This window comes from Drosophila novamexicana, unplaced genomic scaffold (genome assembly GCF_003285875.2).
Source record: "Drosophila novamexicana strain 15010-1031.04,08,12 unplaced genomic scaffold, DnovRS2.1 tig00001089-arrow-arrow-pilon, whole genome shotgun sequence".
NCBI classification, from domain to species: domain Eukaryota; kingdom Metazoa; phylum Arthropoda; class Insecta; order Diptera; family Drosophilidae; genus Drosophila; species Drosophila novamexicana.
In genome coordinates this window covers 75,426-219,604 of record NW_020824841.1, presented here as the reverse complement: position 1 = coordinate 219,604, position 144,179 = coordinate 75,426, and the positions used below count along the sequence as shown (strand labels likewise).

General features: G+C 42.2%; 9 protein-coding genes and 1 long non-coding RNA gene across 11 annotated transcripts; 7 read left to right on the top strand and 3 right to left on the bottom strand.

The window, feature by feature from the left end:
• Positions 1-1,372: 1,372 nt before the first annotated feature.
• On the top strand, positions 1,373-1,917 carry LOC115766306. The gene is made up of 2 exons (XM_030710182.1): positions 1,373-1,439; positions 1,533-1,917. The coding sequence occupies exons 1-2, from the start codon at positions 1,422-1,424 to the stop codon at positions 1,893-1,895; spliced, it is 381 nt and encodes a 126-aa protein (XP_030566042.1). The 5' UTR covers positions 1,373-1,421; the 3' UTR covers positions 1,896-1,917.
• Positions 1,408-3,635, bottom strand: LOC115766304 (gamma-butyrobetaine dioxygenase). Its single transcript, XM_030710181.1, has 2 exons — positions 2,382-3,635; positions 1,408-2,324 (listed from the first exon to the last, which is right to left on the bottom strand). The coding sequence occupies exons 1-2, from the start codon at positions 3,305-3,307 to the stop codon at positions 1,988-1,990; spliced, it is 1,263 nt and encodes a 420-aa protein (XP_030566041.1). The 5' UTR covers positions 3,308-3,635; the 3' UTR covers positions 1,408-1,987.
• A 3,203-nt stretch (positions 3,636-6,838) lies between these two features.
• LOC115766307 lies at positions 6,839-7,590 on the bottom strand. Its single transcript, XR_004018196.1, has 3 exons — positions 7,439-7,590; positions 7,119-7,378; positions 6,839-7,067 (listed from the first exon to the last, which is right to left on the bottom strand). It is a non-coding gene; the product is annotated as an uncharacterized LOC115766307 (long non-coding RNA).
• Positions 7,591-31,643: 24,053 nt separating this feature from the next.
• LOC115766340 (netrin-A) lies at positions 31,644-83,796 on the top strand. 2 transcript variants are annotated; one of them, XM_030710232.1, is made up of 7 exons: positions 31,644-33,063; positions 63,723-63,911; positions 74,842-74,991; positions 78,172-78,315; positions 82,122-82,187; positions 82,259-82,601; positions 82,940-83,796. In XM_030710232.1, the coding sequence occupies exons 1-7, from the start codon at positions 31,914-31,916 to the stop codon at positions 83,079-83,081; spliced, it is 2,184 nt and encodes a 727-aa protein (XP_030566092.1). In that variant the 5' UTR covers positions 31,644-31,913; the 3' UTR covers positions 83,082-83,796. The 2 variants fall into 2 exon arrangements, with proteins under 2 accessions (XP_030566092.1, XP_030566093.1); XM_030710233.1 differs by having other exon boundaries at positions 78,172-78,319; positions 82,940-83,021.
• A 151-nt stretch (positions 83,797-83,947) lies between these two features.
• Positions 83,948-88,716, top strand: LOC115766282 (DNA topoisomerase 2-binding protein 1-A). Its single transcript, XM_030710150.1, has 2 exons — positions 83,948-84,010; positions 84,250-88,716. The coding sequence occupies exons 1-2, from the start codon at positions 83,948-83,950 to the stop codon at positions 88,576-88,578; spliced, it is 4,392 nt and encodes a 1,463-aa protein (XP_030566010.1). The 3' UTR covers positions 88,579-88,716.
• A 552-nt stretch (positions 88,717-89,268) lies between these two features.
• On the bottom strand, positions 89,269-100,434 carry LOC115766272 (receptor-mediated endocytosis protein 6 homolog). Its single transcript, XM_030710137.1, has 7 exons — positions 100,156-100,434; positions 96,912-97,075; positions 96,673-96,819; positions 92,029-95,708; positions 90,563-91,399; positions 90,401-90,497; positions 89,269-90,326 (listed from the first exon to the last, which is right to left on the bottom strand). The coding sequence occupies exons 2-7, from the start codon at positions 97,056-97,058 to the stop codon at positions 90,186-90,188; spliced, it is 5,049 nt and encodes a 1,682-aa protein (XP_030565997.1). The 5' UTR covers positions 97,059-97,075; positions 100,156-100,434; the 3' UTR covers positions 89,269-90,185.
• A 76-nt stretch (positions 100,435-100,510) lies between these two features.
• Positions 100,511-101,839, top strand: LOC115766273 (protein BUD31 homolog). The gene is made up of 2 exons (XM_030710138.1): positions 100,511-100,678; positions 100,746-101,839. Exons 1-2 carry the CDS (start codon positions 100,585-100,587, stop codon positions 101,084-101,086), a joined length of 435 nt encoding a protein of 144 aa, XP_030565998.1. The 5' UTR covers positions 100,511-100,584; the 3' UTR covers positions 101,087-101,839.
• Positions 101,840-107,374: 5,535 nt separating this feature from the next.
• Positions 107,375-108,158, top strand: LOC115766332 (protein sisterless A). The gene has a single exon (XM_030710223.1). It carries the CDS (start codon positions 107,390-107,392, stop codon positions 107,987-107,989), a length of 600 nt encoding a protein of 199 aa, XP_030566083.1. The 5' UTR covers positions 107,375-107,389; the 3' UTR covers positions 107,990-108,158.
• Positions 108,159-112,354: 4,196 nt separating this feature from the next.
• On the top strand, positions 112,355-114,341 carry LOC115766281. The gene is made up of 2 exons (XM_030710148.1): positions 112,355-113,172; positions 113,240-114,341. Exons 1-2 carry the CDS (start codon positions 112,355-112,357, stop codon positions 114,339-114,341), a joined length of 1,920 nt encoding a protein of 639 aa, XP_030566008.1.
• Positions 114,342-126,231: 11,890 nt separating this feature from the next.
• LOC115766280 lies at positions 126,232-140,313 on the top strand. Its single transcript, XM_030710147.1, has 4 exons — positions 126,232-126,400; positions 135,458-135,862; positions 136,163-136,225; positions 140,051-140,313. The coding sequence occupies exons 1-4, from the start codon at positions 126,352-126,354 to the stop codon at positions 140,311-140,313; spliced, it is 780 nt and encodes a 259-aa protein (XP_030566007.1). The 5' UTR covers positions 126,232-126,351.
• Positions 140,314-144,179: the final 3,866 nt, after the last annotated feature.

Here is a 144,179-nt window from a genome sequence, read left to right as displayed (position 1 = left end):
GAATAAGTTCTGTGGCATACTTTTTGAGCAAGGGTTCTACAATAGCAAATGTATCTTTTAAATTCAAATGTATCTAATAAAATCAGCCACGTTTAAATTCATTCCAAATATGTTATTAGTCATATATAAACAAGATTGGGCATAAGATAAAAATACAAATATATAGATCTATCGATCTATCTATGAGATACATACAAATTTGTAAAAACAGTAATCTGACTTTAATGAGATACAAATCTATCCCTTGAGTTAAAATGTTATTATTCCAAAACATATTCCTCAGTTTGTAGCTTACAGCGCGCAGAACAGCCCAATCTTGTGCCACAAATGTATCTTAAATAGAGTGATACACAATAAGATACAAATGTGTCTATGAGTCCCCAACTACAAGATACGAGAAACAAAAGCCTAACTTATTATGTTATGTTATACATGTATCTCAGATACGGCAGTCTTTAGTGGGATTTTAATGTATCTGTGAGTATCTATAAAATGTGAGATAAGTAAAAACATACATATATCCATAAGATACAAATATCTTACTTGATATTATTTCCTAGGGACCAAAGGAATGACATGCAAATGTGTCTGTAAGTGTCATATTTTATAGAAATAAACAAATCTTTAGGATACAAATTTGTAATTCGTTAATATGCTATATTAATATTTCTTAATTTGCAGCCTACACAAATGTACCTGATGTGAGGATGATATATGAGGTATAACAAAGCACGTTTATATCCATGCGATACATATGTATCTGGGCGAGCCCCAAGTATCCATAAAATGTGGGTTATAAAAAAATAAGTATATATCCATATCTTTCTTGTTATTGTTGATATATATTCAGGCATATTCGTCAATTGGAAACTTAGAGCGCGCCGATTAGTCGACCTGGTCGATTCAACCGCAACCTGGAAGCGCCACCGCCCACTCCCCTGGGCCTTCGCTGTGCTGCTTCACTTTTGCTCTCACTCCTTTTAGCTTTGCTGTTGCTGTTGTTAAAATGTTGTACAAAAAAATGTTTTCAGGCCCCAGAGCTGCTGTTGTTGGATGTTGCTGCTCCTTGAACAGTTACAGTAGATTTTTCCTACTTGTATTTTCCTTAACGATTCGTAGAACGGCCCCCAGCTACGTTTCTTTTAAATTTTATTTTATTACTATAACAAGACATAAGTAGGCATAATGGAGCTCTATAAAATATTCAAAAGAAATTGGCATAGAAAGTTTCAGAACGCGACAGAGAGAGGGGGGAGGGAGAGCCGCCACCCGCTGGCATTCATGTGAGGCTTGAAGCGCTTGGGTCTGGGCATTGGGCATGCTTTGGAATTCCGAGTGTTAAACGATTAACGGCATTTTCATTGGGCGCCTGCTAAAGGTTAATGCACTTCAAACCTGAATAGCGTCTACTATGAGCAGGCATGCGAGCAGGCAACCAGGTGAGCATTGTGGGCGGTTGGGCGCCTTTTGAGTGCTATGGCAGGTACACATCCTTGAGTGCCGTCACAAGTTGACAACATTTGACACTTTAGAAGCGACGCGAAATTTGCATATTTACCGAATGCGGTGCGGATGTGGCTGTCGCGGCGGCCAATTTGCAGAAACTGCGCCTAACCCCACCCCGCCACGACTCGCACCGACCCGGCCCAAGCCAAGCTCCCCCGCCCACTGTCAATCATCTTCACAAGCGATTTGTCAGCATCCTGACGCTAATAATCCGCAACAACGCGCCCAGGATCATCATGATTTTTTACAACTTTTCATTTTCGCGCTTGAGCTGCTTTAACTGCCGACAGACGACGGCGGATTTGACTTGGAATTTTTGTGGGCCGAGTCAGCCACAGGATTTGGCCATACAAAATAATGGGCGTGGCAGGCATATGTGCCGCGGCTGAGCCCATAGCCGGGCAACTATTCAAATGAGCTCAACGCAAATGGCTTGGAAAATATGTCGCTGACTTTTTTCTTTACTTTTTTATTAGCACATTTAGGCAGCTGCCGTGCCGGAGGCTTTCCTCAGGCGCTTCTTGAGCACGCGCAGCCGCGAATATATGATATCCCAGTCCAGATAGGCACCCACAATGTAACGCGAATTGTCCGCGGTGTCATCATAGCCTGTGCGGCCATGGAGCAGCCGCAAATTGTTAAAGGTCAGCACATCCCCGGGCTGCGTCTTGAAGGAGTGCGCATCGGCGCGTGCCAGCTGCACAAATCGCGCATAGGACTCGTACCAGGGCAGCACTTGGCCCAGCGGCACATTGAAGTGGCTATCCCGCTGCGGTACGCTGTGGTTAATGCGCGTGTAGTTGCCGGCGGCATCCAGGCTGTTTGGACCAGAGTTTTGCGTTAGAATTTGCTGCACTTGGCCGGTGGCTACCTACCAGATGACGGGCGCACGCCAAATGTTGTGGAACTCGCGTCCGTCCTCGCTGCCGATGTCATTCCAGTCGACGGGCGTGCGACTGAGCCGCTCGAAGTGCTCCGGCTGCTCCTGGCGCAGACGGTCCGCTATGTGATAGGCATCCACAAGCAGATTGCTCCCGCCGTACGACTGCGTCTGCACCACGCAGTGGAGCAGGTTCACGCTGGGCTTGTACTCGTAGTAGGGCAGATCTGTGTGCAGTGGCAGCGGCAGCGAGAGGTATGCGTAGTTCTTGGCGCCTGGCTTGGCCTGCACTATGAACTCCTCGCCGTATGTGGTGCGTCGTATGAAGCCCACGCGCTCCGCCAGTCGACGCACCACGCCCTCGTCCAGCGGCGCGCCGTTGAGCAGCACCACGCCGTAGACGGCGAGCGCCTGCAGCCAATGCTGCAGTGCCTCATCCTCGGACATCACCTGGTCAAAGCTGAAGCGCTGTGCTATCTGCTCAAATTGAGCACCCGCCCAGTGGCTTGTCCGTGGCCGATAGAAGTCGTTTAGGTAGGCGCTTTGGCTCTGCCCATCAAAGCTGCGGCGTCGCAGCCAGTCCAGCTCGAAGCTGCTCTCGTGCGCATCGCTCCAGCGCACATGTAGCTGCTCCTTGGCAGCGTCCACATGCAGCGCCAGCGGATGCACGCCCGGATCGAAGTGGTTCCAGTCCAATTGCCGTGACTGCGAGCTGCTGTGATAGCACGCCGGACATCGGCAATTGTCGCGCAACCAGACCCCGGGAAAGGTCAGCACAGCAGCCCCAGCCCCAATCTGACCTTCGGTTTGCTCCGGCTGCACCTCGATGTTAACCTTGTCCACGATGCGTGCGCTCAGCGGGCGGCACATCGGAGGCGTCAGCTGCGAAATGGTGCGCCTTATGCTCTGCGCCAGCATCATAGTAAATACTCAACGAATGCCCAATGAATACCCAATGAATATGTGAGCTGGTTCAAAGGAACGATCCGCGGCGAGCGAGCGTTCAAATGTATCTGACGGATGCGTTACAAACGTGAAAGTGAAATCAACAAAAAATGCGGTCTTACGCCTTATCAACGCGCGGGTTTCTGCTCAGCTTGGACTTTGCCTGCCAGCTCATGTTAAACACTGCTTCTGACATTCGAATACAGTTCACAACTAGTTTATTTGTTGGCTCAACAAGAGCATAAACCCGACCAAATCGGAACTAGTTCACTAATTTATAATCGCTTGAATACGAAATTAAATTTAATATATTAACGAGCTTAGATGAACTAGAACTCATACCAATCTTTGCTGCAAATAACTCTGTAAAAGTACTAAAATAGTTTTTCTAAACTGAACTATTTTCATTGCCAAATCAGAACAGATATAAATAATATATTTTGCAATTATTTTTTTTTAATTTCAGCTCATGAACTAGTTCTCCAGTCCTGTGCTGTGCAACTTAAACGATTTTAAATTCCAGTTATTTAAGTCTTTCTGCTACTATATATGAACTATGGTAGTTCACTAGGTCTCTTTAACAAACTGAAAGCAATCTACAGTTGATATTCACATTTGTGGCTCTAGTAAAAAGGGCTGCCTTTTGAGTCGGAACTAGTTCGATTGAAGGCACATTTTATGTTCGTAACCCCAAGCTGTTTGCTGCTGATGAACGAGTTGATATGTATGTACGTATGCTGAAATTTACGTCATCAGCTCTATAAAGATCTTCAGGCTATTTTCTGTCTGTTTGCCTGATAAGGCATAGCCTGACCTGGGCCGGGGGAGGCGTGGAAAGTGGTGTGCGACTCGCTTATCGCTGGGTGCGTTGTCATTTTGTGATCGCAATTGCGGAGCGGGGCAGCAGTTGAAAGCGGACAACGGGCATCGGGCATCGGGCAGCGGATAGCGATCAATCAATCAATCAATCAATTGAATCATCTTTGCCTCTGCTGCTCGATTACCAATGCATTCCAGTGAGCAGTGGCAGCAACCAGTGGAACCAGTGCAGCTCCGGGCACAGCCAGTGGCGGCCTTTTAAGGGCCTCGTCGTCGAGCGATTCTCGTGAAAGCAATAAAAATTGCAGCGCCTGCAGCCAGTTTGAGAATTGATGTAAGGTAACCTGTTGCACATTTGAATGGAATGGCAGCAAGAGTTATGAGGAGGGGGAGGTGCCGATGGTGCTACTGGCTGGCTGGCTAGCTGGCTGGTAAAGGTGGCCACTCGCTGATGCCCAAACACTGGCCTGCTCCACTCCATTTACAGCGCGCACAATAAATTCCTGATGCCAGAGGCTTTTGGCGAATGCGGCAGCAACAGCCAGCAGCAACAGCAGCAGCAAATTCCCAAGCCGGTGGCCATAAAAATGCGGCTCACATGTGACAACGATTTGTACTTTAGCTCCTTTTATGGCAACTGCCTGATGCTGCCCCATCCTGGCTGCTGCTGACGCTGCTGCTGCTGCTGTTGTTCTTGTAGCATTTTCAAAAGCGGCTTCTCTCTGTTACAAATCGCAAAATCGCATCAGATTATGCTTGCAACGGCACAGCGTACGCGACTCCGCAGCGACCACCCATTTTGGCACTGGCCCCGTCTCCGGCCTCGGCTCCGGCTCTGACTCTGACTCTGGGCTTTTGTGGATCGCTGCTCCTGGCGTATGCTTGCCTCAGCTACCACGGCCTGCTGCCACATAAATATTGCAATAATAATGCCAGCTTAAGTTTTGCCAGCTTTTCAATCGTACCCCAAGGCTGACGCCCAGGCAGCAATTAGGTCAATTAACGAAACCCAACCACCCACACAAACTGCCTCCGCACCTGGCCCTGTCTTCAACCGGAAGCGCTCACTTTTATGACTGCACGCGCCAGCGTTTAACTCTCTTCCCCCTCTCTCTCTTTCTCTCTCTCTCTATCGGGCAGTGCAACAGCGCCTTGTGAGCACAGCTTGGACAAAGTTTTGCTGGCGTTGACGATGATTATCATGTCACATGCCATCACTCAATGCTTTTATGAGCCTAGCCACGCTATAACAATGGTGCAGGCCACTTAGAGCATCCCGCTAACCCCTGCCCCTTTCCCCTCCCCTTCCCCTACGCGTCCCCTGCCAATGGCCACAAGTACATACCAGGCTGCCAGTGGCTGAAACGAAATGTTAACAGTTTTCGTTTCATGTAATTAAGTGCTGCTGATCCACTAGTTTTTATCTTGAAGACCCGCCGGAAGGACGAACTGAAGCCAGGCGGGCGGCACGAGCTGTGATAGCTTTTTGGCTAAGCCCAGTGCAGGGGTGTGGCAGCGAGGGGCGGGGCTTGGGCTGGGTTGGGTTTAGAGTCTTCAGTCTGCTGTTTGCAAACTGTCTGGGCGAGACAACGCAGTACGTGCCGCTGTCCCGGCCAAGTAGTGTCCGCTGTCCGTCCGTCTGTGCGTCCGTCCGTGCGTCCTTTGTCCGTCTCCTTTTGCTGATTGCACTTGAGTCGAAACGAAAGCGAACCGAAAAATGTGTTAAGAGTCTAAACACGAACGTGCCGCTCAAAGGCCACTCGTTAGCTGTGGCGCCATCAGCCGGGAGCGGGCCAGGAGCAAGCGAGCCAGTGCCAAAGCGAAACTGAGATGGAGAACTAGATATAGATTGAGTGGGATAGTTGACTCAGCAGCAGCAACAGCAGTAGCAGCTCGAGTAACGCCCTTGTCTATTGGTAAACATTTTTACTATTTGCGACAGGCGAAAAAAAGAGGAAGAAGAAGACGCAGTAAACGCAAGCTGGATACGCGCCCACGCCGAGGCATCCTCAGCTGCCTCCTTGGGCAACTAGCTCCATATATCTTTGCGGGCAGGTGCTGCAGTCTCCAAGATGCCGTCGCCGGCTGACAATGTCTGCAGCCATTTCATTTTGTTGCTTATTTTATTGCCTATCCTGTTTGCTGGCCCAGACAGTTGGCAAACAGACAAACAAACAAACATGGACAGGAACCCACACCCACACCCGGACACGGACACGGACCCCCACCCTCATCCGGACTCGGACCAGTACGGACTGGCGCTGCACTGTCTAGGCCGTGTCCTTGTCGCAGCTACTAGTTTTATTTTCATTTTTCTTCTTTTTTTCCGGCAGTTGTCTTCATTACGATTACACCAACCAAAATAAATGCAATTCATTGCACACAACGCGCCCAAGTTCCCCAGACATAGCCGGCTTCCAGCTGCGTTCGCACATGCCCAACGCCCACCATGTCCACATAATTGCCATAATATTTCTATTATTTTAAAATTTATCTCCAGAAAATCACACACAAATCTTTATTGGGCATTATTTATACGTAGTATACTTTCTATGGCATTTCTTTGTCTCACTAAAATCAATAAGGTTTTAAAAAGGACTTCAGATGTACTTTATTGTACATTTAAATATTGGCATAATTGGAGATTATTTTCTTATTACTTCCAATAAATTTCTCACATATATAAATATCTGTTGAGTATGATGTATATTATTATGGTCCACGTGGCTTTTTTTTGGCTTATGGAACACCGAACTTCGAATTAAAACCCAACATACAGACTTTCTAAGCCCTTCATTCTTTTTTAGTGACCTTTATATAAATATGCCCAAGTAGTAATTGAACAGCGAGGAGCTGACTTTAAAGCCCAGCCCATGTCCTTGTCGAAGGCCATAGCTGCCACTGGCAGCTAAAGATACTATATAATCTATCGTTATTCCGACAGGAATATAAATAGGTGAACTTCTACCTGAACTCCTAGCTTATCAAATTTGCTCCACTGTGCATGCATCTGAACTAGCATCTGTTGTGCATAGTTTCCTCTCCTTTTCCGTCTCCGTCTCCGTCTTGTTTCTTCAGCTGAGCGCTCACTAATGCCACGTCTAAATACCCCACCCCTCCGCTCTGACAGCTCATTTTGGGTGACACTTCTCGAGCTGTGTGCGCTTTGTTTACTTTTTGGTTGGGTATTCCACGTAAGAAGCCTTGACTAAGCTTGTCTTCTGTTACCTGTTTATATTTGAACAAACTTAAATGTAAAGCGAATCCAATCAACGTAACATACTATACATTTTTGCATGTGGCAAGTACTTAGATTGAAATCAGGAAGAACTGCCTCGGGTGTATAGAGCACATATTTTGGGTAACATGTCCCACTTCATAAGGTAGATAACGAAACAAAAAAAATATACACAAACAAGACAAAAACTAAAATGAGATTTTATGTTTGCTTAGAGTTCTCAAGCGATTAAAGCGTCACAGCAATTGTTTTGAGGAAAATGTAACCCTCAATTTAAAAATAAACTGAAAATGAAAGTTTATTGCATAGATTCGTGTTTTTACTGACGATATGTGTCAGATACGGCTTATAATATAACAATACCAAAGACAATATAAAGAAATGGTTTTGGTCAAAAAGTTAGATTAACACAAATAACTGTTGAAGGCATTTAGAGGAAACTCCCCAATTACGATCTGACTACTTTATGAAATAGGATCAAACTGCAGAATATTTTCTTATTAATATATATGCATGTGTCTATAATTATTATGTGTACATATATATTGTACATTTGATATAACATTAATTGCATAAGAAATAGGATTGACAAGCCAGCTGTGTATCTGTATACTGTATTCATGGGTATTTAACCCTCGGCAATCCCAGACTAAAAAATTTCCTCTTATTTAAAACTGACTTTCAGTTTAATTTCATTCTTTCTTTTTATAGCTTGAATTAATATAAAGTAAATGAAGTTAACTAAATGTAACCTACAGGTGTTAACATTGAGTAAAAGAGAATTAAATAATAAATATGTATATAAATGAAGCGTAAAACATAATTAGGCTGCTTGCCTAAGCTCAGCTGTTGCTCGCTTGAATTTGAAAGCGAGGAGATTTTTATTACAATTTTTCAGCTGGCATTTTAAAAGGCATTTCGTTGCTTTGCCAAGGAGCTGCAAGCTAAAGCGCTTGCTGCCCGTCTTTTGTCTGTGTGCCACAAGCGGCAGCTTCGCGCGGGGGTTGGGCGTGCCACTTAATGCAGTTGCCGGTGGCAGACAAGTGGCAGGAATACAAATCAAATTAACTGCTTTGTTGCGTTGCTGTTCACACTGCACGTAATTAATGGGCGTGGCCATCGAATGACCAGCTGAATCATGCACTTTCCACAGTGCCACAAAGTAGCACGAACGATATGGAATGACCGGCGGTGGCAAGGCGAGCAGGCGCATCTATGTTATTGTTGTTGTCTTTGCATGCGTGGCAAGTTCGTCTTCTTTTTCTATTTTTTTTTTTTTCTTTCAGCGGAAACTATTTTCAACTGAAGCTGCATAACTCTTGCCCCCTCTGCCGGCAACGGCTTAAAATCAACAAACACACGACTGCGACTGCGACGCGTTTGCTGCCGCTCTCTGTTGCACGCACTGTTGCCGTCTCTCTCACCTGGGAAGTTGAAACGTGTTGCGGCATATATTAATTTTTATTTCCAGAAAATTAACGGCGCAGTTGCTGCTGCTGCACAAGTTACTGTTGCTGCTGTTGTTGTTGTTACTTTTGTTTGTTTAGCAACTGAATGATGGATCACACCCACACGCACACACATGCACACACATACACGCACACTGCGCGAGTTTTTGAGTTTTGAAAATGACTTTTCAGGGACTTCGATGGCGTTTTTCTCACTACTGTGCACACACACGCACACACACACACACACACACACAGAGAGAGACAATTTATTTGTATTTCAGTGGCCCGACCCCCTCACACTACCCCCACCCAACTGAAACCCCTTTTGGAGCAGGGCTATTGTGGTAAGCATGCCCGATCATTATTTTCACACGTTGCTTGGCACGCTCTCGGCTGCCGGCCCTCCTGCTCCCGCCCCACCTGGCTCGACCCACTCCACATCCCTCCACTCCATTTGGCCAGTGCTTGTTTATGTTTTAAGGTAATTTTCTGGGCCGCCGACGCTTAACTCAATGCGGCAACTGTTGCGCCTACGGCTGCGGTAAGCCGTGCCCACACTGCACCTCCCCCCGAAAAGGTCAATGATACTTAAAGTTTGAACAACTATGTGACCCCGGCGGCTACACTGTGAAAAAAAAAGAAAAAGAAGAAGCAAGCTCAGAACTCCCGAAGTGTTCAAGTGCCTTGTGGAAATTGAGAAGCAAGGAGCAAAAAGTTATAGCTCAAGTGTCTGTAGTCTGCAGGAGTCATAAGGAGCGGGAGGGTGTTGGGGGTGGTGCAGGAGCACACTTTGTAAATGTGCTGGTCAAGCTGCATGAAATTGAAATGGCCCAGCCATAAACTTGGCCATTTGTATTTGCCGGTTATGAGCAGAAACAAAAAAAAAAAAGAAGAGGAGGGAAAAGAACCCAACGCCACGACAATTGCCGCAAAATATGAAATACGTAATGTGAAATGTGGCACGTGAAGCAGATGAAACCAGATGCTGGTCAACCCATTCGCCCCCAGAGCCAGAAACCAGGACTCGCAAGGCTTTAAGGTTTCCAGGCAGCACCACCCAAGTGGTCATTTGGACGAGTGCCACTTGAGGCAAGTTATGTTGAAGGCCAAGACAAAACAGGGGGACACGCAGCAACTAGTTGGGCAATCATAATGCATAATGCATGTGAGCGAGCGAGACAAACAGTCATAGAGAAAGAGAAGGGAGTAAAAATGAGTAAGTGCTCCGAAATTTCAATATCAACTCCAACTGCCGTATGTTAAGTGGCAATGAAACATAAAACATGAATTTCAATTTCCCTTTTTTGGGCAAGTTAGAGCATTAGCCAAATGCTGTTCATGTGGCTAATAAAGTATTAAACAAATGAAGGATAAAGCAGGCCAATAAAATACACTTTTTTTCATACCAAATAATGCATCGAAGGCTTGTTACCTTTAATGGAGGTGGAAGAACAATCCCTTGGGTATATTCCAACCTTGCGTTCATACATACGGGCGGGCGGACGGACGGACGGACGGACAGACAGACGGACATGGCTAGATCGACACGGCTATTGATGCTGATCAAGAATATATATACTTTATGGGGTCGGAGATGCTTCCTTCTGCCTGTTACATACATTTGGATTTTGCACAAATACAATATACCCTTACACCCATTTTCAATGGGTTCAGGCCAGGGTAAAGCCTGGTTTCATCAGCAAGTCAGCTTTAAAGACACACATGAAATTAAAGAGCCTTTAAAGTAGTCATGTTGTCCTGGACGGCAGCCCTTTGCAGTGCGGAGATTTGAAAATGTTGTCTGATTGAATGAAGCTATTATAATAATTTCAGCGCAATTAACGATGGCACACAAATTGGCGCTGAGCGTCTGGTTTCAGCTGCAGCAGAAATTAATGGGGGGAAAAAACTACCAATAATTACCTACAATTAAAATTGATTTATGAAAATGCGCGTCTGTGGGTGGCAAGAGGGACGGGAGGGCTGCGTTGGTGAGGGGAAATCACAAACACAACACGCATCGGGAGCGTGGAATTCAATTAAAAAGGAGTCGCCACCGCAGCTGCTGTTGATGCAGCAGTTGCGTCAATGGCCAATGACAATCAATTAATAAGAAATGTTCGGCAGCGGCCATCGGCCAGCGGGCGGCAGTGGGCGTGGCAGTAGGAGTCGCTGGGCAATCGAACAATTGGTCAGGTGGATCACGGGGATCACGAGCGTTGCTTAATGCAATTACGCAGCCGTAGCTAACACGCATTCCAGCACACGCACACATGTACATATATGTGCACATAATTAACGCACACACACGCACTGCCGTTGGCAGCGCCGCAGATGTCGACGTCGACGTCGACGTCGTCGCCGTACAAATGCGTTTATTTAACAAATTAATTGGCGAAAATATGCGAGAGGTGCCCGCAGTAGGGCGAGACATTAACTTAAATTGTCGCCAAGGCATGCCAGCCTCACGCGCTTTCTCTCTATCTCTCTCTCTCTCTCCCTCTCTCTCTCTCTCTCTCTCTGGCTCGCTCTCTCTCAATTATTTACACATTGTTGAACCTTTCGCACAACATTTTTGTGCCTTGGCCAATGTCCAGCGACAATGTCGGCCGGAATGTAATTAATAAACGTATTAAACGCATGCAACTGAGCAGCAGCAGCCGCCGCCGTGGACATAGGACGCAGCTTCAGTTCGGTTGCCGGGGCCCATCATGGAACCCAATTAATCAGCTGTGGGCCGCCCACCCACTGGTCAATGGTCTATGAAATGCCCATTATACAACACAAAGACACAAACAGCAAGGGGCGTGTGTATGTGTGTGTGTGGGAGGGAAAGGGGGTTGACTGGGCAGAATAAGGTAGATAGCTAAACCACCCTGCTAACCCATGCTAACAGATTGCAGAGCAGACACCCCCGTGTGCCAAGTCGTTTCAATATTTGTTCTATTAAGCAGCAGTCCCACCCCACCCACCGCCTAGTCACCCCCACTCCAAGAGCACACAACGACAAAGCCAAAAAACAACAACAACAAAAATGGTTATCAAAAAACAAAGCAAAGCAAAGAAAAAAAAAAAGAGACAGTAGACAATTTTTATATTACAGATTTCACGGGCGCGAAATTTATGAACAGATATATTTCAGCCGGCGGGCCAAAAAGTGTAACCCAATACCCTGCAACTGCGGCTGGGCATGATGACTTATGCAAGCAACGTGCTGGGTGAGTCCATGTTGTTATGGAGCTGGCGCAACAAACATTCATTTTTATTTATTTGTTCAAAGCAAAATACGTTAAGTACAAATTAAAGAGCGGACGCAGCATTTGGCAAGCATCGATAAATATCAACAAAAATTTCATTTTTTTACGATGGTCAGCATTTTTTTTATTGCGTAATCTTAAATAAGTCTCCATGAGGAAGTTAGGCGCATAATATATTGTATGTTATACGAAGTTCTTTTTGCTGTCGAAGTATTTTCAAATAGGCAGCCATCTATCTAAAAGATCTGACCATATCATAAGGGTGTGACCATTTCTTACAGATGTAACCATATCTTAAAGGTCTGACCATATCTTAAAGGTGTGACCATATTTTTAAGGTGCAACCATATTTTAAAGGTGTGACCATGCATAAAAGGTGTGACTATATCTTAAAGATGTGACCATATATAAAAGGTGTGACCATATCTTAAAGATGTGACTCTCTTGCAGCTTTAATAATTTAACTATATTCTGATGCATAAATGAGTATATAACATAGTTAATGAAAATATTGTATAGTAAAAAATGTAAGCTATATCAATTTAGCTCGAAGATCAGCGTGGCCCAGCCGCATGGTACCGTCATGTGTTCCAGTTAATTTAAAATTTTATTATTATATTCAATATTTGCACTACAACAATTGGCTTATCAGTGTGTACACACTTCGGTCAGACGATTGTGGCATCAAATTGTATCAGAGCGGACAGCCAGCAATACGAATGCAGATGAATGTTTGGAGATATATGTAGATGATACTTATACCTTCGGTGGTTACCACAATCTTGAGCTGCAGATGCTTATTTATGGGCGCTAGACAACAACGAGTGGCATCAAAATGACAAATCACTGCCAGCAGTTGGCTGGCTGCCTGGCTGACTGAACTGAACAGAGCTGAACCGAAGTGAAGAGAACAGAACTGGACTGGACGGGCTGTCTTTTGGATTGCTTGAGCCGTGGGTCTTAGGCAGAAGCTGCCACCCTCGGCAGAGCAATGTAATCACATTTATTTGCAACACTCGAAATGGAAAGAAGCGCCCTGCTGCCCTGCTGCCTTGCTGCTCTCAGTCACAATTATTGTCTTGTAACGCACACGCCCCCAACTTAAGCCCACGTGGCACGCCTCCGTGCTGGAGGCGCAGCCAACTTTATACAAATCGCTGGCAGTCATCGTCAGGCTGAGCTCCTCAGCATCGTCCCCAACCTAATGCCAAATTCTAGATTCCATGTCAGCTTGTCATGCCGCAAGTGTCGCTGTCGCTGTCGCCGTCGCTTTCGCTGATTGCCAGGATGCACAGGACGACTTGGAGTCTGGAGACTGGCTTAGCCGCATTCTTGCCTCATCATTTTTATGTTTTTCTGATAATTCACGTTTTATAAATTGTTTATGCGTTTCATTTGCCATTACATTGCAAAAAGTTTAATGTTAAATGATAAAGTTTAAATGTACTCACAGTCAAATGCCAGATATTCTTGCAATATATTATCAGAGGTCAACTTCTGAGCTCTTGCTCCCTTTGGAGCCATATTTTAAAGCACTCCACTCTTGAAGGAAGCTCTATTTCTCTATTTAGCTTTGTGCGTATATCTGAAAAACAAAATACAAATACGTTACGCTATATGAAAAACTCATCCGATCAGATTAACGAACCGAATATTAAAGGCAAGGGCTTGAACTGTGAAGCGAGGCAAAGGATCAAGCCGGAAACCAGCTTGCAGCCAGGGCCAGTTCGCATAATGTTATCTTTAATACTGAGGCATCAATATGCATATCGACTGATCAAGATTTTATATACCCAATACGCTAAGAAGCCCCCCAAGAATGGCCCCATAATTTACGATAGCCCCTGCTAGAGATTTGTGGCAGAGACTGTGAAAAGTTTCGTTTCGATTTGAGTTGAGTTGAATCATTGGAGCGAGCACTCGCATTAGCAGGCCATAAAACGATTTCAGAATTGAATGCTTCAAGATTTACAGCCAATTTGGCGGCTGCTGCGGCAATTGCAGAAGTTCTCTAAACACATAGTTTCAACTGCGCCGGAGTGCAACACACTCTCTTTTTTTCTGTTTTGTTCTGTTCTGTTGCCACACACTACTTGCCTCATGGCGCATTCAGTGCTCAATCAAACTTTGCATTAGCCATCAATCAACGCTGCAGAGCACATCAAAGCCGCATGCGTGTTAAAAAATGACGCTGCCAAAATCCATAGCTACTTCATAGATGTGTCTGGTCCCCGTCGCACCGCGGCAACCGCTTCCCCCCCCCCCCCCCCCTCTCTACACCGCCGCTCACCAAATTGGGCTAAACATCGGATTCGCTTCCAAGTTTCAATGCATTGTATGTTGCCAGCACGGTAAACACACGCTATGCCCAACTGCATGCCACTTCCCGCACGCCGCATGCCACATGCCACACGCCCCCCGCCACCAGCGCCATGCAGAGGATACAGAGTCATAGGCATAAATCATACATAAGTCTAAGTAATTGTGTGGCGCATGGAGCTGAAAGCAGATGCAAATGGAGACGAAGACGGAGCTGGAGCTGGAGCTGGCGTTGAGGCTGGAGCCGGTCTTCTGGTCTCGAGTCTCGGGTCTCCGGTTTCAGGTCCATTGCTGACACAGCTTCTGTCCATGTTCGCAGGCGCACTGACTGCGCATATCCGCAGCAAATTAAAATTTCATTAAGAGCAACAAAAACGGATGCCTGAGTGGCGGTGCCAGCGGGGCGCACAGCACCACATGCACCACCACTTGGCAGAGGCAGAGGCAGCGGCAGAGACCGAAGCAAAGCGACATCTGCATAGCCAACGGATTGGGTGCCACACATATCCAGACAATGGAGGAGCTGCAAAGCCATGGCTAGTTTTACACTTTATGCAACAATAACGAGTGCTGTGGCAGCCCGGCGGATGAGTGGGGAAGGGGAGGGGTGTCAGAGGCGCGTGTGTATGGAAGTGGGTGCCTAAACTTTCGAGTGACTTTTAAGATGCCTCGTGTGGCACTCGAGAGCAGCTTTGTGAAGCTGGCAACTGCCAGAGTCCCAGCTCACAGCTCAATGGGCGCACAAGGCAAATACAGACACACACACACACACGTACAAGCGCAAACACACACACTCATGTGGCACATTAAGCCGCTTAAACAGGTTAAAATGATTAAGTAATAGTTGTGCTCTATGCTTAACACCGTATTATGTGGAGCAAAAGCAGCAACAGAGCCAAGAACTGTGACAACGACAGCAAGAATGTGCTTGTTGTTGTTGTTGTTGTTGCTACAGTTGTGCACAGTGCTAACTGGCAAATAGGATTCATTTAAATGAAATTGAAATTAAAAAAGAATTGTAAGCATCATAATAAGTCGAATCGAACCATATTTCAAAATAAATAATGGTTCAAATTAAAAAATATTTGGCAAATGCCGCGCTCTAAAGCACATATAACTTCTGCTTCAATCAATGCGCTTATTTAACCATATTTTGTAGTTGCCAATATTTTGGATAAAGTTAGAATTTAACTTGAAAATTGTTGAGTAAAACGCGTTCTTGTGAATTGAAAACTGAATTTAGAAAAAAATATAACAAATCAAAAGCTGGGTGCACGAAGGTGGAAAATCAGCTTGAACTCTGAACTGAACCGTCTAAAATGTGTTTTCCTTGGACTAACAGTCCTCTTGTTTTGATCAAAGATCGTTAGAGAGTTCAGTTCTTCCATAAGCAATTATAAATATTTCAAGCAAATAGTGCGCCTCTTAATATGTTCGATTAATATATTAAAAAGTCAAAACAAGAACAGTCGATACATTCAAAATATAAAATTATATCTCATATATGCGCTGGATCCAAACAATAATTGTTAGTCGAAAGACAATTGGGTCTTACTTATTTTTTGTGACATGAAAATGCGCTCATTGCCGGAGTTCACTGTATGCTCCATCTATATTGTGGGTCTACCTAAACGGCGCCACTAGCAAAGTCTTTGTGCTGTTTGTTGGACTTAGCATAATACGTATACGCCATGTCTGCTGGCACACACACACACACACACAAATTCAATGTGTTGTGGAGCGCTTTGTTGTGCAAACATACCTAATTAGTGTCAACTATTAACATAAAGAGTGCACTTCACATAAGAACTCGAGACGACAACAGCAACAGCCTCTGTCGCAGCAGCAACAACAACAGCAACAACAACCACAGCAACTGGCCATAACTAACACTCGACTTGGAGTTGACTAAGCCCCAACAATGGCAACGTGCAAAGCAGCGTGTCCTTAATGCTCTACAACAAAGTTGTTGTCGTGGCAATTGTTGCTGTTGCCGCCGTTGTCGTTGTTGTGCCTGCTGTTGTTGTTGTTGCTGTTGTTGTTGCTGGCGATAGTAAAAAGCAACGTAGAGCGCGTGCATTATCAGCGCTCGTCAAGAAGCAAATGAAGTGCGAGCATGCCAGGCTGCCTCAAGTATCATTGCGGCGCTCACGAGCTGTTGTTGCCGCCGCAGCAGCAACACAATGTTTTACAACGACAGCATACACACATACACACACATACACGCACAAACATAAAGAGGTTTCAACACTTGGCTGCATGTGCGCCCAGTGTCCAGGCGTTGGCTCCGCTCCCCCCACGCCAGCCACAGCGACCATATCCTATAACACATCCTGCAACAGGAAATCAGCAACATGCAACCCAACACACAATCTGTCGCTTGGCCTGGCCACCAGCCTGTCCAACAATGAGGCTTGAAGCAACATTTAAATAGTTGCACAACAGCCACACACACACGTATAGCAGGGGCACGCCCACACGCCCACTGGAGCAGTGGAGTAACGTGTTGCTGCGGGACGACAGCAGCAGCAGCAACAGAAACAGCAACATTGCAACTGAGCAGCGATTAATACGTAATGTGTGTGCTTGTGAGTGTGTGTGTGCTACCTGGAACTGCAGCTGGTCACCAGCTCAGCTGCCCCACTAGGGCGCGGGGAAGTCTACTTTTGAAGCAACTTTGAAGCGTTTACCAAGAAGCTGCACATAACTTGCGCGCCAGTCACGCCCATAGAACAGCCCACTCTTTAGCCGACGCCCGCCCACAGGTTTTGTCACTGAGCATAACGTTTAAATCACATAACTTTGCTGGCGGGTCGCTGCGTGGAAAGGGGCTATTCGGAGGGGGTGGGACGGGGGCAACAGCTCGGGCGCCAAAAACCATGCAAAAATTATGTGCGGCAAAAAGTCGGCAAACTCTTTAATACAGTCATAAATTTGGCGCCTGCCAAGAGCCTGTCAAAAGTGGCCAGCTTTGGGATGAAGAGGAAGCACAAGCCGGCAGCAGGATAAGGCTAAGGGCGGGCATGGGGGTTGGTTGTTATGGGGGGTGAGACACGGCAAGGGCAGTGGGAAAGCGAACGCTTGCAACTATTTAAAAGCCATAAAAGCTGAAAGCTGTTGCCCAACGGATATGCCAGCCGGATGCAGTTGATAGGCACGAGAGTTACACACTCACACACACACACACACTCACGCACACAGCCACTCACACACACACGCTCAGCTCTGGTGTAGAGCAAGGATCATACGGGCCCAACACTTTCCGGCACATTTGGGTAACACAAAAGTAAACCACAAACAATGACCAAGGCGGGCAACATGCCGTATCTCTCAATGGCAGCTGCGGGGTGGGGCATGGCAGCACGAACGTGTACGGGGCCCGAAAAGTGTTGCCAAAGCTACAAGAGCTTTGAGGCAGAGCACACTAATTGCAACTCGTGTAAATCGACAAGGACAACGACGCACTGGCACACACACACAGAGAGAAAGAGTCATAATTCCAACGACAAGGACGAGCTGCGAACGACGCCGACAAACTACAAGTAAAAACAAGTTTAATAATTGCCGCCACCTTTAGCCGACTGCGCAATACCCTGTTCAAATAGCGTAAGAAGAGCTTAAAGAAAAGGAAAAGTGACTTTTTAACTGTCATTCTTCAGAGGAATTCACTAAAAGTCAACATTGTTTCCGCCTCGGTGACACGAAGCCCGATAATAATAAATAATACGACTAATGAATAATATCAATAAAAATAAAAGCCATACATTAAAATCTAGCGAATTAAAAAGAAAAGACGCTGGCTCTAATGCGCCTTTAATTATCTTAAAATCCCCAATTAGTTCAGGTCGCATGTGTACAGGCTAGAAAAATACCATATATGTGGACAACAACCTATTGAAGTGACGAAGATGAGTTAAATTAACAATACATAAGCATTGTCACAGATGCATAGCACCCAAATTGTAGGGTATTAAACAAAGTCAATGCTGCAAAGGCAGCAAGGACAACCCAAGTACAAATACATGCATATATCCTGTGTAAAACTTGAAGTAGTGCTTAATAGTTAGTTAAGTCGAGTTGAATGCGTTTTTCGACAGAGTGCGACAGAGTGAGAGAGTGTGCGAGAGAGAAAGAGACAGCGAGGGAGAGACATTGCATTTTGCCTGCTTTTGAATATTGAGTAAAATATTGTGTGTTGGCGCTGTGTCAGGAGGTAGCTGGGCGCATCAGGGCTAGGCGGGGGTGACAGGCGGGCGGGGGGCGTGGGCTGACTGTTGCCGCCGATGTCGCCTGTAATTTATTTACATTGCAATTAGTTCTCAGCTCCATAAAGGATTATAAACTTTCGCCGCACACAAACGTATTTGCGCTTATCCTCGCTGTGTGTGTGTGTGTGTCTCTCTGTCTGTGTGTGTGCATCAAAATGGCAGAAGAATAAGATGAGCTCATGAAGTAACTGAAACTTGGGCTCTCAACAAATTGACATTAAGTCTTGCTGAAGTTTCGCCTACTCGATGTGTGTGTGTGTGTGTGTTTTTCCTTTTTTTGCACGTTGTTATTTATTTACACAAAGTAGCTTAAAGGTTTAAATAGTATACATATGATAAGCCCAAACAAGTCCGTTGGAGTAGTGTGTAGGGTTGAGCTGGCGCGCGTTGCCTACGAAGCGGATCCGCCACTAATTAATCAATTAATTATTATCCCGCTCGAAGTCTTACCGAGTTCCAGCATTGCAGCTGCTGCAGTTCCTCTGCCCTTGGCTCTCCAGCTCAGCACTAGATTGTCCATCTTGATTGGTCAGCCCATTATATGCTCCAGTCGGTAATGCTCAACGGCTCACTCTGAATGGTCCACAATCTAAGTTGATGTAGTAGGCATCCTCTACTTCTCGCACCAAGTATACACACAGTCGCTTCCAACAGCTCCGGCTGCATCCGAGAATAGCTGGCTGCTGCGTTAAGTTGAAATTATTTTCTACAAACTTGCGAATAATCCTTGGGAATAATCCTATGCATTCATCGCACTTTTGTGGAACGATACCAACGTTCTTGCCATCGAGCTATGCTCCGCATCCCAAACACGTGTGCTGTCCGCTCCGTGTGTGCTGCACCCATTACGGGACTCAAAAATGGACGAGTGTTTCAGTGACAACGACCAAATTGCGATCACAAGTGTCGCTTCGTCCGACACTGTTCGCAAAGCCACAGCTCAGCCTCAGAGCACTTGGGCGATATATCGAATTAACGCCCTGGCTGCAACTAGAGACAGCGATCGTCTGCTCTAGACGGGGAACGAGTGCTGATCGACAGGACTCTACCACATTTTTGTGTACGTACTTCAAGAGGACAAGGGTCCAAGAGCCAATTAAACCATCTCGTTCCATTGCAACCCGCAATTGCCGATAATTTGTGGACAATGGTTGTAGGAAATTTCTTTGTCTATCTCACAGATCAGCCTATTCCGCTGTCAATAATTTTTAAACGTATTTTTATGAGATTTAAATATCCCACGAGCAAAAAAGGATGGAAAAGTGATGTCTAAAATTTGAAGCATGCAACGTGGTCCGCGCAAGGCCGGGTAATACCCGCTAGGCGCAAACATGTTTATTATCGGTCTTATTGTTCAGCCAGAGCCTTGACACCTGTGTTTCCTAAGCGTCCCACTGTCCCCCACAAAAAGAGCAAATGCCTAAAATTCTGTTGGGATTTGCCTAATCCCTTCGCTAGTTGACGGCTTAGCGCGCGCTTAGCTGCCAAATCGCTCACATCTAATGTTTCTCCGTGCTGCACGGCCACGCCCAATCGAACTGTAAGCTGTCAACAGCTTTCAGCCGCGCGTCCCGGCTGCCAAGGAGTGCTCCACTCAGCGCGGGATCTGGGCGAAATGCATTGACAACTGCAACTGTACAATGGGGATATAAATAAATAAATATAAACCACTTTTCGCGCCCAGGCGGAAACAGCCAACAAAATCCCCAAAGGGGCAGAGTGTGACAGGCGCGGGCTGGGCGGGGCGTGACGTCTATTGTGGCTCCTGCATGCACAATGGACGAAAGCGAAATCAAAAGCGGTGCCCAAGCACCAAAAAAAAAAAAGTAAGAGGTTCTAGTCGGGAGCTCCCGACTAGGGGATACACTGAACCCTCTTCTTCCAACATCAAATGCATAGATATTCTATTTTAGATGCTATATGTCAAGTTAACAGGATATCGATATTGATTTTTATCGATTGCTTGGAAACGGAGGAAGTTATCGATTATCGGAAACAAACTCGATCTGCGCAGGCACTAGGAGCACCTACATCTAAATTTTCAGTCTCTAGCTCTTATAGGTTCTGAGATCCTTGCGTTCATACATACGGACGGACGGACGGACGGACAGACAGACGGACATGGCTAGATCGACTCGGCTATTGATGCTGATCAAGAATATATATACTTTATGGGGTCAGAGATGCTTCCTTCTGCCTGTTACATACATTTGGATTTTGCACAAACACAATATACCCTTATACCCATTTTTAATGGGTTCAGGGTATAAAAAAGAACACTTGAAGAAAAAGTGTTGTCAGTTTGGTGCAATGCTCATTTTTCTTGTTCTGCTGCTGCGTCTTCGTCGTGAAGATTGGTGGCAGTAACACTTGAAGCGGAAACGGAAGTGCCACATCTTGAGTGGGCGACAGACAGAGCGGGAGGGGGAGACAAAGAGAGACAAACTAACTGATTGACTGCCTGGCTGCCTGCCTGGGCAGTCAGTAACTGGCAACTGGCAACTGGCAGCTGGCAACATGGCATCTTGCAACGGCAACCGCGCTTTAAAGTTAAACTCGCACCACCCCTCGCCACCTCCACCCCCTCCCCTCCCTTTGTGTTGGGGGCAGCCACCAGCCCTGCTTAATGAAAACGTTAAGCGCTTTTAGCTTGGGCGCTGAGCAGGTTTACTTTTAATAGCTTTTGGCCCAACTTTTTGCACGCGGTTTCGTCTTGGACTCGGATTTGGACACGGCTGAAAGACTTATTACTTAATGACGCCTCATTTGATGATGCGGCCAAAAATTCGACAGGCGCTTCGTTGACGCATCATTAGACACGCATAAAAACAGAGTCTTGGCAGGCCTCCATCCGTGCCCCCCTCTACCGCTGGCTTCTGCATGGACCATTGCCAAAGGACTTTTAATTGCACGACATGAACCAATATTCAAGCTAACTCTCTTTTTTTCTGGGCATGTTTGAATCAGAATTAAAGACAGTTCAGCTGCCAGCCAACTGGGAGTCTTAAGCGATTTCATTCCCACCACGCTGAGGCGTAACTCTGTGAAGAACTTCGGGGTTTTGCACCCTGAATCCTTGGAAAGGAGTTTTGTTTACTATTTTACTGTTCCTTTATAATACTATGCAACAGGCAGAAGGGAGCATCTGTAGTATAGATCCGCTGCGTCTAGTCTAGTCCGTCTCTACATCTGTCTCTCCGTCTCTCTGCATCTCCTTCATAAGCAGCTTGGAGCTGCGTACAGGGTATCTTTTAGTCGAGCACTCTTGTCAAGAGCACTCCTGCAACAATATTTATTATTTGGCAACCTAAAAATGTTTACTTGTTTTTGAAATTTTAAAATCAGGTAGATTTCTTATTAATTAATCGCAATAAAAATGAATACTAACTAAAGAACCATTAATAATTATATATAAGTATATATATATATTGTTAATAATTTAGCATAATATTACGTATTACGTATCAGGACTGAATAGCTTGTTCTTTCACAAATTTGCAACACACATAAAGCAAATTGGAATTTCTGTGCATATTTAAATATATACATATATTAATTTTTGTATGTATTTAATTTGTTTTCGCTTTTCAAATCTCTGTCAATTAGGCAATCGTGTTGCCTGTTGTGGTTGTAGTTTTGACTTAAAGCTGGCGCTATTCATAATGCTGCTTCAAAAAGTGCGGCTCACGGTGAAGTCGCAGTCGCCGTCGACGTCGACGTCAACGTTCTGCATAATCTCCTGTTACGTCAATTACCCAAACTACGTAAAACGGTAGGCAACACGCTGAATAGGTATTTGAAAACGGTACTTATAGTGGGGCGCGGTTGTTGTTGCTGTTGCTGTTGCTGTTGTTGTTGTTGTTGCTGTGGGTAAGCGGCTTAAAATCAGTTTTTGCTAAAAGTCAAAAAGCAGCGAACAGATAAAAATGAAGCGCAGCAACAAAAGGAAGCAACAAATGTGAAAAGAGATGAAAATAAACATAGATGAATGAGGAGAACAAAGATAGAGAGGGAGTCAGAGCAAAAGAGAGTGCATGCGAGTGGCTGTGCCTCTGCCTCTGCCTCTGCTTTGGCCTCTGCCACTAACGAGCTGAGCAATCATCGCTTCTGGTGGGTGACATAGACAGCAGCTGGACATGAGGTCCCATCAGCAACATGATAATCACGATAATCATGATCATCATCATTGTGAACATGATTGCGCGAGTCTCTCGGCGCGCTTTTATGAAATGTGAAACACGTCCTAATCCTTTGAGAGCTGTCACAGTAAATGTGCTTGAAACGCGCTGCCCAACGGTCAGGACATTTATGAAAAATGATTATAAATGCACAAAGCATGCAGCGAAAGCGACCGCTAGATGGGCAGCCAAGTGCGAGTGAGAGGAAGATGGAGATAGACTGCGAAGCAATTTGAATGCCGGGCACACAAAAGTATGCTACGAAAAATTGCAAATAATTAAGCATTTGACGGGGCGGTTTCTAACGAAATGAGGAGGAAACCAGAGGCAAGCCCTGGCAAAAGGCTCACAATAGCTTTTCAGCCAACCAGACAGCAGGTACAGTGAGGACACTCGGGACAATTGGGACAGTTGGGACCGTCAGGACGGGCAGGCGACGAAGCGTGCACCAATTGCCAGTTAGGGGATTGTGGTGGAGCTGAGAACCGGCAATGGAAACGGCAACAAGCACCGCAGACCGCAGCTGCAAGCGCTGCTAATGAGTGGCCAAAGGGGAAGGTGACCGGCATGGGTGAGGGCGAACTCTAGGCGATGTCTGTGCACTAATTGAAACAGCAGCGCCCGGGAAAAACACAATGCTCGACACCTGAGCATATGCAGGACACAGTAGGCAAAAGACAGCGGAAGTGTTGCCAGCTCAGGTGAGCAGTGGCGACGATGGGGCAATCGGAGGCAGAGCCAGAAGCCAACAAATGCTTGCAGCATGCAGCAAAGTGGCCACCGTTTGATGAGCTCCAAATGAAAGGCAACAGCAAGAGCAGCAGCTGACGCCAAGTGTTTGCTGAAGCTGCCGGCCACCAAAGTGGCCAACACAGACAAGACACACACACACACACACACGCTTGCAGAGGCATACACAGATGCAGGCAAATGACTTTGAGTGCAACAGAAGCTGATTATGGCCAAGGATTTTGGTCAATAAGCTGGCACAGCAACTGCAGCAGGCTAAATGCATTTTGTAAGTCTGTGGGCAAAGAGAGCCGCAAAGGCGGTGGGCAGGGGGTACTTGAATCAATTAGCTGATGACTTCCATTTAAGAACAGGTTCACAAGAGACGTGCTAGTAAATGGCAGCCCAGCTGTTGCGGTAAAGTCGCTGCCAGCATCAAATCTCACAGACAACGGACTTTATGATAATATCAAAATATGAAAATGCATCCAAATGTTTTAGTATATGTGATATTAATGAAATGATAATAATGATAATAATATTCGGCAATAATTATAATGAAAATGATTATGATTTTAAAATACATTTCTTACACTCGCCTAATTTGGAAAACATCTATACATTATTTTAGGTTCAAGCCAAACGGAGCCAAATTTAAATTTGTACAAAAGCTTTTCACGCATTTTCCGACGTAACGGGTGGAACTACCAAAATCGCTGAAGCTTGCATTTATAATGGAACAAACAGGTATATAAATATAATATATTTGAATTAACTTTAAAATATTATAACAATGCATTTATATTTTCAATTTGACTGGGCTTAAAAGCTTTCAGGTGCAAAATAATTTGTGTTTCAATAAAATTTGTAATCCTGTGTCCTGTAAGGCAATTAAATAGACTTCAGCTTTTTTCGGTTTATGGAAAAGCAATTTTTTAAAGTTTAATTTAAGGAATGAAATTTGGGCAAACAATGGATAAAGCGTGCATTGTTCGCTTGGAAAACAATATAAGCTCAAGTTGTTCGGCAAATAAATCATAAGCTCAGGCAAAATACACACGATGTGCTCATGTATAAGCTGCCAAATATGCTGGCGCTTAAGCTCTGAACTGGAAGAAAGTGGGTTACTTTGGTTTTCCATTATGTCTAGGATCAGACATTTGTATTTGAGTTTTTTACATTTTTGTTTGCTTTATTTTAATTTTACTGTTATTATAAGGGACAACTTGAATTAAATTTATATGAATATTTACAAACTACTTATTCTACTGGTTAGTTTAATATACAAATTTACAATGGTGACTATATAAATCGATCTGGGATATCGATTGGGTAAATTTGTATTTGAAAGTTTCAAAAATCATCCAAAAACCTCTTGACTTTAAAAGGCAACTTCGTTTGATAAGCAGTTCTAGTAATATAAAATATCTATATATGTAGTAGATAAATCTAATAAAATGGATTCACATCCATCTGCTGGGTAGGTCAGTTCAGGTCAGATTTCTGCTCAGTCTGCGACGACATGAAGGCAAACCAAGCTCTGTTATCTTCTCATTTTAATAGAAAATATATCGAATGTTTCCCTAGCTGAAGTTTAAATCATTTTTGATCCCTATTTAACTTAGATAGAAATTCCTCTCTAGTATTGGCGCTCTCGACTGTATACCTCCTGTCCATGACATTGACATGTAGTGTCCACATGGGAAAAGCCGAGTTTTTGTAGTGAGATTAAGAGTTGCACTGGCATTTGATAACTGTCTTATCGATAGCTGTCCCATTGGCAACTGCCACATGATTCCTATTGTATCGATAACTGCCACATGGATAACGTTTCTGTCGATAACTGCATAAACAATAGCTGTTCTATCGATAACTGTCATATTGATAACTGTTTTATAGCTAACTGTTCTGTCAATAACGGTTATATCGAAAACTGTCCTATCGAAAATGGTTCCATCCATAACTGTTATATCGATAACAAATTTATCGTTAACTGTGATATCGATAAATACCCCATGGATAACTGCTTTATCGATAACTGTCCTAGTTCTGACTGCTCTATTGATCACTGTCCTATCGATAACTTTTACATTGATATTTGCTATACCGACAACTATTATATCAGCAACTGTTATTTCGATAAATGCTCTATCGATAACTGTTCTATCGGTAACTATTCTATCGATAAATGTTCTAGCGATAACTGCTCTTTCGAAAACTGTTATATGGAAACGTTTATCAAAGTTTTAACATATTTTGATTTAGTTTTTTTATACGAATTGAAGCTCATATTGTATCGTGAATTATGCATACAAAACTTTCGCTCGTGTAAGCTATCAGGCAATTACCCCCCACCCCTGTCACTTTAGCCATCAAATACCCTTGCCCCATCGATGCTTACCTTGTGGCAACTTGCGGCCTAAATCCAAATGGGCCGCTCAATTTGCAACATTTTTATGAATGATTCGTGTTGAGTGAAAATTTCAAGGGATTAGGTGACGACTGCAGCTTATGGCCCCTACTCTTACCGCTACCCATCACCCGCTGCCCGCTGCCCGCTACTTGCTCCACAGTCCTTTTGTGCTGCCCCAAACGCTTGGGCCCAGTTTTCGTTGTTTTTGCTTTGGTTGCTGTTGCTGCTGTTGACTTCCATTTTGGCATAAATAATTTATCATGCACAAATTAGTGTGCGGATTTCAGATTTATGCCCAGGCAACGAAGCGACTCACACAAGCACACACACACACACACACACACATGACTGATGGCTGCCTGGCTATTTTTTTCGCATAATCAGACCGCCTACACCACGCGCCCCGCAGTCCCCGCTACCCACCCAAGCAGGACGTTGACAAAGTTTTCCCCCTTTCCTCTGGCTTTTCACGTTGTATTTTTTTGGTGTTTAAAAAAATAATTCTGGTCAACCGCAACAATTTTCGAGCGCTTTTTCTTGCAAGGCGAGAAAAGAGGCAAGACGAAGGGCTGGCTGCCAGAAAAAAAGGATACATTATGAACAAAAAGGTGTGGTACCCAAAGGCGAGAGACAAAAAACAACAGCAAGCTAGAGTCTGCTTCAACTGTGGAAATGTGTTTGAATTTCTGTGGTAGCACTGGTCACACTCTTTGGACAACACCCCCTCCCCACCTCCCTCTCACACCGAACAGTTCAGCCTGGCTGCCTGCACTTCTAATGTAATCAACATCTTCTAGTTTTAATTGCATTTAACGTTGCGAGCGGCGCCTAATTCGATTGTAACGGTCAGCTAACAGAAGCAGCCCTTTGGCAGGCCGCCCAACCACACCCCCCGGCGCACGCCCTCACAGAGCACCCTTTTCAACTGCTTGTGACGGCGGGCTAGAATGGCTGTAGTACTTAATGAGTCTTGAAGGTAATTGGCTGTTTTTATGGCCACGAGTTGACTTTGAATTCTCTGCCAGCTTACTTCCTTCCTTCCTGGCCATCTGCCTGGCTCCTGGCTGCTGGCAGCTGGCTGCTGACATGGCTAATTATAAAATCAATGTAAGTAGCTGCATGTGCATATGTATGTGTGCATCGATGCTTGGAATCGATGCCTGGAATCGATGCCCCATGAGTCTCAGTTGCAGTCTTATTTTAGGTACGCGCCCGCCCAGGGCCCGGGGCAGCCAGCCAGCCAAGACACGACGCATATTGCACAAGACAAGAGACAAAGCGTTGCAGCAACAAACAAAACTGGCAAACAGACAGTCCACAGAGAGGCAGGAGCCAGTGAGAGGGGTGAGCAAGCAGGCATGGGGGACAGGGCAGGAGACACAGCGATAGACACTCGAAAAACTTTTTCAATATGAAAGAAGCTGGTAAAAAACAAAAACAAAAAAAACGACTAAATGTGAGTCCGAAATGGAGTTGCACAGTGGAATGATCGATAAGCTAAGCGGTAACAATATCGTATTTATCGATTATATAGATCGATAAATATAATTAATTGATTAAATGGCTAATATTTGAGTGCTGGCTATCGACAGATTGCAATCGATAATTATCGTCAGTCGATTGATTGATAAACTAAGCAACTACAATATCGGCTTTATTGATGGTATGTGCTGATAAAATGGCATGCGAGTGAATTTCGATAATCGCCAAGTGCCGGTTAACGACTGATTGATATTGAAAAGTATCGAAAATCAATAAGAGGTAATAACATTATATTTGTCAATCTTATGGATTAATAGAAAATTAACGAATTTCATGTGAGTGCTTTTCAATAGACATTAATCGACTGATTTTAATCGATAGCTACAGAAAGCTTTTGACAAAAACCAGTTTTTGATATGTGATTGATACTGATTTCTTTTTATCGATTTTTAATATAATTATCGATTATAAAATGAAATATATTGACATTTGCTGTAAACAATAAGTAGATAATTAATAGCGATAAATTAGTTTTTGGTCAAATGAAGTGCACTTTGGGTTTTTTCACAGTTAAATAAAGATTATCCTTGCATTTTCGCCCACCGTGCGGCGGCATAGACGCGCTGCCAGGGCGTCTGGATGTGCACAGTGACAACAAGGAGACACTCGGAGACATATATTTATTTTCTTGTTCCATTTAAAAACTTTATTTATTGACGCTGATAGGAATCTAGTCATCTATCTGTGCGTTTTAGTTGCACTGCGCCCGCTGGGCCGCCGGCGAGGGTGGCTCGCGTATATATTGCCCCAATCCGGTCTCTCTCTCCCTCTCTCTCTCGTCCCCTCTCTACCTCGCTCGCTCTCTCATCTTTCGGCCGGCAAATGCCTTTCACGTGTTCACAGCTCTAGCAATAAAATCGAGATACAATTGCAGCAACAACAACAACCTTTTGAGAAAAGACAAACAAAATGTTGAGATAAACATTGACCAAAAAACTGACCCGTTCCCAGGAATGGTCGGCGGGAACAGGGTTAAGGGGCAGAGGATTTTATAGTGCTTTTAGCCGTTTTACCTGTGAGCTACATCCGTGTGAATATACAAGTGTGGCGTCCAGGTGGAGGGCTTGCGGGCGGGCAACTTGGTTCAATGTCGCATTTTATTGATGTCGCCAATAAAATGAAAGAGAGTGCGCCGCAAGCGAGAAAGAGAGAGGCAGACAGACAGAGAGACAGAGAGAGAGACAGCGCACAATAAACAAAGTGGAGACGCAGCAAGATGAGCTGAGTCCAACTAAATGTTTGGTCCCGTCGCCGCAGCTGGCAGAGCCTGTTGGCAAAAGCGTCATAATCTAAAAATCTTGCCGCCGGCCAGCCACGAGACAAGCAAACAAAACAAACAAAACAACAAACAAACAAAACAACAACAAAGCAAACAGAAAGCCGCTTGGACTTTACTCCTGGCCCCCAGCACAAGGCGCTCGTCTTTGTGCCGGCCACTCGAAATCAAAATCCGAAAACCACACAGAGACACACAATGCAATTCTCATTAAGCGCCAAAGTTGCGAGCGGGTTCAGCAAGAGTTTGCAGCTTTGACACAAACGCACAGACACACACACACGCACACACACACACACGGACCAAGCCCACTGGCGCCAAGGTAATAAAGCAAAAGTTCCGGATACAAGATGAGCCCACACATATGAGAGCCAAGCCCAGCTGATGAGCCGTTGAGCTCCATTGAGGAAGCTGACCCACAACAAAGGAAGCGGAAATGAGCTCGCCTAACCCCAGTCTGTGTGTGCGTGTTTGTGTGCGTGTGTGCGTGTGTGCCTGTGTGTGTGCGTGGGCTGCCCTGTGCAACTGAAAACAAATGACATGCCTCCTCCGAGCTCAAATAATAAGCCATCTAATGGGCGACATCAATTTTAGTAAATTGGACGAAGAAAAAGCCAGAGGTAATTAAGTGTTATCGATACTCATGCATCGATACTTATGCAAATGCAACAATGCACTCGATAAGTTTCCATACTCTGTTTCTATAAATGTATGCAACAGACAAAGGCAGGCATATCGGAATCCAATCAACAGCCGCATCGATCTAAGTAGCTATGTATGCCCAATGACTCCTCTGTTTGACGGATTTTCAGAAACTTTAGGCGCTGGGGATACTAGGTTCTACAGATTTCAACTAAATTTATTTCAAAGTATCGAAGCCATCGATTTTCTGAAATCGATAAATATAAACGTTGAACTTTTTTTTTTGCTCTTTAGCCAATCTTAGCCTCAAATATGCCACATACTTATATAGACATATATGTTGAAATTTCGCACTCCCCTAGCTCGGTCAAATCTCAATATCGATTTGGCATCTAATTCTGGCAACATTATTCCTGTCTTAAGTTTTTGTTCGATTTGCTTCTTACTTAATTTCAAAGTTCTACATAGGAACTTAATGAATACGTGTTTCGCGATTTGCGAAATTCCACCCAAAACAGTGGTAAATTGGCGGAAAACGGTTGCATGAAAGTTGTTTGTTGACCGTCCGATCGTTTTTAAATCCATTTTCAAAGACCTTTGAGAGAATTTATTTTATAGGTTCCGAAAGCAAGGCCGGTGCATATCCGCTAGTATATACATATATATTTATATTCTTGATCAGTAACTGAGTCGATTTAACCATATCTCCGCGTCTATGTGAACTATGTGTGAACGCGTCGATGTCGGAAACTTTAAGCAGAATTTAAACGTAGGCTCTACTGAGACCCGCGCAGATTTAAAAAATTCGATTAGATTTCATTCTCTTAATAAAATCGATTAAAAAAATCGAAGTCGAAATTCTGTTTTTGAGCACATCTGGGGGCAAATTTTGTGTGAAACTCGTAAGGTATATACATATCTAGAATATTTTACTTATTGAAAATCCCCGCGTTCCCCCCTTAACAGCATCAATCCAGCTTAAAATGAGTGCTTCGATTATTTTATAGGCGTCTCCCATTATTTCGCTATTTAAGTGCAGCATTTATCGAAGCGTTGCTTGATTATTTTCGTGAATGAATTTATGTGTTGCGTAACGTGAGAATTTGAACAATTAGCGCTTGCTTCGATTGTGGCGGTCATTGCCACGCCCACGCGCACGCCTACGCCCAAATGCAGCAGAGCCAGCTAATTACAAAGCAAAAGCAAACAATGGTCGTGGTTGCGCGCAGCGAAGGGAGTAGGGCGAGGGGTGAGGGGAGAGGTGAGAGGAGGGACGGCTGCTGCCATGCGAAAGTGAAACGCTTATCAGTGAGTCGCAGGCAGTGCGGCGGCTGGAGCAGCGGCTGCGGCAGAGGAGACAACGGCGGCATTAATGAAGCCATCGCATACACGCATCACGTAATTATGCACCCCTTCCCCACCCTTCTTGCTTCTCCACAGCCATTCAACGCACTCGAACTGCCTGTCGCCCTCTTGTGTTTTGTTCGAAATTGATGATTTTCATTAACGACAAGTTAATAACTTAGACAGCCGTTGCAGCCGTTTGGCGACTTCATTATCCGATAGCAATCGAGAAGCAAACAGAAGACATAAGCGACGCCTCCTGTGCCGCATGCCCCGCAGCGGGCAGCGTTTGGCGTTGTTTTGATTTGCACTGTGGTCGACGGCTGGACGCGATTTGATGGCCGCAAAATCAACAAACAACCATCAACAGCAACAGCAACAGCAGCAGCCTGCCACAAAATGTGTCGCCAAGTGGGCTATAAAATAGATGCAAAGGCATGCAAAAGCAGTAGCAACAAATGTTGCTTAAACAACAGCAACCACCTGCAAGCAGCAATGTTGCCAAGCGCCAGCAACTGCGCAGCGCAAACCCAGTGAGGCACTGCGAGTGCGAGCGAACGAGAGAGCAAGCGAGCCAAAGAGAGCGCATGCTGTGGTGAGTTAGCACAGCCAAGTAAAAATAGCAGCAGCAACAATGTGGATGCTGAGCTGATGCTGTGCGCTCTTGGCAACATATATATGTTGCCGAACACAGAAAGCAGACGCGATCAAACGCGCACACACACACACACTCGCATACACCCAGAGACGCGCACACACAAACAGTCGCTGACTTCGTGGGCTGGCGCGCGCGCTTCGTGCACGACGATTAACAGTCGACTGTGAACTGGCAGGCCGACTTGACGTTAACCGAAGACCAAGCGAACAAGCGACCAAGCAACCGAGCGTCCGAGCGACCCACCGACGAACTGTGTTCCGTCTACGCGACTCGCGGAGTCCACCTAAAAAGGGCCTAAAAACGCTTGCGCGCGCTGCTCAGGACGCCTTCTCCTGGTAGTGATAAACGCAACCAATCTGTGTACTTGCAATTTGCGATTTGCAACAAAACAACAGTTACGTATTTTTTTTCGGGTGACTTGTGCTAGTGAAAGTGTGTGAACTGCGCCATGCAGCGCTGGCAACTGTTTCTATTGACCCTGGGCGCTTGCTCGGCGCTGGCCAAGCCCAACAATGCATACCTCAAAATGTTCGCCATGCCGCCGGCGGAGGATCCCTGCTACGATGAGGACAAGGCGCGCGTCTGCATACCGGACTTTGTGAATGCCGCCTACGATGCGCCCGTCACGGCCAGCAGCAGCTGCGGCGAGCAGCAGCCGCAGCGCTACTGCGAATACCAGGATCAGAGCCGCGCCGGCGGCAGCGAGCTGCAGTGCCACAGCTGCGAGGCAAATAGCTTTCCGCCGCGCGCCCTTACCGATCTGAACAATCCCAACAATGTGACCTGCTGGCGCTCAGCCCCAATTGCGCCCGGCGCCAGCTATGCCGGCAGCGGATTGGCCAGCTCCTGGGGCGACAATGTCACCTTGACCCTGTCGCTGGGCAAAAAGTACGAGCTGACCTATGTGAGCTTGCAGTTCTGCCCGCGTGCACCGCGCCCCGACTCGCTGGTCATCTTCAAGAGCTCCGACTTTGGCCAGACCTGGCAGCCGTTCCAGTATTACAGCTCGCAGTGCCGCCGGCTGTTTAGGCGGCCCACCCGCACCACCGTCACCAAGCACAACGAGCAGGAGGCGCGCTGCAGTGACGCCCATCGACATGGCCATGATGGCAACGGAGGCGTGGCCTCGCGCATTGCCTTCAGCACGCTGGAGGGCCGGCCCTCGGCCCGGGACCTGGACTCCTCGCCCGTGCTGCAGGACTGGGTGACGGCCACCGACATACGCATTGTCTTTTATCGGCTGCAGCAGCCCGATCCCCAGGCGCTCCTCGCCATTGATGCCCCGTCAGATCTGCGCACCGGCAAATACAGCGTGCAGCTGGCTGGCAACAACATCGAGTCCAATGCCTCCCATTCGCAGACGCTCTCCGTTGCCGCCGCCGGCGCAACCGGACTCCACTATGCCATCTCCGACTTTTCTGTGGGCGGGCGCTGCAAGTGCAATGGCCACGCCTCCAAGTGCTCGCAGGACTCCAACGGGCAGCTGAGCTGCGAGTGCCGCCACAATACAGCCGGGCGCGACTGCGACCGCTGCAAGCCCTTCTACTTCGACCGGCCCTGGGGAAGGGCCACCGCGCGGGATGCCAACGAGTGCAAAAGTGAGTACACTGAGAGAAATCAATTCTCATATCTTGTATTACAAATATCATCAATGATCAGCTTATTTGGGGGATTTTTTTGACTTAAATCTATGGATTAGGCGTTTTTCCTACCTCTTGAATTCTATGATGCATTTACTTTTAAATTAAATTTTCTTTACAATTTTCTTCAGCTTTCAACAATTTGTAAACAATTTCTAATTTACAAATTATTGAATGCACTCTTTTCCTTTCTTCTATGAACTTAAATTTATTATCAGAAATTCCCCTGCTACTTAATATAAACAAATTTGTTTATTATATATATATTCTATGAATCTGGTTTGAATGATTTTAAGAATTTTAGAGGCACGTTAGCTCAAGGATTGTTAGTTTAATATTGCGGGTTCTTCTTTAATATTTAGATGGAGTTTCGAGACCCTACCATACCATATTTTTTCAATGAAAAACATCTCAAGACTAATCGAAATATTGAAGAAATAAATCAAATAAATATTGGATATTAATTTATTTATTACCATGAAAACTAGGTAAAAAAGATTATATTGTTCTTTTTTTTTATAAACATGCAGTCGAAAATTGGCACGAATTTTTTTTCAAGCAATTTATTTCGCTTTCAAACTGGGAAAAAAATATATATTGTTTTTGCTAATTTGGGCAACACTTCCACCTTTGAATTATTTTATTGTCTGGCTCGTTTTTTTTTTATTAATTTAGAAAGAAATTAGAAATTTATTTTTGTTTACATTTTGTGTGAATATTGGATGAAAATTCGAAGGATTTTTTTTATGTAAAATATCAAATGCAATTTATATATATATTTTTTTTAACTGCTAAAAAAGTTTATGTACATCTTCTGAATATTACCAAAAAAATTGAGAGTTTTTTTTTATTATTATTATTTTTATTTGAGATTTAATGCAAAAATATTTCGAAAAATAATTTCTATGAAAATTGTGCCCAAACAATTTTGCAGTAATATTTCAATTTGTGAAGTTCATGTTTTTTGACAATTTTAAAATTGGTTGCCAAACTGTTTTTATTGGGATTTTCAGAGGCACAAAGTGTGTGCGGGCTGGAAGTTGCAATTGATGGAGTTTGGCCGTGGGGTTGCTCGGCTGGCGGGTTGGTTGGGGCAGGGGGCACGGCTTAAACGACTCAATTTCAAACCCGACGACGTCGCCAGTCGCCAGTCGCGTGTGTTTAGTTTTGGTCTTAAAATTGGTGATGGCATTTCGAATGTGGCGGGCGGGCTTGCGACAGGGCAACAACAGGGTGGAACGTGAGGGGGGGCGAGCGCTGCTCTTTTTGGGATTTGTACTTTAGCTTTTCTACTTTTTTTCCATTGTGATGAAAAGTTGCGTAAGCGCAAAACCCCCTCGGGCAGGGCAGTGTTTGTGCTGCGGATTTGGCTTAGACATAATTGAACAGCTCGGGACACGTGTAGAGCGCATAAGCGCGAGCGTTTTCAATCAATTTGCAACTCTTGGGCCAACCCTCGCAGGCCGGCGAGTCCTTACCTTTGGCCCAGCAACAAATAAACAACGAACATGCAATCAATCCTGGAAAGTCAGCATTAGAAAGAGAGCGACTAGCGGCTGCCAGCGCGTGTGTGCGAGCGAGATGGCAGTATTTGTTGTTGGCCGGGCTAAACCCTCGCAATTAACCCTCCGAAACTCGCTGAGCTCGAACAATAAATGCGAATTTAAGCGAAATTAATTTGATAAGCATTTTCAAAAGAAACGACTCGAGTCGCGTTGTGCAGCAGCATGGAGCGGGGGGTGGGTCAGTGGCAAGTACTCGCCCAGAAGAGGGGTCGGGTTTCTATTTCATATTTCATTTGTGTTTTTCAATGCTTGTTTTCCTTTTGCTATTGTTGTTGTTTACTTGTATTTATGTGGCACGATCCATGGCGGGGCAGGCCCCAAATTCGCGTGTTCTTGGCTGCCTCGCTCTCCCTCTCCCTCTCTCTATCTCTCTTTCTCTTTCTCTCCTGCTCGCTGTCTCTTTCTGCGCTGGCCTTGTAAACGATGTGTCAATGTTTTTGTGGCACTTGCTGCAAGTGGCATGTACTGTGCGCGTCTCGCGTGGATGCCACATGCCAAACATGCCACAGCAGCAGCAGCAGCAGCAACAACAATCAGATGAGAATTACAATTTTTGCGTGGCACAAAAGGGGGCGCAACCGGGCAGCGCATAGACGAGCCGTTGTTTAGTGCATAAATCACAGTGCGCCACGGAGTCCAGGCAAACGGTCCTAGCCAGAGGCAGGACACGGGGCACAGTCAAGCAGGCAGTCGGACGGACAGGCAGGCGGGCGAGCGGGCAACGCGTCTGTTATCAGAGCCTGGCCACGTGTGGCAGCAACCGCTGCACTTTATTAGGGTTGCAAATGCAGTGCAGGACACGGCGACCCTTCCGCGCACACACAACACGCCCCTTGCCCTGCTGCAAACAGACACATACAGGCACACATATGTTGCATGTTTATGGGCAAACGAAATTAACGCTGCCAACTTTTGCCTTTGACGTTCAATGTGACCTCAACAACAGCAACAACTGCCGGCAATTACACAAAACAACAACAACAACAACGGGAAAAAAGCAGAAAAAAAACCAGAGAAAATTGGAAAATTTTTGCGATTCCATTTGCCGCGCGCCATGTGAGCCGCATCTGAAAATGTGCCTCGTTTTTGCACATAATGAGTATGCGAGTGTGTGTGTGTGTGTGTGTGTGTGTGTGAGTGTGTAATTGCTATTAACAACAACTAATAACAACTAACGCCTTGCTGCGCCCTCTCAAATATGTTGAGCCCGCATGGATTTCAACTACTCGAACGTAATCCGACAGGCATGGAAGAGTTTTCACTCAGGGGCGGGGGCAGGGGCAGGGGCAGGAATATATACCGCCAAAATTGCGTACCAGTACATTTAGTTAACAATTGCAACATGCCGCAAAAAAAAAAATATATATATATATATAAAAAAAAAAAATCGAATGATCAAAAATCAATAAAAGCCATAGAAATGCGGTTTTTAATTAAATTAAAATAAAATTTAAAATATTTCTTTAGTATGTTTCTCGATTTTGCTCAAAATATGTTTTTGAATTTAATAGTTCATTCGGTTGGTAATAATAAAACAGGGATCATTCCAGCAACTGAACATAAAAGATTCGGGCTAGGCAAGGACATACTTATAATAAATACAATGAGGATAATGATAAAATGAAAAAATAAGAATAATAATATGGTATATAATAATTATTATTATTGTTAAATAATGGAAAATTCTTTCAGATTGATAATGAAATATTCCATAATATTTTTTTGGATATCTACAATAAAAAGGGTCCCATTTAATAGATCAGCCTGACCAAAAACTGTCGCTTAGTAATACATATAATAATTCTTATTATTAAAAAAGGGAAAACTTGCAGATTTAAATGAAATATTCCATTATAATTTACAATATATTTAAAATGGAAAGGCAAAAACTGTCGCTTAGTAATATATAGAGAAAACTAAGAGAAAACTATTTCAGATTTGATTGAAATATTCCATAATATTTTACTGGATATTTAAAATCGAAAGGGTCCCATTTAATAGTTTAACCCGAGCAAAAACTGTCGCCTAGTCTCCCATTCTTGCTGCACAGACGGCTTGTTCCAACCGCACCGATACCCTGTTCAAGCAGTCAGTTTTTGCTTGGCCTGGGCACACTTAGCATACATAAGAACAGATTTTAGTCCAGCCTGCAGTCATAGATTGCATTGGTTCAGCGTCTGCCCCACCTGCCACACACTCGACCATTGCCAGCTGCCCACTAATTAACTGGAAGCCAACAAATGGTGGCAACGGAACGCCCGCCCACCCAGCTGCAGACCCAATCAAAGGCACATTAACAGCACTTCATCATAATTAAAATGCAAGACATGCCACAAGCCACCCCTACCCTCCACCGTACTCCTACAATATGCAGCATGCCCCCAGTGAGGCTATCAGCGGCTGCCAAGGCGCCCACATTTCATGGCAAAGGCAGGCGCCAAAACATTTGCGCAAAAAAAAAAAACGAAAAAAAGGAAGCCATTGGAAAATAGCTGGCAAAGATTTAGAAATAGTTGATGGTACAGCAACAACAAGAAGAAGAAGAAAAACAACAACAAGAATGAAATCTGCTGCATTTAATAAAAGCAAATTCAAGGCATCTAAAATTAAACATAGCCACAGTTGAGTTGAGTTGAGTTTGTTTTGTTTTGTTTGGTTTTGGTTTGGGTTGAGTTGCAGCAATAAATAAAATTAATTCTTAAGCCGTTGGCAAATCAAGACATTACTCATACGCCGTGTGGCCGGGCTCCAAAAATAGCCTACACGCTAACGTCCCTCTATCTCTTTGCCTCTCATTTCACCCCTCCCCCCCCCCCCCCCCCCCCCCCCCCCCTTCTCGCACCTCTTTCGCTCTCTCCCTGATGCACGCTCTAATGCTAAACGCGTCATGATAAATGTGCCGACGGCTTTCAGCCAAATGCCTTGCAAATTAGCCAAACAATTTGTCCAATCAAATGAGCCAAAGCGACCGCTCAACTATTTGACATACACTATACATATATACACTATATATACATATATGCATATATATAAACAGACGATGCGTCAGGTATCATAAAGCAGCAGCATCAAGGCTATGGAACATATTTCACATATATTTTATAGAATTTGTGTGTTTGCTTTCATCTAATCTCATGAATTTCATTCGCATCACTCGCCTATATTTATATTTAATTAATTAAAGCAAAATTCTGATTTATTTACCTGTAAATTAACGGCTACTAATTTTATGATACTCGTTCAGCGACATTTACAAGCATTATTGGCCATCAAGTTGTTATGTTAGCGGCGCTTATGTATACCCTATAGTAATAGGGTGTGTGCGAAAGGGTATGTTAGACTTGTTCAAACAAACTTTGCCTAATTTTCTGTTAAGTTTGATTTTAAAGCATGCTATCGAACAAATTTAAGGAGATTATTTTAGTCGGGTCTACCCGCTAGCATATACCCTGAATTCAGCGCACATTCAAATGTGTCGATTTAGCTCGGGCATGGATTTGAATTTTGGCACATTTTCCCATAAGATACGCAATACGAGCTTAGCTTGTTTTATACAATTCTCACATTTTGATTTTTAGACATATCTCGAGAACTTTAATACTTAGAGCTACAAAATGTGTTTGGCAAGTTCCTTTATGCTATATATATTTTCTTTGTTGGTGCATTCCCTATAATTAAAATTCAAATTTAAAGGCTATAAATGGATGTCATATATATTCCATAACAGTTGTATAAATATCAATTAATAAAAACAAGAATTATTTAAGAATGCTTTTCTTATGGCGGGGAAAGGGAAAAAGAATAAGCCTAACCACAGATGCGTGTTGAAGTGTGCATAGAGGGACGCTTGTGATGGCAGCTCGAGTACAGGGTAGCTTCCAGTCGGGCTTTTTAATATTGGCCTTTCAAAGAATCAAAAATACTTTGTCTCGATCATGAATACATTTGTTTCCATTTCTACACAGTATTTTTGTACCTAAATGCAAACAGGGCATGCGCTAGTTGAGTAGACTCTTGTTGATTTCTACTTTTAGATCTCAGAGGAATTCGCTTCTCGTGCGGAATATCCAACGGGCAGCTTTCAGCTGCCTTTTGCCGCAAGTTTGCTGCAAGTCTTGCTGTGATTCACGCATTGCTGTGATTCGCAAGAGATCCATCAAGTCTCCTGCTCTGGGCTGGCATGACATATCAATATGTGCAGTGCTCAGGGGTTGGGGGGAGGGCATTGCCGATTCGTTGATGGACTTTTCATTGGCTTCGAGCCTTCGCTCCAAATTGCATTGTCATGTCCCCAAGTTATTTGCCTGGAATAGTTAACTTCTTTTGCTTCCCTCTCCCCTAGTTTTTTTTTGCAAGAGAAAGTGTATTTTTTTGTGACCCATGTTTGTTCTTGGCCATTTTTTTTGTTGCCTACATTTTGGACATTGTTTTGCCTCGTTTGCCATATTGTGTGTAGCTGCGGACCAAGCGCAGATTTTGGTGCTTTGGTGCTTTGTGTGTGCATGTCCTGTGGCCATAATTTCGTGCAGGACTCGCATATGCTGCCAGCAGAGCTCAGCTCCGCTCAGCTTGTCGTCCTCCAATCTCGTTCATTGTCAGTTTTCATCAGTTGGATTTTCGGGCTATCCGCTGCAAAGGCAAGAAAACGTAACGTGCAAAAATCCTTTCGCCCATATCTAGCTTCCTCTCCCTTTCTCTCTGGGCCCGGTTGTCATTTTAATTGTTGTTTACTGGGCTTGTCAAATGCGCACTTCACTGCGAAAAAAAAGAGAGAAAGAAACCCGTGCCTCGAGGGGCGCCACAGTCGGAGCTATGCGACTGCCCCACTGGTTTGGACGGGGCCAGGGGCAGGGTACATCGGGCAGCTTTCGAGGCCTGTGCGCTCTGCCATTCGTCATGGCGGCCGCTGTCTATGACGAGGCTGTCATTGCCATACGCTCTGATTTACTGGCTAACACACACACACACACACACACACACACACACACACGCACACACACACACACACACACACACACACACACACACACACACACACACACACACACACACACACACACACACAAACACACACACGAACACACACACACACACACACACACACACACACACACACACACACACACACACACACACACACACACACACACACACACACACTCATACACATACTCGCGCACGCACACACACCTGCCCGACATTCCTCTGCGTTTGATGGAAGGTCCGACGGCTGTTGCCACGATTGTTGACTGTTTGCTTTTTTATTGCATGTTTTTGAATTTTAAACAGTCGCCCGTTGTTGTCCTTGTTCTCTGTTTTTGGTGCCAAATTCACTTAGCCATATTTTTAATAAGCTAGCATACACAGTAAACAATTCGCAGCTACGTGAAAAAGTGAAAATCAGTTGGCCGTCGCTGTATTTTGTTGCATATTTATGTTTTATTTATTATGAAGGCAAAGTGCTCAAAGCGCTTCAGGCCAAGTCACCAGCCCCATACAATCCGAACCCTTTATTTGCCTTTCTAAGGCCCCTACTACTGCTGCTGTTCCTGCTGCTGCTGCTGCTGTGGATTTAGCTTTGGCCGGGCTTTCAAGTGATTATGATTATTTTTTATGCACATAACGTTACATGTGCGGGCCAACCCCAATGTTAAAGCCAAAGTCGAAGTCAAAGCGAAAGCGTCAGGCTCATCAGGGCACGTCAAAAGCAAAAGGCAGTCAGAAATACGAGGTAACCAGACCCCAACACACACAGACCTATATAAACACATGCACACACACAAGTCATCTAGCGACCAGCATATGCAAACCAAAACGAACAAGAACGAAGCTTAAATCCCCTTATACTCCATATACGATTCACAAAACAACTTTATTTTTGGCAAGTCCTGGCATTAAAACTGTTCCGATTGACTTCATCAGCTATAACATTTTAATTCATTAGACAACTCTGTACCAACCCTTTTCTGTACCAAATTGCTCGATATCATCAGGTCTTTTATTTTAAGTCATAAGTCAAACCCCATGCCAGATTGAAAGATTCTAGCTTCATAGAGAGCAGTGTTTTTATATCATCAGATATTTGATATTCAGTCATATGACAAACTTATGCCAAACAAAAGGATCTTAGCATAATGAAGAACTGAGTTCACATAGTTAGCAAAAGTTTCGATATCATTAAATCTTTTATATTTAGCCATAAGCAAAACATATTTAATATGCATAGCGATGGGAATTCACATAGTATGCAAATAGTAATTTAATAACAATCCTAAAGACAAATGCCCCGATATCAAAATATCCTTCATATTTAGTCATAGGACAAACCTACACCAAGTTTTAAGATCCTAGCTTCATATAGAAAATTGGAATTTATAACAAATCAAAAGACAATTGCCTTGATATCATCAGATCTTCAATTTTCTAAGTTATATGGCAAGTTTTTATGAAGTTTCGCATAGTTCGGATTAAGCAGAGCTGCTTGCTGAAGTTCTTTAAGATGGCCCAGATCCTGCAGATAGTTAAGATTACGCCATGGAATAACTCTATACCAGTGTCCCACCACAGAGAGCTGGAAATAGTTACAAAGGTCAAGTTAAAGTTGTGATAGCCCTGGCGAGGGCATGAAAAAGCATGTGTAAAGGTAGCCAAGCGAAGGCGTCTGCGGAGTGCGGAGTGGGGTACTTAGGCTCTGTCAGTGTCTGTCTGTGTGTATGTGCGTGTGCGTGTGTGTGGCTAAAGTGTAGCCACAGGGCAGCCGTAAGGACATCAAAACGTTGCGACAGCAGGACGAATGGTTTGCGTTGATTTTTACTGTTATTACTTGGGCCCGGGCATATGTCTATGTCTATATCTATGTCCATGTCTGACCCGCTCCCAGCTCGCAATGCCTGGCTCCCACCCGCTCTCGCTGTCTATTCGTCTGGCCATTTGTGTTTTGTATAAGCAGTTAATTGGATCAGAGGCTTGGGCCAGTCCACCACCCGCCCCCACTGTCTGCCCGCTGTGCCCGAGCTGTGCATCTTGTGCATGTTGTTGCAGAAACGGCATAAAAGATTGTTGCATAGCTCATGGCACTGCAAGGTAGCTTAAATATTTCATTAGCTGTCAGCCAGCAGCTGCCCAAATGTCAACATCGGCCCCAGGAAACAGTTGAAGACGTCTATGGCAACGGCGCAGCAGCGGGATTGCGGCAGGGGGCGAGATTGCAGTTCAGTTTGTGAGAGACATCAGGTCCCAAGTCGCATCAGTCAGTCAGTCAGTCGGCGCGGAGTCTTGGTCGCGGTCTCGATTCTTTCATGGAATCTATTAAATTGTTTTTATTTTTGTTTTTTTTTTTTTTTTTTTGTTGCCAATAAATTTGTATGTAAAAATAGCAACAACAACATCTGTTTAAGCATACGCTGCCCCCGCATGACGCCTGCCGCCCAATGTTCCTTTTGTTGCACAGCTGCTGCGGCTGCTTTTGCTGCTGCTGCACTTGCGCCGTGGCAAGCAATTCCTCTGAATTCAAAATTCCAAGTTTTTCTCTTGCTCCCCACTGACTCCCCAACCTGCTCTTCTGTCAATATGCGAAATGTTAAATCGTAACTGGCAATGCGCGCAGGGGGGAAGAAAACCAACATTTGGTTTTTTTGGTCTGATGCTGAGTCTAAAGCTGCTCATGCGCAACAACAACAACAGCAACAACAATAACAACAAGAAACAACAATAGACAGCAAGCCACAACAGCTACTACTAGGGCTACCGTCTGCTGAAGATGGTATATCATGACTATACACAACAGCACAGCGGATCTGTGTGTAGAGATTAGCGTGGGTTGGCACAAAGTGTCGCTTGGACATACAAACGTATATATGCCATGGAAGAGGCTAAAGGACATGAGATAGAAGAGTGGAAATAGTGAAGGAATTCAGCTGCAGATCTATTGCCCATCAGACTAGCCTGGTACTCGAGCCCGGATATTCGTTGTTGAGTACAGTAATAAAAATCTATATCTTAAGCTACGAAGCTGGTTTGGGAAAGTTCGAGGGAAAACTGTGGTAAAATTTTCTATGAAATATATCTGTGGGGCTCAGTTCTGCGAGCGTCGAGCACTGACTAGCAAGTGCAGTGGAAGGTCGCTGGTTCACATCGAGTAGCAGTTGTCAGTTCTTATATTTATTTATATAATTTGTTACTGCTCGCAAAGTAAGGTTTCGTATCTGCCTAAAGTTGAACAACGACAATTAAATTTGTTGCATTTAGGGATAGCCCTGAATAAGGCCCAAATAGTCATAAGCTCTAAGAAAAAAACTATTTAAAAATTGCAGAGCTCAGCGCAAAGTTCAAATGCACAACTTTGCAGCCACCTTGCGCTAAATGCTGTTTAATAGGTTTCAGAGTTGGGCTTGGGCGCAGATAAAATAAAGTTGTGCCGTTGCCACTTTATTAAAAGAGTCTATGAAAAGGTTATTTGTCTATGACAAATGTAAGACGCAAACACAGACTATTTGTATTTCTGTAGACAATCTATAAAAGCTCCTTTAAAATATTGAAATATTCAAGCAACTCCCAGGTACATATTCCAGTGTAAGCTAGGACCATCTGATTTGTTTCTGTATATCTATTTGCAATTCTATATATCCAGGGCACCAGAAGGCACAGCTCCACGATCAGTCTTGGAACTGGGAATGACTATAGGACTCGCAGGATAGAAAAGACCCGCCACATATATATTAATATTGATCTAATGGCAACTGTTCGAGCTGCCCATGAGTTGCGCTTCGCTAATGATATGTATGGCAAAAAAAAGACGCCAAAAAGAAAAAAAACAACAACAAACTAGCAGCAGCAGCGCCGACATAAATCAAAATTTGTGCAGCGGCAACGTCTCTTTTTACCTTTGCTGGGAAGTTGCCGCCCCAAACGAGTGTGGGAAGGGGAAGGGGCGTAGGGGGACGGCAACATGCGAAGCTGCCACTTGGAAATGGAGTTGCAGTTGCAGTTGGAGCCGCAGGAGTCGCCCGTCAAGTGCCGCTAAACGTAATGTAAATAAGCATTTAACAACAGCAATAGCAACAGCAGCAAATGCAGCAGCAGCAGCAGCAACAACAACAACAACAGCAACAACAACACCAATAAATGGCATTACAAACAACGGGCAAATAAATCGCATTGAAGCGCAAATGCGCCAAAGATGCAGCTCAGATGAAAACCAACGTCCGTCGTTGCCGTTGCCGTCGCGTTTAACATTTACAACATGCAACAGATTTATGCATGCAACAACAGCAGCCAGCAGCCAGCAGCAGCAAGCAGCAGCAACAACAACAGCAACAACGACAACAGGAACACATGGTGTTGACTTATGCTGGCAGCTTTCAAGGCGTCGGCTGCCGAGCTACCAGCTAGCAGCTTGCAACCGCACACTTGAACATGCAACATGCAGCCCACCCCCTTCCTCTATCTTTCATTGCTGCCGCCGCTGCAAGGCGCAGCTTTACCAAGCGGGCGCTAAATACTATGCTCAAGTTCGGGAATTGATGGAAAAACTTTGCCCAAAGATAAATAATAATTAAATGGAAACTAAAATCTTCTCAATCCTAACAAGATCCCAACTCGATCCTTTCGATGCACTCGCTTATTCTTCTAAAACATTATCTTGAGAAAGTTTTTCAGAACACACAATAAATAGAAGATATATATATATCTTTAATTGATCAAAGATATATTGCTTATGGAAAAGTCTGACTTTTACAAACGCAACTTATGAAAACTGTTTTTATAAATAGACTTTTATCAATCAAGAATATTAATATATCCTCTAAAAACTCATATATATTTTATATATACATCCCATATAAACGTGTATATATTTTTTATATCAAAATAGAAATCCGAAATGCTTTCTATTTGAATATGCCTTATAAATAGAATCCAAATGGTTCCTTCCCATTTGTATATACCCTATAAATAGAAGCCAAATGTTTCCTTTTGCCCTTTACGCACATTATCGAATATTTATTTGGATCAAGCTAATATATATATCACACAATAATATTTCAATTCTTAATAACATAATTTCTTCTTCATAATAACATAATCGAGTTGCATCAACTAGTGAGAATGCACCCATTAGTATGTAGAAAATTCATGTGGCAAGTTGCCTCTAAAGAATAGATCTGTCATCCATTTGATGAGTTAGGAGCTCTTCAACTCAACACTCTAGTGTTTCGCTGGCACTTTCTCTCGCCTGATTATCGCCCCTGAGCAGAACATAATTTGCCAGGCACTAAATCATGAGCGTCTATGGCTGCCCTGGGGCACCGTCTCCCCCTTCAGCCCCCGCTCTGCTCACGCGCCTGTCAGCAGGCAAATTTATACCGAGGTAAAAAAAAGAAAGAAAATGTGGCAAAGAGCGAACAAGTTGCGCAAGTGGCCCACAAGTTGGAGCGCCATATGGAAAGAAGCAGTTGCCGCTGTTGTCGACGTTGACTGCACTGCCGACGTCGGCGTCGGCGTCAGCGTCAGCGTAGGTGTGAAGTGCAATCAAAGTGCAGCGGGCCAAGCAGGTGCCAAAGTTGTTTAATCACAAGACTTTAACACACAATTTGTGTCGAGTTGGGAATGGAAAATCGCTGGGGAATTGGGGTTATGCAGGAGGGGGTGTCAGATAGTAAAGGCATATGCATACACACACACACACGTGTATATGCCTGACCGTTACGCTGTCAAATAAAAAGCTCATTAGCCGATCGTTGGCGACCAAATTGCAACATGTTTTGGGCCACGCCCCTGAGGCTGCATAAACAACAGAAAAACAAATAGAGTCCAAACCGAAAAGAAAGAAAAAAACGTTAATAAAATAAATAAGAAACACATCAAGTCGGTTGCGAAGGCAACAAATACTCGAGCGAAACGTCAAAAGCAATTCAAATTGAAACTTTCGAACGGAGCGAAAAACGATGAGCTCCATCTCGACGATAATGAAGATGACCCTGATGACGATGACGATGACGATAATTACTTATCGGCAAACAAGTTGTGGCAGGTGTCTGCCTCGCCTTGGGCCCAGCCAAAATAATTAAGCCAAAATGCTGGCCAAAAGGGCAAAAGGGCAAAAGGGTCGTGCCCTCACACTATGCGGGGCGGAGGCGCGCGAAGTGAAAGGCCAATGGCATGCACCTATGGCGCTCACATAGAGCTCACCACGCGCTCCACGGAACGCATCGATTTTAGCGGGTCTTTAGATTTAGTCATGAAAAGAAGACGACCCTAAAGAGAATTCACATAGATCCGTCTTTCTGTTGCAGTCCGTCGGAATCGGACCACTATACCAAAAATCTAATATAGAATCGATCGAAATTTGTGATCTTATGTGAACAAATTTTTGGTTTTTCGAAATATCTTAGACAAATTTCGCGTTTACGAAATGCCCTTTACCCCTATATCGTATAGCCCTATAGGAAATATCGATCGACAAATTAATCTTTGTTTTTTTTTTATACGAAGTATCCTGACCAAACTCATGAGTGAAGCGCTTAACTATTTCTCTCACCACATCTGCAAAACTTTATTGAATCCATAATGTAAAGGATATGGCTGCTGTAGGAACATTCGTTCGGAAATGCTGACATATGCCTGCAAGGGTATTTAGTATTCGGCGTGTTTTATCTTTATATGTAAAACTGTTTGTCCTGACTGACTGACTGACGGACTGACTGACTGATTGGTGATCAACGCACAGCCCACACCGTAAGAGCTAGGAGGCTGAAATTTTCACTGTAGTTACCTTATGTGATGAAGGTGCACGTTAAGACGGGGTTTCAGGAAATTCCACTCGCAAGTATGGAAAAATCGCGAAAAACATTTATATGAAACTTTTTTGTTTATCATCCGATCGGCCTCAAACTCAATTTCAAAGTTTTTTGCTCAAATTCATTTGAGGAGTGTTTTTTACTTTTTGGAAAATCCATCCCTTTTTGGTGGAAATGGGTGTCAAAGATTTGGTAGGTGACGTAAGGAAAATCATATTTCATATTTCACAGAATCAAAGCATCCTTGGTAAAAAGGGCAATTCAAAGATTTTATGGGTAATGTTTTAATTTTTATCCGATTTGCTTCAAAAGCTATACATCAAAACTTAATTAAGACGTGCTTTAACGATTTGGGAATAAATTGGCGGAAAACGTTTGTATAAAAGTTGTTTATTTACCGTCGATCAGTTTCAAAATCATTTTCAAAGCTTATTGAGAACATTTATTTTAAACGTGCCAACGGCAAGGCCGGGCTATACCCGCTAGTTTATATATACATTTCACCAATGCTCACAGATTTTGATATTTTTTTAGTGTAGTGTATATATGACAGTGGTTTTTTAAAAATATTGTGCTAATAAAAAAGTAAGTTTTATCTTTGGGTCTTACTATCTTATATTTTCTCTCTCTCCTTCTCACCCTGAAATATAGATATGGATATATTTAAATGCAAGTTCAGCTAAAGTTAAAGTTTTGTTATTAGGGAATTTCAACCACACACAGCTAATATACCCTTAAGACACTAGCTTTGCTGGGTAGAGGATAATTACTGCTCAGGCAGCTTCGACCAAACCTTGTTTAATTCATATTTTTCCTGTTTCAAAAGTTGTGTGCTTCACGTGCATACCCCACGCCCTTCGCTGCCCACCTCCTTCCCAGTCTACATACCATAAATCTAATTTAGTGGTTTTTGTTTTTTGCTGTTTTCCTTAATATTTGTTTGCGCTTTTGCCGCAGCCAAGCAGCAAGCATCGAATGTTATTTTGGGCATTTTCACTTTAATTAAATTTTGCACAAATATTCGAAAAAGTATTTGAAAATTGAGGTTTGCTGTGCTGCTGCTGCTGCTGCGGAGAGCAACCACCATTCAGGGTTGGTTGTCCCAACCCCCACGCACACCTGTTTGAAAGGTAAAGCCAAAAGGATTCATGGGCGAAAAAAAAAACTGGACAGGCCTATGCTAGCTCAGCTTCTGCTAGCCTTGGCTGACAAGTTGAGCGTTCCTTCGATTTTCACATTGGCTTTTGTTTACCTCGGCAAAAGGGGGGAGGGTGGGCACTGACAGGCGCTAAAAGACGACGGGATTAAGTCATCGAAGCGTATAAAAAGGAAAGCACGACAACAACTATAACAACCACAAGAACAACCACTACAACAACATTAAACGTAAGGTGAATTTTATTGTAGTACGTCTGCTGCTCTGGCTAGATACTTATTTCGATGCTCGTCATTCCATTCCAGTCGATGCTCAGAGCATTCAAAATATTTTCATTTGACAAATTTTGTATTATATTTTGTCGCTGCTGCTGCTGATGCTTCTACCGTTTTTGTCTTTTTATACCCTGTGTGCATTTAAAATGCCCAAAAGAGGGTATTGTTGCATAATGCAAATGTATGTGACACAACATACGTGGGAGATATCCCGGTCCTTATTTGGGGTCGATCTAGACATGTCTGCTTGCATATTCGCGTCAGGGTCAGAGACTTTAAGAGTTAGTTTGACTCCAGTCATCGATATCTCACCCTGTTTATTCCCAATCGATAATTACCGATAGCGTAGGTTTATTGAGCATCGCAGCTCTCGCATAGCATACATAATTTGAGAACATTTAACTCTCTGGATACCTCAATTCATTACACCCGAAACACTACAATAAAGATCGAAGCTGAAGTTTCTTTAAGGTGGGTCTGCCTGAAGAAGAAGCATATATACTGCATAACGTGTGAGCATCTGTGACGCCAGCTTGGCGCTGGTTACAGGGTATCTCCAGATCGCGCACTTCCGACTTGCGAGCATTCTGGCTTGTTTTGATTTTACTTTGAAACGTGGCCAACACATTTGGGTGGTGGTTGTTCTGTGTGTTTATGTTGCTGTTTATTTGCCAAGGGCGCTCTACCCCAAACAGCACCAACCCCAGCACCACCCCCTCTCCCCGCCCCCTCTCCACTCCCCCTTTTAACCGCGCTGCCTCCACGTTTGGCTCACTTTAATTTGGCAATTTTTTTTCTCCTCTTTCTTTTTTGTGGCGCATAAAAAATCTTGAGCACGTAATTATCCTTTTTTTTTTGGTCGGCACGATTCCTTTACCGCTCAACCGCTCACCGCTGCACCGCCCGCGCCTGCTGGCTGCTTTGGCTATGCACTCACTAAGTTATTTATTCGGCTTTCGGGCTCGGCTTGTTTTTGGGCGCCTTGGCGGAGTACCAGGGCCAGGTCGCATTGTACTTGTTATTTCTTTGGCTATCCATTTTATGACATCTTGTTATTTTTATTTTTATTGAGTTGGCTTTTTGTCGTTCCCGGTCCCAGTCGCGTTCCCGTTCTCGTTCCCAGTTCTAGATCTCGTGCTTGTCGTTGTTACTGTAACTGCCTTTTCTTTTTTTTTTGTGGGTGCTACATAAATTGTGCCCTCGTTGTCAAGCTCTCTGCTTCTAGCCGGGTCCCATTGTTGGTGTTATTAATATTGGGCTGCAAACGAGCTTATTAGCGGCATGTTATGTATGCCCCCTTCCCAGCCAACTTGCCTCTTGCCACGCAGAGAACGTTGACAACTTCATTGACGGAGCTGGACATGTGCTCCCCAGATCAAATATCATATGAGACCCTTGTCGACGGCAAAGAAAAACAACATGAAGAAAAAAAGCAGCTGTGCTCTGGAGCTCTAATCTGGCTGCTACAAGATCTAACAGCTCTGATTAGAAATCAAAGCCTTTTGCCGGAACAATTTTCGCAGCGACAACAACAACAACAACAGCACAAACAACCATAATCAAATGCAAATTATCAACAACAACAACAACAAAAACAACACACATCTGTGTGTGTGTGTGCGGGGCGAGTCTCGAAAAGAAACAATAGAAAAAAGCGTTTTGGGCTCTTCGATTTTTTCCGGCTCAGCAGCAAAACCTACACCAACAACAACAACAACAAGAGCAGCATCAGCAGCAGCAGCAACAACAACCACAAATATTTATGTTGATTTGCCGTGGGTTGCCGTATCTTTTGATTGAGACATTCCCAAGTGCGACTTCTTGGCCATGGTCAATTAAAATCAAGTGGGGAAAAACACACACAGCACGGACACACACTCACACACACGCACAAGGCACAAGTTACGCATACGAAATACCCTAACAAATCCTTTTAGTTAAATTAAAATTAAGTTAGCTCAAAGAGAGCAATGCAGCAGAACAGTGAAATTGAAGGTTCGAGTGCCCAACTAGAATAAAGATATTGCCAGAGCTCAGCCAGCTTATATATGGGCTATGTAGAAAATTTGCAAGTGCTGTTAACACTCGTTAAAGTGAACGTAATTGTAATTGAAAGTGCACAGGCACCACAAAATATCTGCCCACTTGCCGAACTCTAAGGCTTGGCTAGCCTGCGGTTTGCGCTATTGAATGTGCACTGTAAAGTCTGTTAAGCGTAGGCTTTTAGAGTTGGCATGCCTGTCTTGCTGTCTGCTGCAATCAAAGTAGCCCGTCAGGTTAGGGTAGCTGCAGCTCTAAAGCAACGCCTATCGATATCAATCGGCCAACATCCAAAGACCAAACACGCCAAAGCGCAATCAAAAAGCGTTTTTAATAATGCGCTAAGTGATTGTTAAGCGCGACCCAGAGTCGAGAGTCGAGAAACGAAAGACGAGACTTGATGGCCCAGAGCTGAGAGTTGACGGCTCAAACGGCGCAGAGACCCACTGGGAGCTTGGGAGCTTTCCCAATCGCCAGTTCAGGCAAGTCATTAATGAGTCTTCGTAGCCGATGCTGTTGTTGTTACTGCTGGAGTCACAGCATCTTCTTGTCATGTTCAAGCACCCACGCGACCTTCAACAACAACAGCAACACCCGCATGAACAGAGGCTGCGACGTCGAGTTTGATTCCCTGCTTGGACTTGGACTTGGACTTGTACTTGGTCAGGCCAGGCAGTATCTGTTTGCAAGGGCTCAGTGCGCCCATTAAAACTCAATTACATTTAATTAATCAAGCAGTCTCAGAGGCTGGCATCTCGCCCCGATGACGTTGCACAATTGAGGGCGCCAATGGAAATGCTGGCAGGCAGGCCCCAACAGACTGGACTGGACTACAGCTGACATTGGCTTCATTAGCGCAACTGTGGCACGCGGAGACAAGAGCTCAAATTATCAGTTAAAACAAATTGAAATTGGCATGTAAACAAATAAACACATGTATATTGGGAACTCTCAACTATTTTGGGGGGTTTTGAAGTGCAGGCGACAAATATTTCAATGGGCCAACTCATTAGTTGCACCTCGAGGTGTCAGGTGAAAGGTGTGAAGCATCTCGAATGCGAGGCCAAAGCTTTAATTTAATGAGCTATTGACGCCCAAGCTGGGCAATTGTCGGGCCGGCTTAGAAAGTCACAAGGAGATATTGAAAATCACTGATAATATTTTCAGGTTGGGAATGCTCGACTAGGAACTACCCTATCTACCCTTGTCAAGGCGAGTTAACGAAAGTCTTAAGGAAATATTGAAAATAAGTTATAAATATTTTCGAGTTGGGTATGCTTGACTGGAAACGAATCCCTAAATTATTGATATGCATGCATATTATATTCATTTAAAATATTAGTCGATCTTCAAACATGTTAAAAAAATTAAAAAGCTACCAAAACACAGGTTAAAAATGATTTTGCTGTTAAGTTGAACAGGTTTCGAATCTCGAAAAGCCTGCCACTGGTATACGATTCGTCTTCATAATTATCGTTAAATCCTCCGACTCTGTATATGAAGGAATCTCTCAATGGGCCTCAGATGGGATTCATATTTTCCCGAAGGTCTCTTTTTATGACCGGAATCGGTGCTGTTAATGTTGATCAATAATATATATGCCTTAAGGGTATGGCTATGTCTCTTGTATCTTTGTATCCATTTGATATTCTTTGTCTCCCATTTACCCATTTTGTGGAGGAGAATTAATAGCTGCTTAGTTAACTTCAAGTATCTTTTGGGAACACTCTGAATTTATCTTATTATTTAGTTACCCCCGCGATTTTCCATCAAATCATTATCTTGGCGGGCCCATCTGCTTGGGCCCAGATGCTTTTCTTTTCTTTAACTTAGTCAACCCCGCCGCACAACCGCTCAGCTTGGTGTTGGGCAAATGTTTGGCTATCGCACCCAACTATTTAGGCTCAGCCGCAGCAGCATCAGCAGCAGCAGCAACAAAAACGACTCAACAAACAATGCCGAGTACCCGGGAGAAAAAAAATCTGAGAGAATCCAACACGGGATTATAAATGAGAAACAAAGCGGCGAAAGTCGCAACTCGCGACTTCCCCGCATAAAAGTCACCTGGCATGTAACAATATTTGTATTGGCCAAACAAAGCGCAGCTACTTCAGACCCTCCGCCGCCGCCGTAGAACCAGAGAGAAAAATTACTTCATTAAAAAGTTGGAAGTTGACGAAGAAGTCGCCAGAATCAGAATCGGGCTGGGTCCGAGATATTCGGGGCAGTTGCTGCACCGATAAGAAACTCATAATTGGTGTCATTAAAAAAGCCATTTCGGAAGTTGTTAATCTTGACTGTCCCTGCCAGTGGTCCCTGCCCCCGTGCCCCTGTCCCTGTCCCTGTCTGTGTCTCTGGGGTGACAATTATTTCAACTAGCCAAGTAAATCGCAGTCCGCCAGTCCACGTAAAGATACATAAATATGTAATTTATTAAAAGCAGAAAAAAATGGGCATATAAAAAAATAATAATAAATGAATACAACAATGCGCTGGCTTTTGTTTATTGTTATCATTATTTAGCCAAATGATAGGCGACAGCAGCAGCAGCAGCAGAAGCAGCAGTTGGAGCCAGCCAGGAGGCAACTGCGTCCAGTTGCTTCATATTTTGTAGCTCAGTTGCCGCTTATCTGGCAGCCTTTAGTTTCGCCCTCACTTCGTTTTAATTATAAAAGTGCGATAAATGTGACAAGCTAAAAAACTGAGAGTAGGACCAAGCAGAAGAACAGGCACAGCCAGTGAAAGATAGCCCAAAAGGCAATGAAAAAAAAAACAGAAGAACAAAAATCAAGTAAGAATCTAGCGAACGGGTGTAGCCGACTGCAGAATACCTGTTAACAGCTCGATCAGTGAAGTGATGTTTACAAGAACTCTTCGACAGTCTTTGATACAAATTGATTCACTCGTGATTTTTCAGCTGGGCCTAGTCACATCAGGCATGTTAGTAAGAACATGTACATCCGACTATATCTATCTACATCTCTAGACACCAATGGACCCGCTCACACTTTGCGCAAGAGTATAAAAAAGAGAAACTGGCAAAGTCGTTAAGGCCTCAATGTTGTTTTTTATGCCTGCCCCCCAAGAGGGTTTTCTCGCTTTTGTCAAGAGTTTGGCATTTAATAAACACCAGCTACACGAGCCAGGACCAGGCGGTGTCCTGCCTAGGCCCCGGCAATATGAAATTGCAAAATGTCTGCACATAAAGTAAACGGCAAAAGATACAAAGATACACAGTCGCAACCGCAAAAACCAAAAGATACTCTCGCACTCGCAGTCGCAATCGCATATTTTGTGGCATTTGCTTTTGTTTTGTTTTGTCTTGTCATTTGGCCATAAATATTATCTGTGTACTGGGCCCGGCTGCTCCTTTTTGTGGCTTTCAGCTTCTATGTCCTAGGCCTGCGTTTGGGCCCTGTTGGTTCCTGGTCAAGTGTTAATTTCCCCGAAAACTTGCCTCTCTCAGTGCTGCACAATTAACTTTTCTTTGTTTTTTTTTGTTATTTTGTCTGCGTTTTCTTTCTGCTTGCCTGTTGCCTGTCGCCTTGTCGTGAGCTCTTGCCAAGGCCTAGACCAAAAAAAAAAAACAAATAGCCAAAAGCCAAAATAAACTAAATGCAAAAAAAAATGGAAAAAAAAAATTATTTGTCGCTGCCATTGTCTTAATATGCAAATTGCATTGTCTCAAGTCGCCGTTCTCAGCTCTCAGCGCTCAGTTCTCAAGTCTCTAGTCTCGGGCCTTAGGGTTCAATTGCCCATCAGACCGCAAGTAGCAGAGCAGATCGCAGTTGATTTCCTTTTGACCTCGCGCATTTCTTTTGGCCCCCAAACTAGCTACAACCAGAAATATTAATAAAGATTCGCTGCTGCTGCTGGAATCATGACCAAATCGCGTATCGAGTATCGAGCATTGCCGATCTCTCCGATCTGCGCGAGGTAAATGTTGCACATTTTACTTATTATTATTGAGTCGCATCTGTTGCTTTTGTGATTTGCTGGTCCTTTTCTGTTACTTTCACGATTTGCCATGCCAGAAAAAAAATAAGAAATATACAACGAAATGTTGTTATACCCTGTAAACATTTTCAATGGATAAAAACAAGGTATACTCGCAGGCAGCTGTTCTAACATATAACGCATATAGTACACTCTTCTCGATGTGCCTTTCCATATCCTTCTTCAAAAAGTTAATATTAGGAAAGATATGATTTCGATAGCTTTTTGCCGTACGCACAAAACGGGTAATTGTCGATCATCGATTACTAGCCCACTTCTTTCATGCAGATCTCAGAGTTAGTTTAAGCGGATAACTTTCGCGATTTCCAGGGTAACTTCTAGTCGAGCCTCCTCGACTTAAGCACAACTACTTGCTATTGTTGTTGAATTGACAATATAGTTACTTACTTGCCGTGTCTGGGCCTAGCATAAAGCGAATGCCATTGACAATTGTGGCTATTGGTGCTTTCCGGTCGGGCTAACTGGGAATTGAGTTCTCAGCTATCAGGTAACCGAAATGCAGCTGCAAATAAGTCAACTGTCCGATTGTATCTTGGGCAGATAATAATCGCCGGCCTCTAAAGAAGAACGATTCCCATGAACCTCCAAGATAAACGATCAACTTAGTTTATGACAATGCGAAACTCAAAGATTTGCTAACCCCTTGCACGTTCGGCACATTTTATACGGAATTTAAATCTTACTTAAAGTGTGAATCATTATTTAAAAGAGCATAGATCGACTGAAAGGTGAACGTATTTATATACATATATTCTTATGTACATCTTAAATCGTGCCCGAGATCAACTACTTTGAGGGACATCCTAGTCTCAAATGCTTGGCAAAATTCATATAATAAATCTAATTGTCAGCTGAACTTAAAATTGTATCAAGTGGGTTTATTTACAATTCAAGTCTTGATTTGCTTAACAGGTAGTATTATTTTTTATATTAAGGTGAATTATATTCAAGATTGGGATTAAGCGGAGCTCGAATCTAATCTCCAATGCTAGAGTTAATTGCAGATCGAACGCTGCCTGAGGTTAATAGATTGTTACTCTTATATTGAAGCATCATTCAGCTTAGTATCCGAATTTCATATACTTTGTATCTATATCTTGAGTAGTCGCTTTTTGGGATTTTTAGGCAAACATTAATCACTTTTGTTTTTAGCTATTGATTAACTGCCTGTGTAAATTTGGTTTTTATATAGTTTATGTTGCCTCAGTGTTCGATTTCCAATTTGGTCAATATGTGTGTACACCCGCATACACACACACGCACACCTGTTTGCTCACATTGTGTAGCTCTGGGAACTGCTGAAAAAAAGGCTTTAAAAATGCGCTGGCTGCATGAATGGCAATGGGATTGCAGCCTAGACATGCGGACTCTGCTTTCAACTCCGTCCGTCTCTCTGTCCGTCCGCCTGGCAAATGTAAATGAATGCAAAAGCAACTCACAGAGCCGCCGCATCATGGGACAAGGAAAGGGACGGGCACAAGGGCAGGGACACTGGTAGGGGCAGGGGTAGGGATATTTTGCATGCATTTCGGGCTGCATAGTTTTGCTGAATGGATTCGGTCCAAAATGTGCAACATGGCAACAAAAGGGCGACAGCTGCCGCTTGGAAAACTCATTGAACAATCGACCAAATCGAAGCCCCGACTCGCATACAATAAATGTGGCACTGCCCTCCGCTCCTGTCCCTGCTCCGGCCTCTGCCGCTGCCCCTGACCCTGACCCAGACCTGATGCTCGCAGCGTAACAAAAAGATTAAAATGCATGAAAACGACCAAATGAGCTGAGCCTAGAGAGATACAGCATTTAGCATGCCAGGGCCCGATCTCAGGCTCATCCTTATCCTCATTCTCTTCCACATTCACATCCAAGCACTGAATGCCATTGTCCAGTTGGCCCGCCCAAAAGGCATCTCTTATTAATTTGCTTAAGTGCCATAAATGGCAAAAACTGTGCAACACAAAAGGATTTGAATTTCCTACCATTTTTGCCCATTGTCGCCATTGGCTGCCCAGCTGGAGATTTTACACGTACGTCCAATGAGACCAAGACGAATTATCAAAAAAAAAAAAAATAATAAATAAATAGGAAAAAATGTAAGCCAAAAAACCGATGCTCAAATACACTTACACAACTCATTGATGCCCTCTTGATACCCAGGGGAAAATATTTTGGTTTTGATCTTTGACCCCAAAAAGTAGAAAAAACACACACAGAAATGATCCCTCCAAAAATTATAGGAATTTTTTAAAAAAACCGGACAAAATATGTTTGTCAAAACTTTAGATTTATGAAAAGTTATAAGTTCAATATAAACTCAAAAGAAGAAACTCAACATTTGTTGTTTTATAATGCATTTCCCACAAACACATCTCAATAGTAAAAATCAATATAAACTTTGTTGGATCTGATGCAAATATTTCTGAATTAGGCACGTTTCTCTCACCTTGGATCGAAATTATAAAACGATTTCTCATGTTGGGATCAGCAAATGCCACATTTTATTGGGCTCACAAGCTCGAGCGTGTAACGAGCTCATGTGGCAGCAGAAGCATGAACTTGACGCGTCATGCTGATTAGTAGCCACAGTGTGACAAGTCTCTTGAAAAAGTCATTATGCACACACGTGGGAGAGCATCTGAGTTGTCTGTGCTGCAGTTATATGAGCTGTCTGCTATGTGGGAAAGGGCAACAAGTTGCAACTTGCAACAACTGCAACTGTGACATTGAAATTGCCGCCTGCTCAAGAGGTGTAAAATGATAGTAAGATAAAGAGGGAGAGAGGGGTAGAAAGAAGGAGAGAGAGAGAGAGAGAGAGAGAGGTAGTGGCTGCTGATTTATGTTTTGGGCTGCCCGTTTTGACCTTTTGGGCGCATCGCATTTCAGTTGCCGCTTCGATTCTAGAGAATTTGTTACAGCCAAGCAGCCATAAAATGATAGGGCATCTACAGGACAAAGTCGAATGGCAGCAGAGACAGACAGTCTGACAGACACAAGAAACCGAGAGAGAGAGAGAAAGAGAGAGAGAGAGCGAGAGTGAGAGAGAGAGAGCTAGCAGAGCTTGTTTTTCCTTAATTAAATACAATCGACAACTCTATTCGAAGCTTGGTGCCATGCTGGCAAGTCAAGTCTGTCAACTGGAAATCAGTAGCGCATATTTTGCGCATTTAAAAATCATTAATTTGAATTAGCCCTGGCGCTGTAATTAAGGCGGGGCGCGGCTGCAATAACAGCGGCAAGCAGCGCAGCACAGAGTCCACGATTTCTCAGAGACTGAAAGATAAACAAACAAATGCAAATGCAGCAGCAACAAGAGCCCAAAAGTTAAACAAAACATATTGCCGCACTTGGAGGCCATGTGCACCAAGTGCGCACAGCTGACATTTCAACACCACCAGCTACCAGCTACCAGTTGCAGCTTCCAGTTGCAGCTACAAAGGCAGCAGCAGCAGGCTCCTCCAGCAACTCCTCCTTCTGCTCCGTCTAATGACAAAGCGCGCAGAACACAATCCAAATGCAAAGCGCAGCCGAATGATCTTTTGAACTGGCAACCGAATCCAAATCCAAATCCCAATCCCAATCAAAACAAAGATCAAAACCAACAACAAGCGGCACCAGCCAGACACTTGAGGTCGCCGTCGACGTCGACGTCGACGTTGATGTTGACGTTGACGTAGGCAGCAGCCAGCGAGCAGCGGGCGGCTGCTTGCCAGTAGCAACAACAACTGAGTCCCTCTCTCTCTCTCTTCCTCTCCCTCTCTCTCTCTCTCTTCATGTCATGATCTTGGCAGTACCTGCGAGCTGCAGTTGTTGTTGCTGTTTAGCTGGCAGCTAGTTTGTTTATCTAACCGACCCGAAGATACACACACACACACACCAACAACAACACTCAATAGAACATTGTTGCGCTTTTTCACAAAGTTTTCTGGTTGCCTAACAATTAAATTATTGTTAAGCCTCACGCAATGCGTCATAAGAGAGAGTTCGCTGAGTTTGGTCAAGAACTTCATTTTAAACCAATTATTTGTAAGGCAACTATACGTTATAGCAATATACTGAGATGCCCAAAGATATCTGCTAAACTTATAAATAAACAGACTTGGCTAATTTGACTCATGTCCTTCTGCCACAAGTTTCTAAGGCTGGAAACTGGCCTTAAGCCCAACGAGTCCGTAACTCATATGTAGAGCAAAGCAAAAACTAACCCAAACCACGATCTGGTTCAAAATAAAAAATTCCAAACCATAAAATCATTGAGTCCCAAACACTTAAGTTTTTGAACAATATTTCAATTGAATAGAAATCAATCAATAAAGCGAAATCTGGCTTTATGGACGTGTAAGAGCAGGTGTACAAATCCAACCTATAAGCAGAGAGCTGCTTCGAACCGTGTATCGAACCAGCGATGTTTCTTTTTCTGGTTCTAACAGGTCTCCTTTCGTAACGCAACTACAAGGGCATATTACAAATTATTCACTTCGCATTTATAGATAACTTTTTTAGGAATTCCCTTTCCCTTGTTGATTTCCAAATGTTTTTGGAAAGTGTATGCCCACTTCGTAGTCGTTGTACTTAAAATGTTCTTCTATTCGACTTTTACTTATTTTGTTTTTATTTTTGGGCCACTTTTTGTGTGTGCTCGGGCGACTTAATTAGGAAACTTGGTGCGTTTTATTTATGTGTCTTAACGAGTCGTTTATTTAACTCACCCTCGTTTGCTGTCCCGCTCTCGCCTGTTCGCGTGGAAAACTAACATCAAATTGAAGCTGAGCACACAAACATTTTGAAAATTTGTTTATTGTTTTTCTTTGGGGTCCTCCGCACAGCCTCCGCGCCGCGCCGGGCTGCATTTCACTAATTTGGGAGAAAAAAAGAGCAGAAATCGAAATCGGAATTTGAAATTAAAAGCAAAAGGCAAAATACCGTGTATTTGAGAGTCCAAGTGGAGGCTCATTTCGTTTGAGGCAAATTGAAAATAATTTTGTACCTTGATTTAAATAAGAAAACAAACGGGCAACACACACACACACACACACGCACACACATACACAGGCAGACGAAACGCAATTCAACGAAAAACTAAACATAAATTCTCACAATGCCGATCTGGGCTTCACTCAGCCCCTTATGAAAGTGTGTGTGTGTGCGTGTGTGGGCCATGAACTTTGTTTTTTATTAGCGGCAGGATATCGGCATTGCCTTCTCTATATATATTTATATGTTAATTCGTTTGTGTTAATTGGAAAACAAAACCTCAAAAGCAACAACAACAACAACAACAGCAACTGCAACTGCAACAGGCAGCGCCAACAACTACAACAGAATTCCACAATGTGGCTGAGCTAAAAATTTATTTTTAAGCAGACATTTTTGTGTATTTATTTATTTATTTTGCCGCTGGCAGCAAACAATTTGTAATCGTTGTTTCTGCTGCCTGCCGTTGACAAGGAAAATGTTGCAGCTGCGGCACGCGAAAGCTGCAAGCAGCTCGCCCCGTGCAACGCCTTGCCTTGCCTTACCACGCCGCGCCTCGCTGTTGTCGCCTTAATTGCAGTCGCAAGGAAGCGGCAAAAATATGCTCATAGCTTTTGATGAAGCAAACAACAAAACAAGTGGCAAATGCCAGAGGTCGATTGTGGGGCGATATCAAAACGAAATGCTTCAGAAATTTGTTTTTGTTCTGGAGATGTTCAATGGAGCTCGTGATCCATCGCACTGATTCAAATGAAACATGCTTTTGTCTGTCTGTCTGTCGCTTTATGAGGCGAGTGCTGGGTCTGCTGGGTTCGCGTAGTTAGATCTTGCCTCATTCTCTTCTTTTAACTTATTTCGGCAATTTGTTGTATATTCATATTTGAAAGATTCATACCTGGTTGATTATAGTAAAAAATAGAGCCATCAACTGGAGTGTTAGTTCAGGACGTTCCACAAGCAACTGGGTAATTACAAATCAAAGTTTTTTCAACTAGCCCTAATAGATGCCGAGATCGCGTAGTTAGTCGAATAAGTGGATGGTATATTTTACCTAAAATTCGCATGCCAATACCGCATGCAAAAGCTGGCATAAATATCTATTGCACTAGGCGAATATCAAATAAAATTTCAAAGCGGAATTCGCGAATGTCTTTTAAGTAGAACAGTTCGGTTTTCAACAAAGCTCTTTGGCTTGGCTCTAATTGTCAGCCAATTAGCCGTTTCTTGTTCTAGCACCGATATTATAATTGTAATACTTAATAACGAAGCCTCGCCAAATATATAAAGAGCTCAATTATAAGTGTCTGTGCATATAAGTGGGAATAGATGCAGATGAGAGTGCTGATCCCAAGCAATGGCATCCACAACAATCGGCAATGGATTTCTGAGTATTATGGGCGCTTCCAGGGAAGAAAGTGCGAACAATTTATGTGGGCATAAAACCAAAGTTTAGAATGAACGGGAAATTTTATGACTACTTGGGGGCATTTAAGCCGAAAATGTTTATAAATAAGATGCAAACACACCAGCCCGAATACCACGTACCAACCCGCCAAACCAGGTCACTTGGAATAGGTCAACACATACTTTGAAATCTTCAAAATTTGTGCTGGGTCTGAAGATTGAAATGAATTATGCATATGCGTTTGCTTGATAGGATCCGAGGCGAACTGAAGCGAAAGCTGCTGCCAGATTGTGCACATAAAATGAATTTCACAAAAACGGAAATGTTGAGTAGCTGCTCAGCTAATACTCGAACAATGCCCACCAAACGAGGAAATAATAAAAACCAAATGTGTTGAATATATGCAAGCTTAATGATATGATTCAACTAGCTCTGCCTCGCTCTCTCGCCTTTTCTCTCTCCCCCTTTCTCTCGCTCTTATTTTATTGACTAAAAGACTTTTGGCATTTCGCAATTTAGACTTGACTCCGGGAACAATCAGTTGCCTTTGTACTTCCCAAAAATTATTAATTACCAGCGCTTGCACGTAAACAAAAATGTGTAAATCGACCACTTTTGATAAATCACAGACTAACACACACACGCGCGCACACACACATTTGCATACCACAACTGAACATGGCCACAAACACCAAAACAATTTTGCGATGAAATTGTCAAATTGCAGCGCAAAAACGCAAAGCAGCAACCGCAACCGCAAACGCATACCAACAGAGCGCGAGCAGCAGCAGCAGCAGCTACAAGAAGGGGCGGCAGACAATCATGCCACATGCCACACAGACCCAACTACCACCCTCGGCGAAGCGTTAGTTATCGCTGCCATTGAGCTACATTCGCATGGACACGAAATTCACAATTTTGGTAACTGAAAATCAGAGCGAGGCAAACGCAATCAATCATAAAACGATGAAATGTCGACGAGCGCGAAGGCAAGCAAATTGAAAACGCTGCGAGGACACGGCCAAAGGACAACGAGCAACGGACATGGACACGGACACGGACATAACCATCAGAGATTGGACAGTTGACACCAGACACTGGACAGAGCCCAGCACATTGAGTATTGGGCAAGCGATGGCAATAACCAAAGTCAACGATAAAACGATTTTAGCTTTCTCGGCTTTCTCTTCCTCTTCCTGTTTTACCCTTGCCTTGGGTTAGTCCTTAGTCCTTCTATATGTCGAAAGCTATCCTTACATAAGTAACATCCATGTCGGACGAGTCAGTTTAGCATTGCTCGAGTGAGGCTTAAAGCTTTAATACGAGCTTACAATTTTTAGATAGCTAGATAGCTTCAGATAGCTTCAAGATTTGAACCAGTTGTTGGTTCATATGTTCTAAGGTTTCTTTGAACAGTTGAATTGAATAAAGAAAAGAAATTGAAATTGTGGTCAGTTCAGCCTTGCTCTTATGTGTTATATGTCTGGAAGGGTATTTGAACTTCAACGAACCCGTACCACAGCTACTTCCTTTTATGCCTGCATCGAAAAACTGTCAATCGCTTTAGCCATTTCCCCTCTTAGCCATGGCTCTAATGTGTTTAAGCTGAAAGTAAAGCGCCTCGTATAATATGTTCAACCCTGGGCCAGTTAATTAGAGGGCCTAGCTGATGATGCAGATGCAGCTACAGATACAAACGCACACACACACAGATACAGATGCGGATACGGATTGAGATACGGCTGGCAGCTGACTATTTGATTGTGCTGTGGCTGGCTTTTTGGGTTCACTTATCAAATTTAAACTTAATTACCAATGCGACGCGTTGCGTGGCTCAGATAACGCCCGGGCCACAAATATCGTGGCCTAATGAACAGTTTTATGCATAGTTTTAAGACGCGTTTTGTAATCTTTGTGAGTGAGATTTACACGAAATCGAAAAGGCTAAGCCATAAATCAAGTTGTATTCGCAGTCAGCTGCCAAAAAGTGTGTCATTAAAATTAATTATCTAGCATTTTTTAACACCGGACTATGGGAAGGGATCCGCATCCGCGGCCAAGCCCACTCGGCCCTTCGGCTTGGCAATTAGCCACACGTCGTGGCAGAGCTTTTCCATGTTTTGTTCTAAATATTTGCACACAGAGCTCTTCTGTTGACGCTTCTTCATACAGCACCTGCACACAGAGACACACACGCGCACATTCGCAAAAAGAAATATGTATATGTGTGTGCTTGTGTGCATACATAGCAACCAATGGCCCCGACAAGTCGACTGCTCTCAAATATTTGCGCTGACATAACTTTGTCTGCGGCTGGCGCGCGCCTAGCGCCTGAGAAGCGCAAAGAGGGGCTCTGTGGACAGAGCAGCAGACGACAGGCAGCCGCTTTGTCTGCGCCTCACAATGTGTGAAAGATAATTATAACATGTGTGCACACACACACACGTATACACTTGACTTGCATGGATAGGTGGACAGTTGTAGAGTTGAGGCACGCTTCAAGTTTTTTTCTCTTTTTTTTTTTGTGTAGCCACAAGCTGCAAGCGTCGGCCTTTGCCATTGACAGCTCCAAGTTGGACTTCAACTCGAACAAAGCTGACGATGGGGAGCTAAAGATGCCAACACAGCAGACGTCATCGAATGTCAATAGCAAAATTGTTTGCCAAAAGCAAAACATGAAGCGACAGACAAAACTAAACACGCAACGAATTCCAAATGCCCTAACTTATAGATAATGGAATAAAATGCAAATAAATTATATAAGAATTTTCTAATACGACTGGGCTTCCAGCGGAAGTAAAGGTTAAGCATTGAGTCGAAATGCTGGTTGAGCTAGTTTTAGATGTTAAACAAATTTGAGCTCAGTTTTTTATAATAACTAAACTTAAATGAAGAGCATTAATGCGCCTTTTACACGCTATTATAAGAAATTGACAATATTATTTTAAAGCCAGCTAAAGGAAGCTACCGTGCCGAGTAGGCTATAGGGTATAGAGCACAAAGTCGTGGATGGTTCTATTCCAATGCTGATGATGGCTCTTAAAGCCGTTCAAACAAATCGCCGCATAAATTATGCAATAGAAGCCAATGTCCCGCTAGAAAAATGACATGCCTTGGCCCCATCAATGCCAACAGCCCCCACTCAACCCTCCACACTCCACCCAGTCCAGCTGGAGCCCATCTCGTGCTTCGGTTGCGCATTGTTGGACGATTTGCGTTCCATTTATTTCCATTTAACGCATTTGCCAAGTTTAAAATGGGGCGTAATAAAGCCATTGATGGTAGTTAAGAGATAGTTAGGCAAATGCTATATATTACATGCTCATCCAGCCAGCTCTTTCTAATTGACCAACTCACTCTCTCCCTCTCTCTCTCTCTCTCTTTCTTTCGCAGTGTGCAATTGCAATAATCATGCGCGTCAATGTCGCTTCAATATGGATATCTTTCGCATCTCACTTGGCGTCTCTGGCGGCGTCTGCCAGAACTGTCGACACTCGACCACGGGACGCAATTGTCATCTGTGCAAGGAGGGCTACTATCGGGATCCCAGCAAGCCGTTGAATCATCGCAAGGTGTGCAAAGGTAAGTCAACTGTGATGAATTGCCACATGCGCTATATATTCGAATGCTACCCCCCGGGGGCCGTGTGGGCATTCCGTTATGCCAAAACCGTTCAAGAAATTCCAGAACGAGTCGGTAAGGCGCTACTTAAAATTTAATTAACTGTTGCCACACTTGAAACAAAAGAAAAACAAACAAAATTCCTCCCCAATTCACACTAATTAGCCCAAATTATGTCCATAACTCGTAAAGAGCCAACATTATCAAAAAATGCAATCTCTTTCAAGAACGACCTTTAAAAATATTCCAAATAATTTATGTAACCGATAAATTTGCCGCGCTTGCCAATCGATGGGCAGTCAAGAACTGAGAGCCCGATTTAAGAATCCGAAAAGACAAATACGAATGCTGCACTCGACACTGACAGGCTGTCAAATACCCTGTACACGGATCCGAATTAGCTTAGTTTAGTGTTGAATCACTAACGCTGATAAAAGTTATTAAGCTACAGTAACGGCATATAATAAATAAAATAATTAAGTTCCAAAAAAAAAGTGCTAAATAACTTTTGTTTACCTGCAATATTCGAAAACGCGCTCATATCGATAAACAAAATATAATCGATGTTATATGTATATATGTATCTGATCCACTTTTCATAACACTTTCGTTTGCAGTACAGATAACAGATCCATATAGACATAAATACATATTATTTACACGATTGATATACCCTAAACATGTTATGGCTACAGGGTATAATCAGAACAAGCATTAGCTCAACAGGAACTGGGCAGTGTGGTCAGCTAATTTATGAGCTGGCAATAATTTTCACGCGCCGTCTAATCAACTCGGCCAAATAAATTGGTCGAACAGCAACAGCAACAACAACAAGAGCAGATGGCTGGCTAAAAACAAAACTAGGCAATTACTATATTTAGCCCACATATGCATATAGAAACGAATCTATATCCATCTAACTGTGCGTTTCGTATCAGAGCTGACGTCCGCACAACAAATTTTCCATATTCGTTTTTGGCCAATTGCAAATTGAGATTTGTAAACAAACAAAAAAGGTGCTTAAATAGCACAAGAAAAAAAAGAAGAACAACAAACAAAATATATTATTTCCTACAAATAAATTGTTGTGAATGTAATTGTTGCTGTTATTGTAGTTCCTGTTCGGCTCGGCTGGTTGCCGACCCCCGCAGCTGCGAATTGCGCATACGCCGCGTGTCCCATTTGTCATCATTTCTCAAAAGACGTCGGTGCTGTCGCTGCTGTCACTGCTGTGGCTGCTGCTGCTGACTAAGCATCATAATTCTGAAAAGCCGTTAAATCCATATCAAAATCTTATCGATTTTTAATTAATTATACAACGCAGCGCAAACAAATCCAGCAACAACAACAACCAAATTTACAAGGCCAGCCAAATGCGCAAATCGTAAATAAGTCAAGTAAGCATCAACACACACACACACACACACCTAAAGCCTTGCTGTGTTTAATCGTCGGCGGCTTCTCTTTGCAGAATTTTGTTTTATTTTCAACATTTTTGTTGTTTTTTTTATTTATTTTATTTTGCTGCCTTTCCTTAATTTTTTTTGTTTTATTTGCGCAACGTCGAAAGAAATTTATTCATTTAAATTTTGACACGCGTGCAATTTGTTTAAAACATTTTTGCATTGTGGTTTTTACATTTGTTCTCATTGTTGTTCAGCCCGTTCTCATTGTTGTTGTTGCAGTTGTGGTTGTTGCGTGCTGGCAGAATGTTTTATGTCCTGCTTGGTTTGGCTTGGGTTGACCATTTGGCGAGTTGCCTTTCAATTAGTCAACTGTCTGGAGTTGTCTTGACCTGCCGGCAGCCTTAATGCAACATTTGCGCCGCATTACAAGCGCGGGTACTTCAGATCCAGATCAAGTGCAGCGCATATAGCATGGAAACAGCAGTCGGTTGACGCAATATATCCCAATCTGCCGCAATAGAACAAGTGGCTCGCATTTCAATAAAAATTCTTTGATGCATGCGAAATGATAATTGGGTTTAGCTTTTCGAAAGATAAATACTTCTAGTATATACCTTGAAAAGTCTGCATAAATCAATCGATGAAATCGCATCAATTTAATATCAAAGATTTGGGCAAAGCAATTTGCAAACATTTTCCTGAGAACCAAAAACAAGCACAAGGGCAGCAGCTAAAAGCTTTTTAGCTGGAAAAATGCGAGGAAACAATTTCGCCAAGATGAATTTCTTCAGAATATCTAGAATAAAACAACTAAAACGGACAAACTACGTAGATCCTCAGCAAATACATTATTGAGCAAGCACTTTTCACATATGATGAGCACTCGTACCAAGAAACAAATTTGCCAACATGAATGTCTAAGAAATGTTTTAGCTGACAGAAGGCAAAAGCAGCACAGCTGCTAGATAATCAGTTTTAAAAGATACTTAAGGGAGAAACTTTTCAAAAGTAGAAATATAAATAATTAGTAACTTAATTATGGATATTAAGAAACTTCTAACGGGCTATATTATCTAACTTTTTAAAAGATCTAAAACCCTAAAGATTTGCACAAAAACAGGATTTCGATAAGGATTTGAATCGATTGCTTCTAAGCTTAAAATTCAGTCTCTAGCTCTTATAAGTTCTGAGATCGACGCGTTAATAACTATGGACAGACAGACAGACATGGCTAGATCGATTCGGCTAGTGCCGCTGATCAAGAATAAAAACACTTTATGTATCTGAGATGCTTCCTTCTGGCTGTTAGATACATTGGCACAAAACTAGTATTAACTTTACAGCCATTTTCCATAAGGTCACGGTATAAAAAACAATCCAAGACTAATGAAAGTCCAAATTAACTAAAACCTAACAAGCTTTTAAAAGTGCTAAGACTTTTAATAGTTAAATACCCTTTGATAATACACAGCTTTTAATCGATTTTGCAGAGAACCAACCAACCTTCGACTAGATTCTGGCTTGATTTTGCTGCATACTGATTACACATAGACACATACATACATTCATATTATGTAGGTATATATATATATATATATTACGTCTAGCTGTCAGCTTGTAAGCTGCTCTCTACATCTGCTCGTCAGTCATAAATATTTGATATTTTATTTAATTTTTCAACTCGATTCATATTTGAGATATCATAAGTTTTCCCGTAGATGGCAAAACACGCGCTGCTCGCATGTCTCGCATTATAATTAACGCCTTAAAGCAAACACTTTGTGCAGAGACTTCCGGGACAGGAGTGAAGATGCACAAACAACTTGCAGTTGCCGTCGTTGTTGTTGTTGTTGTTGTTGACATGATTTCGATTTAATTTAAATATTCAAATGATTTACTTGAGCAGAGCAAAATGAAGCAGACGTGGCCAGAGCCATAACTCATCCGTCAGTCAGCAGGGCCGGGCGAGGGCACGGCAAATAGGGACAGACATTGTGGGCTGTCCAAACGGATGACCAGGCAAACCATTACACACACGCACGCACACACACTTGGACAGACATGTTGTCAAAGCCATTTCAGTTTCGGCTCAGCCAATTTCCTTATTTGCGCAAATGTTTCAATGACCGGAAAATTACACATTATTATTTGTCCAATGCGAGATTGCAAGATACACATACACACACACACACACACATACACGCACACACACACACATTTGATCATTATTCATATTAGTTTAGCTTTTGGTTGTTATTATATTTGCTGTTTGTTACAAATCTTTGGATAATTAAAAGCCGTCCCCGCCCCGAAAAGTGTGCTCTGCTTTTTATGTCACCGCTGTGACATCATTAATTTTATGCCCCATGCAACATCAAATGGAGAAAAACAACAACAGTAACACGACTTTGCGATACTCTCACAACTGCTTCTTGGCTACATTAAGCTAGTAATGTTCGAAATAAAATGAATCCAGTTTGACATTATGAGCACAGCTTATGGCCAGGACGCTTTGTAACAGTTTTGAGGCTAGGATTTTGCACATTTCGTTATACCCCTTGCTACCCTATAAATGCAAAAGATACCGCAAATTGGCAGTGCTTGGCTTTTGTGTCAATAACACAATGGGACAAAATTATATGTATATGGCATGTCATAAACGAGGCAATACAAATGGGCGTGTCGTTGTCTGGGCGGGTTGGGGGAGGGCGGACATGAATACAATTAACAATATCCGTAGCTAAATACGTGAAATTAAAAGCCATAAAATCAGAAAGTCACGTGCGAAATGTAACAGCAATAACAGCAGCAGCCTCAGCAATTAAAATAATGTCATGAATTACCTATGCGACAGACACTTGCACACACACACACACAGACACGCTAACACACACTGACACATACACACACACAGACAGACACACACACCGAGCAGAAACTTCTTTAACTGCCCATTTTGCCGCAGCAAGTTCATGAAACGCAGCCGCTGCCAACGTAATCATTAGACAGGGGTGGCGGTGGGTTAGGTTTGGGGTGAGTAGGTGTGAGTGTGTATATTGTGCGGACGGGGGCGGAAACATCATTAGAATTTCATAAAACTCGCTTTGCAACTGTTACAAATTGGTTAAAGGTCGAGCTGCGACCGTTCCGGCCAACTTACTTAATTGAATGCCAGGCCAAAATGAATTTATCATAGAGCTTACAAAAAGTAAGGAAGGGGGATCGGTGGGTGGTGGGTGGCGGGTGGCGGTAAGTCCTGATGGTTTTAAAAACTAAGCTACAAAAATCTATTACAACTATGTAAAGGGGGGCCGGGGGGAGCACGAACTAAGCGGCGTAGCGAATTTTACGCTGGCGCAGCAATAAAAGTTGCTGCTAGCAAAAAGTCGGACGCAATTGGCAACGGCAAATACCCTGTACATATAATTGATATAGATTTCTGATATAGAATTTAATAGAGTTCGAAGAGTACGAACCAAAAATACTCTACAAGCGTTTAGAACCATTTAATTTTGTTAAAAAATAGTGCGCTTAAAATAACAATGCTTTAAGTCGAGTTTAAGCCGAGTCGGCTTAAGCCCAGACTACCAATTGACTTCTTGCGATGAGCTGAACCTTTAGCGAAGCCAGCTGCCTAAATAACAGCTGAACCGGAACCTGAACCGAACCGAATTTTGTTTAAAAATGGTTTGTTCAATACAAAAACTATTGAAAGTGATCCGAATACAAGACATTTATAACGTGGGGTGCCAACCCATGCATTTTTCTAAGCATATTTTTAATGGAAACTAAATTTATATTTTTGAAGCAGGAAGCTCGGTCAAAACGTGAAGCGAACCATTGATTAAAATGTATTCATTAATGTAGGACATAACGTAACATAACATCCATAAATAATTCTACAACTTTTGTTTTTATAAAAGCTTGTGAGAAGCACAGAACAACCAATCCGCTTAGCCATATTACTTGAAATTATTTAAAAAATTAAAAGAAGACGAAAGTCTAGGGGTAGATTCCAAAATACCTATACTACTCAGAAGCATACAGATGAATTTTGTGTATCTCATCCCAGCCAGCTCTGTGCGCTGATCAACCCTCGCAACTCGACTGAGGTCTTAGGGTATAAGCACTGCATATCGCGTTGCCCGCAGCACTACCAGGAGCAACCACCCACACACACATAGAGCAAACCTCAGGCTGGCCGCGCTTTTGGCTCTCCGGCGGCTTTTGTGGGCGTGGGCGTGGGCAGGCTGTAGCCGGAATTTGAATTATGACATTTTGCATGCGAGTTGACATTTAAAGCTGTGCAAATTGTTCGAGCGTCAAATTGGCGCTGCCATTTCGTAGATTCCACAACCCCCACCCCCACCCCAAGGCTAACCACCGAGAGCTCGCCCAGGAGCGGCCCCCGTCAGATCTTTTGGCAATGTGAAATTGCCTACTTTTATGCGCTTCGTTTGATTTTTAATAGTCTTTATGTCAGTGTCTCGATTTGAACGCACAATTTGAAAAGTGCGCCAAAGTTTCCAAATACAATGAGGCTCTTATTTCTTGCCACTGCCGGGGCCTCCACGCTTCGCACCTGATGCCAAAAAGTTTGCAGTCTTGCCGTGTTGTACATGCAACAAAATTGTAACAATCCATTTGAGCAGAGGTCGGCCCAGCCTGCAACTTCTCCAGCTCGAAGTCTGTAAGGGATTCGCCTGCGAGAGTCTTTGCTCATTTGGCATCGTCGCAAAAGTTAAGCGAACTTTGCGCCAGTTGCAACCGCGATAAACTTTTACCCACCAGCAATTGGGCAGAGACAGGAGCAGCGGCAGGAGCAGGACCAGAAGCAGGCCCAGGACCAGGACCAGGGATGTGGACGACCTACCAGAATGGAGCATAACTTTTGTCGCGCCGTGTGAAGCCATTGATTTATTAATAGGCCAGTAAAGAGAATCCGCCAATACCCAACCAGACTAGGCGGAAAGACGGACTATTCAGTTCGATTGGCTTGAATGTATTCACTGATTATTTAATTTCAAGCAGTTTCTTGATGCAGGAGGCAAAGTACCCAAAAGTACTTATTTACTTATTTATTTCAGTGCTTTCATTTCTATTCACAACTTTGATTATTTGGGCATTTTAAAGTGTTACTCAACTTGCGAGTGTATTCATGAATGCTCATATCTTTTAATTAATAGAATTAAGTTCTATTAGATGTCCTTTTACTCACAACAAGGATATTCAAAATTTAAACTCTAAATCGTCGATTAACTTCTACATTCATTTGATTTTGAATGTGATTCATAAAATATACATATAAGAAATACAAATATTTGGACCATACATTTGTACTCACAATTAAAATAAAATGGTTGTCCAAAACTAATCGAAAAATATTTAAGCTTTAAATAATTGAATTTTGTGATGGATATTCATATATCGTTTTGAATATGATTTACAAGACATTCAAAACATATTCATCGACGCGTATTCATTAAATATATACACTCGAATTCGTGTATTCATTTCTACTCACACCAATTGAATGGATGGCCAATAATAATATAATTAAACATTTGTATAAATGATATAAATATTTTGGTTGTATTCATTTGTAATCACAATCCTATCGGTATAAATGTGATTAAGAATACGAATACTATGAGTGTATTCACACTTTAAGTGCGGCAAATTGTGCATGAAATGTACAAATAGTGCAATCTGTTGCATGTTGCAACAAGCATGATTCATGCCGAGCATCCATCAGATGTACAATGTATCTGGCTGGAGCGCGGTCTGTTTAGTGTTCACCTCGACCAGATCGGATGCGGTCAGGTGTAATCCCTCGCACAGCAAATCATTCGATTGCGACTCGACGAGGCGAAATCTTTTCATAATTCTTGTTCTGTGTTTGGTTTCTTTTGAAAATTGCATGAATCTATTTGTCTAATAATAACAAACAGCAGCAGGCACCCCCCTCCCTTCTACGGCCCCCTCCCAGGGGCGGCAGCTGTGCTTTTTATTGCTCACCATTTTTTCTGCTGGACTACGAAATTTCGGCTAATATTTTATGGCAATTGATGGGAAGTGGCCACTGCGACGTCGACGTTACGCACTTTTTGCTGGCGGTCAGCTAAGAGGAGGCTGGGGGCTGGCGGTTGGCGGCCATGGGCGTGGACGTGGACGTGGGCGTGGGTATTGGTGTGGTTGGTTCGCTTGCGCAAAGTTGAAATAAACAATAACAAATTGCGCTTGATTTGCTTTATGATGTTTACATTTCGCCCAGAGCCGCGCTGTGTGAGTGTGAATATGAATATCTGAATGTGAATCGGTGTGTGTGTGTGTGTGTGTGTAAGTAAGTGTAAGTATCTGTGTGAGTGTGAGCACGCAAACGGCGCACACTGTGAAACTTCGGTTAATTAATTTTTGGAAGCCCAAGGAAAATAAATAAAAGCCAAACAAATTTTAAGCATTGTAAATAAGAGCGAAACAGGGCTCTGTCAAAAATTGGAAATCCAGAAAATTTGTGGGTAAATAAATGAACCGCAAGCAAAGTGCCAATAACTGAATATCAAATGAAAAACCAGGCCAAAATCTCTAAAGTCTAATTGATGGCTGTCAAATTTGTATAAATGTCTACATAAATCCATAACGTTCAGTCAGGTGCATAAATAATGTTTGCCCGGAGCTGATATATAGCCGAAAAGCTTGACAATTATTTCGTTCATTCTGATTTACAGCTAAAACAGGATTATATCTGAACTATATTTTGCAATATTTGCGAAATGGATAAGGAAAATAGTTGAGACAAGGAACTGCTTCAAATATACTTGTTATATTGTCTGCAATGAGATTTCTTTAAGCTCCAGCTCTACAGCCGTCCAGCTGTCCAGCTGCACTTTCATCCATGCCCGTCATGATGAATATGTTACTTTGATTCACTTGGCTGCTTGGCTGCTTGGCTGCTGGCTGATTCACGTGCTGCCCTAATTAAGAGCCAATTTTTCACAGAGCCCTTTCAGTGCACAACAGAGCAGACAGAGACATCTGTTGTTGGAGCCGTACAAATTGGAGCAGGAGCATCTCTTGCTGGCCAGAGACTGACACACTCTTTGTGTGGCTTGGGCCTTTTGCATGCACACAGACTTGTATCAAAGCTGGCAACTCGACTGTGATTCAATGCGGCTATTTGGGTCGTCCTTTCGTGCAGTGAGTCAACGCGGTGAAAGGTGCTCCCCGGTAACTTATCGGATATGCGAATGAATGTGAATGAATCAGCCAAGCCTTGCAGCCGGCAAACATTAAATAGAATCCAGCTAAAGCTAAGCAAAAATGCAGCAACTCGATTACATTGTGAATAGAAGTGGGCGTCAAAACTGGAGGCGGGACTGTGTGTTGTTTTCTACGAGTGTGATTATCATTGTCTATATGTGTGTGTGTGTGTGTGTGTGTGTGTGCCTCTGTGGCTTATTATAATGAAAATTCATAATCTCTTGCTTGGTCAATGCGCAAAAAAGCGCAGCACGGACCGTATGGAAAATGCCAGGAATACACAGACGCACACACACACACACACACATATATGCATATATGCATATGCATATGCATATGCGCTGGAAGCGGGCGGCGTGGCTGAAGTTCATATTCATGTCTGTGATATGGGGCAGGATGCGTAATGAACTCGTTGTTGCTGCTATTTTTTTTTTGTTTTTCCTTTTTTTTTTTTGCCTTGACCATTTTAACAGGATGCCAGCAGTCGAGCTGTGGAGAGTTCAGATAACTCACACACACACACACACACACACATACGTATGGTCATATTGTTGTCATATTGTTGCTGCCACGCCCACCCATAACTGAGCGTATGCCCTGTGGCCAACAATGGACACAAGAGCGCCAAAATGGTTAAAGTGCTGTTGTTGTAGCAAGTTATTATTGTCTGTTGTTGTTGTTGTCATTGTCATTGTTGTTGTTATCTTCCGGATGTGTCGCTCTGTGCATATAAATCGCATTTAATTTATTGTAAATCGGATTAAATTACCAAATGTTGCACGCACGCTGCACACTCAGCTCTATGGCAGCTACATGCCCAGTCCCATACCCATTTCCATTCCCAGTTTCATTCGCGACCCTACGGTCCACCCCGCACTGCCCAGGCAATATGTAGAGTCTCAGTTTACCGCTCAGTAGTTGCAAGTAATGCTTTAGACACGCCAAGTCTTAAGGGCCATTGCATTTAAAGTGTGTGGCCGAAAGCGGCTTATTAACCTAAACCGACCACATTCAAGTGCAAAATGCAGGCGTTGGCAAAAACCCCCGCCTCGTCGGCTTTCGGGCAGCAAATGAGGAGCAGCTAGTTCTGAGAGATCTAAGCAGCCATTAAGCACACACATTTGTGTCCTTTGTGGGTGGCAGCTAAACGCCGCGTGCCACAAAGCGCGGCAGCAAAAAAATAAATAGTATTAAAAAAATGAAAGGCCGCTGGCGAAATGGCTTTAAAGCTCGACTAATAAAAACATAAATTACAAGCAATTAATTCGATCGATGCAATGCCTGAGCATAGCATATAGCGAATGCATAGCATATGTTTTGCATAAGTCTGAAACTGGCGCGAATAACACAAATAATTTCGGTACCAGTTCAATTTAAAGTATTTACGCCTTGCAATGTCGGGTAATTTCTTCCAGTGTATGTATAAAACTGTGCTAAGATTATATAGATATATTAGCCAGTACTCTACGAGCGTTTAAAATAACTCTAGCTAAAGGACTTTAACATGCTGTCAAACTAGCTGCCAGATTCGCATTTACTACTTGAACTACTCAATCAAAATCTGGCAGCTTAGAAATCGCAGCGTTGCCACCTAGCAATACACAGCAAAAATGGCAGCACCGACCAAAATTTAACAATTACCGTAAATAGGAGGAGTGTTGCGACTTAAACGCATGGCGTTGCCATTTTTTCACAAAATTGAATTCTTCTAGCCGGAAGAGTACAAATATGCAAAATAACTCAGTAATCGCACGGGATAAATATATATATAACATATTTATGAAAAAAAGAACTCATTATCGCGGCCGCTCTTTTGGTCAATTTGCGGCCGTGTCAGCCGACAGTCTCTGCTAACTGTTAATGCACATTTCCACGGCTCGTAAACGTACAGAGACAATGGAAAAGCGCGATGAAAAAGAAAACTTGAAAGCAACTTCATGTTAAATTCAAGTGGCAATCAGTCGTGTGTGTGTGTGTGTGTGTGTGCGTGTGTATATGTGTGTGTATGTGTCGATTGCAGATTGCATTTGCGATTGGCAAAAGAAAAAGTAAAGTAAAAGACTTTGAAGTGCGGCCAGCACAATTAAGCTCTCAACGCGGCGCAGCTGCAGCTGCGACTGCCACAACAAATATATCTGTATCTGTAAATGTATCTGTATCTGTATCTCAATGCCTTTCAACTGATTCTTGATCGGCTCTCAACTGTTCTATTTCCCTTTTTGCAGCCTGCGAGTGCCATCCGATCGGCTCATCTGGCAAGATCTGCAACAACACGAGCGGTCAATGTCCGTGCAAGGACGGCGTTACGGGCCTCACCTGCAATCGCTGCGCCCGCGGCTACCAACAAAGCCATTCCCCCATCGCACCGTGCATCAGTAAGTAAACGACATACCATACCAGAGAGCACAAATGGGTTCAACAAGGAATGTGTATTAATATGATGGTAGTTCATAAACAATAAGTTCAAAAACAAGCGTACAGTGTTTTCCAAAAGTTATAGCATGGGGCAGTACGTGGAGGGGGTCTACAATAATGTATGATAAGTGCTTTCGAATAGAGAAAACGAATTGATTTGGAAAGAAACCCACTTTAAACAATTGTAGTGAAGCCAATCAAGAGACGAAACCTGGGAAGCGCATCGTTTGTTTCTAGTCAAAATTTACAGACAATAAAATCTCAAAATTTGTAGAAATTAGCCAAGTCCGAGCTGCACGATAACATAATAAGGCAAATTGTCGGAAAAGTTTGTCAAAATCTATCACTCGAACCAAACTAACTTGATCTAGTCAGGCAATAAATGAATTGTGGGATTGTCAGATTTTTTTGGATTTCGGGTGGTCTTTATATTTTTTTTTTTTTTTTTTTTTACGCGAATCCCGATGCAACGTACTGCATCCCACCTCCCGCCCAACCGACCGAGGGGCGCAGTCGTATAACGTACGACACGAAATGAAAAGTAAATATGAAGAAAAAAAAATAATATTAAAAAAAAGTCGATACAAACAACGAGTACGTGTACAAATACAATTACAAATAAAAATAGGACTATCTACTTGCTAAATAGTTTAGAATAGAAGACTTTATACGAGGAAGAGAAGCTTCCGAGCAGAATACTCTGTAATGCTTGTTATAGTCATCACAGAGAACCCTGAACGGTTCATGCAAGGCATAATTAGTTGAGCAAAATTGAAGCGATAAAGGTACAAAATTACGTGTTAGTCTAGTAGGGATAGAGAAATTTAATTGGCTAATCAACACAGAAGAGTCGATTTCACCAGTAATTAATTTATGAATAAATATTACACCCAGCATGGTTCTACGATTAATTAAAGAAGGAAGGTTAATCATCAGAAGTCTACTGGAGTATGACGGTAACCGCACACGAGGATCCCAATTTAAACCACTAAGGGCAAAAAACAAGAATTGTTTCTGAACGGATTCAATTCTGCCCTGATGGGTAGCATATTGTGGTGACCAGATACATGAGCCATACTCAAGAATAGGTCGTACCAAAGATATATAAAGTGTTTTTGTCGTGTACGGATCGTCAAACTCCTTTGACCATCGCTTGATGAAACCCATAACTATTCTAGCCTTATTGACCACGGTATTAACATGAGAGTCGAATTTAAGTTTATGATCAAGGATGACACCTAGATCATTAACTTCATTAGAAGTACTATTAACACGCTCAAGCGGTATGCTATCAAGGATGTAAGAAACAAATTGAGGAGGGCTTCTATAGAAGGTCATAACCTTACATTTAGAGCAGTTTAAGTTTAACAGGTTGGCTAGACACCAAGCCTGAAACGCATCAATGTCCGCTTGTAAGAGATAACATGATGCAATATCCTTATATGCAAGGCATAATTTTACATCATCAGCATACATTAATACTCGAGAGTGAGACAGTACCGAGGGAAGGTCATTGATGAAAAGAGTAAAGAGTAGCGGGCCAAGATGACTACCTTGAGGAACACCGGAAGTCACCAGAATACGTTTAGAGAATGAATTTCTGAAAAGAACCTTTTGGGTTCTGTCACGCAAATACTCTGATATCCAGTTCAAAAGATTGACTGGGAAGCCGAGAAGGCTTATTTTATGAAGCAACAAGGAATGGTTGACAGAGTCGAAAGCCTTACTGAAATCAGTATAGATGACGTCAGTCTGCTTTCTTTCCTTAAACCCATCAATTACAAACGAAGCAAACTCAAGAAGGTTAGTGGTTGTAGATCTGCGCTTCACGAACCCATGCTGGGAAGGTGAAATAATAGAACTACATAAATGCTGTAGTTGAGATGTTATAATTCTCTCATAAGCTTTAGGTATAGCGGATAATTTGGAAATACCTCTATAGTTTTCAACATCGGACTTACTCCCTTTCTTATGGAGAGGGATAATGTATGATTCCTTCCAGATGGTCGGAAAAGATGAAGTGTTTACGGACAATTCAAAAAGTTTTAAAACAGGTTTACATAATGCTGCAGCGCAGTATCTAAGCAAGCAGGAACACCATCAAGGCCCGGCGAGTAAACCGGCTTGATAGTATTAAGGTCGCTAAGAAGCGAACTTTCAGTAATAATGGGATTAAAGATGCAGTTTGACCTCTGTAACTGATAAGGATAAGGCTGATTTTTATTATACCTAATGGAGGAGTAGGTAGTTTGAAAAAAGTTTGCGAACAGATCGGCTATGCCTGGATCAGTGTTCGCGCTCTCATCTGCAAACTTAACCGAAGAAGGCAAAGTAGATGTCTTTCGTTTAGAATTGACAAAGTTAAAAAATTGCTTAGGATTATGTGAAAATTGAAGGCGACAACGCCGAAGGTAATTCTTATAGCAGATGGAATTTTGGGTGGAAAAATTTGTATGAAATACAAACGGGCTCAACTCTGCCTTGGCAAGGCTCGAATCTTAGAAAACAAAATGTTCGATCATGGGAAAATAAAACCCTCATTTCCAGCCAGCCGAGTGGAATCTCGCACATGTTAGCAAAATAGTTTAATGATCGGAAAAGGCTTTAACATTCGCTCACACAACCTTTAAACAGTGTTGTCCACCCAAAGGGTATTGAGTTTTAACCCAAATAAATTATCAGAAAGATCTTTTTAACTAAGTTTAAAGCTGATCGGAAGTAAACAAAATGTTTCATGCAAACGCCTTCCTGCGGGTGGAAATAGACATAAGGAAAGAAAAAAATGGCTTAATTGCTATATTTATAGTTAGTATTTTGTTTTTTTAAATTAATATCATATTTGATGTTGTGCGACCTTTCCATTTTATAATTGTTTGTTTGGCTGGCTCGAGGTGCGGGGTTTATTTATTCAAGACAAATTTAAATGCAATTTTGTTTGAATCTAACCAATATATTTTGGCTGCACTTCGGCAACCGTATTCAGGGCAATTGTTTTACACGTCTCCGCTCTTTGACGTGGAGTTTCAACCTCCTCGAGCCAGCCAAACAAGCAATAATATCATATTTGTTGAGATAGGAAATGGTCTGAGAGTATATAAAATCTGGAAAAATTCTTAAATTATTTCAAATCTCTTTCCCAGAACAACCACCACGCATGATCAATATTCTGGATACACAGAATACGGAGCCGGAGCCAAATGAATCTACTGGAGGCGTTGGCGTGAATAGAGGCGTCTCCTCGGCGGCCGCCCCAACTCAATATTATCGCACCGAGGGCGGCAGGGGTAAGTAAGTGCTCACTCTCTCTCTCTCTCACTCTCTGTGTCTCTCTCTCTCTCTCAACATTGTATGTGCTAACAAATGTTGTAGTTATTGTTGTTGTTGTTGCTGTGGTTGCTTCTACTAACTATTCCAGACGGCAAACTTTTGCCGCGTCGCTTCTCTCGCTTTGTAATCCTTTCAAATGGGTGAGAAAACACAAATCCGCTAAAGTGCAGTCGGTTGTCGGTTAAGCGGCGGCCCAGAGCCTCTAAAGAAGACAACGGTTGGCCGTGAGCGTCGGCGGCGGCGGCGTCGGCGGCGGCCGGGGCCCGGGGTCCGGGGCTCCAAGCTGTTAGCTGCAAGCTGCTGGCTGTTAACGCACTGCGTTCGAGGGAGGCGTGGCTGGCCAGAACATGGCCGGCGTGGGCGGGCAGCACTTAACAGATAGTGCAAATGTTTGCACGCAACTTTTAGTTACATTTTTGCTACGCCTTGCCACAGGCGCTGGTGGGATGTGCTGGATGTGCGGGAGGAGGGGCGGAGTGTGCCTTGCAACAAGCAAGCAAACAGAATGCGCAACAACGGCATAAATCATGCTAAAGCCCCTGCTAACGGTCGCCCCACCACCCTGCGCCCACGCCCACGCCCAGCCCCCATTGGCGCCGTGAGGCGGCGCGTGGCCGAAGTAAAAGCAAAGTAAACTTTTCACAAAGTGGCAAAGCGAATGGCGAGCAGCAAATAGAAACCAAACTCGCAACGCAAATGTATTAAAAAGTTTCTTTATTTAATTTGCTCATGAATGAGCAGCGGCGTCCACCGACAATGGCCGCACACTTTTAAGCGGCACTGTTGCAGCTGCAGTCGCTAATTGCTGCCAACTATTTGCATTTAACAGCAGCAACAGCAGCAGGCAGCCAAATGACAAATTGACAAGAACTTGACAGCAGCGACACGACTTTGGAAGATAAGAAGGCGATACGAACGCGTTTCGCTTGACAAAACAAATCGTTAGACTTGGCAGCTATGTCTAGAAGTGTCGCCTGGAGGATGCAATTGCGATAATTCCTTCGCAGATACTTCATCTACCTCTATGAGATATCTTCAAGGGATGACGACGAGCTTCGCTAAACGCAGGACGCTTGTTCGAACCGCAAACTGCAACACACACTATTTCTTTTATGCGTTCTCAGTCTTGTTGAACCGAACCTAAAGGCAGTACGCTGGTTCGAACCATAAGCGGAAATACCGACAGGCTCGTCAAACTGAAACTAAAGGCTGGCTTGCACCGCAAACTTTAAAAAATCCCATTTCTTTTTTAGGCTCTCAGTCTTGTTGAATTGAAGCAAAAGGCAGGTCGCTGGTTCGAAACTTAAACTGACAAACCAATAATTTGTGCTCGACTTGCAGTCTCGTTGAACCGAGCCTTAAAGCAGGGACCTGGTCCGTACCGATTCTTTTCGAATCTACGCTATAGGCAGCGCGCTGGTTCGAATCGCAAACTGAAACACCGAGAATGCTTTTTGGATTTTGCCGTAAAGTCCGCAAAACTATTGTCCTGGCAAAGCAAAATCTATGCACGAATAATGATCGCACTCTAGACATATTCTGACTGGGTTGCTTCAATGCTCTGCCAAGTCCTGGCGCTCGCAAAAACTTAATTCAAACAGATTCACAGAGAAAAGAAAAGTTGAAAGCTGTAAAAAATAAAATAAAATAAATAAACAAAAAAAATGAGGGGGAAAATCAAGAAAAGCGAACTGTGACAAGTTCTCAGAGCTAAATACGAGCGCACATTGGGCGCCCATTCAGAAGAGCATCCATCATCAAATGCAAATAAGACTTGAGTCAAAGTGGCTGTGCTGAGCCCCGCCCCCGGCCCTACGCAACCGCCTCCAAAAAACAGACAGCAGTCAGTTAAATTTATTTGTCAATGGCAAAGAAAAGCGCAAAGTTGATGCTGGGAAAACCCAAGTTGAAGTTGAAGTTGAAGTTGAAGTTTGCACGCTTGTAACCAAGAAGCGCACTAGAAAGATGGACAAAGTCTAACACACGCAGACACACACACACACACACCCACACACACACACACACACACATATACTGCCTAAAAGTTAGTCCTTGCATAGTGTGCGCTGCGGGGCAAAGCTTTCTCGAACCTAGGCTAGGGGAGGAAGGATCTGAGCCTGGGCGTGGGCGAGACAGCTCGACATGAATATTAATTATGAATTTATAATTTGATAATCTTATTAAATTAATTTGAAATTCTGTCGGGTCTGAGTTAATTTAAAGTTAGTGCCCGAAATACACCTCACCCCCCCCCCCTCTCACCCCTCAGGAACCACAATCCCCAACCCTCGCCACACAACCTTGCCGAGTATATCTGATTTTGCATGCGAAATTTAATGACATGTTAATTAGATGCACAATCAAATGATTAACGAGTCGGTTACGGAACGAATTAAAAGCGGACACATGAGTACCGCTCGACAATTTTGGACCATTGCCGTGTGGGCGTGGCCGGTGCTCTTTAGCGCCAGTGCCGCAAATAGCCGCGATAAATATCGCCTTGGCCACTTACTGGGCAGCGAGAAGCCCGCCCTGAAAGTCAATTTATTCGTGCGTCCATAAATACCGCATTGAAGAGGCGAGATCCACGAAATGTTGGCGCACCCAGACAAATATAGAAGCCAACACCCCCAACCCACCCGCTCTGTTGATCCATCGATCGTCCGATCGATCGATCGAGCGATCGAACTTTTGCTCATATAGTACAAAGTCAATTGTGTCACGATTTTCTGGCAGTGTCTCTGACATTGGCAACCGCAGCTGAAACAACAAATAGTCGAGAGTGCCCAGTGGATAATACCCTGTAGTTGGCACGAGCAGGCATCCCATACAGCCTGCTCTTCTCTCCTCTCCTCAATTGCTTTTCATATTGATATTCACATTCGTATTCATATAATGACATATAAATGAGTGCCCTTTCCAAACATCAAGAACTATCAGCAAGATGTGTGTTTTTTAGGGGTTAACAAATTAGCACATTTCGTGACTTTATTATAATATTCTCTTGTCAGCTTTAAGTCTTTAAGTCTCTGAGTAGTAGATCAAAAATGGAGTGAATTAGATTAGATTAGATTTTAAGGAACGGGAAAAGCTAAACTCCAAATTGGAGTTCTTTAGCTCTGACAGAGTCTGGCGGAGATGATAATCGACTGGTCAAGAATTTATATATGTACTTTTGTGATGTCAGGTTTGTCTCCTTTACCACATTTGCTGTTCTGCTTATTCGCTTTGGGTGCTGTCTACAGGGTATAAAACAACAACAACAACGAGAACAACAGCAGTTGCTACTAAAACAACAAACGATGCAATTTGCATTGCAGCAATCACAACAGACGAACAGGGGGCTAATTTTAGTACACAAAAGGAGGCACTGACGACCTTAGACTGCCCCAAATGGTGCTGCTGGTGTGGGAGAGGGGGAGTGGGAGTCGAACTGTTCGTCAGGTCTGGGAAGGGGCGGGGCATCAGTCTTAATGCAATGCCGATCGCGCTTTAATGCAGTTATTGCTGCAGCAACGTCTGTTTCTGTTTTGCTGTTGGACACGCTAATTGGCATTGGCCATAAAGACATAAATTTTGCAATTAAATTGTAAACACAAACACGCAAGAAGTTGCCCAGGGGCGTGACAGGGGACAGGGGACAGTGGACAGGGGGGGGGGGGGGGGGGGGGGGGTGATTGAAATCTGAATTTCCATAAATGCATGCAACTGCGCAACAATTCTCTTAACATCTCTCCCCTTTCACTCTCTTCCCTCTTCGCAGAATGCGAAAAGTGCAGAATCAGCACCAAAAGGTTAAACCTCAACAAATTCTGCAAACGAGATTACGGTAAGTGGGCATCGAGCATGCATTGGAAAGCCATCGATACGACAAGAATTCTTCAATTCTCCAATTCTCAGCAATAATGGCCAAAGTAATTGGCCGCGATACGAGCAGCGAGGCGGCCAGCAACGAGCGCAGGCGCGCAATGGATCAGGACGTGGACTACGAAATGGATCAGCAGCCGGCGGGGGGCCAGGAGTACGAGTATCAGGCGGCGGCTGGGATCAGCAGCGCCAGCGTTCCGGATTATCCAAACGACAGCGAAACGGCGCGCTTCGATCTGCAAATCCAGGCGGTATTCAAGCACAGCAGAACCAACGCCTATGGAATGCCGAATACAATGCTGAAACGAGGTCCTATGACCTGGATCATACCGATTAAGAATTTGGAGTGCCGCTGTCCCAAGATCAAAGTCAACAGGTAAGAATATTTTAAAGGGTTCTACCCGGGAGTGTTCTATGAGCCTAGGTATATCCAGTAGCGTGTATATACACACACACGCACACTGCTCAGACCAAGCCAATAGTCAATTCACTATTTGAAAACTAAGGAGTTTCCAGTCCGATCTTAATTAAATTTTCAAGGAATATCTATGGCACATTAAAGTGTATAGATACTTAAGCCCAAGGCTTAACTAAGTTCTTTACCATTTTGTCTGGGGACGAGTGTAGATATGCAAGAACCCACATACTGAATTTAATTTATCGACTATTCATGTATTTACATCATTAATCTGTCAACTCTTGTACTCTTTCTAGATCCTATTTGATATTGGGGCGGGACTCGGAGGCACCGCCCGGCTACCTGGGCATTGGTCCGCGCTCGATAGTCATCGAGTGGAAGGACGATTGGTATCGACGCATGAAGCGCTTTCAACGGCGAGCGCGCACCTGTGCGTAGATGTGCCGTCCACATCTTTGTCACACATTTTGCTGTCAATTTAATTACCTACCTTCAACGATTTTTTTTTTGCTAACCATATGTGTAGATTTTAGAGCTTGAATTAAGAATTTAAAAAATCAAATCAAAGCGTCGCAACTCCAATGAATTTTACATAGAAACATAGCCAAGTTTTCGCTTTACTTTGTTTCCGACTCCTATATATATGTATATATATATATATATATATATATATGTATATATGTATATATATATACACATATACACAAATGTATTATTTTTTCTTGTTTATTTTTTTTTGGGCCAAGTTAATTAGCGGTACTTTAATTTGACTAACAGCTGCATTTAATTTGATTTGTTTAGCATTTTAAGGCCTACATAGCTATATTTAATTTATTTAATTAACTTTAATTGTTATTTGACTATCAGTGTACGCAAGTATTTATATATATATAAAACTATATATGGAATCTATATGATTTGTATTATTTTGTACCATAAGAAACCTTCTCTCAACGACCCCTAATTCACAGCTACATAAGGTCTGCTATCTATTAACAAACGTGAACAATAACTACAATAGTCTCAAGAAACAAGAAACAGCAATTTAGCCCAATAAGCATTAATATCTATAAGCAACAGAGAATTCAATGTGCAAAAACGTAAATCATATCTTGAATAATGTTTAAAAGTAACGCATAAAACATAAATAAATAGATATTGTACAGTGCAACCCACAAATCATTCGTTTCACTTTCTGAAATACTCCAAATCGTTTTCGTTTTTGAGTTTAACATTTGAAATAGCCGCGAAAACATTTAAAAATCAACTGTGACCAGCATTGCCACCCCTGCAGCATTGCCATTATGTACGATATATATCGTACCCATTGGCAAAATACCAAATCGCCGACCATTGAGTATTTCAAAGTATTTTTAGTTTCTAAATCAAAATAATCGCAACTGTCATGTAGCCAAACCATCGGTAAGACTTTGCCAGGCAGCTGTGTACGTTTTCTACCAAATTTTTAAATAAACATTAAGTTCATATCTAAACAGAATAGTTTGCTTCCAATGGGAATCATTAAATAAAAATACAGTTATATATACAACTGCGCATTTGGTATTTTGCTCGGTATATCGATAACAAGTTGTTGCAATATCGAAAGAAAACACAAACATCTAGCAGACGCGCCAAAAAACATTGGCAAAAAGTGTGCCAGCGTCGGGATTCGCAATTAGTTTCAATTGGCATAATCATTTTAGTGAGGATGAGCACGAGCCTGGACGAATCAATATGCGCATATTTTGTCAACAACATAAAGAGCGAAACGGAGGCCGACTTGGCCATCGCTGAGCAATATGCCAACGCATTAAAGCTGATGCGCGAGCAGCTGGCGGACACACAAATACGGGAGATACGTGCGAGCGAGGGATTTCCGCTGATCGCCGGCGGCGGCCTGACCAAAAAGGATATATTCGTGCTGGCCCACTTCGAGGGCGATCTCTTCCAGCAGCTGCAGCTGACGAAAGCGTTGGTACTGGGTCCGCCGTGCATTGTGGAATGCCTGCGCCAAAACGAGCCGGTGCCGCTGGGCAGCAGTCCCATATACACAACGGCCATGCGTGAGCTGCAGATCTCGGCCAGCGGCATTAGCAGCAAGGAGAAGGACGAGCTGAAAAAGCTAATACACTGGATGGGCGGTCACTATTTCCAAAACTTTGGGCGCAACATCACGCATCTCATATCCAATACGATCAAGTCCAACAAGTATGAGCATGCCACGCTCAACGAGGTGCCCGTCATGCACGTCGACTGGGTGAAGCGCGTATGGGAGTGCAGTCACAGTGGCAGCAATAGCAGCAGCAGCATTCGTGCCACTGACCAGCAGTTCGACAAGTACCGTCTGCCCACGTTCTTTGGGGCCAATATCACGTGCAGCGGCCTGGAGACAGCGAAAAAGGATGCGGTCATGCGTCTGGTCAATGAGAATGGCGGCATCTACCATCGCGCCTTTCGCTCCCAGCAGGTGGACATTGTGATCACGGAGCAATCGAAGACCGATTCGGACAAGTACAAGGCTGCGCTGCGCTTCAAAAAGGACATCCTGCTGCCCGAATGGGTATTCGATAGCCACGAGCGCGGCTATGCGCTGCCCACCAAACAGTACGAGGTGCGGCCTCGTAAGCAGATCTCCACGCCCACCAAGCAACACGCCCATCTGAACGCAGCCGACAACACACAGCTGTCGGATCTGTCGCGGATTAGCTTTGTCAGCGCCCCGGGACGTCGTATGTGCAGCGACAATACCACTGTCAACGAGACGCTCAGCAGCAACTGCAGCACCAGCAGCGGCACCGGCAGAGTCACCCGCAGCGGCAGCGGTAGTGGTAGCCACTTGCCTGCCAAACAGCTGCTCAAGCAGGCCACCGCCGGTAGCGGCAGTAGTCATAAACAGCAAACATATCAGCAGACTCTGGCCGAGATTAGTCCGCGCAAGGCGAAGCAGGCGGGCAACTTCCTGGACGGTTGCTGTGTCTATCTGAGCGGTTTTCGCAACGCCGAGCGCGAGAAGCTTCATCGTGTCCTCAATACGGGCGGCGCCATACGCTATGATGATCCACATGAGGGCCTGACCCACATTGTTGTCGGCCAGCTGGACGATTCCGCCCATCGGCAGTGGCAGAGCGAAGGACTGCTGCCCACGGTGCAAGTTGTGCGGCTCGAGTGGCTCCTGGAGAGCATGCGTGCCGGTCACCTTGTCAGCGAGCTGCCACATCGTGTCCATCTGCCGCATGGCTGTGAGGCAGCCGACGCCGCCTCGCCGGCCAGCAAGCGTACGCTGCGCTCCATGAACCACAGTTTCAAGCAGCCAACGTTGCCCATCAAGAAAAAGCTTTTCGAGCACGCAGAGGCGCAGCTGCAACCAGAGCCGGACCCGGAACCCGATCTGCTAACACACTACTCCCAGGAACAGGAGCCTGCCATGCCGTTGCCCGCTGCTAGCTCCACCCAACTCTCGCTAACGGCCCTGACCGCTGCGCCCCCTGCTGCTCCCCGCCCCTCTGCTTTGCCTGTCGCACTGCCCGATCTGAGCGCAAGTACACTCTCCATAGACTTTGACAAACTGGACTACTTAATGGGCGCGTCGGTGTACGTGCACGAGGCGTGCTTCAGCAGCGAGCTCTACGACCAGATGCTCAGCGAGTGCAAGGCCGCCCAGGGCTGCCTGGTGCCGCCCAGCTACACGGATCCGGTGGACTATGCCATTGTCAGCTTCGAGCAGGTGATTGATGAGTCCGTGCTGCCTGTGAGTGCCCGTCATGTGGTCACCGAGCTGTACCTGGAGAGCTGCATGAAGCAGAACAAGCTGCTTCCCCTGGAGTACTATCATCGGCCGGTGCCATATGGCGCGCGGTTGGAGCCACTGCGGGGCATGACCATTGTGGTTTCCATTTATGCGGGCCTAGAGCGTGACTACATCAATGCGCTGGCCGAGCTGCTCGGCGCCGTACTCAACAAGGCGTTTGTGAAGAAAGAGCGGCCGCTTCTGATATGCTCCAGTGCAGAGGGATCCAAGTACGAGGGTGCCCTCAAATGGGGTTATCCGGTGGTGCACGCCGACTGGCTGCTGCAGTGCGCCGAACGCGGCGAGAAACTGCCCTACGTGCGTTTCCTGGTGGGCAAAAGCGCCAGCGATTTTCCCGCCTCGCCCGGCCTCCGGGAGATTAACAAGAGCAGCAGCAGCACCAAAACGCTGACGCCCAAAAGCAATACGCCTACCACGCCCCTCAATAAATCGTCGGCGGAACAGCAACAGCAGACGCTGCGCGAGGAGGATAAGGAGCAGCAGCCCCATCAGCCCGATTTAACGCCACTGCGTAATCCGCGCATCTCCGAGCTGGTCACTGGCCTGGCTAGCACGCGGCGACGCAGCTCGGGCGGCGCCACGACGCCCGAGTCGCCGCACACGCCGCTCAACCACAAGACCAGCGGTGCATGCAATTTTGATTTCCTCGAGCAGGTGGTGCAGCGGCTAGACACGAGCCAGGCGCGCGATTGCGTACGCCAGATAATACGCGAGATGCGCGAGAACCAAACGCCCGAACTGGAGCGGATCAGGCGGCAAGCGTGCACGCCCGTCAATCGTCGCCAGACAACACGCCCCGCCCCGGGCATACCCAACTTCTGTCTGACACCCGAGTTCCAGCAGCGCATGGCCGACGATTTCGAGCGCCGCTGGCGCCTGCCCAAGCACCAGATTAAGCCGGACACGCCCCTAACGGTCATAAGGCAGCGTGTGATGCGCATCACCTGCGAGACGCTGGGTATTGACTACAACGCCGCTGAAGGCGGCGAGAGTGTGGATGAGGAGGAGGAAGCGCATCATCAGAAGAGCAAAGGAGTGATGGAGCCTCCAGTGGGGCGTATTCTATTCCAGCCAGAGCCAGCGACCAACATCACGGCCGCCGCCGGCGCCGCCGCATCCGGATCGCCGTTTGTGCCCAGCACACAGAGTCCCAGAACTGCGAGCGAGGAGCTGCCCAGCGGTAGCACTATTAACTTTGACAAAATCAGCTTTGAGGAGACCACGAACAATTCAATGGAGCTTAAGCAGATCACAGACTACCTGAAGAGCCGCGAGTCACGCAGGAGCAGCCTTAAGCGCGACCATGAGGGTCAGACCAGAAGCGAGGCGCAGTATGTGCAGCCATTCGAATCGGAGGGCTTTGCTTTGACCGCCGGCGAGGATATTGTGGGATGGCGTGATCCCGCAGAGTTCAATGGAGGCAAGCGTAGCTCCGATGCCGACTCGCCGCGTATGCGTTACCAGGGCACGCCCTGCTTCAGCATCTCCTGCGGCGACGATGAGCAGAAGCGCATGCTGCTCATGGAACGCATTCGGCTGCTGGGCGGCCAGATCTGCCAAAATCTATCCAACTATGATGCCAGCTGTACGCATCTGCTGTGCGAGCGTCCGAATCGCGGCGAGAAACTGCTCGGCTGCATGGCGGCCGGCAAGTGGGTGCTGAATATCAACTATATCGAGGACTGTCATGCCCGCGGCGCCTTTCTGGATGAGTGTCTATACGAGTGGGGCAATCTCAAGGCACTCAATCTGCCCACACTGGCGCCAGAGGAGCAGCAGATCGCCGTCGCCGCACATCGCTGGCGTACCGAACTAACAGCCGGCAGCGGCGCCTTCAGTGATCATTGTGTTATACTCAGCCTGCAGGAGCGCAATCTGGCGGCCATCAAGAATGTGTTGCGTGCCGGCGGCGCCACCATTTTGGAGCCTAGCTCACCCTTCAGCTCGGACGCAACGGCGGCCAGTGCCACCCACTGTTTCGTGGACATCAAGAAGGCGCCTCTGGACGCAAAGGACTTCGCCTATCTACAGCAGCGCGGCGTCCGCATCATGTCCCAAATGTGCATCAATAGCTATCTCATGGGTGGTCGCGATACCAATCTGGAGAAGTACGTCATACGGCAGTAACAACCGAATTCCGGAGTTCTTATATTTATCTCTATTTAATTTCCCTTTTTTTTTCACTTGTTTAAATTCACTTCATTTCTATTAATGTTGGATCTGATGTCCAGAACCGACTGAAGTCTGATTTCAATCTAGTTGTAAGATTGCTATTAAATATTTGTTTAGATAAACCCGCAAATTGAACAGATTTTTAGAAACAGAGACAGCAATTGGGAAGGTGGGTGAGTGAGCACTGGTTAGTACTCATATCATATAAGTATTTGGAGATAGCTCGCGACCAAGTCTGAATTTCCTCTACATACGTACATATATTTCTATTGATATATAAATATATATGTAAATATGCACTTACCCGAAAATTCATATCAAAAGGAACGGTGTGTAATAGTATAGGCATCTATTAGAGCGAGAGAGAAAGTCAGCCAGAGAGATGGCCTGCAAGAGAGTAAATTATAAGATTATAGAAAATTAAAGAAAAAAAGAAAAAGGTTTAGCTTGAATTCGCGAGAATCGCATAGAAGGGCAAAAGGCTTCTTTAATTGCAGTTGGTATAAGAGAGAATACACAACGCATATTATTATGCCTTGCCTTGAGTAAAAAGCTTATATCTTTCCAAGATCGGACCGAGTGAAAGTAACAAATTATAATAATTAAAATATCTCGGGTATATTAATTTCGCTCTTGGAATGATCTACCTTTATGGACATACACTGGTAACTACAATCGATTTTCAATAGTGCTTTCAATTACATTATTTTTGGGTTACAATCTATGCTATGGAGTTTCTTGAGTACATAAAGGCATGTTTTGAAGATTTGGCTTGGTTTATAGTCCAATAACGTTTTCAAAAATTATTTAACTATATTTTTGCAAAGTTTGCTCAAATTTTAAAGGATTAATTTAGTTTGTTTCAAAATACGAATTCCAATTACCAAATGTAATTTTAAAAGAATTTGCAAATATTTGAAATACGATATATAAGATGTGCCACAATAGAAATGTATCATTTTCATAGATTGTTTAGCACAAAGAGACTTCTTTACATTATATTTTCAATTAAAAGAGTTGACACTTCTCTTGTATTATTTTGGTTGTTTTAAGTTTTTATTTTGTGTTACACAATAAGGAATATTAAGTTGATTTTCATGTTACTTGCATGCTTATAATATGTATGTAGCTAAGTATATGTATTTATGTATGCATGTGTGTACAATGGCTACATCATGTACCTACTAAGTATGTACGGGTATACAAATATATAATGCGGCCATCGAAAAATAGTTGAAATTGCTGAGCAGTTGCCGCCTGTAGCTTATCTTTTTATAGCTGCCTTTGATTTCAATATTCATAACAATTTTATACATATATGTACTTGTCATGTACTTGTATATATATATATATATATTCGTGTGCGACAATTACATATATGTATGTATATCATCTATTTGTATAGAAAGTAGATATATATCAATCGCCGCCTGGACACCAAGAAAAGAACATAGAAACACATAAACCGGAACTCGATACGAAGCCATACTTAACTATATCATACTAAACAAATATCTGAATATATATAACAACTTGATCTAACGACTTCGGCGAAGACTGATTTAGTCTAGGTAGTCCATGGTCTTGATAAACTTGACTACGGAACCGAAAAGCGTCCAATAGAACTCATCCTCGCCGTCGAGCTTCTTGCCCAGGAAGCAGCTAATATACTCCACGGTAGAGAGCAGATAGGGTGGATTAGCCTGGCATATGGATAGAAAGAGTGGAAGTTGATTGTAGCTGCAGCGACTGGCGACTGGCACACTTGGCCACTTACCATTATGACCACATAGATGAGCACGGGCAGGACATCGTCGGCGGCAGGCACACGGCAGCTGGACATACGCAGCAGGCTCATAATGCAGGAGATGCAGCTGTGGAAGGAGGAATTGAATATGATGCAGTCGCTTTGAGATTCGTTTTTATTCGTTCCACTCACTTGATAATGCAGTTCAACTTCTCGCGCGGCGTCTTGTAGGCGGCCATGTGGCACAGCTGCTGTTGGGCAAATGTCCAGGGTGCCTCGCCCAGATACTCCTGGGCAATGCAGAGCGCTGGATGCGCCGGATGCACAAACCGCTGCAGCTTGCCAATGTGCGCCGCGAGCACACCGTCTCTGGACACGTCAGCATCCTCGTTGGGAAACATCACCTGCTCGTATATTTGCTCCAGCAGCAGTCGCTCAATGGCCACGCGTGCTGCTTCTCGCTGCCAGTCGTCCTGGAGGCCGCCCTCGCGCAATTCCTGCAGGAGACCCTCGACAAACTCCTCGATCAGCTCCAGCCGTTCGTCGCTAACGCTGAGCAACGCGAACTCGGCTTGGAAGGCCTGCAGCTTCGCCTGCTGCCGTCCCAAATACAAACGCACCAGCGACTGCAGCAGGCAGCGCTGGCAGCTGCGCGCCTCGCCACGCAGTCGCTCTTCGAGCTGCTCCAGCTGCTCGGCGCGCAACAGGAGCTGCTGTCGATGTACAAGCAGGTACTGCAGATAGCTCTGCCTGCGCTGCATATCATGCTGGAGTTCCAGCAGCAGCTGGGCATGCTGCGGCCGCTCAAGTTGCGCCAAACAGCGCAGCGCCTCCGACACATACGAGATCTGTGGTAAACGCTGCAGACTGGTGCACTGCGCCAGCTGGATCTGGAGGTACGTTTGCAGAGGCGTCGCATCCAGCGGGCGCAACGTTGTCTGCCGGAAATCGCCGCTGTGCAAATCAGTCTTGGAAAGGACCGTGCGCAGCTTCTGTTTAACACTGCTGAACACCACGCCAGGTAATTTTCTAAAAGAGAACGTTGGAGTGAGATTGTAATATAAAACGGACAGGAAAAAGTAAGAGAGAGAGACTTTTCCACATGCTTAACCAACACCTTAAAACTCTGTCTTCATGGCAAACGTTACACTTTATCTGCCTTGCAAGCATTAACAATGCGATCTTTTAATACGGACCAAACACAATTTGACAATTTTTTGCAAGTTCCTTAATGTTTACACTTGATCACGAAGTGTTCCTCATCAATGCCATTTTTCGGCTTAAGTTAGGGACTTGAGACTTGGAATATAACTCGGGAATACTCGCGAATGATAGTGTTTGGATTAAGAAATCGCTGAAATCGATCGATTCTACAATTTTAGAGCTAAAGTGACCAACTTTGGAATGAAGACTACAGATGAGCTATTCCTCGATTGTCCACTTGGTAATGGTAATATTAATGTAAAGGGAATCTCACAAACGGGAGAGAACGAAAGAGAGAGAGAAAGAGAGAGAGAGAGAGAGAGAGAGAGAGAGAGAGAGAAGGCCCCTGCGAGCGAATCGGTCTATTTGTCCTGATGAGCTCGAGCTCAGCAAACTCTTTAGCCAGATGATTACTCCAACCAAATATGGAAGAAAGAGCTGCCAGGCACACTTACCCGCCGTTTATGGCTTGGCCGTGCGCCGAGGGCAGACAGTGGCCATTGCCCGCGGAGTCGGAATTGGTGGCCTCGCTGGAGCTGCTGACCTTGCGCCTGTATTTGGCCAGAATGTCTTCGCTGCTATCACAGTAGTGGGCGCCGTAGCTGACGCAGGCAGCGCCCGGATCAAAGCTGACGGTGCGATTTTGATCGTTGATGCCGCCGCTGTGGCTGCTTTTGTTGCCGGTGCTGCCGCTGGCCAAGCGCTGGCTGGCTGACGAGGAAGACGACTTGCTGTTGTTGCCGCGCCGATTCTTGAAGATGCCTTGCTTCAGTTTATTGAGAATGCCAGCACTCTGCTCGCGTTGATCCCGCTGCCCGGCGCGATGCTTCTCCTTGTCCGCGCTGGCATCGAAGCTGATGCTCTTTGGTATGGCGCCAGTGGCCTTGCTGGGTTTGGACTGGCTGGCGGCAGAGTCGGGCGGATCATCGTGCAGCTGCAGCTGCTGTGCCTGGGCGCAAAGCAACTGCAGCTCCTGCTCCTGCTGCTTATCATCGTCCGTTTTGGCTTCAGCGGGCAACATGGCATGCAGCATGATCTCGTGATTCTCATAATTGAGACTCTGATGCCGGCGCTCACCGCCGCCGGCCAGTATGCCATTGCGTCGCCCATCTACGCTGGCCGTGCGTTGTTCCATGGAAATGCGACGATGCTGCACACCGCCGCGCAAATGTTGGTCGTCACCAAACCTGTCCAGCAGCTGCTGCACTAAACCGGGCGGATCCTCCTTGTCCTCGCTGTAGTCACTGAAGTCGATCAGATCATGCTGATTGCTGGATGCTGCGTGCAGTAGCTGCTGCTGCTGTTGCTTCTTCTTCTTGTGGTGATGATGATGGTGATGGTGGTGATGATGATGGTGGTGCTGCTGTTTTTCTTGTTGCTGCTGCTGCAGCTGCAGCTGTTTGGTGGACGTCGGCTCCTCCAGATTGAGGCTCTGATTGGAAATGCTGCTCTCGGCCGAAGTCTGGCGCCGCATGCAGGCGGTACCCATGAGTGGGGTGCTCTTCCTGCCCTCCGCTGCGCTGCATTTGTACTGCTGCTGGAAGCTACTGTCGGCACTATCGCTGCCCAGGCCATGGTAGCTGGTGCGTACAGAGCTGCGCGCTAGCGACGAAGCCGCATGATAATGATGCGCATCGTCGTACGAGTTGACCGCATCGAAGAAAGCGGAGTCCTCTTGGCTGCGCTCGCTGGCACTGCCAGCATTGCCATTACCGTCGGCGTCCGCATCTCCATCCGCGTCGCCGTCGCCACTGCTGCCGGGCGTCTGATCGCCATCATCGAGGTTGACAGCTGGCGCCAGTGGGGCGGCAGTATCAGATTTGGCTGTTATGCTCGCATTATCGTCCGTATCGATCTCGGCCAGCTTCTCGGAATCGCTGGCCAGCACATCGGTGCTCCAATTGGACTCAGAACGCTGATCGGAGGCGTCCAGCGCCGGAGCAGCGGCTCGTGCGAGCGCCTCCACCACAAAGTTGTTATTGTCGCCGGGCAGCACCACAGCGGATGGTATCAGGGGTGTGGAAAAGTTTCGTTCGCGCTCCCTGTCTCTGTCCCGCTCTCGCTCAATGGTAGTATCCAGCGTGTTCTCCGAATCGCTAGCCAGTACATCCGTCGACCAGGTATCCGAAATGATGCTCACATTCTCATCGCCCTCGAACTTCTTCAGCTCGAACTTGCAGAACTTGTCCTCGATGTCGGAGCGCGCCTTCGATAGCAGCATCTTTTGCATCTGTGGCGTCGGGCGTGCCGCATGATGAGCCAGCTCGCCGCCGGCGCCATCGCCATCGGTTACTTGAGACGAGGGCGTGTCCCGGCCACTAATGTTGGGCGTGCCACGGCCGGACACATTGGCGGATACCATGTCCGACAGATTGTCATCGTTTTCGGCATCGTGCACATCGCGCTCCTGCTGCTCCTCCAGATCCAGTGAGCTGGCCACCGAATGATTTACGGAATGTGCCGCTTCGCTGATCGCCTCCAGATTGTCCGAGTTGGCAATTGAGGCGTCGTCCTGGGGTCGACGCATCGCCTCCAAGCTGCTAGCATCGTCTGCATTGGAGGATGCAGCTGCGGCAGCAACAGCTGCCGGCACAATATCCTGCCCGATGCAGTTCATCTTCAGCAAATCCTCCTCGGTCAGAGGCTTTAGTTTGCTCTTGGAAGCCGCATTATAAATGCTAAACATCAGCACCGGCTCATCCCCGTCCGCAGCGTCTGCAGCAGCATCTGGTAGAGTTGGCCCGGCCGCAACAGTTGCAGCTGCAGTTGCCCCAGCTGCTCCATTGGTGGTGCCTCCACAGGAGCTGAGGCTGGTGTTGCTGCCGCTGTGTGAGGAGGAGCACTGCTCCAGATCTCCGTTGGCCCCAGAAGATTGTCCATTTGCCGTGCTGCCATTGCCCAGCTCTGGGGCGTGGGTGCCGCTGCTGCTGTTATTGTTGTGGTTGTTGGTGGTGCTAAAACTCATGCCTTTGGCCAGCTTCTTTTTGGTGGCCTTGCCAAGCCGCATGAGTCCCTTGTTCGAGCGTTTACCATTCTTTTCGGACGTGAGCGCATCGGCGGCGGGCATGGAAGACGCTGCTGTACTTAACTGTGTTCCCGACTTGGGTATGCGCAACAGGATACGCTGCAGCCGCTGCCGCTCCTCGGCGGACACATCGTATTCGTCGCGTGCAGCGAGCAGGCGAAAGAAGTCGGCGAATTGCTGCAGCTCGCGCTGATTGATGGCAAGCTGGGCGCGGTCAAAGTCGCTCTGTTGTGGAAGAATAGCCACCACATCCTCGCCCGTCTGGCCCAGCAGCAACAGCTCCATCAGCTGGGTGAGCTCGCTGGGCTCATCGCTTAGCGCCAGGCGCTGTAACAGCTGCACAATCTGGTTGAGATTGTGTCGCATCTGTTCGCCCACGTTAACATCTATGATGCCTAGCAGGTCGGCGCTGACGATGGCCGGGCAAATAAAGTGTGTGAAGACCAGATCCGCGAGCAATTGACGTATCTCATAGTCGCTGTAGCGTTGCGTCTGACGCAGCTGCTGGCCGAGCGTCTGAAGCAGCCAGCGCAGCGAGCTGGGAAAGAGCGCCCAGCTCTGTTGCAAGCAGCGCACAAATGCCTGTGCATGGCCGTGCAACTTGCCCAGGGTATCCGCATGGAAGCGCGCCACATTCCGCTGATAGTCCGCACTGCCTTCATCCTCGCCAAAGCGACGCTGACGCTCGCGCGCCGTAAAGCTCTGCAGCAGCTTGTGTGGATCCACATCGAGCAGCACCTCGTGCTCGCTCAGCACCGCCATCAGCGGATCATGCAGCGCAGCCGTCAGAAAGATACGCGCCGAGAAGAGCGACTCCACCAGCCGCTGATAGAGACGCGCAAAGGCGCTGCCATTTGTACGCAGCAGACGACGCGGCTGCTCGCTGCTCAGCAGCTGCAGCTCGATCAGCTCCCGCAGTAGCTTAAGCAGCAGCTCCACATCCTTTGTGTTGATCGCATTCCCATAGAGACCTGTTGCAATCGTATTCACGATCTGACCCAGCTGCGCCGGCGCCAGCAGCGACAGACGATCCGCTGTGGCCAGCGACAGGGCCAGCAAATATGGCGCGTTGTACAAATAGTTGAACAGATCCTCATAGGCAAGAGCGTGCTAGAGTGCGAGATAGCGAGAGACACAAAACTGGTTACAAACACAAATCATCACATTTTACACTATCTCTATCTATATATATTATACATATATAAAAGAGTTTGTCCCGACTTATTGGTGATTAACGCCTAAACAACGATAAGGCGTTAAGGTGTGTTGAAACTGAGCACTAAGATGTTGTTTTGGAAAATACGGCGGAATGGGTTTTAAAGAACAGCAAATATACGTCTGCAAGCGTGACGTCATGAGCCAGCGTGGCTTAGCTCCCTGAGCGTCGGACTAACGAGCGAGAAGTAGCTGGTAATTTCAGCAGAAATATTCAATTTTTATACATGTTTAATTTCTTATTATTCACAATGAGAAAATCAATAATAATGCGACACAGTAAAGAAATTGATTTTTCTTTCTTTCTTTTGTTTAGATTTGATGACAGTTCCCAATTATTCGATTGAGTAATAAAGTGTCGGCACACTAAGCGCGATATTTAGAGTTTGAGTTCGAGTTCCGAGAAGCAGATGATGATAAGGACACCAGCCCAGCGTCAAGACTGGCCACTAATGAACTATTTTCTCGACTTATTACCAGCTAACCTATTTCATTCCCTTCGTTTGCTCCACAAGCATTACAATGGGCCAATTAACTGATGGTTAATATTAACGTCAGACTAAATAGCCAATATGTAGGTTCGATTAAGTCACATGAGTTGCTGATAACTGCCGACTACAATTTACGCCTTAAAGTTACCGACATACATTATATTTGAACTAAATAGCTTCCGGAAATATAACGACTACGCGTACAAGGGCAAATCTGTATCTAAATGAATGTTTCCTCTATTCGCATCGGAAAATGTTCTTTGTTGTCTGGATTTGCATGCGCCCAAGCCAACTGATATTTACATGATACATGGATATATATCGTATATATGAATATGAACACATATATTTCGTTTTGCGTTACCCACCTCGTAGGGCAACACCTGTTTGGCATCCATAAATGGGGCATTGTCGTAGGCGCTGGCACGTCGGCAACAGAGAAGCGGATCATGATCCGTTCTGGCCAGCAGCAGATCATGCAGGTTTTGTCTTTGTTGAGCGCAGATGTACGCCAGCTAAATGAGGGGAGATAAAACAGGGCGGAGATGTTAATTAAATAAAGAGCAATGCGACGTGACATCGTTAATATGTAAATATGGGTGCGAACCTTTGTTATTGTCGCCGCATTGGTCTCCAGGGCACCGGTGAGCTGGGCAAAGGCCGCCTGCTCGTGCTGAATGAAGAGCTGCTCCTGGCGCAGGGTGCGTGCCAGATCCATGATCTCCAGCAGATTGCCGGCAGCTGTGGGCTCCATGGTGAGGCCCTAGCTGACTGTAAGAAAAGAGAACAGAACATTATTTCATTTAATTCACGTTGAAATTCCTATATTATTCATTTTATAATGTCTACCATTTTTTTTTACGCTTCTCATTCATAATTTTCCAAAAGAGTAATCCGTTATTTATTCTCGAGCTCTTTTTTAAAGTATATTTTTTCTTATTGCTGTTCAATTGAATGCATTATTTATATTATACAACTATTGAAGGGAAATATTCGATATTGATAAATGTTGGAACTGATTGGAATACATGGAAATTGTTGCAGCTGCATGGAGCTTTGACAGAATTCTATTTTTGCTTATCGAATTTCGAACGCTTCCCTTTCCGACATTTTCTTTCAGTTCTTCAAGGTTGTTCTGCGTTTTAAATTATAGTGCATGACTTATTCGATTAACATGTACATGAACATGTATGTACATGTGCGTATGAGTAGTACAATAATTCGGATTTAAGAAGTATAAGGTTGAATTGTTGTATCGCAACTTTCCCTGCTGCTTCCCATATTCAAGTCAATAACTATTTGTCCGGCAATTAACGCGCATTTGCTATTTGACAGGGCTACGCGTCAGTTACATTCATCTGATAAATACATGTACTGATAATACATATATATACAATAAAGCTAATGTAGCTGAACAGCATTAGCTCGTGCAAAGCGAGCTATTGCCAAAGCTTATCAACCTGTTTGGATTTCACAGCATTGCGCATCTAAAATTCATGCATGCTCCATTTTGGAATATAAATTTAACTTCATATACATTTTTTATAATTTTACTTTGAATTCGAAATACGATATTTGCGGCGTTCAAACAGAATAAAACAAGCAAAAGGCTCTAGTCGGGAGTTCCCCTGAACCCTCTTCCACACTTGTTGGGGTGCCAAGGGACGCGGGCGGGGGTGACGATGGCTATAAAATGAAAGATACTTGATATATATATATATATATATATATATATATATACTATTTGAGAAGCTTTCCTTCACAAATTTGGTGACGGTTAAACCGCGAGATTTGCTCAAAAGACAGCATTACGACAACGCTTTTCATGGATTGCTTGGAAACGGCTTCGATTATCGGACATACTCGCACTGCGTGAGCATTAGCAGGACCTACGTTCAACATATCAGGTCTCTAGCTCTTGCAGGCTCTGAGATCCTTGAGTGTAGACATACGGGCTTGGCTATTGAGGCTGATCAAGAATATATATAATGTATGGGATCAGAGATGCTTTCTTTTCACATGTTCACAAAAACATTATACCCTTTTTACCCCGTTTTTATGGGTTCAGGGTATAAATACTAAGCATCTTTGTTAAGCAATTAAATGGGCCATTAATATCTGGGAACCCAGAGCTTTGATTGATAAAAAAAAAAAACATGTGACAAGCATGTGAAAGATGCTGTAAGCGAGATGCAGGTGCTGCCACAAAGTACTAAGTATTAGTACTATTGTGAGCTGTATGTGAGAAAGGCAATTAATAGCTGCTCCTGTGAATGAGGTGTGCAAAACATCTGATTCTCAATGGCACGACTATGGGAAAGCATTAATAAACTATACGATGCATTAGACCACCGATTTGACCACGTAAGTGACATGAATTGTGCAGTGTCATGCTGAGGATATTACAAGTAGCATACAAGAGTTTTCCAACCATCTTTCACGTTAATGTGTGGATATCAAAGCCAAACTTTTGCGATATAAGATGTGCACCCATATTTTAATACATATGTATGTTATTATTCGAATGCTATTAAGAAGACCGAAAATATAATGCACTAACCCATCTAGTTAGTGTAATCATATTAAGGTATAATTAGTGGTACTTTTTTTTAACTATGGTAAGTACACACATGACTTCCCGACTATCTTATCGATATGCGAAGCTACGTTAGGTCGACTTCAAGTCTTAGCAGTGCTTTGCACAAACATGACAAATTAGATAAACGCCATGACCAATTGGCAGGTAACCGGCGAGAGGTGACTCGGCTCATGGAATGCGCTGCAAGTGGAGCTGCTCAAATTCAACAATAGAGTGTGTGTGTGTGTGTGTGTGTGTATGTGTATGTGTGTGCAAATTGCGGAAAATAGCAAAAATGAGGAATGTGAAACAAAAAACAAAACAATACAGATTTAATGCGCTCATTACACACACACACACATACAAACACACATACAGAGACAGACACACTCCGACACAGACATCCCGTCAAGGGGGCGTTTAAATGTGCCAACAGATTGGGGGCTGGCGATCTCTCTTTGTAAATGTGTGAGTGCGCGCGCTTAAATTTGTTATTTCACGTACCATGCACTGAATACAACGAATACGAATGACAACCAAAGCATACACGCCAATCGCCAAATGAATGGGAAATGCAGTAGCAATCGGTGACGGGCGGGCAAGGGAGAGAAGCACACAAGAAGAAACAGAATGCGCGACCGAGCGAGCAAGAGCGCGCATTAGGCGAAGGCCAAGTGCTTCTTTGTTTTGTTGTTGTTGTTCTTGTTGTTGTTGTTCTTGTTGTTGTTGCTGCTGTTGTTGTTACTGCTAATGTCTTGTGCCTTGCCGTAAAGAAAGCCAACGACTTATGAATGAAAGCGATGCGTTACAACAAATACAATCACTGTGAGCCAGCGACGTCATAACAAGCTAATTATAATAAAACGCACGCATGCATGCATACATACATATCTATGTTTGTATGTATTGAGAAAAGTGTCTTGCATTAAAAGGCGCACACAGCCACACACAACACGTTAACACACCTAAATTTTTTCTTAAAGTTGTTATTTGATCGTGTAATTATTTAGTATTTACTGTCACGGCGCATGAGAGACAAAACGAGGTGCCCGCCTACGCAGTCGATGGCAATTAAACAACTGTCTTATAGCGCGTGTGAAGCTGCGCTGGCGCTGAAGTTGTTTGCCAATGCGATTTACTGTGGGCTGGCTGGCTGCTGGCTGCTGCTGCCTGCTGCTGCTGCATATTACATTCACATTCACATGCACACAACTACAACCACACACAACAGATATCTTTTTCGAGTGCGTCTGACTTTTTGGGGTTTGCTTACTTTTGGCTGTGCTGTTGTGGCTTCGTTTAAATGATGCTTTGTTTTATTTTGTTAACAATTAATAAATGCAAAGCAGAACAAATTAGGTAAATAACATTAACAAAAACAAAAAGAAAAAACAGTACAATAGCAATCACACGCGTCGGTCAAATAGAAATAACAAAAACAATCAACTCATTACTTCTACGATTACATATACACTGAAATGAAAAATAAACTACAGCTTGTTATCGATACTCTGTGCAGCTATCGATGTGAATGTTCGCTACAGCTCTGACAATCAGTGCTATGCTTGCTTGTAATGCGAGTGTTTTGCAACACTAGACTAGATTTGGGCATCGACAGCTGTTTTGCGCTTAGTTTTAGTTTTGTAGCATATTAAGTTACTTCACTTTGTTAAAAAAAATAAAAAATATAAAAAAAAAAGAAATGCCAAAAGTCCGTCGCAGTCGTAAACCACCACCAGATGGCTGGGAGCTAATCGAACCGACGCTAGAGGAGCTGGAACAAAAAATGCGCGAGGGTATGTTAAAATGCCAAATGCCCGCTTACTACATGTGGCCGCATATAAAGCATTTGGATATTTGCAGCCGAGACCGAACCACATGAGGGCAAACGCATCACAGAATCGCTGTGGCCCATCTTCAAAATACACCACCAGAAGACACGCTACATCTACGACTTGTTCTACCGCCGCAAGGCCATCAGCCGCGAGCTGTACGACTACTGTTTGAAGGAGAAAATTGCCGACTCCAATTTAATAGCCAAATGGAAGAAGTCCGGCTATGAGAATCTATGTTGCCTGCGATGCATCCAAACACGCGACACGAACTTTGGCACCAATTGCATTTGCCGCGTGCCTAAGTCTAAGCTGGAGGAGGGCCGCATTGTGGAATGCGTCCACTGCGGCTGTCGCGGCTGCTCCGGCTAATCAATACAAATACAATGTTTTTTTTTTTTTATATATAAGTAGCTTAACGACTTATAGAAATATGTTTGATTTTAATATTAATCTGGGTTCCACTTGACGATGCATCGAGTGACACTTTATGTAAATACTCTAAAATTCCGCTCAAGAATATAACAAAAATGTGTTCTTCTTATGCTACAGAATCATATTGTACAACGACAATTGTTTATCCACTTTATATATAGTATAATTACGTCGTGTAGGCATATTCTACTTTTTTTGCTACCATTTTTAAAGAGACAAATATTCACAAATAAGCAGGACCAAAAAACAATTAAATATGGATGTTTTATGTTTACATTTAAGAGTTTGTCATTTTTCTAATGTAAATTCAAGTTGGAAAGTCCAAACACACCAGTTTTTTACATATTAAGTCTACATTATCTTCTGGTATCACTAGCAGCTCGTTAAACGCATTTTATGTATTTGTATAGTTACCCCAAATTATAGGGGCGCTTGCCAAATTTGGCGTGTGACTCCCATATATCACACTCGAATTTATTTTATACAAAGCTTGCCAGGTTTTATGTGCACGAATGTAATAAAAGAAGTTAGCTATACGAATGTGATAAATGTATTCCGGCTAATAAAAGAGAACTCTGTGCTTGGATTTCTATCGAATATTTTGCCTTTGTTTCGCACTATTCAAACTAGAGTATTAAGAGATTTGTGGTCAGGGAAAATCATAGCATTTCTGTATACATAAATAACTTTTTATAAAAATATTTAAAATAGGTAAGATAGTCAGATGAAGTTAAAAATATATCAAAATAAATGTAACAAATGTTTTGCATATACGCATGTACAAAATATATATACTAAATGTAACAAATACTTTGTATATACATTTTCTATAAGTATCAATCTTACCTTTTAAATGGCTCTGGATACTATGACCTTTGCCTAAGATCATACTTTGGCTGCAATTCAAACCCCGGCTGCCCGTTGGGGATAAGAACCTCATGGCGATTCTAGAAATGTACATTTTAAGTAATATAAATAAAACTAATAATGACAATTGGTTTTAATGAAACTTTCAAGAACAAGTACCAATATTATACTAATATAAAATATCTACTTATATATAAAAATGAAATAAACAAACAAAAAACAAGCAGTCATAACCAACTATAACCAGCAGATATTTCCATCGACTCTAGGATTGCAAATGCTTTGTCGCCTTTGCAAATGCTATAACTTGTTGAGAATTGCAAGCCTTAAGTAATATAAAAACATTTAAACTGGCATACTAGAGTCCATTTTCTGTGCATTTTAGGGAAGCAACTAAACAATAATCGTAATTTAAAAACCGCACAGTTATTTAAATGCTCACCTTGATGGCATTTCCGCCCACATTGCTAAACATCATGCTGTTGGGTGTCCTGCCAGACTGTGTTATATATTTTTAACAAAAAAAAGGGAAAAAAAGAGTTGTCAAGGCTCGAATGAATGCCTCAAAATCCTATTTTATTTCCATACCCACTAATATATATATACATATATATATATATATATATATATATATATATGTATATGTATATGTATATGTATAAGCGATACATGTTTGCCATTTTGTAGTAAATTCTCGCCACAAATCCTATTGGGCGTCCATTGCCGCCTCCCCACTCATGTGTGCGTGCGCGTGTGTGTGCGTGTGTGTGTGTGTGCTTGTACGTGTGGGTTCACGTTCTAGTTGCGCCACAAAAATTGCATGTACAAACACACACACACACGTATCGTATATTTTAATTTAATGCCCTGAGCAATTTATTACTGCGCTGACATAATTCAAACTCAATGGCATTGGCGTTGTGGGCTTCTTCCCAGAGAATGGAGCATGGACCCTGTCGCTTTATGTGCGTATTTATGGGTCCTGCATGTTTTTGTTCAGCTTTTTTTTTTTTGGGCGCCCACAGTCGGAAATTGTCAGCGCCGGACTTGGCTGGACTTCAAGTGGCAGCTGGCTTGGCTGCGGGCAGGAGAAAGCTGGTTTCTATGCTTGGCTTCTGGCTGGGTCAGAGGATTCGACAAAATGATTATAAATGGTTTTTTAATTATACTTATGAGCAGACTTTTTTTCTTCTACTCTCATTTAGCAGCCAGCTGGAAATAGAATCTCATTTTCTATCATAACATTTTGCGTCGATTTGTAATATAATACTGGTTGGAATTTTTGGGATCTGTTGCTGACAGAGCTCATCTCAGTCTCTGCCCCAAAACGGGGGTGGTTTATTTATTTTCGGACTTACTGCTTCCTTCTAGCGACAGACAATGGGAACGATTTTTATTCTCTCGGCCATATAACAACAACATATATATTGTCAAGTACATGCATAAGTTTGAAGGATGCTCAACCAGGCACTGTGCGAGTTAAAATTGCTAAAAACATTTTCTGGAATAAGAATCTTTGGCACATTGAAATCGGGCAGCTCGTTAAAATTGTATCGTTAATGACCCGAGTGGCGCCTCCAAAAGTTAATGAAGTGGTAATCGGATTCGGCATGCGTTGAACATTAAAGCCAAACAACGCGTGTTTCGTAAAAAAAAAGAAAACGTATTCATCCTTGATAGACATCTACTCTATTTCTACCCTTATAGATGCTATTACTATTTTGTCACGAAATCTGTAACGCCAAGAAGGAGATGTTTTTGATCCCCAGAGAGACGGCTTTTTAGACCCTTAATAGTATATTCACATTCTTTAACAGTATCAATTGTCGCGTCCATAAAGCTATCTACCGATTTCTGTTCTAACTTTATATCATATGTATGTATATATCACGTCGCTGCCTTAGGAATGCGCGATTCAGAATTTAGTTCAAGCACGAAATACTCTTTAATTCTAATAGATATCTCGACTAAACTTGGCATTTACCAGTGTTAGCATGCTTATGCTGAAATGTGGGCCAAAACTCTATAGAAGAAATCGGTTTAAAACGTAGTTTTTTTATGGCAAGCTATTATGTTTTCAAGATATCTCGAAAAAAAACTGTATAATATTCAGCTTTCCTTCTATTGTATGGCTCATATAGGATTATATGGGATCAGACGAAACTCAAGTTTTGTGCAAGGGTATTTAATATTCGGCGTGCAGGTGCTCAGCTATAAATATGACTGTCGTATCATAAGCAAAATATTAACGAGTATCGAATAAATATCAGAACTTAAAGCTGGTTAAAATATTGCCCGAAATTTGTTGGGAATTTATTTTTTAAAAGTTTTCTCCTATCATAAAAACTTGCCAGAAATTTGTTCGGAATTGTTAGAAATTTATTTATTTAAAAGTCTTCTACTGCTGGCTGTCATATACATAAATAAATATATAATCATATTAAAGATGGCTAAATTGCTTTAAATGCCTTGGGAAAAGCACATATAAATAAAGTTTTAAATTGTTATAAAATGCTGGCCAAACAAAAAAAGGAAGAAGATTAAACTCAATTAAAGGCCAAACTTTTCCTCATGTTTTGCTAACAATATATTATGTATGCATATATATATTTATATACATATGTGTATGTCCGGCCAAAAACGTTTCCATTAAAAGCAAAATATTTTTGTTATTGTTGTTTGTTTCGCCCTGGTGTACAGTAATGCAACAAATTGAGTCCACTGTCACATATTATTGGGTTTTTTGTGCAGAGATTTTGTTATTGTCGGACCAGAGGCACTTAATTTAATTGTTGTGCCCATTGCCCGGCTTTTACCTACGTGCACTACGTGAACTGCCGCAACAGGCAGCAACATGTCCGCCAACCCGGCCAGCACTGGCCTGACAAATCGTCGGGACGGGCCAATCTATCAACTCAAAATGGCTACCTGCCACCAGTGCCACGGCTGCCACATGCAGCACTTTAACAGCCATAGGATGTGAGACCGCAGTCAGGTTAAGCCCCGTCCACAGGTACGCCGCCCCGCAGCCCAAAACAGGCGCCGGCTCAGACGCTTCTTGATTGGTTTATGGCACAGCGCTTATCGCAATCGCCTCCCCCCGCCCACCACGATTTTCCCATTATCACTGTGCGAATGTAAATGCCAGTTGCTTAGCTCCTCTCCCACATTGACAGCCCGATAAGCCGCTCTTGAACTTGGCGTCGTGTTGGCCAAAACTGTTTGCTCAGTCGATTTCCAACTTCGATTGTGCTCTTATCTTAATGCTGTCAGATCACGCTGTTTGGGTTACAATAGAACAACAAAATCTCACTTTACACAGACATATATAGTTTCCAGATAATGGTGTATATGCGCACTAATCTAAATATGTACTTTTTCACGCAGATACTTTATTAACATTTGCCACATCTGAGCCGAATAGCCTGATCTTTATAAATTCATTATTATACCCTATTGTAGGGTGTTAGAAGAAGGTGTAGACATGCACAGCTCCGATCCCATAAGGTATATATTTTCTAGATCAACATCCACAGCCGAGTTGATATAGTCATGTCCGCCTGATCGTCCGTCCATATATCTTTCCTCTTGGAACTTTGCAAAGTCCGTCTTTTTGTAGCAGGCAGTAAATATGTCGGAATCGACCGGATCAGACTACTATATCATACGGCTGTCATAGGAACGATCGGTCAAAAAGTAAGTTCTTGTATGGAAAAGTTCTTTGTTTATTAAGATATCCAAACCAAACTCGGAATTTATTACTTTCACTATGCTTCTCGTATATTTCCACTATATGATATAGCTAAGGCGATTAGTCGAAAAGTATATCTCCGAGCTCAAATATTCTTGCTCAGAATCAGCCAGGCTTAGATCCATAAAAAATCTAGTTAGTTAATTTAACCAAGTATACCAATATATACCTGCTTTTTATTTTTATTTATTAATGGTCGAACGAGTGTCTTCCTAATTATTCAATTTGAAAAAATATTCATTGGTTGGCATCGTAAGGATAACCCCTTTTCATTATACCAATGTGGAGGTTGTTCAATTTTAGTTACGACCCGAGTTCAGACTTCCACCTCATAAAACAAACATATCTTTGAACAGCATTAACAGTTGATAAAGTTGACGACAGTCTGTTCGTTTTTTTGTCTCCGGCAGCACATACTTTGTCGGAGTCGATCGGATTGAAAAACTATATCATATAGCTGCCATTGATCGGTCGAAAATTAAGTCGTGTATGCAATAGTCACTTTCTCAAAATAACTTGACGTTGAAATGCTTTACTATGATTCTAAGCTATATATGATTGCTATATCAAATAGTTGTAAGGAATAGCACAGTATTCGCCGCGCCGAATTTTCCTTATATTGCTTCTAGATGTGCCTCACTTCTACTCCTCAATCTGGCGAATCTAAGAATCTATTTTTCAAGAAAAATCTGATCTTTTTTTTTGTATAAAGTATTGTATTGGATAAATAAAGGTAATAACGATCAAATATGGCTATATAAAACTATTTTGGATCTCATATGTATCAGAAATCATATATTTTCTTTTATATTTATTTACTTATTAGATTTATAGGGTTTATTCAAATAAAATATTAATAATTAATTTAGTAATTAAATCGCATATGTGTCAGGTTATTTTTAAGAAATATATAATCTTCCTATATTAAGTTAAATTGTATACTCGATTTATAAAGTTTAATAACAATAATAATCACACACATATATATATATGTATATAAATATATATATATATATATATATATATATATATATATATATAATCTCTATTATTTTTATTTAAGAATATTAATGAAGGTTATTTAAGTGAAATATTTGTATTCCTTAATAGCATTTATTTGAATTCCTTAACGTCCGATTTTTTCAAGAAAAGTCGAATCTATTCCTTTAAAATTATTTTATGTATTATTTTAAAATGAATATATAATATTATCGCATAGTGTCGGTTGATTTAAAGTCGCGCATCATTCAATAGTTAAATCGGAAACAAAATAGTTAGCACCTGATGCCAGATGAGGTCAAGAAAGTCACAAACAACTCGCACGCTAATCCGTTTGTTTACGTGGCCCTTTCCTGGGTCACTCTTGAGTCAGGTACTTGCACAGGTAAGCATTGCATTGCATGTGGTCGCGGCACAAGTGATCATAAAATGGTCACCAGTTAATTCATAATGGCTGCAAATGCCGTGCAGGCTGTCGGGTTGACCTGACCGGGGCGGAGCGTGCGCTGTTGCGGTGGCCTATAAAAGCAGCGCGCCGACAAGTGGTCGCCAGCAATTGCAGTTCTGATTTCGGGGCAAGCAGATCAACAGCTAAAGGCGATCAGTAAACCAAACAACTGACTATGGAACAGAGCAATCTTTATCTACACAAATTTTATACACAGCTGGGCCACTATCCAACACATGGCATCAGTGTGCATCCAACTAAGCTACCGGCATTGCCTGGCAATAAGCCGGAGCAAATTGACGAGCTGGTCGCCGTGGAGTTGCAGCATCTGAAGTCCCACTATGCCGACGAGGAGCAGCGCTATGTGGACCAAATGCTCATCGAGAATCCCATTGTGGTTGAGCGGCGTGCGGCACCAACCAAAGCACAGAACACAACAATGGCAGCCACGACACAGACCCGCGCCCAGTGCCAGATCCAGGCGCAGACCCAGACCGTGCCCAATAGTCGCGACGCACAGCGCCAGCGCGCCGAATCCTGCCGCAAGTCGCGCTACAACAACAAGATCAAGAAGGCGAAGCTGCGTTTCCGGCACAAGTTCGTCTGCAGCCAACTGACGGAGAGCGCCGGCGCCCTGGACTACATGCGCGAGGTGATCGCCCAGGCGGAGGCGCAGCTAATGGCCCGCGGCTTCAGTCAAGTTGCCCTGGAGCGAATGCGTCAAAACTTCGGCGTGGACCGCTGTGGTGCAGCGATAACGACAATGGACCATTGATCCCAGCCGCTGGCGTACTACATTACACTAATTTTAAGTTGTACAAAGAGTGAGCGAAAGCGCGACAGAGATAGTGAGCGAGAGACAGAGACAGAGGGATAAGCTAAGAAAAGTTAACGTATTATTAATATTTTTTCTTGTTTTCTAATAAATAATATCAGAAGAATATTTTTTTTTAATCGGTTAAGATGTAAGATAAAGGCTAAGAAAAGTTAACGTATTATTAACATTTTTTTTATTGTTTTCTAATGAATTATATCAAGAAAATATTTAAAAAAAAATCGGTTAAGATGTAAGATATTGGCTAAGACAAGTTATCGTATTATTTAATATATTTTTTTATTGTTATCGAATAAACATGATCAGAAAAATACTAAAAAAAAAACGAATTGATTATTTCACAGTTTCTATGCATGACTTTATTAGGGGTATGCCTTGCGCCTTTTTTTATATCGATTTAGAAAATTCCACACGCAACTGGAAAATTGGCGAAAAGTACTAACCGACAACTTTATTGATTACCATTCGAACGACATCAAAGTCATTTCCACAGATCTTTGTGAAAATTTAATTGTGAAATGTTTCGCACTCTTCTTGCAAATTGTATCCGTAATCGATGAAACGTGCCTGTCAAAGTTTGTATGGGCTAAATTTTGAATTCAAACTCATTTTTAGAAATGTGACAAATGTTCAAGCAACAGACTTCTTATACAAAGAAAATAATACACTTTAATTAGTACAATTTAAGAGGAACGACCAGTCACTTTACGTAGGGTATTTAATCACATTCAGACGGATTCAAGCAGCGTCGGTGTATCCGGAATGACTTGTTAGGCAAATGGAGTGGCAACTGTTTGGCTTTCAGTGACGATTCGTAGAATGTAATCCAATTGCAAGCCGGGGGCATCAGCGCGACTCAAAGTCGCTGCCAGGCCACACACCGAAACCAAACTGGCAATCTGATGCGGATGCACTGCTGGCTTTGCTGGCTCTGCCAGGTGCCAAATCCGGCGTGATTGCATTTTCTTTCCCTCTTCTTTTTATTTTCTTTTTTTTCCACTTACAATTTCTGCACCAACAGATGTAAATGCAATGGAACTTATAGCCGTCAGGGCCATGGGGAGCGCTATATTGGGCTCAATACAGCTTCGTTTTTTTTTTTATTTTTATTTTTTTGGTGCGAAATGATGTGGAATTAAGTGCAAAAATATATAAGAATGCAACTGGCACAATGGCCAATGGCATTGGCAATGCCGCAAAAGCATTTGTGCTGATGTAAAAATTTCATTTTCACGTGCTACGTACAAATGATTTCATTTCGCTTCGCTGCACTGCAGCAGAGTCTGCCCCCCGCCGCTTCGAACCGTTCACTGGGCAACCGCAAATGACACGCACGTCGGCGTCATTCATTTTTTTTTTTTTTTTTTTTTTTTTTTTTGGGAGTCGGATCTTGTCAGAGCTTAGTGAAGTGCATATAACGGCCGCGTCATAATAATAAATGGCAAAACGTTTTCAAACTTAAAGCTTTCCAATTTGATTTTATCGCACGGTCATAAACCATCGACGAATCAACCGTTTGCCACTGCAGCATCGAACCAGCGTGAGGGTTTCGTGACAGCAGCGTTTCGACGCTTTTGGCGATTTGCAGCTGCAAGTTCGTTTCTTGATGGCAATTGTCTAGATGCATTTGCAGCGGCAAAGGGTGCGGGCGCTGCATCAACTTTCGTGCCGTCACACCTGGCGTATGAGCGATAAACTACCAAAACGGCGCTGCCCGCTGATAGACAACGTCAGCAGTCTTCAATTCAATGCACGTTTCTAATGCGATGAATTGCTTTTTCAATTTTCCAATTTATTTTTCATTTCGAAACAACCAAGTGTGCGTGTGCCTGTATGTGTTTGCGTGTGTGTGTGAGTGTCCGAGCAAAAGCGAGAGCAAGCGATTGTAAGCTGCGAAGGAAAAGCGTAGCACACTTTATTGATGGTTTTTGTTGGTGCAGTTGGCAGCGACAGACGACGACGCGACTGAACGCATGAGCATGTGTGTAGATTAGGAGCGGGTCGAGGGGACCCACTACAAAGCTGTGCCCACATAGCTCACACACTCGCACGTGTCGATATGGCCATTGACGCAGACACACACACACACACACACATTGAGCAGCGGGAATGGCGCCAGCAACACTCAATTTTTGGGGCAAAAACAGTGCTTGACGCACATTGGAGCAGAAAATTTGACTTTTTGCACTTGTTAGAAAACAAAATAAAAAAAATGGATAGTTTTCGCCGAGGAAATACCCTGTGACAAGTACACAAAAACAAGCATGTAAGTTTAAAAATAATAATAATAACAATTGTATTAAATATAATTAAATCCTAAAAATAATAATATGAACACTAATATCAAGAATAACAATATTAATATTAATATTAATATTAATAATAATAATAATAATATATTAATATTAATATTATATTAATTAATATTAATATTAATATTAATATTAATATTAATATTAATATTAATATTAATATTAATATTAATATTAATATTAATATTAATATTAATATTAATATTAATATTAATAATAATAATAATAATAATAATAATAATAATAAAAATAATAATAATAATAACTGTAAGAAAAAATAATAAAAATAATTATAAATAATAATAAAATGATTAATGAGAATATATATGTAACAATTATTAATACTTATAGTATTATTAATAACAATAACAATAATAATAATAAAAAAATACAATAAAAATAAACATGTGTATTATAATTTCTGTATTAACAATAACCCACTGCTTCCTTCTGCATTCAATATATTCCTATATTTTGATAAATAAATCTTAATCTAATCGTATTTTGACCTTACATTAATTAAAAGTCTTAACAATAGTTACTGCCTTGGATCAGCTGTTGTATGTATATGTGCAATTTCGAGCAAGAGCATATACTCTTTGAAAACAAAAGGTGCCACGGTCTCCTTTGTAATTGGGCCGCTTTCTGCACGAATTTGAAAGTACGCAAAAAAGGCAACCGGTTAACAATCGAAACTTTCAATCTGATACGTAACCGCAACGACGAAAGCGATGGGCTTAAGGACATCAGTTGGGGTTACGGAAAGTGTGGTTATACCAACCACAAGGAAATTGAAAAACAAGTCTATTGGACAGGTCAGGATTTCTGCATTTTGAAGCTGTCTGCCTGGCTTGAATTGGGTTTCTTCAAGACATAAAAATTAGAAATTTCATTGTGATACTGGAAGTCCTATCAACACCCTTTGTTAAACAAACCGAAGTATATGCAATTTTAATGTACTTTTTCTTTAAAAATATTGCCAAATAATATTTATTTTTTGTTATGCTTTGGCTAACTACAAAAACTTTATTGCTTAGGCGCAATTGCAGAGCAGGTGTTTATTTCCATATTTATCATAGCAATTATAAAAATGTTAAATCCCTGAATATCAAGTGAAAGTAATGAAATTTCTGTAGGCGGCCAATCGGGTTTCCCTTTAACTGGATCAATTGGCATAAAAAAATGGTCTATTGTGAATATCATTGTTGATAGTAAAAAAAATAAATCCATTTACCAATTAGAAACACCATGTCACATTCACGCATTGAAGAAGATTACTGGAGACTAATTGAAAGCATTTGAGTAAGGCTCAAAGATATTTAATTCTAATAAAAATTTCCTAAGGTGAGCCAGCTAAACATCCACAGTAGAAAGATTGCATAAGAAAGCAACCATTAAGCCAATTTGTGATAAATAGAATTATGTGAATATAATTCAATTTAAATTAAATTAAAGGAAATCAAGTTGTCTTATAAGCCCAAGCCTGTACTAATGAATGTCGAAGCCCGGTTCGAACTAACTTTTACTTATTGAGCGTGTAAATATTATGATACTGAGACAGCGAGTACAGTGTGCAGAGAAGTTGAAGAGGAAATCTCCATTGAATTGGCTGGGCGAGTGTTTTTCTTTCGATTTGCGCTGCTTGCTGCTCGGCAACAAAACTATGAATTGAATTGAGTTGATTTGATTTATATCACTTGTGTCGATTTGTAAAGGAGCCCGGCACCACCCTGCTCTATAAATCAGTGTCATGCAGAATGAAAGTCGCATAAATTTCCATTTCGATTTCGATTTCCTTGCCAGAAGGCGGCCCCTCGACGGTGTTGTTTGCTTAAGGAGAAGGGGGCACCAGCTGGGAGAATGGCAGCTGACATAACTGGTCTCTAATTACGTTTGGGCAAACAAACAAAATTGCAGGTGTCAAAACATGAAGTGGGCCCCAGTTGGGCAAAGTGTGCCGACTGACTTCTGGGTCATTTGTGGATGCAACGCGATGGCGAACGGCTGGTTACATCTTCTCCTCTTGGCCCTAGGCTGCCTAAGCTGTCAGACCAGGCGAGCCCAGTTGGATGTGCTGCTGGCAGAACCCATGCGCAGCATACCCTTTCTCCATGTGCTGCTGCGGCGCGAGCAGCTGCAGGAGGATGCCCGCAATGGGCATGCCATGTGGTTTATGCAGCACGCCGATATGCCGCACAGCGTGCACAGCTACATGGAGGAGCAGCCGGTGGAGATGGCTAGCAGCTTGGTCGGCGTGGATAGCCGGGACAGCTTTGCCCTGGTCATCAGTCTGGCGCAGTTGATATCGAACCGCGGCGCCGCCAGCATAACAGAGCGCGCCGGCGTCCATTTCTATATAGTGGCTGATACTCTGGACAGCCTGACGCCGGAACAGCAGCTGCAGCTGGCTCATAGCTGTCGCCAGCTGTGGACACAGCATAGAGTATTCAATCGCTACATAATCACAGATACCGACATCTGGATCTACGATCCGTTTGCACGCAGCGCACAAGCCACCTGGGATGGCAGCTACAATGATCAATGGGGCAATGACAACGAGTATGAGAACTCCTTTGGCCGCCTGGTGCCATATGCGGGTGGCGAGGCATTGCCCCATCTATTATTCCATGACATGAAGGGCTATCCGTTGCGCGTGCAAATCTTTAAGTCGGTCTATTCGCGTCCAAAGCTGGATCCCCAAACGGGTCTGCTGCGCCGCATCACGGGCGTCGACTGGGAGGTGGCTAAGGAGATAGGCGAGCTGCTCAACTATACGATGCTGCTGCAGCAGCCGGACAAGAACTATTTTGGGTAAGTAGCCCTCTAGTCTAGCAGCTGGAACTGTTCTTCAGCTTCTTTTTCTGCTCTTTTTCGCCAGGGAGCGCAGTGCCAATGGCAGCTACAATGGAGCCATTGGCTCCATTCTGAACGATGGCCTGGACATTTGCTTGACGGGCTTCTTTGTCAAGGATTATCTGGTTCAGGATTACATGGACTTTACAGTTACTGTCTACGATGATAAATTGTGCATCTATGTGCCCAAGGCCAGTCGTATTCCACAATCCATTCTGCCCATATTTGCGGTGGGCTATGACATCTGGCTGGGCTTCATCCTGATGGCCTTTATATGCGCCCTCATTTGGCTGCTGCTGCGTGTGATCAATCTGCAGCTGCACATTGTGCGAATTAGAGGACGCCGTCTGTGGCAGCAGGCGCTGGGCATTGTGGTGGACACGTGGGTGGTTTGGGTGCGGGTGAATCTGTCCCATCTGCCGGACAGCTATGCAGAGCGCATGTTCATTGGCTCACTGTGCCTGGTGAGCGTCATCTTTGGTGCCATATTTGAGTCAAGCCTGGCCACCGTCTATATACATCCGCTCCACTATAAGGATATCATAACACTTCAGGATCTGGACGAGAGCGGCCTCAAGGTTGTCTACAAATACAGCTCTATGGCCGATGATTTGTTCTTTAGCGAAACGTCGCCGCTGTATGCCAGCCTCAACAAGAAGCTCCGGTGGAATCCGGATCTCAATGCGGATGTCACCAACGAGGTGGCTACCATTGGCGGCAAGGCCGGCGTCTCGCGCTACTCCTCGCTCATGATGGAGTCAGTCAACTTTTTGCTTATGCGCCGCATTTGGGTGGTGCCCGAGTGCCCCAAATACTATACCATCTCCTATGTAATGCCCAGGGATGCGCCCTGGGAGGAGGCGGTCAATGCACAGCTGCTGCGCCTGCTCAACGCGGGTCTCATTCCCAAATGGATCCAAGATCAAAAGTACAAGGTGACCGTTGAGACGCGCACTGCCCTCTTCCACGCCGAAGCCGAGGCCAGCCAGATTCGTGTCCTGACCATTGGTGACTTGCAGCTGGCCTTCTATGTGGTTATTGGTGGCACAATAATTGCCTCTCTTGGATTTTTGGCGGAGCATGCCTGGGCCAGGCGCCGTTTGCATCAGGCTGCAAAGAATCTCTAAATGCTGGTAGTGCTGGAGAAGAGTTTAGCGCTTACATACAAGCTGGTAATTGCAAAGATTCTATCCGGCAAAATATAATTTATGAAGTGCATTATCCAATATATAAAACACTGCTGACCCATCTTTGGGCTTCTTTGTTTTCTTGTTATTCCTTCTACCCATTAAAAGTGAGTCAAGTATAATGTTAACGTAATGTAATAGGCGGGAGCAGGCTTATCCGACTCTTTCAATTTATATTCCTGATCACGCCATGTGAGTCTGTCCATTCGCCTGTCCAGAGACTAAGATCTAGGGACTTCAAATCGATAGCTACCTCTGTTTTTCCCGAAATCGATTTGTATTGAGTTTCAGCCTAGGGTTTTCGAGATTAGCAGAGTTAAAGACACCAAAGTTGGTATGGCATGTATATACATACGTATACATTACGTTTAAATACTTTTAAAATATTTTATCCACATGGTCTATTAAAAAAGTTACATTTCTTAACTTCGATATGACGAGGGTTTAATACACTTGTAGGCAGATATGTTAGGATAATTGTAAAGCCCAAAATTACATAGTTTGATTTAGATATTTTGTATATAAAAACTAATTTTTCGACCGATTCTTCCAATAGAGCTTTATGATATAGTAGACCAATGTTTTGCTCTTAAGCAGATTGCTTGGTAAAACCCGTCAATTGGACAAGATTTCTTGTAAGCTAAAATAGTTTTTCAACCAGGAGCTCAATTTTTGCGACAAGGTATATCATATACCTTTCTGGTTCGATCTGGTCTATTGCCACGAACTGTCTGCAACAGGAAGACGAGCCCATGCAAAGCTTGCATAGAAACCGCCTTAGGCGCTATCGACTTAACTGTTGATACTGATCAAGGATATGTATTTGCTTGAGATACGAGAATTCTCCTTTCATGCGATACACATGACAATATTTATCTATATTTCGATAGTCTCACTCGTTACAGCTTAAATTATATTTAAGATATGAATCTGTACTGTTTGCAAGCGCTCATCACGAAAAATTATCCATTGACCCAAATCTGGGCGACTTCAATGCAAGAAAAATGCCTTACATCAATTTCGACTGACGTCCAACTACGCTTTCATCCCGTTTAAGAATTTGGGTTGACTATTTTTCCTTTCATTTTGTGCGATGATTGCAAATTTCATTCGCCAAAGGCCAGCCGCCAAAATCAACCTGCGATTTCAACACACACACTAACACACACACACACAGATACACACAAATACACACAACTGCTGAATCGCTTATATAATTTAGCCATGTTAACAATGATACGCGCCAACGGCAATGGAAATTCGGAGGGTACCCAGGGGCTGCTCACAAATCGAATTGCCAGCACCCAAATGTATATTGCACAATTCAAGGCTGCATTGCAAACGCAAGTACAGTAGTCTCTGGCTAGCACGGCATACATAAATGAAAAAGGACAGCTGCCGTGCGGCAAGATTTAGCTCTGAGCGAAACTCGTGTCTGGCATTATTGTCTGGTAAATACTGTACCATTAGCATAGCGCACATAAGAGATATTCACTGTGGTCGCATTACGCACGATGTGTGCGTGGTTGGCTCTCTGTTTATTTAGCATTTTGGGTCTGCACACGAAATTACAATTAAACGGCCTCAGTGGCAGCGACAAAATCTCATTTAGGCATTCAAATGTGCACTTCATATACACACAAGCACACTCACACACAAACATGTGTATATGTGTATTTGCACGTATACGCATACTCCCAAAACAGGAAGGTACCGACACAATTAAATATGCCTCAGTTTATTGCATCTCAACTGCAACGATGAAGACCTAGACAAACATATATAAATATATAAACATATAAATATATATATATATATATATTTATGATTGCAACAATAATACTCGTAATGTTCAAGTTGCTGTTGTTTATTGTTCTAGTGCTTGTATCTGTAGGCTATAATTCATTAGATATCTGCCTGCTAAAGCTTGCGACTAATGGGTTGAGCTAAATTGCCTAAGCGCTTTGGCAGACAAAGATTTTGTGATAATTGAAATTCCAAGCCAAATCTAAATGGTTCGAACTTAAACTTAAATCAAATTAAACAAATTACTCATTTCCTATCAGCTCTACACTTTGCAGTTTGACATTTTTGCCATAACGCTTTGGGAATTTTAAGCGTCAATTTCTTTAATAAAGAAGCATATATTTGTATTACTATGTGATAATCCGTTCTATTGTCTGAATAAAGTTAACACACATATATATAATATATTAATATGTACTTACCTAAGCAAACGTGTGGCTGTAAAACCAATGATTAGATTGTTGCCAATTATTTATGGAATTTATCAGTCTTTTTAATATAGATACGCATCACTGAAAGAACATAGAGAAGTAGAGAATTAGTTAGAGAAGAAGCACTAGTTAGACGGCGTAGTAAAATATGAGAAGGAAACAAATAAAGATATATGGGAAAAATCCTGGTAGAAAAAAAACTCTGATGAGAGTGAGAGCTCAAGTGTTCATATAACACTTATAAGCAAAGCATGGACACCTGTAGGGCTTACTTGAAATTCGGAGAATCGCAAAGCAGGGCAGAGTCTAAAAGTACGTTTTATTGTAAATGAGCAGCGCAGCGGGAAGTAAACTTTGTCTGCGTTTGGCATAAGGGAAGACACATGCATGCCCACGTGTACGTTTGATTGTATATGGACAATCTTATATATAAAGACATGGATACATATATACATTTATACAGCGACGGGTTAAATGGGATGACAGGGAGCATTATATGCATGTTTGTGACGACACATTTAGCAGAGCTCCGCTATTGCTCTTTTGCCTATGAATTAAACTAAGCCTTTTGAGGCAGTTGGCTAAAAAAACTGTTGCATATGCCCAGGCAAAAAACGAGGAACGCGACTATGGTTCTTTTTTTTATACCCTGAACACATTAAAAATGGGTATAAGGGTATATTGTATTTGTGCGAAATCCAAATGTATGAAACAGGCAGAAGGAAGCATCTCCGACCCCATAAAGTATATATTCTTGATCAGAACCAATAGCCGAGTCGATCTAGCTATGTCCGTCCGTCCGTATGTATGATCGACTTTGTTTCCGATAATCGATAACTTACTCAGTTTCCAAGCAATCGATAAAAATCGATATCGATATCCTGTTTTTATAATAAGAGCTAGAGTCACCAAACTTGACATATAGCTTCTAAAATAGAATATATATATGCATTTGATGTTGGAAGAAGAGGGTTCAGGGTATCGCCTAGTCGAGAGCTCCCGACTGGAACCTCTTACTTGTTTTTTTTTGTAGTAAAGCTAATGAGCTTTTGACACGCGCTTCCTGAGTTGCAACCGTCGCATTTTGAGTGCTCAATTGAGCAGCTCAGCGAGGCCAGGGGGCGGGAGCGGGGGCGGTATGCGTAAAGGTGTTTCGGCGGAGAGGCCAAATCGAAGAGCTATCCGGAGCCAGACGCCGCCTTAGGACAAACATTGCCAGAGACGTGCCGCGCATTCTAATGAAGTTGGAATGACATGGAATCTGGCATTGAATACGCGCAGCCAGCCACTTAGCCGGCCACTCAGTCAGACAGTCTGCCAGTCTGTTTGTCTGTCAGAGAGTCAATCAGTCGGCATTTGAATATGCAAGCACTAGCAGAAATGTAAACTTGATGATCTCGTTAATAGCCAATTGAAAAGCCCGTGACTTTGGGTGCCGGCTATAGGGTATACAAGGTATGGGTTATAAAGCAACTATCTGTTTCATATGCACCCTATCAAAACTCTGAACTCGCAAATTGTCAACTTTTATGGCCGACAAAGAAGTGGCTATCAGCGGCGCCGGGCTTTTTATGGCTAATTAATAGCCCAGCGACCGTTGAACCGCTTTGATCGTCGTGTGCAGATGTTTTATGTATTTCAATCAATGTTTAGCAGATGCAAATCATATCATGGTATTCAGTTTTTATGGGCACGAAATATGTTGGCAGGCGGCTGGTTTGGCCGATTTTCTAAATAACATTTCGTATTGGAATTTCCCCTTGGCACGTCCACTTTCCATTGTTTTGCGGCAAAAATCATGCTGCCTGTCCAACAGATACCCAGTGTATTCCATTTCAATTAATGTTTAAGTGTTCAATAATATTGCCAACTATTATTAATCGATAAATTTAGCTTAGTTTTGGGCGTAAAAAAATTTAAATTTAATTTGTCATCATTTTATTTTATAAGCTGATAAATTTCATGCAAACGAAATTATTAAAAAATTAAATTTTAAGTCTTTAAAAGTTGATTACTTTCTGGTAAACACTTAAAATTGCTTCTGCAGCATCAATTAGCCAGATATTGCGTATATATATTTATATAGGAGCAACAAATTGATTTATGGAAATTCGCATTCAAACAAGTATGCAAAATAAAATTGTATGTAAATTATATTCCATTTGATAGCCATATTTTTGTGAATATTAAAAAAAGGATTGCTGAAAATATTTTCACTATTTCATGCGAGTCACGTACAGCCTTGGAGTGTTTTAAATTGCAATTAACCAAGCGAAGCTGTGAATTTTCAATTTCACGGATATTTCAATACAAATTGATAAACGCTGATCCGAAAATCCAATAAGAACTTCGATTGTAGGGCCACCCAGAGCGTGTTGTGCTAGCTCCGCAGAGCTGTTCAGCTCTATACAATGGAGCAACTACTTCATGCACGCACAAACACACTCACACATATACACGCACACACACACACACACACACACGTGATGTACATGCATATATGTATAAATAATTCAAATTCCAAAAATAAAATAAGACTCGCGACGCGCGCACCGAGCACATCAAATTTTAGTTTATTTCCGAATCATAACTTTTGTTTATCTTCAATTTGGGTTTGTTGCTGTTGATTTGACCCGATGCTAATGCTAATGCTGCTGCTGCTGCTGCTGCTGCTGCTGTTGCTGTTGCTGCTGCTGCTGCTTCTTGTTATGCTGCTGGGTTCTGTTTAATCTTTAGCTGATTTTGGCTTCGAACAGCTCAGTGCTGCGTCGCCTTTGTCTGCGTCCGCGTCCAAAGCTATTTATTTCTCGCCTAAGTGAATTTATATCTCCCGTATTGCCGGCTCTTCTACATATACAAATTAAACATTATTATTTATTTCAATTTTTTCATATTCTCTTGGTTCGAGACAAGATACGTATGTACTTGTACGTATGTACTGGCCATTTGAGTGCCATTTTTTTGCTGGCGTTTTTGTGGTGATTCCAAAAACATTTACGGCCAAGTCATTTGATTAGAAATGTTTTCAGTTGGCCCGCAGTCTCGCAGCGCGTTGCAGTCGCAGCTCCCCCACGTGCTTCCTAAATATGTATATAGTATATATACTAAAGTTTATAAATTTGTCTATTTTTAATTTCCACCATGCAGCAAATTCCATTTGTTAATTGTCTCGTGTGCTGCTTTCGTATGCAAATTTTAAAAGTGTCAAAAAAATTCGAGAGCATTCAATAAACAAATTGCTTTTTCCTATAATGTTTTTCCTTTTAATTTTTCCATATTCATTTTGTATTATAGTCGGGAGAGTGTATTTTGTTAGCAATAACCTCGATGCATTAAAGCAATAAATTAAGGCGTAAATATCAATTTGATTTTTTGTGCGATTTTTTGTGTATTATTTTGTGGTGAGTATATATACATATATATCGATCGATTTATATATATGTATTTGTGTATATGGAGAGAGAGTATATATATTTATTTATTATGATTTTGCTTTTGCCGCTGTTGCTTTCCCAATTTCAATTTGCAGTCTATTTTTGAGACCGCAGCGGTTGCTCGTTGCTGTTATTATAAGCTAAATACAATACTAAAAGTTTAATGCTCGATTGTGAAAAATTATGGCAATTTTATCGGACCTCGCCTGCATTTGCGTTCGACCACAACAACAACAAAAACAATAATAAAAAATAATAATGATAAATCAGAAAAACGGGAAAACCTTTTGCCGGCATGTCGAAGATTGTATGCTCTTTGTTTAAATTTTTAAGAATTTTATGGGTTATTTTTTTTTTTAAATTAAATTCCGAGTACAAAGATCTGTAATCAATAGATTTTACTCTTTGGTTGAGTGAAGTTAAGTGTTGACTGGACATTGAGAAAACCAAATTTTAATATGCTTAACTCTGCCATAAGAAAAACACTTTAACATACAATAAGGTACCATACCTAAATATTTAAAAATATGTGGTTTTAATAGACCATTTTGATTGCTATAGCGATTGCCCACAATTGCTTATGACACGTTCGATACACTTACTTGAATTATTTAGTTTCCATAAATTTAGTTGATAAGCAACACAGCTTGAAATGAATGAAATGAAAGCATGAATGCTCGAGGATCTTTCTTGAATTCGTGAGAATCGCATAGATGGGCGATACCACTGCAGCGCAGTGGAAAGTACTCTTGGTCTACATTTTCTGAACAAGAGCAAACGTTTATGCATGCATATATACATATATTCATATATATGTACATACATATACATACATACATATATAAAAATATTCATACATACAAAAATACATACATACATATATACAGACATACGAATATATTTTCAGACATATATACATACATACAAAGGCACATACATACATCCATACATATGCACACACATATACATATATACGTGCATATACACATACATACAAATGATCATACGTACATAGGTCATATGCACATACATATGCTAGCACATACAAAGACACATTCATATACATATAAATACATATGTACATAGTAATGTATAAAAACATACATATATATGTACATACAAACACATATATATATATTCACACAATCATACACATACATAAAACAAGAATAATAGATGAATCTTACAATGTGTTAATATAACACTTTCAAACAAGGCATAAAAACATGACTGGCTTATTTGAATTCATGAGAATCACTTAGATCAGACCTACATATACACAAACATATATTCATATGTAAAAACACAAGTGCATACATACGAACATGCGTACATACATGCCTACGTGCACATCTACATACACACGATACCATAGGTACTTAAAAAACGTAAGGTGCGTTTGGTAGAGCAAACATTAATATTATCCGTCCTTTTTTGGACTAAGTTTTCATCTTTAAATTTAATTCAACATTAAGTACTTTAGGAAATAATAAAAATCTTTTCCAAATTTTTTTAAATTATTTGCCTCCATCTGAGTAGTTCTATAAAAAGAGAGTGAATTCGACCTAAAAATAAAATTTAAAGCTTTCCGCTTATTTTGGTTTATAACAGGACACTTTTAATTTAGTCATCCCATTTTCCCCCGAAGAGTGGATTTGAAAAAGAGTGCGATTTGAAGCTAATCGAATGGTAAACAACAAAGCTTAATGCAACTATTTCCCAACAGTTCTCCATATATGTGGGTGAAATTCCATATGATTGGTAATAAATTAGTCTGTGAGTCTGCCAGTTGGTCAGTTGAAACAGATTCACATAAAGCCTTCTGCTAGGCATATTGAAAGGCCTGATCTAAAGTACTCCCCAGTTAGGGTATTCAAATAAAACGTATGACGTCGCCGAAGAAAAACACTTTCAATTAATTTGTACCCAGCTGTTGTAGCTGGCCTCCAGCAATCCGCAAAAATTTTTATTTCTATTTTCTTCGTCGGCATTTGTTTATTTATTTTATTCGATGGCCTCGCATAACCATTTAAAAAATCGTATCCAAAATGTCTTTCGGGTTTATGTTATTGACTCGAGTGAAAGCAAGTGGGCGTAATACAAGCAAATGCCATGCCCTGGCATGAATAAGCCACATCGAAATAAATATTAGTTTAATCAAGTTTAATCGATCTTAGCATATATCTTTAGATCTTAAGATAGATCTTAAGAGATTATTTTTTTAAACAGTCTCTGACTCAGCTTGAAGGAGTGTTATTTCTGTAGGCTTTCTGGAAGGCAGTTTTTATAGTAGTTTATATGGTAATTTTTATAGTACATAGCCTATAAGCGAGCTTTGTCATTGCAGTAATGCAAATTTCACAAAAGCCAAAAAGTATGCTCTCTAAAGTGTATTGCGAGGCTCTAAATAGGAGGAGCCACAATGCCAGTACAGACCTAAGTATATCTGTAGTTTATGCCTTTTATCAAATTTTATTTTAAAGTACTTTACTATAACATAAAACCGATAGCAGAAATACCTATACTTATATATACATATATATATATATATATATACCGAGATACATCACTTTAGAGTGGTTGAGGGCGTTATAGTCAATCGTCACAGATCAGGAAACCTAGGTAATATGCAAAGATATATGGTATATATATTTATATATAAATGTATGCAGTGGTATTTATAGTTGGCATTTACAATCTTTAGAACTAGTTAGATATTCCGGAAATTCTTTAATACAAATTAACTAGAGCATGAATATATAACATATGCCAAAGCCATAAACTGCGACAGCTTAATGCTACCCTACTGCTAAACATTATTTGGACATGCCACAAAACCACTTAAAAATAAAAAACGTGTTTAAAATGCTGACACATATGACATTTACGTACGTGGTGAGAGCCACAAATCCCCAATACCCAAATCCAATCGCCACGGCCGGAGAGCTCTGTGAATTATAATAATTAGAAACAGACCAGATGCAGGCAGGCAGGCAGAGAGGCCGGTAGAGGGGCAGGCAGAGGGGCAGGGAGGCAGCTAATAATGCGGCAAAGCTAATTAGGCCAAGCCAAAGGACCAGGCCTCGGGCTCTGACCATGGCCGAAAATGGCCGCAAAACTTGAAGCAGCACTCGCAAAATTATGCTCAAATTATATTGCCAAGACACTCAACTTTTTACCAGCATGTGAGAGAATGCCAAAAAGACAGCCCAACTGGCAGCTGGCAGCTGGCACCGGGCAACTGGCAACTGGCAGCTGGCAACTGGCAGCTGGCGGCCTGTGACAGCATTCAGGCAACATGCAGCCGAGTGTCAAAAGTTTTGACAAGCTGCTAATAATACCGAGAGATAAATATAAGTCAATGTACTACATACACCCGATTTGAAATTAAAGTGGGCTTATTGTCCTGATGCCAAATTCAAATTCCTAAAATAGGGCCAAGAAACAATTATTGCCAGACCAATCTTAAGGAAGTCGCCGTGCTGATGGCACATGTCCAGCACACAGTCAAAAACAGAGTGGGGGATCGCGGGTCTTGGGCCGTGGGTTCGAGGGTCAGGGCACAGAATTCAATTCAATTCAGATTTCGTTACGCACTGAGTGACAATAAATAATGGCATAGATGTCAACACACTTGGGTACTGGCTGGGTTCGGGCCACTCTGGCTCTCGAATCGATATGCATGCAATAATAAAATATACGAAAAGCATTTTCTTCTCACCCAAAACAATTCAGTTCGTTTTTACAGTTGTTGTTGCTCTTGTGTGTGTGTGTGTGTGTCGGGGGCAGGGCATGGGGCTCTTTTTTTAGTTTCGGAAATTCTTTGCTGGTTGGCAGTGCATTAACCTACAACCCCACCCCAGGCACTCGGCAGCTCGACAGCTACAGCCTTTGCCCGTAGCAGATTCAGTCCCAGACTTCCACCCATCCACGAGATGTTTCACATATGCGCATTGGAATTTGACAATGCGAGCAAGGAATTTTCCGAGTTGAGTTGGGTGATCCAGAGCGGGGGGTTGGGGCTGCGGAAAAACGAACCAAATTCAGCTAGTGGTGAATGCCGAGCTAATGGTCAAAGTGGGAATGTTGATGGTTATGCGTACGCATTTCGAGTGGAATAATAAAATGAATCGTTTAAATTAAATATGCTATATACGAGAAAGTCTACGCTCCTGGATACACACAGAATATACAACTTGGCAATACTCTCCGCTTGAACACTTGTCGAGCAAATGGTCAACTATGAATTAACATAAGAATATGCTTTCTATTATCTAGTATCTATTGCATGATTATTTATATAGTACTACAGATAATTTCTAATTTTGATGATGCTAGAATTTATCAACACTGGCTCACAAATAATGATCACTTTTTCCTTACAACGCTTAGCTAGCATTTAGTAAAGTGGTAAATAATAAAATAAGCCTCAAAGCAACATAATCATATAGAGAAAGGAAGCGACAACTTAAGAAAACCTTGAAGTATACAAAAAAAAACAGGGCTTCGAATCAAAATTAAATTGTCAGGGTTTCGGTTTAAGGAGCGAACTAAAACCCTAACTTTAGCTTTTTTTTTATAAAAAAATAGTTTGCTCCATCTTTAATTTGAAAGTTATTTATGTTTAAATCTCATAAAAAAATTCTCCACGGTTTGATTCGCGGCTCAAACCACACATTTTATATGAAGCACATTAACTAAATGTTATTTATTCTGAAAAAATAACAAAGGTTCGATTCACAGTTCAAACCAACTTACTTCAAGTTTGAGGTTTTGTTTTTGAACCTGTTTTGCCATATCTAAAACATTAATGAATTTCAAAGGTTTTTATGCGTTGTTCTGAACCAGCACGTGAGTCAAAAATAATATGGTTCGATTCGGATTTCGTTTCGGCTATTTCGGCAACTGGTTTGCTTAAAGTTTCGTTTCTTAATATACAAGAAATAAAATGGAATTGCGAATTCGAACAGTTTCGAACCGTTCTTCAAATCGGTTTACTGTGCAACACTTTTGGCGAAATGTCAGATTAAATATCGCAGACACTTTACACACATACAATTATTTCGCTAAAAAGAACATGCTTTAAAGATTTTTTATGCATGATACATTTTCCACATATTTACATGCGACGAGCACAATAATTGATTGAGAGCATTTAGCTGCTTTGAAACATGAAGACGTGCTCGTTGAGGGCATGAGGCATGTAAAGGCTGACAATTAAAATCAGTTTTTTTCTGGTAACACATAATTGCTGTGTAAACCCGATTAAAGCAGCCACATCTGAAGTGTGCGCTAATCGATTCAATTTGTGCTCACTTTGTATTTAACCCAATCAAAGACTGCAATGAATGCTCTCGGCTGATCGGGCTGTTCAATTTCTATCCGCTGACTAGACCAGAAGAGCGACCCATCCACACCCATTTACACCCTTTCAACCTCCAGCCACTGAGGAACTCGCTGGCACGAAGCTCTCTTCGTGCTGTTGGGCTTTTTCATTCGTTTTCGAAGAGAACGCACACTGAAATTCCATGAGATGATCGCGCACAGTTTAGGAGCAATTGAATTCAAAATGTGTTGCCAAAAATACAAAATATGTACTTGTGGCTCATGTCCAAGGAACACGGCACGGCACGGCACGGTACGGGATGGCATGGCATGGTGCGGCCAGGCCAGGCCAGGCCAGGCACGACACGGTCGAATTGTCCGAATGGCTTGAAGAAAATGGAAAGTAAAAAGCGCCCAAAAGCATTTGCCGCACAACCGTCAACGCAAACAGACGACTATACGAGACGGGCAGCTGGTTATTTAACAGCGAATACAATCCATAGCAAATCAACAAAATCGCGTAATATCGCACTGAATGTGTACGAAATAGAAGTTTGTGTGCTTGAAACGCGTAAAGCTCAGCTAAACAAATCAAATTTCTATTTCACGTGCACTTGTGTGTGTGCTTGTGTGTGTGCCTGCGTGTGTGTTTGTTTGTTTGTGCAGTTTCTTGAGCCTTGGTAACACTTATATGACCAATAGTGTGACCCGACGCGCGGTTTTTGGCTCGCTTTGCCACATTTGGTTTTTCGGTTAATTTTTTTTCGATTTATTTATTTTTTTTTTGGTTGTGTGCCGTGTTGCCAAACTAATTTTAGCCTTGGCTAATGCAATAAACTGCACCGGACAGTGTGTGTATATAGTACGAGTGAATACTATACGATAATGCGTCCAGAGATTGTTTCAACATTTACAATAGACACGTGCAACTTGTGAGTGCAGAGAACTAACGATATGCTCAGCGTCATGGCAAAGCCACAGGAAGTTCTGGATGTCGAGATGCGTAAGTTGGGGAGAGGCTTCCAACAGCAGATTACCTTTAAAAAACATATTAAGTTTCATTTTATTTACGTTTTATCTAGCTAGCCCGTTCCCTATGGTTGCTCTTATAATACTCTGTTCACAAGCACAACAAAGTATATTGGTCCAGTGGCATGTCCATCATGCTGAGGCCAGAAACTAGGCAATGGGTAGCAGCCGACCGAGCTGTTCAATCTAAGGTCACAGTTTGAAGTACATAGCCTGGGTCAGCGTAAAGGGGGGGCTCATTCCTATCGACATTAATCCAATATACAAGCAGACTCATTCAAATAATATTTTTGCTCTGTACAGAGTATTGTGCAGTGCGTAGCAGCTGGCTCAACCTGTTCAATCGAACTTCAGTGTTTGAAGTTCAGTCAAGCAGACTCCTTTAAACACTGTACAGAGTATTGTGCAGTGCGTAGCAGCCGATTGAACCTGAACAGATAATAAGATATATTAAATCGACTTTTGGCAAATTTCATTAGCCCTAGATTACAAATGTATTACTGGGCCTTAAGTATTTGCTCTAAACAGATTTTTGTAATGTGAACGAGTTTTATTTATTTATTTTTTTTGGCTTTCATTTCCTCACTTCCTATTTGCAATTGTGTTCCATTCAAATGGCGATTGGAAGACCTACATTAGAGCGGATGAAATTGGGGCTCGCCCTTCAGATTACACATTCTCATTGTTTATAAACAAAGGCGTAAACAAAATTTTGAATATTTGAATGCAGAAATATTACTCAAACGCTTTGCAGCTCAAATGAGCGTACGCACTAAAATATATTTTCGTACGCGGATTTCACAAGCTGCAATACACAGTATAGAAAATGATATGTTTTATAAATAAAATCTTACACACTACACGATAAACTACAAAATTTATTATGAGCCGCAGAGGAGAAATAATTAAATGGCTACGTAAATTAATAGACAACATCTCAATTTCATTAACAGTTATTGGGCCTTGCGAACTCCCAATGGTCAGTACCTAAATTTAAATACATCATTTTGTATATTTCACCAGAAACTTTAAGAGTTTTCTTTTAATGGAAGATCAAGTTTTAAATGTTTTAAATCCCTTAAATTTGTCAGAGAAGTTTTGTGGCAAGCTGCACAATTCTTAGAAATTGTGAATATTGATATCATTGAAGACATAATCAGAAATGGTCTTTTCGTGACGTTTCGATTGCGTATTCTTGCTTGAAGTATATATAAATTACATAATATGCTGGTTCAATAGTTTATATTGTATCAATAAAGTTTAGTTCAGACTGTGTTCAGACCCTGCAAGAATTCGCTTCACAGTAAAAAATTTATAAAAAAAAGGTTCAAACGTTTCAGAATCGAGCTGAAATCCCAATTAAAGCGCACTTTACTTCAAAAATGGTTTGGTTTCATTTGAAGTTTTAAAACTTGAGCAGGGATAGTACCAAAATCTAGGCTGGGGAATGTGGATAGTCATGTTCACGAAGCGAACCTATGGATAGTCAGTTGGTTGTAACCATAAATCGCACCATAAATCGCACCACAATTGCCACAATTCTTATTTACTTTTCAGCACAGATTTCAATAAGAATCATATCAATCTGTTCTGTTTATGTTGTAAGTTGAGATAGTTCGGTTATGATATAGACACACAGTTTTGTACCAGATACTCGATGCAGAATTGGCATGATTTTATTTGGCCTTTACATTCTCAATAACAAAGTTATATAGATTAAAAATGAATAGTACGACAAATCGTATGTTTTCTCATAGCAGTTTTTTCTTTGGCAATGTCTATTGGGTGTACATAGGAATGCTAGGCCTGGGCATTGGGATTGCTTTAGTATATACGATTTGTACACTTGCCACAACACGCACTTAATGTGCCACCCATTGCGTTTAAATGGCTTCAGAAATAGCCGTACGATTCGCATTAAAATAGATTCCCCAGATACAATTTCCACCCACACACACACACACACACACACACAATCAAACTAGTGTTGTTAAGATCCAACTGAAATTACTGTGCGTGCAACACGTGCGGGTATTTTCATTGTGGCATAGGAGTTGGAAAGGGAAACGAAGCAGGGGGGTGGCATCATTAAAAGTTGCCCAAAAGACGCGCATAGCACATGGCCACAGCTGCAAATCCATGCCCATTTTCAATCGCAGCCCGACCATTGCGAATGTAATTAAATTTATAAAATGCGAGCATATTATGTATATCAAATGGTGGCATAAAAAATAATAAATACGAGTGCAATAGAATTTGCCAAATAAACAAGAAGCGAGGCGGCAAATTTTCCATAGCCAAAGAACAACTGCGTTAACTTGGCCAACTCGGCCAACTGGGCCAACATATGTGCCTCGCTGCTGAAGCGCTTTAAAAGTATACCTATACACATACACATATATTTATATATATATATATATATACACAAATTATGAACGGCCCCCAAGAAAGGTGGCAATTGCCTTTTGATGTTACTTTTTAATGTCTCTCGCATCAATTTGGAAGTCCCGGAATGGCCAATCACAATACGAATCGCAGCCAGAACAGAGAACACCGAACGGAACACAATCACAACCGAAATGAACTTGAACTGCCAAACGGAAATGTATATTGCATTACGATTATTTTGATATTTGGAATACAGATTCGCACTGTTTACTTCGAATTCGGCACGAAATTCGCTCGAATCGTGTTCAATTAGCTGTCAGAAAATCCGAAAGCCCCGAACCCCAGGCATAAAATATCAATATCTCAGGCCATTGCCGTGTCGATCTTTTATTGATCGATATAATATGCATTCTACATTCAAGAAAGTAAAACAATTTTTCATTGCTTTCCCACTTTGCAGATGCGGGAAAATTTATTAAAAATATAAAATATTTTCTAGTTTCAATATATTTGTAGAAACTTCCAAAAATTGTATTCAATACTAGAAAAAACATTTTATTCTTTTTTTTTACGTTTTTCAAATAAATTTTTTTGAATTTTAAACAATAATATTTAATTCCAAAAATATATATTTCTTCTTTGTTATACCCTTGTAGAGGGTATTATAATAAACGCTCGAAACCGGCAGGATCGGACCACTCTATCATATAGCTGATATAGAAACGGTCGGTTTAAAAATGGAAAACTTTTTTCTTTATTGAGATATCTTAGTCAAATAACTTTACTTCCCTTATATTCGATAAATCTTATGAACATTGTACCACTATATCATATAGCTGCAACAGGAAAAATCGGTAGAATATAAAGCAAAATATTCTGTTTTCTAAGATATTTTCAACAACCTCAGCATTTTCATGCTTTACTATTTTCACAAATATCTGCATAAGAGACATATCAAGGGTATTAAATCTTCGGCGTGTCATTTTTATAAAAAAAAAGAATCTTTTTCTTTTATATGTTTTAAAAAGTTTTTTATTAAATTTTTGTTTTGATAATTATTTTTAATGAGTAATTATGTTGAGCATATTAAAAGGTTATAAATTAGTTAGGAAAACCAAAGATAAAGATAAATATTAACTATAAAATTATTACTTTATTTAATATTATTAAATAAAATGGGAGCATATGAAAACTGTCAATCAATAAAGAATTCATCGTAAATGCTTTCAAAATAAAATAAAATAACTAAGTATATTAAATATATTGAGCGCTGTACCTCAATCCATTTAACTAAACATAAACTTGAATGCATTTCAACAAGTGAACGTTTTGACATTTTGATTTGGTTTCGGTTTGGCCGTGTTGCCTTAGACAGCCATTAAATGGTCACTGAGAAACAGTTTGAAACCCGACTGTCGAAAACAGAAGGTTGAAAGACGAAAAACCGAAAATCGACAAGCTGAAAACTGAAAATCTGAAAAACTGAAAGCTGAAAACGCAAACCAAACGCAAGATCTAAACAATGTCTGGAACATGTTTTCTCTTGCATACAACAAATTTTTTTTTTTTGTTTAGATTTCATCTCGTCATAAATACATTTGCCAGCTCTCCACAAAATGAAAGAAAGAAGAAAAAAAAATAAAACGCGAATAATTGGCAGCTTTTTGGCCAACATAACATATTACAAACGAATGGAGATACTCTGTTAGCGGAGGCAGAGCAATTGTGCCCGACTTATAGACGTGGTATTTGTGCATATCATTAATATAAATATTTTTGCCTCTGGCTTTTTGCATTCGAATTTTATGAGTTTTGTAAAATTGTTGTTTGGATATAAAATGACTTGTTTTTCAAGCTAAATGCAAACGTTCATAAATACAATGAGCAGCAGCAACAACAACAACAACAACAACAACAATGGAACAATTTTCGGTTTTGTGCGTCGTACAAATTTCGTGTGAAGCAATAAAAAAATAAAATTATTATTATTACTATATGCAGACATGCAGTAAAAGTGTATACTATACAGAACCAGATCCTGAACAGACCCATCCCAAACGGGCAACAACTATGTGTATGTTTCTGTCCATAACACATCTGCTAATTGACACCAATTGATGTTCTACCAGAGGCCATTCGTTTTTATTGACTTCAATTCAACAGACAATATAATAATAGACAATTAAAGCATTGCCAAATGCTGCCCAGTCCGAGCTCATGTTGTACAGTAGAAAACCAGTTTGCATTCCAATTGCGAACCGAACCGCTTATTTATTTCTACTATAAACTAACCCCTAAAGCAAACCAGAAACCCCAAAATAAAAATGTATACGTTTTAAGAAATAGTTTGGTTCAAAATAAAAAAAACTTTTGGGGGAGATTCACGAACCGAATTTAAAACCAGTGACCTAGTTCAAAGTCTGAACCAACGACATACTATATTTTATTTGATTTTGCAACACTGGTAAAATGCCTTAGAATAAAAATAGTAAACAACAATATTATACCCTTATTATAAAAACGCTAAAGTAAGGATATCTTCAACAGGCCAACGATTCAAAACCCTGGTAGACATTTGTCATTTGCAGACATGTGGTAATAGCTCGCGTAATTGCTGGGTTTCATGAAAATATATTGGAAAACAGTTTATTTCGCCATATAAGGACCTTCTTTTCGAACGTTATTGTTATATATAATTAGCTAGTCTGTTATTGATACAATTTTGCACAAATATGAAGAGCATAGTGGAACTTATAAATGCCGAGATTGCTTTCGATTTAATGATAACTAAAAAGGTTACTATACAATTCGGCCGGTTCGGACATACATATGTACTGCCCGAAACAGAAAGACGGACCTATGAAGGAGGAGAGCTTTATTACCGAGCGACTATTTCGCAAAGAAAAAGACAGACAGAGAGACGTAAAGAAGGAAAGGCGGACAAAAGTTCAGAAGGATATGACTTTATCAACTCGGCTGTTGTTGCTGATCTAGAATATAAATGCTTTATAGGGTCGCCGATTTCTACTTCTATGCGGTACTCTACCCTCGACAAGAGTATAAGCCTTTGTTTAATTTAAGACTGAGTTAAATGGGATAATATAGAGAACATTTTAAGGACTTAAAAGAATTGTCATGTTTATTGTATTATAAAACGTAGCCAACATTTTAAAGCGTAGCCACTAATAAGACATTCAACTAACTGAGGAGAATGTAAGCACAAATTCCAAGAAGGCAATTTGAAAATTCGCATATATTTTCAACATTATTTATATTCAATCCAGTTATATATATTTATTTATTTGTATATATTCATATAGGTGAGACATTCTCTCACATATTTTGTGTCTAGCTTTAATGGGGCGTAAATTTACAGCCCCGGCACTTAACGCCTCCAGAAAGACATCGTCAAGTGGCAGTTAAAGAATAATTATGGCACTCATTTGTTTAAATCAAATTCTAGCATGTTGATGCCAAATAAACGACGGCGGACGACAAGACCGGGAGAGAGATTATCAAATAAATAATTTATGCAATTGTGAGTCAAAGTGCAGTTCCATGGATTCATTAGAAATGCAATTTGAAAATGCAGCGAAAAACAGGCAGCCTTTTGTTTACAGTATATATACTTTATATATATTATTAAAGCTGCAAACTTAACAAAGCTTAGCTCAGTTTTGTTGCAATGTAAGGAAAATGTGTGTCATTTAGAATTCTCGATGCTCAGCTGCGTTTTTCGGCAAATTGAATTAAGAGGAAAATGCACCCAGATGGATGCAAGGCAAAATTTGTGTGCGTAATTTAATTTATTTATACCCAGTACCTAAATGTCCTCAAAGGCATATTGAGTGTGTGCGGATATGCGCTTAGATTTACATAATTATATGGAGCATATATGGAGATGAAATAAATGTAGTTGTGCGTTTACTATTTATTTTTAAGTTGCGAGCAGAAATCATGCTTTGTTTGAATGAATTGCGAATCGCTCTAATTCACTTTGACAACTTTTAGAATTTGCTTTGAATGATTCTCAAATATATTTGAAAAGCGTTGTAAATTCTCATTCTAATCTTTTGAATTTTTAAATATATTTGAATATTTATAAAAGTTAAAAAGCTTAGTGCACATTTTGCTTTCTCTTCTCTAAAATTCTGAAATATGTTTGAAAATGTGAAATTCTAAAGTACATTTGAAAATTCCAAATTGTTAAAAGGAATGCATTTTTCACTCTTCTCTCAAATTCTCAAATATATTTAAAAATCTAAAGCTTTGTACATTTTGCCCTAACTTCTCGCAGATTCTCAAATATATATAGAATTTAATGACATTTAGAAAAGTATCTCTTCTTCGTTTGTGAGGCAAAACGTTTGCAAATAATTTCATTAAACATTTTTTCTGTGGTTTTTAAACTACTGCTGAATGCTGTTTTCTAGGCGATCTTAAGTTCGTGCTGTTGCAAATAGCTGTTCGTTTGAGAGTGTGTGTGTGTGTGTGCTTGTCCTGGCTGCAAGGACATTGTAAGCCAACAAATATTGCGTATACGCAGACAAGATTGTTGTGCGATTTATATTTCAGCAGTTGGCAGTTTGTTTGGCACTTTGACGCTGACATTGACACACCAACGCGCCCGCAAACATATGCACAACACTCGCACACGCAACACACACAAACACATGTGTGTGTAGTTGTGCTAATACATCAAGTGATGGATGGGCGCACAATTGGTTGTATTGTGCGGAGTCCGGAAACTGTGCGTAAAATTTAGCAATGTTTTATTTTATAATCAATTGTTTTTTGTTGTTTTTGTTGTTGCCCGCCACTGCGCAAATAAATGGCAAGCAAACAAAACCAAACAAAAACAAATAACAAATAAAAAATATAAATAATAAAAAAACAACAACAAAGCCCTAACCAAAATAATACAGTTTGTCGCTGCATTGGCCACAAAAAAAAATGAAACAAGCAAATGATGAATCACACGTGCCACAAAACTAGCAATAGATGAAAAATAAAAATATAATAACAATAAGTTATTTCAAACAACTATTTGTTGGGCCCGCCTCGCCGCCTATTCAATTGCAATTGTCATGTGCGATTTGTGGCACGATAAAATATGCAACAAATAAACATGAGAAAAAAAAAATACAAGAAGAAAGAACCGCAACGGATACGTCGACCCAAACAGCATGTTGCAGCTGGCAACAAGCCAGAAATTAGCCAGCTGCGGCTAGGATAAGAGTTTGTCAAGCAATATACCCTCCCTTGCAGGGAGGCCCCAAACAACGAGTGAGCATAAAGCAAATGCTCAGCCAAAAAGGTCGACATATTTTTAAATTATTGCACTAAATGCTGTTGCACAAGCCAAATAAAATGTGTCGACAGCTGCTGGCATATAAATCAAATGTCCAACAACTTGCAACCTGGCAGCTAAGTAAGTGCAAATAAATGAGCTCAGATTCTGTACAATCCGGTCGCTGGTGCCTCAGGTGGCAACTTTGAGTATTGTACACAGCCAACCAAGTCACAGAGGGCACCAAAAAGCTGCTCATTTCAGAACTTAAAATATCTACCTATCTGCAGCAAGTACTATATAGTATATAGTATATACTATATATATACTACATAAGGGGGCACGTTTTACATTATGGATATTCATTCATGGAGGGGCTAGAGGATTCTATTCCTATCACGAAATTTGCCTTCAATATATCGTATACCTTCAAGTTTCTTTTCTCAACTATTTCGTTCTCTCTTGCCTGCTCCTTAATATCGCCTTTCTATGCTATTCTCATGAATTCAAGTAAGCCTCGCTTCGTTATTATATAATTAAAGGGGTTTTCTATGTTTTTTTATCAAAATATGTTCCTTTTCAATTTCTTTTCGTTTGACTTGGCTTGCTTTAGGTCACTTTTTGCTAGCTTTCATGCATGTTCGCTTTTGCACTCTCCTCAACATCGCATTTCTATGCGATTCTCATGATGCTCAAGTAAGCTTCGCTTATGTTGTTGTTTTTTAAAGTGTTTCTTCTTTGCTGTTTATTCAAACTATTTAAAAATGATTGTAAGTCCAAAGCTTTATAGTCCACTGAAGCATGCCTCCAAAGAGTTATTCTATGGATATCTCAAAATGGTCTCGAAGTTCTTCGAACGAAATAGCAACAAAGTACTCTCATATGTCATAAGTGAACTATAAGAATCCTTGTTCAAAAAGAGTTAAATTGTCGCTCATATGTTATTTTTTTATTGCTGTTGAGCTGCTGAGTCCTCGACTAGAGTTTTGCAGCGGGCAAGCGTGTTATGTTTTATTTTTTTTTCCGCATTCTGCGCCATTTGGCACATTGCCTTGCATATTTTTGAGAGCTCCCCGCCCGAAAAAAAGTGAAACGAATACATTGAATGCAAATTCGAATGATTTACGACATTCGCAAGTGAGGGGGAACTAAAAAAAAAAAAGAAAAAATCAGAATTGCACGGGACAGCAAAAATTTGTCACATATGCGTCGCGTGCGAAATGGGATTTTCCCATTTTCCGATTTTGCAGTTTTCTACATTTTTTTTATATTTTTTTTCTTTTGTTAAAATCACAAATCAGCAAAGCAATTGATGAGAATTTTCAACTTTTCTTCTATTTTCTTTTTTTGCAGCAACGGCAGCGACGAACTCAAGCCCATTGCAGGGTACCGTCAATGTCATTACCATCATCAGTTACAACAGCAGCAACAACAACAACAGCAGCAGCAACAGCAATAACAATAATAATAACAGCAGCAACAATCATAACAACAACGACAACGGCAGCATCATACCCGGTGACTCAACGCTGCCGCCTGTGGAAGCTGGTGGAGCAACCGAAGGCGCCCAGGTGGAGCACAGCTTTGTGGCAATACCATTGCTTGAGCGTCGGCGTCGCAGTCGCAGCCACAGTCGCTGCCGCATCACGCCACTGGCGCCCATCCATTGCATACAGAACGGCGCCCATCCCGAGGACCTAACGCAGCTCTCCCGCTCCGCTTCGTGTTTTGTTCGCTTTAGCCGGAGTTTTGTCAAATGTGAGTTAGCTGATCCCCCCATCAGACCCGCTGCCACAGAGCATTGCATTCGCATATATTCAAATCACAGTTTATAATCCCGATCCCGATCCCGATCCCCTTTCCAATCCCGATGACACCCTTAGCCGTGGCGTGTAATTGGTTGACCCAACTGCATTTTCATGAGCGTCCATTTTGCTTTGTTTGCGGCACAGCGATTTTAATTGAATTGCGCCATTTTCTTTTTTGTTTGTATATTTAATTGTACTCCACCCCCTACACTTGACAGACTCAACAACCATTTCTTCATTCTGTTTGCAGTTTTTGGCAAAATCATGGGCAGCAATAATCCCAGCGAGGCGGATCGATATGACTATTATGATTGTGAGTACATCTAACAAATTCTTTGACGCATCATATACAATGTATACGCCACGTTGACCCCACCAAATATTATGTATACACAGGGTCATCAACTTTGCTATAAATATAGACTTATTCCAACATTACCCTACTCTCGAGTGGCATATATGAAGTATATAAATATATAAATATATAGTTACAACAATATTTATATTTATACCACAGTGTATTACCCTGCGTATACGTAATATTTAGTATTGCCGTTTGGTTATCTAGATTAAGTGCTCGGTTTTATCTAGATTTTTAGATTTTATCCTGAACTAGCCTTTAATTCTTTAACGCATCACATGCAAAGTATACGACATGTTGAACATACCAAATATTACGTATACGCCGGGTCATTAACGTTGGTGCAAAGGCCTAAACCTATTCCAGGATAACCCTATAAAAACTCGTTTAATTATCTAGATTTTTAAGTTTTGCTCTCAGTTAATCCTTAATTTTATATTTGATAAGGTTTCTTCCACATGTTTGTCATCTTTAGAAGAATGTTAATACCTTAAAGTAACAAGAACTTTAAGTCATTTTATAAAATTGAATACTTCCAATAATCCTATTGGGTTGTACTAATTTCTGTCTATTTGGGTTAAATGCTCCAAGCAAACCATTGACTGTTATAAGAAGTTCTAAGCCTAGTTATAGAACCAAAGAGGACTCCTTTATAATACCTTATAAAAAGCAGTTGGTTGTTGCTATAAAAAACCTTTTTCAAAATAACATGAACAACATTGACTAGAGTTTTTTTTTTTGGGTTTTCGGTGAAAATAAACTTAAATGAAATTTAATTACTATTACTGAGCAATAAATTGTTTTGAGTCGCCTTGTGTCAATGTTAAGCATACGCCATATACACACTCACTGATGGTTAAATTAAGGAAGAGTCGCCGAGAGGGGCGTGGGCAACATACAACGAACAACATGAATCCATTACAATATTTGCATCTTTCGATTCTTTTGTGCTCATTTCGCTTCTTTTTTTTTGGTGCTTGTTTTATTTTTTGTCTTATTTGTCTCTTTTTAACTTCATCATTTTTTTCCACTCTCTCTCTCTCTCTCGCTCTCTCTCGCTCACTCTGTTTCTCTTTTTGGCTGCGTCCTTTATGCGTGGCTGGCACTTCAAACCAAGCGGCAAGTGGCTGTGAAAGCCAGCAGAAAATCAATAAGACCCCAGAGACAGTGGCAGCTGTGCAGGGGGAAGTGCGACTGTACGGGTGTGCGAGTGTGCGTGTGTGCGTGTGTGTGCTTGACTCAGCTAGCTATGCAGTGGAGGGGGGGAGTCGGGGGATAGGAAGAGCAAGAGAGAGAGCGACATTGGGCATAAGTAGTATTTATGTTGGTATCTAAATATCTACAGTCATCTGTCAAATATCACGTTTCTTGTTTACACTTTTCTACTTCGACGGCGACTTCGACTTCGACATTGCTGCCAATATGCCCCCCTCCCCGCCCACCATAGACCGACCCGACCACGTTGCCACCGACTGCTGCCCGCTGCCTTGCTTGAAGACCCGGCGCCGTTTCTAACTGTGGTTCTGCTGGCGCAGCTACCCTCGCTCGCTCCCCCTCGCTACCTACGCTTCCATCTGTGTTGCTTCTTTTGCGCGCGTGTTTGTATTTGGCATGTGGAGTGTTGAGTGTTGAATGGCATTTGCCGTTACGTGCGCTGCTGCTGCGGCTACTACGGCTGCTGCTGCCGAATGCAAACAAGAGGAACCGCAAACAGCAACAACAACAAGCCAGCCCAGGCCTGGGCAGCCGCAATGAGTATTACAAACAAAATACCCTTGATATAGCCCATAATCAATGCACGGCACGAAGCATATTTGGCGGTCATTAATTAGACAACTGAAGTAATAAAATGCTGAAACGGTTAACAGTTAGTTGAGAATACCTCTTTGTTTGTTACCAATCTTGTGTACAGTTCTCCATTTTTATTCCAAATACTCTAGTCCGCCGCGGACCTATATTCTTTTTATACATATACATACATTTTTAAATTCCGGTTTATTTGCTTTGGATATTTTATATCATGGATAAATATTTAAATTTTATACGTTTTTTATTTATTTCATTACATCGTACGGGGTATTTGCTAGTCGTGCAAAGACCTTTTGTCTGCCTGTTAATGTCTTGCGCTAATCATGTTTGATAATTTCTGCTCATTTTTAGTATTGACATAACCTGTTCTCAGATAATTTCTGCATATACAGGCGTACATACATACATATACATGCATATATATATACATTTGTGAAAGTATTGTGTGTGGTATTTGTTAAATTCCCCTTTTGGGTTGTGGTTAATTAGAATATTGCATACTTTGGAGCTCGTTTCGTAAAAGGCACTTAAAGGTATTTTCTTTCATATCTTTCAACAAATTTCTTTCATAGGGGAGTACAATTATTTTGGATATGAGTGTACGAAACTTTTGTGTTTCTATTTGAAGCACACATTTAGTTTCAATACTTGTTTTTTTGAGGACTTTGCGAAATTTTATTAGGTAAAATCTATCGCTGGATTAAGTCGTAAAAAAGGTTTCTATAGTTCCTAAAATACATTATAAATATATTGTATATATATTGTCTAATATGCCAGTTTTTCAAATTTTTAGTGGGTACATTCTGCAAAAAAAAAAAAATCAACTTGTTGCTGGAAATTATATTCATGTAATATTCAACTTGAGTTCGGAGCAGCTTGTGCTACGTAATTTGAGTAGAATTGGCATTTGATATATTTCTAGCATTATTTGGCATTAACTGAACATTGAGCTGAGTTTCATAGCCAATAAAATGATTATCATTTGGAATGCGATAGGCTGGTGTCCCACCCCCGATAATCGCTTCGATTTCAGAACAACCTGCGGCTCCAATGGGCTTCAGATGCTGTCAGTGCGGCTCGAGTAGTCGAATTCTGAATGCCTTTTATCGCCTTTTGTGGTTTACGTGTGTCAAGTGTCTCAGTCTTACAATCGATTTATAATCCCAGCGCAATATGTTCAATTTTCGAATACACACACTAACGTATACACACACGCAGACACACACGCGCGCACATGGAGCTAACATTTGCTGTGCTTTTTACCATCTCAGGCTTTGCTTTTTGCCTTGCTCCTTTTTGTGCGTGTATGTGTGTGTGTGTGCTTGCCTGTGCCTTTGTGTGTGTTTTGTGTCTATTTCTTTTTAACACGTACTTTACGCCATTTAATTTACCCTCTTCGACGGGTCGGCCAAAATCTCGCATGCGACTCAAAAATTTCCTTTCTTCAGTTTTGGGCATGCTAATAGTATCCGTTAACGGTTATTTTCGATTCGAACAGCTGTTACAGGCTTCGTTTACAGACAAACGTGCAACATCTGCACATAGTAGCGACTTCGCGCCCAATACCCGACCTTCCCTCCTGAGCAGCTGCCCCATCATTTGGCATGCTGACAATGATAATGAAGCGCGCGTCTGGGCGCGCTGCCGAGTTGCTAAGCAACAGGTAGGCCAACATTTTGGCTTGGCCTGCGAGGCTGCCTCACTCACACACTCTCACTCACAACACACACACACACGGTCGCGCACACACATATACATGTACGGCAGCAGAGAACCACAGCATGCAGCTGTTTACGGCTCGTCGGTGCGTTCAAGCCGATTCGTGCCGTTCGTTTATGGCACTCGTGTTCGCCGCTGCGACAAGAACAGGGAAATTTTTTACTATCTGTGCACTCGCTCTCTGTCTGGCCATCTCTCTCTTGCTCGCTCGCGCTCTCGCCTTTAAGTTGTGCTTGTAAATTTCCCTAGTGCGATTAACACAAGCAGTCCAACATCATACAAGTGTTTTCTCGCATGCGATTTTGGAGTCGTGCGAATCGTCGCGTCGTTGGGATTGCCGGAGAATTCGCAACGATGTGGACGCCGCCGTCAACATTGACGTCGCCGTTTACGCACGCACGCTGGCAAAATTTGTGGAGCCAAACGCTCTGCGTCCGTCGACAGAGTCGCTGGCTCTGCTGCCTGCTTGCGTTGCGGCTGTGTCTCTGGCGCAAAGTGATTTCAGTTTCTAGTTCTCGTTCAGCATTGCCGACGGCACGACGTGTTTGTTCTTGTCTGTGTGTGGGCGCGGGCGCCGAAGCAGCAGTAGCAGCCGAAGCGCAATTTCCCTTGCCTTTGCCTGCAACAACGACAATCGGCGACAAAACCAAACAAAACAAATCAAAAACTGTTGTTCACTTGGTTAGTGTCTCAAATTTGTGTGTGAATAAATTATTTTCTCTAGTTTCTTTTTTTTTTTTGTATTTTTGGTGCAAAACTTCAAAGTACAAATATTAACAGAAGTGGAAACATTTTTGGAAAATTTTTGAAAATACTCGAAGAGAAATTGCAAATTCTGGCAAGTGTTAAAAATGAATGAATAAATATTAACAGTTTTTAAATTTTATAAAACACAAATGCTTAAAATGCATTTTGAATAGACTACATTTTGCGTGAAATCCACCTTTAAGGCTTATTAATAATAAAACAACAACAACAAGAATCCATAATTCAATTTAAATATTTTAATTGTCCCACATATGTCTGTTTGCGCAAGGTTTATACATTTCTATAAATATACACACATAAATGTAGATATATGTTAATATATACATATATGTTAATTTCGTTTAATCGCATAAAGCCCAATCAATATTCAATTAGGCTTCGCATTTCTTTCTCGTGGTCAGCCACGAAAAGGCGATTAAACATTAAAATAAGAGATTTTTTTTGTAAATTGCAAATTGCACAAAGTGTCAAACATAAATAAAGTAATTGATATAAATATGCATGTGTATTTATATAGATTATTTAAAGACGAATATAAGCAAAATGTTGTTAGTGTGTGTTCCTTCTGAGCCTGATCGCGTGCATGGCAAAGGGCCTAAGAGTTTATATCTTCCAGATATATGATCTTTGATATGTGAACTGACAAATGCCTTATTCTTTGATGTGAACATTTATGCAATACTAAGATATATTTTACTTAAATCCAACATATTATTTAAGTCTACATTTTCAATTCAATAATAATGATAATAATAGTCATAATAATAATAATAATAATAATAATAATTAATATAATAATGTTATTGTTATTATAATCATTATTATAATTACTCAGCTGTTATTGTAATTATAATTATTCAGTTGTTATATCATTATAGCTATTCTGATTGTTATCATCATTGTGTATATACCATTTTGATTATCATTTCTATTATTATTATTATCATTATCATTATCAATATCATTATCATTATCATTATCATTATCATTATCATTATCATTATCATTATCATTATCATTATCATTATCATTATCATTATCATTATCATTATCATTATCATTATCATTATCATTATCATTATCATTATCATTATCATTATCATTATCATTATCATTATCATTATCATTATCATTATCATTATCATTATCATTATCATTATCATTATCATTATCATTATCATTATCATTATCATTATCATTATCATTATCATTATCATTATCATTATCATTATCATTATCATTATCATTATCATTATCATTATCATTATTATTATCATTATCATTATCATTATCATTATCATTATCATTATCATTATCATTATCATTATCATTATCATTATCATTATCATTATCATTATCATTATCATAAGTAACATACCTTTTTTATCATTATTATTATTGCTATTGTTATCATATCATATTATTATATTAATAATAATATCTTATTATTATTTTTATGTTTATTTTATTTACTTATTTTATTATAACATTTATTTCTGTCTGCATATCTCGGAATACAAGCCCGAATCCCAGTTGTGCATTTTATTTGTACTACCCTTTATTCGATTCATTTAAGAGCCTTTCACTCGTAAATTGCGCTCAATTTGTTAAATAACAAGTATTTTTTCCAACAGTCAACTCTGCACATTCACATAGTTATTTGCAAGCTATATAACTATATATTGTAATTTTCCCAGTGAGCTGTGGAAAATTGCACTTGATCAGGCTCATGGAACGATGTATTCAAACATTTTGGCAAACTTTTTGCAATGTCTCAACTCAGGCAATATTTGCCGAAAACTATGCAACAATTCAATGCTAGAATACAGGAGTTTTTTCTGCTTTCAACAGATATTTTTTCTTCTGTTTACCTAACATAGAAGTGTTTACTGCCGAGTTGTGGTTCAGCTGCTTGAAATAACCTGGACAGAAAAATGGTTTTAGCTCTTGGTCAAATGGCCACACACGCAATTGGCTCTGTTTACGTGTGTGTGGGCGGATGTGTTGGCTTGAAAGAGACATTCACATTGCGTACGTCAAGTTTAAAAATATAAAAAATAAAAAACCAACCCAAGAGTACGCTAGTAGGGAGTGCCCGACTTTACCATATGCTTAGCTGCTGTAACAGATATTAGAATTTATTCTAAGCACTTATTCACATACTCACACACATGTACACGCACACAAACACACACACACACACACACACACACACGCTGAAGCTGCGCATTTTACGCAGCTGCTGCGCTTCTTCTTCCCTTGGGAAATGCAGTCCCCAGACTATGCGAAATGCAGGCTTTATTAACTTTGGTGTTTTTTCTCCGATCTTTATTAAATGTTCAGGGTATAAATTTAGCAGTGTAATGTGTGTATATACCAATGCGCAAGGCTCTAGCTTTTTTCTTTTTTTTTGTAAACTTATTTTAACGAAATGCTTAGGGCATAAATATAGCAGTCATAGCATGGCAGAGTACAAGATCCTAGCTTTAAAAATGATTATTTTGCTCATTTTTATTTAAAAGTAAAATTAAAAACTGTTGTTATGTGAGAAGCTACTTAATATGGTGTCAGAAGCGCTATTTACCTACAGATATATGCTAAAAACACAGAGTTTAAAAAAATCAGCTAATCCTATTCAGAAAATGGGGTCAGATATCGAAAAACAACTCGTTTTGCATATGATATAATAAAACGAGAACAGTAAAATGTATTTCCCATATCAAGTCTCCTTCCCTAAAAGTATCTTCGAAATAGAAGCTTTCTTTACAGACAGAAAGTCAAGCTTACCAAATGCTTTCGTCTGCCTGTAATGCACATTGGACACAAAACTATTTGAGCCTTCTTTTATTTACAAACTCTCAACGGGTGCAGGGCAATAAAAAAGAGGGCCAACAAATTTAACTAGACCATAAAAACAGTTCCCAACAGAACAAATAGTTGCGCATATTTAATTAATTGCCGTGCCCTTAAAAACAATTTACTATAAATAACCAGAAACAACAATTTGGCATTGTTTTAGTTCGGGTGCTGGTTAACTATTAAAGCGGCATTCATTAAATTTTAATTTAAAATCATAACGAAAAAAAAAAACAACAATGACAACAAAAACTACAGCAATAAGAGGAAGAGCGAAAGCAACACCCCAGCACACTAGCATAGCACCCTCCCCAACCTCTTACCCCTGAGCACCAAGGGGAACAACTAAAAAAATTGAAGCATGCGTCGCAATAATTATTTAAAAAAATTGCACATACGCCGCGTTTCCGCGACTGCTTTTATGTGAGGCTTACTCTGCCAAATGTGTATGTGCGTGTGCGTGTGTGCTGATGTGTTGATGTGTTGGTGCGTGGCTCGGTTGCATGGCAAACGTTTTAAGCTCATTTCATATAAATGTGCATCTGAGAGCCAAGCTGTGCATTGCATTAGAAATATTACGCATACGCCACATGGGGCGCGCGCCCGAAATTCAAATGTGTGCAAATACACAGATGCGTAAAGTTACTTAAATATATTACTGCTCGCATATATGAATACATACATATATTTTCAATTAATTTTGATGATAATATAATGCTAGTCATACCTAACGTTTAATGACAAGATAGAGATC

Bases quoted from the DNA above. Each gene is read 5' to 3' on its own strand.
- LOC115766282 (XM_030710150.1), top strand. From the start codon at position 83,948: ATGTACGATATATATCGTACCCATTGGCAAAATACCAAATCGCCGACC. The intron at 84,011-84,249 runs GTATTTTTAGTT...CAATATCGAAAG, and splicing joins CGACCATTGAGTATTTCAAA to AAAACACAAACATCTAGCAG.
- LOC115766273 (XM_030710138.1), top strand. From the start codon at position 100,585: ATGCCAAAAGTCCGTCGCAGTCGTAAACCACCACCAGATGGCTGGGAG. The intron at 100,679-100,745 runs GTATGTTAAAAT...GGATATTTGCAG, and splicing joins GGAACAAAAAATGCGCGAGG to CCGAGACCGAACCACATGAG.
- LOC115766280 (XM_030710147.1), top strand. From the start codon at position 126,352: ATGCTCAGCGTCATGGCAAAGCCACAGGAAGTTCTGGATGTCGAGATG. The intron at 126,401-135,457 runs GTAAGTTGGGGA...CTTTTTTTGCAG, and splicing joins AGTTCTGGATGTCGAGATGC to CAACGGCAGCGACGAACTCA. The intron at 135,863-136,162 runs GTGAGTTAGCTG...TTCTGTTTGCAG, and splicing joins TAGCCGGAGTTTTGTCAAAT to TTTTTGGCAAAATCATGGGC.
- LOC115766332 (XM_030710223.1), top strand. From the start codon at position 107,390: ATGGAACAGAGCAATCTTTATCTACACAAATTTTATACACAGCTGGGC.
- LOC115766340 (XM_030710232.1), top strand. From the start codon at position 31,914: ATGCAGCGCTGGCAACTGTTTCTATTGACCCTGGGCGCTTGCTCGGCG. The intron at 33,064-63,722 runs GTGAGTACACTG...TTTCTTTCGCAG, and splicing joins GGATGCCAACGAGTGCAAAA to TGTGCAATTGCAATAATCAT. The intron at 82,188-82,258 runs GTAAGTGGGCAT...TCCAATTCTCAG, and splicing joins ATTCTGCAAACGAGATTACG to CAATAATGGCCAAAGTAATT.
- LOC115766272 (XM_030710137.1), bottom strand. From the start codon at position 97,058: ATGGAGCCCACAGCTGCCGGCAATCTGCTGGAGATCATGGATCTGGCA. The intron at 96,820-96,911 runs GTTCGCACCCAT...CCCCTCATTTAG, and splicing joins ATGCGGCGACAATAACAAAG to CTGGCGTACATCTGCGCTCA. The intron at 91,400-92,028 runs GTAAGTGTGCCT...GTTCTCTTTTAG, and splicing joins GGCCAAGCCATAAACGGCGG to AAAATTACCTGGCGTGGTGT.
- LOC115766304 (XM_030710181.1), bottom strand. From the start codon at position 3,307: ATGATGCTGGCGCAGAGCATAAGGCGCACCATTTCGCAGCTGACGCCT. The intron at 2,325-2,381 runs GTAGGTAGCCAC...TGGTCCAAACAG, and splicing joins TGGCGTGCGCCCGTCATCTG to CCTGGATGCCGCCGGCAACT.
- LOC115766281 (XM_030710148.1), top strand. From the start codon at position 112,355: ATGGCGAACGGCTGGTTACATCTTCTCCTCTTGGCCCTAGGCTGCCTA. The intron at 113,173-113,239 runs GTAAGTAGCCCT...CTTTTTCGCCAG, and splicing joins CCGGACAAGAACTATTTTGG to GGAGCGCAGTGCCAATGGCA.